General features: G+C 41.1%; 6 protein-coding genes, 3 long non-coding RNA genes and 1 other non-coding gene across 15 annotated transcripts in view; 3 read left to right on the top strand and 7 right to left on the bottom strand.

Moving 5' to 3' along the window:
• The first annotated feature begins 827 nt into the window (after positions 1–827).
• On the top strand, positions 828–4192 carry LOC122781557 (peroxiredoxin-like 2A). The gene is made up of 6 exons (XM_044045283.1): positions 828–913; positions 1079–1252; positions 2228–2319; positions 2416–2556; positions 3479–3643; positions 3723–4192. The coding sequence occupies exons 2-6, from the start codon at positions 1108–1110 to the stop codon at positions 3822–3824; spliced, it is 645 nt and encodes a 214-aa protein (XP_043901218.1). The 5' UTR covers positions 828–913; positions 1079–1107; the 3' UTR covers positions 3825–4192.
• A 1357-nt stretch (positions 4193–5549) lies between these two features.
• On the top strand, positions 5550–10650 carry LOC122781918 (peroxiredoxin-like 2A). 4 transcript variants are annotated; one of them, XM_044046022.1, is made up of 8 exons: positions 5553–5628; positions 6589–6661; positions 7025–7253; positions 8415–8588; positions 8686–8777; positions 9285–9425; positions 9558–9722; positions 9970–10650. In XM_044046022.1, exons 3-8 carry the CDS (start codon positions 7061–7063, stop codon positions 10063–10065), a joined length of 861 nt encoding a protein of 286 aa, XP_043901957.1. In that variant the 5' UTR covers positions 5553–5628; positions 6589–6661; positions 7025–7060; the 3' UTR covers positions 10066–10650. The 4 variants fall into 4 exon arrangements, with proteins under 4 accessions (XP_043901958.1, XP_043901960.1, XP_043901957.1 ...); XM_044046023.1 differs by lacking the exon at positions 6589–6661 and having other exon boundaries at positions 5550–5628; XM_044046024.1 differs by lacking the exon at positions 7025–7253 and having other exon boundaries at positions 5556–5628.
• An 853-nt stretch (positions 10651–11503) lies between these two features.
• Positions 11504–23396, bottom strand: sfxn3 (sideroflexin 3). Its single transcript, XM_044046021.1, has 11 exons — positions 23299–23396; positions 20516–20684; positions 19933–20103; positions 19115–19213; positions 17142–17217; positions 16945–17030; positions 16733–16860; positions 15493–15542; positions 15287–15336; positions 15119–15166; positions 11504–15031 (listed from the first exon to the last, which is right to left on the bottom strand). Exons 2-11 carry the CDS (start codon positions 20677–20679, stop codon positions 14935–14937), a joined length of 969 nt encoding a protein of 322 aa, XP_043901956.1. The 5' UTR covers positions 20680–20684; positions 23299–23396; the 3' UTR covers positions 11504–14934.
• A 1048-nt stretch (positions 23397–24444) lies between these two features.
• Positions 24445–42842, top strand: LOC122781915 (PDZ domain-containing protein 7-like). The gene is made up of 17 exons (XM_044046016.1): positions 24445–24593; positions 25462–25641; positions 25819–26099; positions 27193–27327; positions 27442–27616; positions 29071–29247; positions 29388–29535; positions 31697–31757; positions 32102–32632; positions 34072–34227; positions 34736–34908; positions 35330–35421; positions 35504–35595; positions 35734–35802; positions 36620–37285; positions 37668–37768; positions 41582–42842. Exons 3-17 carry the CDS (start codon positions 25901–25903, stop codon positions 41723–41725), a joined length of 2919 nt encoding a protein of 972 aa, XP_043901951.1. The 5' UTR covers positions 24445–24593; positions 25462–25641; positions 25819–25900; the 3' UTR covers positions 41726–42842.
• On the bottom strand, positions 28584–28656 carry trnar-ucg. The gene has a single exon. It is a non-coding gene; the product is annotated as a tRNA-Arg (tRNA).
• Positions 39390–41039, bottom strand: LOC122781919. The gene is made up of 3 exons (XR_006361871.1): positions 40707–41039; positions 40408–40519; positions 39390–39503 (listed from the first exon to the last, which is right to left on the bottom strand). It is a non-coding gene; the product is annotated as an uncharacterized LOC122781919 (long non-coding RNA).
• An 88-nt stretch (positions 42843–42930) lies between the features above and the next one.
• Positions 42931–87727, bottom strand: LOC122781916 (leucine zipper putative tumor suppressor 2 homolog). Of its 3 annotated transcripts, XM_044046017.1 has the most exons (10): positions 87420–87727; positions 74475–74537; positions 67368–67469; positions 50274–50906; positions 48801–49463; positions 48585–48707; positions 47546–47692; positions 46804–47322; positions 46478–46582; positions 42931–46365 (listed from the first exon to the last, which is right to left on the bottom strand). In XM_044046017.1, exons 4-10 carry the CDS (start codon positions 50871–50873, stop codon positions 46183–46185), a joined length of 2340 nt encoding a protein of 779 aa, XP_043901952.1. In that variant the 5' UTR covers positions 50874–50906; positions 67368–67469; positions 74475–74537; positions 87420–87727; the 3' UTR covers positions 42931–46182. The 3 variants fall into 3 exon arrangements, with proteins under 3 accessions (XP_043901952.1, XP_043901953.1, XP_043901955.1); XM_044046018.1 differs by lacking the exon at positions 74475–74537; XM_044046020.1 differs by lacking the exons at positions 67368–67469; positions 74475–74537; positions 87420–87727 and adding an exon at positions 63226–63529.
• Positions 87728–98893: 11166 nt separating this feature from the next.
• LOC122782298 lies at positions 98894–107020 on the bottom strand. The gene is made up of 3 exons (XR_006361905.1): positions 106957–107020; positions 105638–105685; positions 98894–99032 (listed from the first exon to the last, which is right to left on the bottom strand). It is a non-coding gene; the product is annotated as an uncharacterized LOC122782298 (long non-coding RNA).
• Positions 107021–112646: 5626 nt separating this feature from the next.
• On the bottom strand, positions 112647–115527 carry LOC122782202. The gene is made up of 2 exons (XR_006361892.1): positions 115434–115527; positions 112647–113644 (listed from the first exon to the last, which is right to left on the bottom strand). It is a non-coding gene; the product is annotated as an uncharacterized LOC122782202 (long non-coding RNA).
• A 6-nt stretch (positions 115528–115533) lies between these two features.
• Positions 115534–144179, bottom strand: part of sema4ga (sema domain, immunoglobulin domain (Ig), transmembrane domain (TM) and short cytoplasmic domain, (semaphorin) 4Ga) — a 28669-nt gene continuing 23 nt past the window's right edge. The window contains exons 1-15 of the mRNA XM_044046463.1: positions 144036–144179; positions 137218–137476; positions 128886–129034; positions 127224–127286; positions 127031–127129; positions 126848–126941; positions 126648–126761; positions 125203–125357; positions 123416–123591; positions 122298–122442; positions 121120–121342; positions 119706–119821; positions 119464–119618; positions 118980–119038; positions 115534–117730 (exon numbers count right to left, since the gene is read on the bottom strand). The exon at positions 144036–144179 is cut by the window's right edge and continues 23 nt beyond it. Coding sequence (XP_043902398.1) covers positions 116712–117730; positions 118980–119038; positions 119464–119618; positions 119706–119821; positions 121120–121342; positions 122298–122442; positions 123416–123591; positions 125203–125357; positions 126648–126761; positions 126848–126941; positions 127031–127129; positions 127224–127286; positions 128886–129034; positions 137218–137347 — 2697 coding nt within the window. The 5' untranslated portion in view covers positions 137348–137476; positions 144036–144179 and the 3' untranslated portion in view covers positions 115534–116711. The remainder of the gene's footprint in view (positions 117731–118979; positions 119039–119463; positions 119619–119705; positions 119822–121119; positions 121343–122297; positions 122443–123415; positions 123592–125202; positions 125358–126647; positions 126762–126847; positions 126942–127030; positions 127130–127223; positions 127287–128885; positions 129035–137217; positions 137477–144035) is intronic.

The raw sequence follows: 144179 nt of genomic DNA on the forward strand, positions 1-144179 counted from the left end.
TATTTGTCAGTTTGTCCGTTTATTGTCCTCATCTTTTTATCTATCTATCTACCTATCTACCTAAGGGAGTGGGATAAACATAAGGGATTTGATAAGGCTAGACTTCTGTTGAACATGTGTCAACTTGTGTTTCGTTTAATTTATTATTTTTTTTCTTCCTTTTGTTGTTGTTTTGGTGATCATTTAAAGAAGTTTTTTTTTTCAAACTAAAATTAAAAAAGTTGCAAACCTTTTGACATGTTTCTTTAAAATCAAGAAATTATGAGTAATATGAATAATTGCACTATGGTAACACAGCCAGTTTTATTTGTCATTTGATAAACAAAATGATTAATCGCTGGTAACCGAGGTATACATCGTCACATTGATGGAAGATTAAAGCAGCTGCAGCCTTTCAGTGTGTCTGTTGTGTAATGTCACTAACCTGCTGTAGGGGTCACTCTCGCTCTGAACATTGAAAGCTGGAACATGATCTCAGGTTCTCTGCAGCTTCTCTGTGACCTGAAGTGAGAGTAAATGAATCATCTATAAAATCTCCCACTGATGCATGCATGTATAGATCAGGAAATAAAATAAGAGAGGAAGAGCATGTAAACCAACTTAACTAAAACAATCAGGAGGCAGGACCTTGTATAACCAATTCATTATAGATATTTACAGCTTTAATGTGATTAAAGGAATTAATTTGACTGAATAAAGAGTTAAAAATAAACGTTATATTGCGCTTTGACACTCTGAGCCTGGTACTGACAGCCCACCTCAACAGCAACATTGTTTCCCTGCAGTGTGAGAAAATTCCTGTCGTGTTATGTTCACGTAATCAAAGCTCTCACAGATCTGAGGTCAGGGGGATTAAAGGGCTAGTTGGCTGAAAACATTAGATTCCTTCATATTAGCAGTGAGGCACCATCTGGTGAGTATCTCCTTTTCTTTTTTACACATGAAACTTCAAGATTTCTTGTTACTCGTAGGTTTCTTTGGCTGATGTGTGATATTTATGCATGTTGTTAATTCGTTTTTGGTGGTCACGTGTGTAAAGAAACTCATCCCTGGGTCTCATCTTTTATTTTCTCCATAGGTGTCCTGTGGAGTGAGATTCTGGTGGTGATGGCGACTGTGACCGCACTCCTGAAGTTTGTGACAGTGTTCGTCGCAGAGCTCATCAGTTCCATCACCGACTGGTTCCAGACCAAAGCAGCATGGGCTCAACTGGACATTCTGGAGAACACAGAACTAAAGACAACAGGAGGAAGTGAGTCAGGCAATAAAATCACTTTTATGTTACTGTCTTTTGTGTGGAAAAAAAAAAAAAAAGAGTAGATTTTGTAGCAAAAAATTAGTGTGACATCATATTTCTCTAAAAGCTCTAAAACCTGACTGAAATTTCTCACAGATGTTATTTTTGGACATAAACGTTGAGTTGAAACTACTTTTGTTCCCAAATGTCTGATGAAAATTGAAGAATTAAACGGTGGAGGTTGGATTTCTTTAAAAGTGGTTGCACCCCAGCACGTTTAAAAAGACAAATACTGTCTAAACAATCGTGTCACAAACATCTTGAACAAATTTGCTTCAAGACATTATATTTCTGCTCTGTCCTGCAGTTTCAGTAAGGGTCCTCGCTTTAAAAACGTTCCGTGAGAGAAAAGCAAATAAAAGTGAAGGATGTTAACAGGATATTTAGATTTCTGTGTTCCTAGGTAAGTACTGTAGGTGGCCTAAAAATTCTGAAGAACTAAATGGTCATGGTTGGGTTCATTTAAACCACAGCCTGTTTTAAATATGATGGTAAAATACTGTCTGAACAATCGTATCACAAATGTCTCGAAAAAATTTGGTTGGAACGACATCAAGACATTATATTTCTGCTCTTTTCTGCTTTCAGTGAGAGAAAAGCAAATAAAAGTCAATGTTAACAGGATATTTAGATAAGTCTGCACACAATCATTACTGCTGTGACATGTTGACACTTGAAGTATATTTTACTATACAGAGCGAGAACTTAACTTCTATTGCTTCACCTGAAATAAAGATTACAAAACAACTGTAAAAATATCATTCCGACCTTGTTAGATTTGAATAGTTTGAACACACCCAGTGGTCGATAAAAAGTGAACCCATATGAAAGTTTTGTTGAACATCCAGCATTTGCACCTGAGATTATTTTCACCACCACACAAATAACTTCACAAATTGTGCACATCTTTTTCTCTCTTTTTTCTCACAGTCCATGAACGACACAAGGCCAGAACTCTGTGGGAGAAAAGTGGAGCTGTGGTCATGGTCGTACGACGACCTGGATGATTGTTGTGCAGAGAGGTACAGTATGAAATCACACGCTGGTCTGTATAAGTCTATATTAGTGATGTCACATTTGTGCTTTTGGATTCTCTCTGTCCTTCTCTCTGTGTGTAGGAGGCTGCTGAGCTGTCCTCTCTCAAGTCCCAGCTGCAGGACCTTGAAGTCCCTCTGTTTGCTGTGGTGAAAGAAAACCTTGGCAAGGAGCTGGACAGCTTCAAGAAGTACTTCTCTGGGAAAGTCTACGTGGATCAGCAGGTCTGCTTCTGCAAACCCCTCCCCCCTCCTAAGACTTTCAGAGATTAAAAGCTGCAGTATGCAGTATTGTTGAGTTTAAAGAGTAATTAAACCCACAAACCATTTAGTTTTTCAGTTGAAAACCAGTGTATATAGGTATTTAGTACGAGCATTTTTTTCCGTTGGCTTTCTTTGTCCACTCTCAGTGCGTTTACATGCATACTGTATTAAAAGTCCAATTTAAGTTGGCCCAAGGCAGTAATTCAGTTTTCCTAATGTCATGTAAACAGATAGTTAACAGTTAGTCTGACTAAAATAGAGCTAGTCTTAGTCAGACTAGCATATTGGGATAATGTGACTCATAGTCCGATTACTCCTGCATGTATATGCTTAGTCGGGCTAGAGTGGGACTTGGCGTTCTGCACATGCACTAAAATTTGTCTTTGACCCAAAGGAGACGACATATAAGGTGCAGTATTGTTGCCGGAAAAGAACAAACAATACAATGGTTACGGAGAAGACACACTTTTGGACTGATTAAGTTGTACAGCAGGTACAAAACATACAGAACCACAGCGCGATCCATCACTTTGTTTTTCTGTGACATAAAGGTCTACAGGAAACTGACTCAATGTGCACTACGGAGGCGGAGTCAAACATACACGGCCAATAAATCTATAGCGGGACTTGTCAAGTTGTCCGTTAGTCTGTCTTAGTCAGACTAAGACCTTAGCTCAACTAAACTGTGCAAGTTAAGTTTATTTTATCTAATGTCCTATTTAGTTGTTTTCCAACAAACAGCCACCACATGCATGTTAAATATTTCCATGACAGCTTTCACTGATTTAGTGTAATCTGCTTGCTCGGGAGGTTTAGGCATTAAGTGAAACATGGAGAGTTGCATAATTTGAGCCAATAAGCTGCTTTCACTTTACTCACACAGAGAAACTTCTATGGCCCTCAAGAGCGATGGATGTTTCTCTCCATGTTCCTGCGTATCGGTGTGTGGAGGAACTTCTGTCGAGCTTATCGGCGGGGCTTCAGAGGGAACCTGAGAGGTGAAGGACTGGTCCTGGGTGGAGTCTTCGTCATTGGGCCTGGAGATCAAGTGAGCAGAGTGATTATTTTCTAACAATTGTGTCTGGATTTTTGTTTTTCTTGGATGATGATTGTATTTTCCCTGCCAGGGTATTCTACTGGAGCACCGTGAAAAGGAGTTTGGAGATAAAGTGAATATGCTGGCAGTCCTCAAAACAGCCCGTAACATGCGTGAAAACCTGGCAAGATAGATCTTCACATTGAAAGTGTTATTTGCATGCCTCTCAGTCTAATCCAGGATTTTTTCCGTATTAATGTTCATGTAAAGTTTCCATGTTGTAATGTTCTCATAAACCATTGTATTTGTGGCAGGTGGGAGTTACTGCAGGTTGGGTTATGCAACACAGTAATTCTGTGGATTCATTTTGTGCCATTTTAAATGATTGCTGGCTCACTGTCTGTCTGTCTGTTTGTGTAGCTGGACTTGGTTTTGTGATGTTCTTTAGTGTGTTTTATTGATGATCTGTTTCTGAAACTCTGATAGAGAGAACAGCCCTGATGCCAACACACTAATAAAACACATGAAACAAGGCAGTTTTATGCTGATATGATGGATGGAGAATAAGCCACTGCAGTTATTAAGTGATTTTTTTCTGTGTGACATCTAAAAAAAAATAAAACAATACACAAGTCATGCAGCACAAAAGGCTCCTTGGCATATTTACCAATCTGTTCTTATACTTTGTGTTTTATGGCAGTTTGTTTGCCTCCAGCTTTTCTTGCATTACCACCACACACCACACCTGAGTGTGGATCAGCAGTGGATTTAACATGTTAAATACTTAAAATACAAGAACTAACAAACATTCACACAAATGAAAAACCCGATGTTTGACCTGTCCTTTCATAGACATTCAACAATTTTTTTTGTCAACACACTGCCCACCCACCACATGGACGTAATAATTTGTAAAGCAACTATTAAAAATAATTTATGGATATTCAAAGCTACTAAACTAAAATGTAAAAAACTTAAACAGCTCATAGCTCATCCACCACAGTCCCTTAGGGTCCAGCAGACAACAGTTTGAGAATCATTTAGACAAGGTCAATTCTGCAATTTCAGAGGGCCTTTATTTTGAAATACCACATCAGAATGGCCAGACATTTTGTGAGTTCCACCCTGAGGTGGTCTACTATCAACGTGAAGTGGAATTTGCTTGTGGAAACAGGTAGTTTCCCTTTCATATCAATCTGAATTTAGGTGGAAAATAGGTCAATTTTGCAATTTCAGAGAGCCTTTATTTTGAAATACCACATCAGAATGGCCTGACATTTTGTGAAGGTCATCCTGAGGTGGTCTACTATACTATTATACTAGTTTGAAGTGGAATTTGCTTGTGGATACAGGTAGATTCCTTTTTATACTTTTTAAATTTTTTTAAATCTTTAAATTTTGGTCAATTCTGCAATTTCAGAGGGCTTTTATTTTGGAATGCTGTGTCAGGGTGAATTTGCTTGTGGAAACTGGTACTTTCCATTGGGAATAAGAGTCTAAGGTGGAAAGTATTCTGCTGTTAATTCAGATACATTCCACATCTGTCGATTTTATTTTGAAATTGCACGCTCTTACCGTAATGTCTAGTATATACAGAGATCATTAAACAAACTGGGGGCTTGCTTTACCCGGTTTACACGGTTTTTCAAAGTGAGTTTAAGACCACTTATCTAAACCATGGTCTACTGCAGTACTGGTACCTGTTCTCTTACACATCTACTCCAAACAACATCAAAGTCCACACTACACACACTGGTTCCTTTGGTCAGTCACACATGTCAAGTTTTAAAGAATTTCAATCCTTTGTTTTCACTGTGTATTGACGCTGCTACTTACTCACACTATCCCACCACATTTTCTCACTTACCCGAGATCAATTTCGATTACTTTCCCCTGCTCTCTCTCTCTCTCTGTGTGGATTGATTAGACGGTCTGCGCTACTGCAGTGTTTTGACTACACATTAGCTGCTTCCATCTGTGTGGCTTCACTGATTCCGGTGAGTGCGTGACCTTTTATCTATTAATAATTATCCCAAACACAATTTACAAAAACGCTGTCACCGTGCGAACTGAACGGGTGAAACATGCCACAACGACCCGTGTCAACCGACCAGTTAATGTCAACTGTCAGTCGAGCTAACTGCTAGTTTACGCACCATTTGCGTACGCAAATAGAAAAAATGATTACGTGTCATCATTACTCGCTTTGCGACAGTTAACTGAAAGTTTGCTTTTGTTATGCAAACAGTATCATCACATATACTGCCCCTGGATATGTAGAGTTCTACGTGCAGCTTTTGGAGTCATCAGGTTATATCATCGATTAGTTGGATTGATTGGATCAAGGTCATCTAGTTGTTAACCTTAATTCCTGTTTTTATTTGATTGTTTATCCACAGCAACTGTATCACACAGCTGCACACACGACGGATAATATGCTACAGAAGGAGTTTAGATAGTTTAGATAGATGTACATCAATTATCCCAAAGAGTGGAGATTATTGTGTCTGTGGGATAATCCAGTGCAGGTTGAACAAGTCTAGGACCACTGTCCATGATTTCGATATAATTTCGATTAATTGTTCAGTCTTAGTCTATATGCAGAAAAATTAACATGTACACCGTTGTTGGTGGCCTGTCAAACTGGAGTTGAAACTTCACTATCTGGCCACTCTATTAGGCACACCTTGCTATTATCAACTTGTTTTTAGTATTTCCTCTAACTATCTTTTTTCCCTTAAGGATAAAGTACTAATATAATTATTTAGGTCTCATTAATACAGTAAATATCTTGTTTTTCCAAATATTGTGATTATTTGCAAGTATATCAGTGCCCACTTTACATTTAAGGAAATTAGACACTTCCATGTTTGTGGGTGGGTCTTTCTCGCCCCCCCTCTCTCTCTCTTTTCCTCCCCTTATTCTTCCTCCCACTGGTGTCTGTGTCACTTTTCAAGAGCATTTTGGGGAGTTATGAACTAAGTCTCAGGAGGGAAAAACTGCATCCTCTCACTTTGGATATGGAGACAAGTTAGTAAACTACATTTCTACTTTTCAGCTTGAAAAATCTAAAAAATCATGATACAGGATTGTAATTTAACTTGGTTGGCTTTCGTCTTATTACATTTTCAGGAAAGCTGTGTGACTTTCTGCAATGTGACTTTAATATGTGATTTCACTGTATAGTTTGTGTTTTGAGGTGTTTTACAAACCAAATAAACAAGTGAATGTAGAGTTTTTTCGTTTTTTTAAATCGAGAGACGTCATTCTCACCATTTTACACACTCTTAATAATGTTTATAACTTTAAAAGCTTCCAGGTTAAACAGCTGAGCTGGTTTACCGTGCATAGAAAAGACTTGTTTTGTTTTTTGTGTGTGTGTTTTTCTTTCAGTGGGTGTGTGTAGTCAGAGGGTCAGAGTTCACATCCATGCTTCCTGTGATGGCTCTGTCTAAATGCTCACCGGCTCTGAGGTGGACTCTGTCCCGCCACTGCTCTGTCCTCTGTCCGCGGAGCAGCCAGTCCACCACCACAGCCAGATCCCAGTTTTTAAGATCGCATGCGGCTCTGTTTCACCAAAATAATGTCAAAGCCAGTCCTGATTCAAACAAGCCCACTTCAGGCAAGGACATGAAGTGTTTGAGTGCTCACACACTAACAATAGCCCTTGCATGGTCAACCCCCAACTCTAAGGTTTTTAAGATGTTTGAAAGAAGTTGAAAGGTTACTGGCTCGACTCGTCCTAGATGCCATTTGCTATAGCAAAAATAAACATGTTCTGACATTTCTGTGATGGTAAATAGAATGTGTTTGCTGGTACGGGCTGTGACTGTGCAGATAACTGATAAAACATACTGTATGTGTAGTGGAGAAAAACAGGACAGCATGAGACGTGAAAGTGCTGATAAGGAAATCTGCCAGCCGGGTCCGCATAGTCTCTGGAGACTGGATGTACTGTGCCTCACATTCATGGAATAATTTGCAGTGCACTTTAAAGTATACTTTAAAGTATAACTCAAATTGTGTTGTGGTATAAAATTGCAGCTGTTTAAACACTGTATGATTCACAGTACTAAACAGAATGTGAATTTCACATTCTGTTTAGTACTGTAGGTCTGTTTTGTATTAGTGCCTCACAAAAACATGTTTTTCTAAGCGATTTCCTGGGAAAATAAAGTTTAAATAAAAGTAAAACTGCTTTGCCAACACTATAGCGATCAGATAGGTTTGCAACAGCCAATCGATCAATAATTGACCTTAAATTCATCGTCAAACTGCTTTTTTTGTTCGGATAATTTAATTAGTGGGATTGCTGTGCAGTATTTATGATGTATATGAATTCTTTATTCCTCTTTTTTATTACTCTGCCATTTTAACTCCTTCTAAAGTGTTCAAGATATTCCAACCTTTCAACCACTGCTATTGCAAAGGCAATAATCAAAATTGCCTTTGATTATATTATCATTTTGAGTGTTTTTTTGTAAAATACAAGCATTTTAAGCTTCTTTAATGTGGATATTTATTGGCTCCTCTATCTTAGTTACTAAATATGTTTTGTTTGTGGAGGTTTGGAAAACACTATTTAAATAATTGGTAGTTGCAGCCCTAGCATCAATTCATCTACTTAAATTACAAAGGTGTTATGAAAGACCAGTTGTCTTTCATGATTTGCCTTTAAGTAGAGAAAAAAGAAAAAACTGAGAAAAAACTCCTTTGCATTATGATTATGTCAGAGTTGTGGTACGTGTCTCAGCTGTACATGTTGTTGGTTTTTGTGTCACAGTGATTTCCTCCGGACTTGAGCTGTTTGGGATGGGAATCTGGTCCCTGGGTCTGGGTGCCATCGGAGCTGCACTCACTGGGATCTTCCTGGCCAACACTGATATGTGTCTCACTAAAACTGCCAAGGCGATGCTGGAGAACCTGGGAGATGCTGACCTGAGATCCACGACTGAAGGTAAGCAACCTCAAACCCATCAGTCAAAAAAAAACAGTTATTAAATTGTTTTGAGAATGTATTTTTTTAAACAGTAAAAATGTTGTTTTGTCTGCAGATGACAAGGTCATCAAAGCACAGAGCCTGTGGGAGAAGAACGGGGCCGTGGTCATGGCCGTGCGACGGCCTGGATGATTTTTGTGCAGAGAGGTGATTGTGCATGTCTCTGATTAGAAAAGTAAATGATTGCTGTGTATTTGGCTGCGAGTGTGCGTCACATCGCTTTTGATAAAACAAACTTTTTGAGCATTAGCATAAAAAAAATATATCAATTGACGCCTCAGTCCACTAGATGGTGCCAAGTGCTCACTCTCACGAGAGCTGTTGTGCGAGCATATCTTAATAGTATCGCATCTTGAGTTAAATATCATGATAATGTCGTTTCGCAAGTTAAATATTGTGATAATATCGTATCTTGATAGTATCGCGACTTAAATATTGTGAAATTGTATCGTGACTTAAATATCGTGAAATTGTATCGTGACTTAAATATTGTGACATTGTATCGTGACTTAAATATTGTGATACTATCGTATCGTGACTTAAATATTGTGATAATATCGTGTCGTGACTTAAATATCTTGATATCATATCATACCATGTTTGCTCTGGTGATTCCCTCGCCTGACGGTGTCATTTCTGTCTGCCTCTCTTTAGGAGGCCACTGAGCTGTCCTCTCTGAAGCCCCAGCTGGAAGAGCTTGGGGTCCCTCTGATCGCTGTGACAAAAGAGAACATCGGCTCAGAGATCCAGGACTTCAGACCGCACTTCGCTGGGGACATTTACATAGATGAAAAGGTTAGCGGTGCCTAGATAGCAAAAAAAACCAAAAAATTTCCCTGTCTGTGTCTAGTAATAATAATGATAATATAATACCATAATTATACATTTCTTATCATCCTATTTTTCCTATTATTTCTGTGATTTCAGAGATGCTTCTACGGTCCACAGCAGAGGAAGATGGGAGCTCTCGGGTTCATTCGCCTCGGTGTGTGGCTGAACTTCATGCGGGCCTGGAGGTCCGGTTACCAGGGCAACATGATCGGCGAGGGTTTTGTCTTGGGGGGAGTGTACGTCATCGGACCAGGAGACCAGGTAGCGCAGTTTACACCTGTACTAAAACAATGTTAGCGATGCGGGTGTAGATGCAGGGATTAACCAGACACACACTCACAACTGTAGTTCAGTCTGAACACAACATCAACAAAACATTAACAACAATTATATTCCTTTTTCCCCTCTCATTCCACTATTGGCAACAACCAACAGCAGCACATTAACTCACAAATTCACAATATGAAATTAAGACTCAAAATATTCTGTGTATGTTGTGTTTTTGCAGGGGATTCTCCTGGAGCACCGGGAGAAGGAGTTTGGGAATAAGGTGGACACTGCTCAGGTTTTAGACGCTGTCAAAAAAATTGTTCCACTGAAATAAACCGTTGTGGTCTGATGTGGAGTCACTGAAATACTGATACTATCATTACATTTGTCTTTTCTTTGTAATATCACATTAATTTATTGTATGTTTAACAAATAGAGCTGTGAAACGCAGGACAGAGCCAACAACAACAACAATAATAATAATAATGATAAGCAATGTTGTTCCTCTTTACCTCTGCACCTTGAAGTTATAGTTTATCCGAAACGGGCATTAACATAAACAGGCAGGAACATCGACTGTTAAATTTAGGTTCACTTGAAGCTTGATTTCACGTCAGTGCATTTTCAATAACCGTCCTGTTTGCTTCTCCTGCTACGGTGCGTGAATACACCTCCAACAATGGCAGACGACTGTTTGTGTGATAATGACAACCTGACTATAAACTCAACACTGAGCAGATCAGGTTTGATGCTCAAACACACAAAAGTCCAGCTGCTGTTGTACGTTTGGAGGAGTATTTGTGCTGCCTGAAGCAGGTGTTGATTTAATGTGCGTTTGTGCACAAGAGGGCAACTGTTTGTACCTGTACATGAGAATATTTGCTGCAATAAATGAAAAAACACAAACCTCGTCACCATATCTTTACCACACTCGCTCCTGTTTTTATTTAATTGGATTTTGTTGTCCATTATGTTTTAATATCATTGTATTTCTATTACAAGATGGTCACACAGACCAGCCTAAGAGTTAAAACTAGTATTGCACGTTACTTTACGTTAACCTGTGTTAAGTATGTAAGGTCTTTATCTCTGGGGATGCAGAAGATCTGGTTCACTCACTGGTATGAATTTTGTATTATACATTTCAAATGATAATTTTATAAATTATTCCAATCGACCTGAGAATTAGGCTGCAAACTTCCTTTTAGCACAAAATGAGACTGTCTTTGTCCAATTTGAATTATTTAAATGTATCAAATCCATTCATGGAAGGTGCACTAGTGCATCAATCTCAAATATGCACCCACTCCCCTCTTTTGTTAACAGTAAAAGCTCCAAACACAGTTGTATTCTGAACACATTTTCATGCAGAAAACTGAAGCTGGAGCAGAGTACAAACATGTCTGTTGAAAAAAAGAAAAGTCAAGGTCCTCTGAGAAATGTCATCCTCATCTTAAAAAAAAGAAGCCTTCACTATCAGATTTAGATGTATCAGACGGTCATGTTTGTTCAACTGCACAGATGACATTCCCAGTTCAACTTTAGTTTTATCAGATCGTCTTGTCTTGTAGATGTTCTTACATGCGAGTATTTTCTGGTTTCTTTGCTCCAAATAACAAAGAAACTGAATAATTTTGGTTGGTGTGGAAAAAATTGGGACATTTTAAAACGTAATTTTGAGGTTTGGGAAACACTGGTCAACATTTTATGGACCAAACAAAATGATGAATCGAGAAAATATCTGACAGATTAATGGATTGTGATACTTGGACTTGAATGTTACACATTTTATTATACTGTTCTCAGTGAAATTCTGCACCTTTCACATCAACACAACACAAAACAAAAGGGGGAACAAAATACTGAACCAACAATACGGAGTTAAAAGGATATACATGAAGAAAAAACAGTGAGTAAAATATAAGGTTATTTCTTTTTACCTTTGCTTTCTTTGTGCAACGATTTAACGAAAACATTTATTTCACAACGTGAACAATCAAATTTTAAAATACGTTTCATGATTGAGAAGCCAAAAGCAACATGACCTATGGTTACCGGATTCAAAAAGGTGACTGCGTAAAAATGTGTGCCAAATGTGAAACAAATCTCTTTAGAACTTTTTAAGAAATGCATTCACTAAGCAAAAATGCGATTTGTGAGGTCACAGTGACATTTGACCACCAAATTATAATCTGTTTGTTCTCAACTCCAAGTGAATGTTTGTGCAAGGATGCAACAAAACTCTATGGTCACTGTCTAAAATGTGTACTGGGGTTTATTTAATCTTCAATCTGTTGACTTTTTGATAATGACAAAGCTTTTTGAGGATGTAAAAGCAAAAACATGTATAACGAGAAAAGCCCGGAAAAAGGTCCGCACAACAAAGCTAAAAGAAACAAATACAGGTTTTAAACACAACCCTCTTTCCTTCAACCCTGTACAATTCATACCTGTCTCATCTTTGGCTCAATCAAACAACACAGACACAGGCCGTGTGTGATTAAACGCTCAGTGAACCCATTCAGTTTTGTCCTACATTTTCTGCACAAAAAAAACAAAACAGCAGAAAAGACTGATCCATTTGGTTAGAAACAAAGAAAGAAACTTTAAATTAGCAGTGACAAGACTCGACATTATCCAGCAAGATAAACAACTATGACATTCGATATACTTTCTTTTAAAAAGCTCCATATAACGAGCAACACAAATCCACCGAGTCACTACAGCAGCACAGAAAACGTTGAATAGTGCAGGTTTGCCCTCAGTAGGAAAACACTCGGAACCAGTGTCCAGCAGCAGTGCATGCTGGTCATGACTCAGTAAATGACTCACATAAAGAGTGACCAGCATCTGTTTGCATGGACGAGGTTGATGGTTGCTGCTGTGGTGCTTGTGTGTTTTCCATGAAAATGTGACTGGCAAGTATGAGAAGAGCAGCTGATGAAGAGTGTTTAAAAATACTACACAGAAATGATTTTCATACAGGAGTCATATATCAAGACGCTCTTTCAGTCTTAACTGGTTAACAGTTTTCGTTGTGCATTTGTGCCTGTTATCATTTAGACTGCGTGTAAAAAATGGACGCTGTCCCGGTGACAACTAACTCCCTTAAGATTCGTGATTTGACAAACACTATGCGAGTGTTTAAAAACCAGGAATTCAAAGACGTCACCTATCGGACAATACCTGCTGTCAATCACACATGTGCTTATTTGCCTCTAAATGGGAACATCATTTACAAAATTGACATTATATTCTATTGAAAAAGAGCAGAAATTAGTGATTGATACTATTGAGATTAAAGAGAGAAGTAGGAGCTACTTTTCCTCATAGGCTTCCATTCAAACGGAGTTGCCCCCTGGTGACCAAGAGCTACTTCCGTCCTCCTTCCTAGGTTTCCCTTTTCAAACCAGAAGGCCACATCCACTTTTAAGTGGCTGTAAAGCAGCATCTTCATTAAGATGCCCCTGTTGTGCTGGTGCTGCAACACTGTAACACTAAATGAACGATTGTACGACCTTGACTTTCAGAAACATTAAAACAGTAAATTGCTTGACAATAGTTGAATTCAAGTACGAGGCTCAGCCCAGACAACCTCATCTCTCTCAGTATGTGGAAAAAAAACAGTGTCATAGTTGGGGATCTGTGACTGTGTTCTTGCTCAGTAATCGAATTCGAGAGCTCGTCAGCCCTGAAGCTACAGGAGCGCTCACTTGTACAAGCAGCGGACATTGTCTTCCGATGCATAAACGGGGCCATCTGGTGGATTCGCCGACAGAAACACGCCTTCAAGTTTAAATCTCTAAAATCCTCATGCATATGTGCTCAATACATTTCATTTCATGTCATATTGTGTATATATATATATATATTTATATATGCAAGAAAAATATACTTATACTCTGACATCACACTGACAGACAGGACTGCGCTTATACTCCCTCGTCATTACTATCTAACAACAATGAATTTGAACATAGGAGCTCAAATTGTCCACTTTAAAACGAAGCATCGACAAAGATTGCACACAATTATCCACTGCTCCGACCTGGACATAAGCACTAATCTTTTAGATAAAGACATTTTCTACTTTTGTTTGGCACGATGGAACATCAATGGCTTGAGTTGAGCTGCTTGTTACACCCGGATTTCCAACTCCGTCCGACAACCAAACCGGCGTTGACTTCCTTTAACCTTCAAGTGTGGACATTAAACCCAATGAATTGGGAGTTAAATTTTCAGACCACTGCTCTGTGGTCTAATCAATCAGGATGTTCCTCTCCACCAAATAACAGCCAACAGACACCACCATCACCTAAACATTCAAACTACTCATCAATATGCCACTAAAGATAATGATGTCCACACTAAACTGTCTCTGCCTCTATGATTGTAACAGTACCTGTGCCTGTGCTTCCCAAGCTTCTGTAATTACAATTCCTACACATTTACCACATGTACTTAACACCTCATCAACAAGTCTATAAAATATGGAGGGGCATAAGTACACTTAAGGGAAAGCTGAAGCGAACAAGATGCTGCCAAAGGATAACGGCGAGGCAGAAAACAACAGAAGAGGAACATCTTCTCCAAGGTTTTGGAATATTTAGAATATCTTCAGTTTTAGCTACAATTCTAACACATAACCAGTGTGTGTAACAGTTCCTACTTTTCAAAAAACAATGTGACGCTAACAATGATGGAGGAACTGGAAAGGTAAAAAGTTGCACCATATTAAAAACAACTTACAAGTTACATTCAAATGCAATTGCATAATATATGGCTAGGAAGCAGTGCTCTTCATTTTAAACTGGAGTATAAGTTAGTAGGATGTGTACAATGTACGAGGGAGTCAGACACAAATCTGCAACTACCACCCATGCGGCCGAGACGGCTAACAGACACAGCAAACAACAAAAAGTCTTTTTTTTTCATTTCTAAAGGAGTGTCACGGAAGTTTTCTCTCAAAGTGTCTCGTTCCACTTTCTCAAATAACTTTCAACATCCACTCTTACACTTGGAGCAGCTCTCCATGCATTACAAAAAAACTGGGGAAAAAACAAACTTACACCAGCAAACATATAAACAAAACAAAATGCATAAATAAACTCTGTATTGTCCTCCCACTTGTGCCCACAGCACATCCAAAATGTGCTTCTGTGTGTGTGTGTGTGTGTGTGCATGGAAGAGTGTTTGGCTGGAACTACAGGCCCTTGTTGAAGTAGACGGTGGTGGTGTGGGGACTGGTTTGTCGTATCCTCTCCTGCAGATCTGCTTCAAGCCCGCTCACACTCATCGAGCTGCCAAGACACAAGTGAAGATTATTAAATCTGCAGCTTCAGTTTACGGATGTGACACCAGAGTGGTGTGGAAGAAGCTGCCAGTACCTTTTCTGTGGGAACAGGGCGCAGCACAGAGGAGTTGCAAACACCAGGCTGGAAATAACACAATAAGAGCAACATTTCATTGGATGTTACTGGTTCAGAAAGTCACGTGAACAACCTCAGGCCCCTTTAGCTCAATGCTCCTGAAAAATGCTAGTGCAATTAACTCACCACAGTCCGACGAGTGACACCTGGACCGGAGCATTGAGAATAGGAAACCGCTACAAGAGAAGAAAACAGACAAACAGCTGTGTCTGTGGAACGTGGAACATGTGGAATGTGGCAAAACTCATTTTTCACTTGGCTCACAAAACAGCAGTGTAACCAGTAAATCCACCCCCAGTCAAGTGTGACAGTCAAATATGCATCTTGTTTACCTTCATGAAAGCTCTCTTCTCCAGAGCGTCCATGATGATAGGAGGAATGGCTGAAAGAGAAAGCAAAAAAACACACAATGAATCCTGTAAGGTCTTGTTTCATGAACAGTAGTGAAAAGGAAAATTGGAAATGGAGGTAGAAAATGTATTATTATTATTAGAAGTATTTATATTGCATTCTGATATTGTATACCTCATGGTCTGAATAGCTGCGGTGTTTATCCATATAGTGTATTCCTATTTCTTCTTATAATGTTCTTGTATATGTTTTAATCTCATATTTATATTGTTGTGTTTACTCCCTTATATTTTTAGTCCTCCATTTTCTTTCACCTCTCATGCCATCAACTGCTGAACATTTAGAACGAGTCAGACGATTAGTTTCAATAGTGATCTTGTTTAAAAAGGTCCAGAGCGTAACATTAAGTGGGTTTATTGCTAAAAAAAAATTATATACAAGACATACATTTGTATAATAACTGTGCAACTGCTTTAAAATAAGTGTTTGTTTTTTGTAGTCTGAGAATAAACCTTTTGTCTGTACTTGAAGTACAGAGTTTGCTGCATGAAAGCTGCCAGCTTTTCTAAAGCAGCCTGAACAGAATGGACTTCGAAGCAGGAATTTCAACAAAGTTTTGTCCATATAAACCAAGAAAGGAGGAAATAGAGAGACAGGCTATATGAGGGCCACTGTAGTTCCCTGAAGCACTGGGGAATAGGAGGAAGTGTGGGGAGGAATCCTTTGTTTATTGCGCTGTGCCGTCTCACCATAAATTCTTACACATTGCACCACTACCTTTGTAAAATTTGGGGACGATCTTGATGACAAAGGCCGAGCTAGGCTGATGTGGCCAGAAAGGATTTGTAAAGACGAGTGGAGCAGTAGATTGTTATCATAGAAACATCAAATGCACCAACTTTAAAGAAGTTACACTGTGTAAAATATAGCAACAGTTATTAGTGAAGTTACATGTGGCAGCTAAATATCCCTCACCTCACCCTTCCAAGGTGTGTTGTAGAACCTATGTAGCCTTCAGTTAACATCAAAACTAGAAAGATGCTTAGTTTCTCTACTGTGTGCAGCTGTAAAAACATGGTCCAAAATAACAGTCTCTGTAGAGCTGACCTGGCTCCTGATATAAACATATAAAGGCTCATTCCAAGGTAGAAGTAGAATTATTTAATCCTTAATTTTTGCCACACTGGACCTTCACCAAACCAGTCTATAACTTGAAATTACCCATTGCTGGTACTGCCATGCCGATCCTTGACACCACCACCTGCATGATGGCCTGCCTGGCAGCATTAGGTGACTCTCCTAACCTGTTTCCATTCTCATCAGTCACAGGAATACCGTACTTCAACTCCCTGCCAGAAGGAAAGCAAAGGTCACGTGGAGATGTCACAAGAAAACAACACAGACGTCACAAGCTTTGACGTTGGAGCTCTCACCTCTGTCTCATGAAGGGAATATTGATACAGTTAGCAGCAGCGACAGCAGCAAAGGGGACAAACCGGCTGACGATTGGAGGGAGTCGCTGCAAACATGAGGAAATGAGAAACACTTTCAAAAATCTGTATCAAAATGCATCATTAACATAAATGCAGTGAAGACGCTTAATCTGTTTAACTGAAGCCACAGCCATTACCTTAGCTAGAGACTTGAGTCCCAAGGCAGTGACGACAGCTCCAGTAGTAGCACTGACGTAAGCTGCGCCAAGCTGACTGTGAGGAAACAGACACGTCACACATTAATAACCTGCATCCTGTTTTGCTTTTTTCACACATGGGGTGTCGGGGGGTGTGAGAGGCAGGGCAGGACAACTCATACAGTGGTTTATACAGATAAATAATTAAAAATTATCAGGTTCTCAATAGTATTTCAATTGGAGGGGGCATGAAAACAATTCTGTCCTCTGGGGGAACTCTTCTCAGTAACGGTGTAAATTCATGCCATGTATAAAAATCCAAAGCTAAATCAACATCTAATACACAACAAAGCACAAGAAGTGACTGATAATAACATTGAATTACATGCTTAAAGGGATAGTTTGAGCGTGTTTGTACAAGGTATTGTTCACACCATCGTGTCACCAATGCACACCAATTGTTTTTGCTGAACAAGCCTTGGCACCTCACACTCACCGACGACATGACACAAAAAATTATCATGACTGAACAACTACAGGGCCACACGGTGGTGTAGTGGTTAGCACTCTCGCCTTGCAGCGAGAAGACCCGGGTTCGAGCCCCGGTTGGAACAAGGGCCTTTCTGCATGGAGTTTGCATGTTCTCCCCGTGTGTGCGTGGGTTCTCTCCGGGTTCTCCGGCTTCCTCCCACAGTCCAAAAACATGCAATGTGGGGATTAGGTAAATTGGACACTCTAAATTGACCATAGGAGTGAGTGTGAGAGTGAATGGTTGTTTGTCTCTAGCTGTGTGTGGCCCTGCGATGGACTGGCGAACTGTCCAGGGTGTACCCCGCCTATCGCCCGATGTAGCTGAGATTGGCACAGCACCCCCCGCGACCCTCTGGTGGAGGATAAAGCGGTTAGATGATGACTGACTGACTGACTGAACAACTACATAAACTTTACACCTGCTCAAGTTTTTTGATGTCTTAAGAATATTTCTTCCAGTTGATGACACAATTTGACAAACTTTTCCTGTGGAAAAAAATTGAAGTTCACTATCCCACACCCAAGTTTATAGAGGAAAAAAATCATAATTTTTAGCTTGCAGGTTAACTGCTGTTTTGTTCGTTTTGTTCTCAGAACTGAGTAATTCCTAAACGGTTGAATAACTGCCCGACATCGAAAGCGAAAGTTCTCCTGGAAAAAGGGGCAGAAGCACTCACTCATTGAACATTTTTTGAAAATCCTACAGCCATGAAACCAGAATAAATCCACGCTGCAATATCATGATGGTCATAAGAGAGTTCATGTAGTGTTATGTTTATGTGGGTACATTTGAACAAAGGATTTCAAACACCAAAGTCAAAAAATAACACATATGATCTTAGTAATGGAGGCAGCAGTGGAGTAACATCTCTGCTGTGTAAAATTTTCTCTATAGACTGGTGTAGGTAGGAAGTGTTTTAAAAGTTTCAATTACCAGCAGGAAAAGGCTATCCAATATCAAACATATTTGTAAGGTGGACAGGTGTAACATTTTTTTTTTCAGATCGAAGCTAAAAACTGTTCTTCCTTCTGTCCCTGACGGTAACCTCAGTGTGAGAAAATGTCAAGGCCCCTGATTGAACAGAAATCGCCAGCGCCACACTCTGTTGCTAATGTGTCAATACCTCATACAACCATACTTGAACCATCTCTTTGACGTATGAATATGCATTTGCATGTCCTGAATACAAAACTCTTGATTGCGTGCGTCTGATGTACTGTTGCGCTTAATGACAGACTGAAAAAAAACAAAAAAGAGTATGCAAATGCAGGTTGACCTAAAATCAGGGTCACATGGGGCTGAACATGCTTAACATTGGAACATAATACCGCTGTGAGGGAAGGGGAGAGGACAGCTGCTCCCACAGCTTCCTTACAGACACTAGTTTAGAGGTAGGACAGGAATGATCTAGAGTGGAAGTGAGGTGAGAAGTCCTCCCTACTTCACGGTGATGGGGGCATCTCCACTGCGGTTGGTGTAGTTGACAACAGCGTTGAAAGACTGGTTAACCCACTGCCAGAACACCACTGCTGGAGTAGTCCTGCAAGCACAAGGGAGCAAACGTGTGTGAAGGGAAGTAAGGACTGAAGCAGTTCTATCAAAAATAACCTAAAGATGCAGTACACATAACACTACAGACTAGTGTCTTAACCCAGCAGTTTAGTTTTGACTGCAGCTGGAATGCTTAAGATAATGAATGAGATACTTGGTTGTTGAGCTGCAGAATACACCGCAAAGGGGAGTCTCCGCCCATGTGCAAGATCACTAAACTGTTACATCATTCAAAACTGTCTGGACTGGTTTTAAAAACACCACACTAAAATAATATACAACAAAAGAAGGTATACCTGTAACTATTGTGTGAAAAAATATATTATTAGGGAAAGTCTTTTGAATGCCAGCTAAATAAAACCTGTTAAATAATCACAGATTTGTCAAAAGCAGCTGAAGAGAATGTGACAAAGATGCTAAAACATCTCCAGAGATTTGAGAAAGATTGGCATCGTCCATAGAACAATGAATGATGGACTACAATCACACATTTCTTATCACTATTCCGTCATTTTCTAATCTTTAACAGGACTTCCACTTGGTGCAGTGATTAAAATCTCTAGTTTCTCTAATGAGGCTACATTTACAATCACATGGAAACTGCATCATACTTATTCAACATTTTGATCACAGATTTCTATTTATATTTTTTAATTTTCATAAATCTTGTTTGTATCCATTGATGATACACAAAAGGATGTTCTGTACCTATAGAAGGTGAGCATGCAGCCAGTGATGGTCATGTTCATTGGCACCTGAGCAGACATCCGCCCAATCACGAACATCTTCTCTCCAGTGTCGGGGTGGAAGGCGGAGTCATAGATGTACTTGGCCCTCCACAGCGCATCCTCTGTCAGACCAGGCTTCACAATCCCAGCTCTGAAAAGGTCAAAACAGAGGCCTGATTGAGTCTTTTGTTTCAAGACATCTGAATCAGAAATTCTTTATAAATCCCCTTTGGGTTTTGTTCCAGCTACTCCAACTAAGAACAGAAAAACAACAACAGATATATACTATATTAAAAATGAGTAATATAAAACTTTACATGGTAAGGTTAAGACCTTAAAATTATTATAGAAAAACCCAACATGTACACCATGTTGAGAAGACAGAGTCTGGGAGTCGGAGTCAGGAGCAATTAATTGTCCAATAGACAAAGACCGAGTTTTGTTCTTGGAAAAATATTATTTGCTTACAGTTTCTTCATAAACCATAATGATTAACTGATATATATCAACTTTAAACATTCTCTGCAGAACGTCTGGACTTCAAGCGTCTAAAAGCAGCTCACCTGTAGTCCTGTACGATCACTCTGGCCTCCTCCAGGGTCTGAGAAGACAGCAGGACGGTTCTGGGATCTGTGACCATGAAGAAGTGCTTGGCGCGTCCCATGAAAGTGCCTTGGTCCCATCGTGGCTCCTTGATGTTTATGTTGTTGGACAGCTCTTCAGACATCTTTCCTTCATTTAATTGATAACAGAAAGAATGCTATTAATATTCAAACTAGATCTCCCACTTCTGCTCCATTATGAGCTCTGCTGCAGTACAGAGTTGTAATTAGGCAAAGCCATCACCCCTACCCCTTAACAGCATCAAATTCAGAACAAATACACATAATTGACACCTAGACAACCCCCAGGCAGACTTGTTGTACAGGTTCATCACCTTCCGATGCTATTTACTATTGTCTTCACAAAGTCTTGGCTCTTCAGGAGTAACCTTTCACTAACCAGAAGGTTTATCTCGAACATATTCAAACTCTTTGAATTGGAATTTTTTTTAAATCTGTGAAACCATAAAACCACTTACAGGTAAAAAAGACTCCAATAAGGGGCAATTTATTAGGTAATTTTATAGCATAATCTCAATTGAAAACATCCATTATCTACCCTTTCGTGTCTGTCTTATTGCATTTGTTCAAAAACAAACAGATAAGGTTTCCTTGCAACATATTTAACAAAAGGACCATAGACAGCCCCTAGTCCTGCCAACTGTACCTTTGATCACACCCAGTTAATCTTTTTCTTATCTATTGGAATTCACAATAATAATCATAATTCCAAACCTTTTGATTTATCATCAACCATCATCAAATAATACCTTTCCTCTGCTAATAGAGCCATCTGTGACAAGTCTGAAATATCTGATGCAGAAAAATACAGGATCTTGTTTTGTCAGTGGAATATGTCCCCCTTAGTAAATTGTAAATATTTTGTTAGTTATCTATTTATATTTGTGTTCATATGAATATATACATATATATATATACACATATATATACATATATATACACATCTATATATGTATATATATATATATATATATATATATATATATATATATATATATATATATATATATATATATGAAAATGCGGTCACAGACCCAGACCACCTTTGAATGTCTTCTGAGTGCTTACATAACCTAACTGGTCCATTGAGTTCTGTCTGTATTCAAACCTGTAATTTGTCACTTTTTAAACAAAGACCAACTTGGAAAGTTCCTTATCCAAAAATGAGCCATTATGGCTTAATTATCTCTTAAGTCTGCAGTAAGTACTGTAATCATCCTGCTCCAGACCTCCCATATTTTCCACTGTTTTGTGTCTTATCCCATTAAATACCTACATAAAAAAACATTACATAACATCCCATCAACCCTATTCCTTTACTTTATGGTAGTAGATATAAATCATGTATGATTTATCAAGATTGTTGTATTAAAAGATATGAGTATTTAAATTACTTCAGAAAAACCGATGGAAGCACGCACTGAATGCTCCCTATTAATGTAAGAAACACCAGCCTCCAAAACTAAGTCTTAGAAATTGTCTTATTTTTGCTCGTTTGCTGCACAATTTACTTAACAATAAAACCACCTGAATGTTTACCCATTCAATGTTTCGAAACTGTAGTTCAAATATGTCTTTTTACTGCTATGGCAGCAGAAACAGTCAATTCATCTAACCCAGTGGTTATCAAACTTCTTATTTCAAGTACCACACGGGAAAATATTGAGCTCTTGAATTAACAGCATCATCACCAAGGTTAAAATAGCGCTCATCATTCTCCTCTTCCTCACATATACGTCTGACACTGCTATAGTGAAATTAGATTAAGATGGAGCAAGAGATACATTGACTCTAACTGATGTTAATTTATTATTTGTAATTCGTTTCACTTTCTACTCTCGCTGGTCAAAATTCCTCAGCTGCACTCTGATCACATAACCTGGTTTATACAGTAGAACAATATTTTTGATTTTGCTCAAAGTACCACCAGAGGAAGCTCATACCACAGTTTAAGAACCATGGGTCCAACCAATTATCGTCTCATTTTTCTACATAGTGCTATGCTGTCATGCTGGGAGAAAATGGGAGTAAAAACACAAGTAAACAAACAATTAAATATTTTTTAAGTACGTTACGGGACAAATGAAACTAGCTGGAGGAACAACCTACATTTAATGTAGGTGAAGCATGATTTGTTATGTTGGCTGCGTATATTCAACAGATTGATTACCGCGATTATGATGAGCTCTAAAAAATATTGTGCGACCCTACCAACCACTAACAGAGACCCATAGTAAATTAAAAAGAGAGTTCAATCCTGAAGTAAAACCTTTCAATGGCTGACTGGTGAGTCGCTCACACTAAGAGCTAAACTACATGAGTCATATTGTATGAGGTTGATGGAAGAAATGGGGTGGGTTTGGGGAAGTCACGACATGATACCGGTACTTTACAACGATACAGCGAACAAGCCAACACTCACACACACACACCGCTGACCACGGACACCAAAACCAGGACGTTAAAACACACCCAGTCCTCTACCATCATCGACTATCTCTACACAGGAGAATATACAACGGTCAAACCGTCAAAATAAACCATAAATAACCCGAATAACGTCGAAGCATACAACTAGCTAGAGCAGCTTACAAGCTAGCTGCAGTGATGCCGCGTCGTTTTGTGTTGCAACGGACTAAAACTGAGTCGGGTAAACGGTTACTTAATCGTATTGTGACTTGAATAAATGCAATATGTGCGTTTAGTCAGCAGTTAACACTTACCTGGCTTGTTTTCGGTGTTTCTACGAAATGTATGACCTCTCAATAACACAGCACCACCGGGTGGACGTAGGTCGTCTTCACGTACTCGTGAAAGTATCGTAAATCGTAGCTTCACCGCAAAAATGCTTTTAAAAAAGAAGGAAAAAAACATTGACCAATTTTTGTTGCACTCGGCTAGTTTGACCGTTGAAAAGCAGTGAACGGCCAAATTAAATGATAGCTACACAAGGGTGGATTCAGTGAAGTATACGTAAAATCACTACTTGGTTGAATAAACTGCAACTATTGTTGTTACAATTCAATCCACAATAATTTATTTACAGTTTGAGCAACAAAACATTAGTAAATAAACACATTCCTTACCTTTACTGCCTCCACATTTGCTCCTTGAATGGCAAGAATAAAGTCTTGTAAAAAATCGACACTCTAAACTGAAGTAAAACACCTGGAGCCAGAAAAGCTGAGGCTGGGTGAAGTCTGCGAACGCAACACCATGCGGCGTCACACTTGAGGGGGCGAGGTTTACCGTGACGTCATGATGCGTTTAAAACCGCTGGGCGTAGAGGAAATGACAAAACCTAATTGGTTAAATCCGCTGTGGGTGTGTCAGTGTCATACTGTGAAGAATTTATATACACTGTCAACAAACCTATAATGTTTATTGGTATTTTATATTAAGTTATTGCTTCATTATTCTTGGTTTATGTCGTGTCTGTTCTCCGTACTGTCTAATATTTTGTTTTGTGTGTGTTACATTATTATTATTGTTATTAGTAGTAGTAGTAGTATTCAATTGTTTTCTCTTTTTTATTTTCTATCGCTGCCTCTTTATGTTTGGAGGTGGTGTGTTCTTGTATCAGTAGCTGTGCGCAACTAAAATAAACTTGAGTAAGACAGGACATGACGTTGATGGCCACTGGGTGGGGCTGTTTCTACATCTCACTGGCGTGTGGCGTGTTTTTCCACCTGCACTTCTCTGGAGTTTGACCGACAAATATGAACTATACACTAACACATTATTAACCACATCGTTTACCCGAGGACCAGCTGCAGTGGACTCGACGTCCGATAACACAAATTTCTACAATGTTGTGTTATTAGTCTGGTCTGGTGTGGTCTGCTAATGGCTGCACAGCTGCGGGGGCTTTGTGTAGAAGGCTTACACACCTCTTAAGACAATAATGGTCGCCTGCGGAACAAATGAGGTGGCGCTAATACTAATACTCCGTCAGTGACGCGGACCAGTGAGCGTCTGCTGTCCAGACTCATCCGGCAAAAACACATGGACTCAACAGGTAACACATGTAACGCTTTGGTCACTTTGGTTTGATGTTGCTGTTACAGTGTCACCGTATCATCGGGGATAAGTTTGGCCCGTGCTAAGGTAGCCAGCTTTAAGGATCCAGGTCGCTTTGTTTACAAGTTAATCGAGTTAAAGAGAGCAAATTGAATAATTCTACTTCCGTTTGTGAGGAATGACAGGCGGGATCTATGTCGCTGTCCATGGTGCTGATCGATGCAAAGAAGATGGTTCTTACTTTTAGTTTAAAGGAGTCTATTTTTGTTTTTCAATCAACCGTTATAAGCACGTTATTAATCATTTATTAACCATTAATAAACCATAAACATCCTTCATGTTGCCAGGTTGCGTGAAATCCTCCTCAATCTTAAAACAATGTGGGCTGCATGGCACGTGGGCCACTGAAACAGATTATTAAAAGTGTAGAGTAGGATAGAGTAGAATAGAATAATGACATTTGGGGAGCTTCCCCATGCAGTTAATTCATTCATTCATTCATTTTCTACTGCTTTATCCTCCACATGAGGGCTGTGGTAAAGGCAGAAGGTGAGGTACACCCTGGACAAGTGGTCAAACAGTCCACTGGATCAATTAAAGACTTATTGAATAGAAGACAAACATGCTGTCAGGCTAAAAGAGAATTCTCCACAACCTGATGACTCACAGTTAGTTCAAATTAAATATTTATAACTGATCTCTTAAAGTATATAAGAGCACCCCGTTTCTCTTACTAGTTGTTTGTTTTTCTACTTAAAACCCAGGTGAAATGTATTGACTTCCAGAGAGGAAGTTTAATTTTTCCCCCAGCATCTGTTCTGATCTCCACATTACTCATCAAGGAATATTCTTAATTCTTCTCACAGCAGATATCCTGTTAATTAAACATGACCCAAGGGGAATCACCATGCACTGCTGACTCCTCTGCAGAGAGGCCGGCTGAGGCACCATGAACTCTGTTGAGATGTACTCAGTGGATCTAAAACACGCCTGTGGATTATACCAACGTTTGTATTCTACTGGGGAAATAAGGATTCCTTCCTGGGGTAAGAAATTTGGAAATTTGAAATTTGTTTTCTTGTTTTTCTAAACCTTATTTATGGTGTGACACTTGTTTTAGTGGTCGTGGATATTACCTATAGCTTTTTAAAAGAATGTCTTACATTATATCACCCATTTACCCAAACACACCTGAACCTCACCTCCTCTCGCTCAAATCCCAGGCTGCACTTCATCCGTCCCGACAGCAGACTCCTGATATCCTCCCGTCTGGATGACTCAGGGAGGAATTGCCAAACACAAAGCATGGCTCACCCCGCCACTCACTCCTCTGACTGGAGGGAGATGACAAATGGAGCGGGACACCCCCACTTCAACAACAACGGAGGTCAGAGCGGGGGTTCCCACAGCACCGCGCGCTACATGCTGAAGAAACAGCACCGCCACAGACGCAGGTCCTCGTCACCGATGGGCCGGGTCATCCTCATCAACGCGCCTCTTGATGGTGAGGTCTGGACACGGTGACACATGTCCTCTTCACCCTGTATGAACATGAAATGTTTATTTTTGTGTCACATTTTTATCCAGCACATGTTAACACCCACTTAAAAGTCCAGGGTTTAACATTTAGAAGGGTTTATTGGCAGAAATGTAATATATACTACTACTAAAAGCCTTACAATAAGCTTATTTTATGCTGTACTATGTTTATACATTAGCCTGAATATACAAAATAACAGTGTGTGTATTGAGGCAGATGCTTATATGCAAATTAAGGAGAATGTCATCCTTTTTTGACTTGTAAAGGCCACCGTAGCTCCCTGATTTGCTTAGGAAAGTGAAGTGAAGTCAAGTGGAGTCTCAAATTCTTACACACTGAGCCTTTAACATAAATATTTCAGTATTATCACCGTGAGCACATCTGCACAATGGAAATGTTTTGGTGTTATTAATCAATAATTCTGTAATGACCTTTCAGCTTAATGTGAATCAAGGGATCTAAATCTGTAGCTTAACAGGAGGCAAGGAAAGAAGTCTAAAAGGGAGTTGAACATTTAACCAAATAAAATTTAGCATGATTCGGTCCGGTTCAACTCTAATTGGTATTTTTTGCTTTCTCATTAGCGATAGTACTCTTTTTTTTAGTTCCTGCTCTGGCGAGGTTTCAAGCGAGCTGAGGTGACACTAAAATGTCATGTCGTCAGACTGATTGGTCAGAGAGCGTCGTCACTGGAAGAGTCATGAGTGCGACGTCCGACATAATAATCAAAATCATAATCATAATAATATAAAAATAATTTATAAGAGGAGTCTGGTGTATTTAGCGACAGCACTGCTGAAAGCCGGTGATCGTGAGCCCGAATCACAACCCGTTCAGTCGTATTTCAGTTCAGCGACTGTGTCAGATGGAGTCTGTGCTCCGGTCATGCAGGAAGTACAGAACTAATCTTTTTAATGAGCTGATTCTAATGATTCAGTACACCGTTTCATGCAGCCGTGCTTTGACGACCCCGCCGGCGTTGAGGAGGGAGTATAGTAATAAGGATTAAATGACGTGCCTAAAGCATAAAGTCCAAGTCTGTGTGTTTTGTCTGCAGGTGACGACAGTGAAGACATTCACACAGTGACAGTCGATAAAAGTCCTGATGGACGTCTGGGCTTCAGTGTCCGTGGAGGTTGTGAACATGGACTTGGCATATTTGTCAGCAAGGTGGAGGACGACAGCTCTGCAGGTTTGTACCATGTGTGTTTGAGTGTGTGTTTCTCATGTCGTGAAGACCAGCGTGAGGCCTCCTCCTGTGTGTTGTTACGCGACTGTCATCGTGAATCCCACCTCGTGTCTGCAGCGCAGGCTGGGCTGACTGTTGGCGATAAGCTGGTGGAGGTGAACGCGGTCAGCCTGGAGAGCATCACCATGAGCAGCGCCGTGAAGGTGTTGACGGGCAACAACAGGCTCAGGATGGTGGTGAGACGGGTGGGCAAGATCCCGGGCATTCGCTACTCCAAAGAGAAGACCACATGGTGAGTCAGTGCGGGTTTCAACAGTGGAAATAAAGCCTTTCAAAATTATATTTGACCTCATTTACAATTCATCTACACTCATCATAAGGTATTTTAGAGATTGCATTAAGAGATGTTCTTTTTCCTCACCTTAAAGGTGCTCGCTGGATATTTTCTCTTTTTCAGAACATTCTCTGTAAACCATAAAGTAGATCACAATCCTGCCACAATCAAAGATTCAAAGATGCTTAAATCATATTTCTTCTCCAGCTTGTCTTGACCACGTCTAAATGCATCAAGTTGCCTCCATATTTGCATGTGTACTTAAAAGAGGTGGCCATCCATCATTATTAACACAATCTACAACCTTGTCACCACCACTCATGTTTACATGGCTGCTGTTTTATGTGCTCTTGCCACTTGACTGTAGCTCACACTGGTTATCTTTCTTTTGGGATATACTGTATCTTGGTTTCATGTAGCAGCTTTGGATGGATTACCACTGTGACCTTTATCGCTATTTGATTATCCTTTACTGACGAGCCCGATCTCAGCTAAGAAGGAGAAATCCGTTAACGTTTGTTGAATGTGTGTTTCAAATCAAATCAGAATCGAATGGTGAAGACAAAAATGAGAAACTATTTCCCTTGGTATCCAATATAAAATAAAGGTACAATGCAATGGAACACACATTCCTGAGATACTTTTAAAGTGGCAGTTTGAAGTAGAGCTGAACAATTAATTGACATCTTACATTTACATTTAAGCATTTAGCTTAAAGACTTACAAAAGAGAAATAAGCTACATAGGAATAGTCTTGGAAAGAACTCCTCTAGATAGAAACGGTGGCCTGATAGAATGCAGAGGTGGATCCAAGTGTGGAAGGAGAAACTGCAGCACTTTTATTTAGTAGCCCCACCCTAACGACAACATTTGTGAACAATTACAGCTTGAATGTAGGTCTTGATTAAATTAACAGTCAGCATCCCAACCACGAAGGGACTCGAACCCTCAATCTTCTGATCCGAAGTCAGACGCCTTATCCATTAGGCCACGTGGTCACTTCTTCAAGACACAATGTGGCCCACTGCAATTTTCAATACACATCATATTCCACAGACTGAAGTGAAAAAAAACACCTTTGTTTCTCACAGATCTGAAACACAAATATCACACAGTAATCATTCTAAATATGTTATCTGAATGAAATATGTGAGAGTAATTATGTAAATGTTACCATTTCCTCTCATGTCGCAATCACAATCTCGGTCAAAATAATCGCAATGAGATATTTAGTCCCCATATTGTAAATTCTTACATTTTAAAGCAAACATAAACATGCTGTATGGTTAGGATGAGGTTAAGGTCAGGACCAGGGTCAGGACAGGACTAGAGGAAATCTCCAGGAAATGAATGTAACTGAATGCAATGTTCTCTGAAGTCATGGAAACCAGACTGTGTGTCTGTGTGTTTAGGGTGGATCTCATTCACCGGCGGATGGTGGTGGAGGAGAATGGACGAACGCCGTCAGAGGCCAGCACAGACAGCGCCCTCCGCAGGATCGTGCATCTCTTCACCACATCGGACGACTACTGCCTGGGCTTCAACATCCGAGGAGGAAAAGAGTTTGGACTGGGGATTTATGTTTCCAAGTACGAGCCAAGTTGAGTTTGAAATACTGTATGTCTTAATGTAATATAATAAAGTGGCAAACGACATCACAGAGATAGACGTGATGGATTCCTCCCACGTCTAATCCAGTCTGCCTCTGTACAACCTCCTCTCTCTTCAGGCTGGACCCCGGTGGGCTTGCGGAGCAGCATGGCATCAAAATGGGCGATCAGATACTTGCAGCTAACGGGGTGAGCTTTGAAGACATCACCCACAGCAACGCAGTGGAGGTCCTGAAGAGCCACACCCATGTGATGTTGACCATCAGGGTGAGAGGCTGTTTTATATCCACAAGGCATAAGCCAACTAAGAAGGGCCGGTTGTGATGAACTACATTTGTTCTCCCAACAAAGAGCACACACAAAAAAAGGCCTAATTCACTCCTTCACCCCTGACACAAAATATCCCCAATGAAATGTGATGACTCTATGAAAAGTCAGGAACGTACAGTTATTTTATTATGTTTTAAAACCTCTTTGATACTGATTCTTTTCCACTCTTACAAACGCTATTAAAAGTAACATACTGCAGTTTATTAGGCCACCTGGGCTCATTATACTACTAATGTTTGGCAGTTTAATGAGCCCAAGATAACATTGTTATCTTATAAAGTTATAGAAAAATGATGGGTTGTAAAGTCTGCCACCTTTTAACTATGTGCAATATTGCTTCACAGAATTCAGTGCTTCTGAGGTAGAGCAGCTTCTTGCCTGGTTTTCTTCATAACACTTTATTTGAAGTGTTGTCCTGGATAAAGTCTACTTGAAAGGCCGTGCAGCTCCACATCTTCTCCTCAAACAGAATCAGCACATTTCTTCCCCTATTATACAAAATCAAATGTATAGGGCGACACAAGGAATTTAGAATTGGGCCAAAAGTCTGCGTGACCTGCTCGTAAAGTAATTTGAAAAAAGAACAAAGCTAAAAGAAAAGTACCTGTGTTTGCTCGATGTGTGAAGAAACAGTTGGTCAAATCAACTTCACAAGGTGATAATAATTCAGCAGTTACAGGTTGTCACCCTGAAATATCCAAACAAATAAAGTGGTGCTGGTTTATGTCCACGGCTTTGAGATATGTGGTCACAAACACATCAGATTCAGCCGCAGAGTCGTGTATGGAAACATTCATCATTGGCTGGGGTTTTAATATAAGAATTGATCAGGTGCTTTGAGTCCAGTGACACTTTAATAAATGACACAGCACGTTAAATAACACCAGCTCTTCTCAGGAGGAGACGGAGCGAGCAGAGCAGAGGAGACAGCTGGCTTACAGCCTGTGAATACCTCAAGTGTCAGTGTGCAAGGTCACTTCACTTAACCTTGTTTTTCAGATAGCGGAATCATGTTTATGCTGGTGTGTATGAATGGGCATATGTGTGTGTGTGTGTGTGTGTGTGTGCTCTCGCAGCTCTCTAACTTTGCTATGTGCTCATTTTACTCCTCAGATCTCAGGTTCCACGTGTGAAAAACAGCCAGGGACGATGTTCATTATTCAAAGGCAGTCAGGGATCAGGTTATAATCAACAGAAAGCCAAATTTTATGTCTTCCTTCTGTCCTGTATTGGACTGGACACATTAGGGATTGGGTCACAGTCACATAAGGTGGAGTGAGGGCTGAGTTTTAGAAGTTTAGATCTGCTCTTTTAACCTGATACGTTCAGGTTTACAATGCTGTTAAACAGAGAGAAAATGACACACACTAATTCTTGCTCACAGCTGTGACATCCACACCTTTTATAAACCATGGCGTCATACGTTCATACGTTCATGTCTGCAGTAAGGATTCATTTCAAATTCAACACCCCCAGCACATGCTATTAGCAGCCACCATTTTTTAAGGTGTACCAGGGCCGGTCCTATGAATGTTGGTGCCCTAGGCAAGATTGGGATTTGGTGCCCTCCTCCCCCAGGTTTCCTCCATCCACTATTTTCCTTTAAAAACGTTAAATGTCTGCATATTTACATATATATATGTATATATATATATACATATGTATATATATATACATATAAGAATATATATATAAGAATGTCAGATAATGAGAAAATACTCTTTTTCTGTATGTTTACTTGTTAAGCGAAGTAAGGCACTGATGGGAGATTTCTTTTCTTTTTTCTTCTGTGGTCATCCATGACCACGCCCCATGCCCAGCTGGCCTATGTCTAGAGCTGTGGTTTACAGACTAGAAGTGAAGAGAGCTCAACAAGTACAACTCTGCTCTACAGTTGTGTCTTTTGGTCTTCAGCTTAGTTCACTGTGTGCAACAGATATTTAGGTTAGGATAACTTAACGCCTTTCACCCTATGTCAGCAGGGATTGGCACCAGTGCCCCACATGAGCCTTCATGTGGAGGATATAAAGTTATAGTCTCATGATCTATGCTACTATGATTTTTTTTCTTCTTATTTTGTGTTTTGGCACTTTAACAGGAAGCTGGCAGATACCCTGCATACAAGGAGATGGTGGCTGAATACGGCTGGCTCGACAACTGTAAGTTGACTCGTGCAGCAATGTGTTTATCACTGTGTTTTTATGACCTGGTGTTAGAGATGAACACGTCTGAACACAGGCTGCAGTGCTCCTTAATCATTTGGAGCGCAGCATGACCTCGTGAATATGTAAATGATGCAGAGTTTCATTTATAAAGGAAGCTCCCAGAAAACCCTTAGTTCATGTTCTGATTCTTTGAAGCTTAGAAGATTAAAGGGCAGACAGGGTTTAATCCAGTCCGCGCAGATTGTGTGAAATAAGGAAATGGAACTTCCTGTAAAAGTCTACTGTGGGCAGCTTATGTTTTTTTGTGTTGCTGTAATTCTGGATTTTCTCTTCTTCAGTGGCCAATGGGGGCCCTGCACCATCCTCCCACGGCTCAGACTCCAACTCGTCTGTGTCCTCGCTGTCCTCCAGCACCCCTCTCAGCTCCCTCAGTGGTCTCTCCCAAGTCCTTTTCCCTCCCGCCTTCGGCTTAGACATGGTAGACGTCGCCATCTCCACAGAGGACCGCTCCCGTCGTCCAAGCAGCGCCGAGCGGACTGCTGACACCGCCATGCAGACTGACCCCCACCCTCCGGACCACGTGGAACATCCCTCTCTTCATAATGGATCGAACCCTGACAAGCTGGTGGGGACAGAGACCAGCCGGACTGTAGGTGCCACAGTGCTGCTGAAGGACACACTCATACGTGGGAAAGGGGAAGGACCGAGGGAGATGGGAGGAGCTGGGGAAGGAGGCAGGGCACGGACCAGGACCCTGTCTACTGGGGACCGGGAATTAGTCAAACACTCACCTAAGACGGCTGCACTGATGGACCTGAGCAGACCACGGAAACCCATCAGACGTTCCCAAAGCCACGTCACCGTGTCAGGCGAGACCTGCTGGCTCACACAAAACATACAAAAGTGATTTTAGAAAATGTCTTCATTGTTTAGTTTGAGCAAAAGATCAAACCAATGGGTTTAGTTGTTTTTTGTTTTTGAATGGTCAGACAAAGACAAAGTTAAGGTGTAGGTTTTCATGATCATTGGAAAGAAAAACAAGCTGTTTGATACCAGTTAAAGTACAAAACTGTGTTACCAGACAAAAACTGTAGTGCGTAACTTCTAAATGTAAACAGATGTCTGTTCTATTCAAACCACTGTCATATGAGCCTCACATCAGCTTCACACAACTCTTTCTGTGTTAGATCTGGTGTCGCCTGGCTACATACATTCCCACGCTGCGCACAGGAAGTGATTGGATTTATCACGATAGACAAAGACAACAGCAGGAGTATAAAGCAGAATAAAGCGGCTGATCAATATGAAATCATTTCAAAACCAAGCCACTGTAGGCTAAACACCGGAGCACACAAAAGGCTCTACCACATAGTGACACACCCGACGCCCATGTGTCAATCCCGAGTGCGCAATTCATAAAATATGCAAAACCCACATTTATGGCTCTTGCGCTGCCACTGCATAAACGCAAACGCTCCCTCGGTGTTGTATCATATCATTAAATAAGACTAAACAGAAAAACAACAACAACAAATAATCTCCAGAAGTCCAGATTTAAGTCAGAGTTACATAAACTGCTCCAAATCCAGTATCAGTCACTCTACTACTCCTCTACTACTGCAGCTTCTGTCAGCCTCAGCTCTTGATCTGGTTTTGTGGAGGCACCTGCATTCACTGTGTAACTCAGATTTATGTGCCGGACACCAGGCACTTTAATGACCCCTCATTTCTCAATCACTGCAGAGAGTAAACAAGAACACCCAGACTCCACAGGGCTGATTTAAGCTCACGGCTGCGTTTGACCAACACAGACTTGTGATTAATCACCGACCCTTTACTCTCACTTGTTGTGACAAATAAATAAGAGCAAGCATATTGAGAATTATCCATCCAAACCTTTGTGGGCCAGTTGAGTTATTAGCCTCTCCTTTTCAATTTACCCAGTTTATTCACACCTTCAGGAGCTGCCAGACCCTTGGGGCGAAGCCCGGGTCTGATTGGACATTTGTTACGTAAGCTGGAGGACATGGCTGTAAGGCTCTGAACGGATGGGGGCTGCGTTCACGTCGGCGTTGCTGCGATTCATCAGCTTTACAGCGTTTCTTTCCACAGTGGCAGATTTAGTGCAGTGAACAGAGGAGCTGACAGATAGAGGAATGAACAGTTTAAATTCATAGCAGAGAGTGTGTGTCACCCATAACTGTTGAACATGGAGCAGAAAAAAAATATCTCGTGCATTATATTTTCAGCACTACACACTACACGGATTTAGTGGGACTTATTTGTCCTCTTTTTGACCCTGCTTTAGAAGACAGGCAGAAGAAGAAGAAGCACCAGAAGGAGAAGAGCTCAGGAGAAGGTAAAAGCAGCCTGCAACGCTCCAAAACCTTTGTCAACCTGTTATTTAAGAAAGACCGGAAAGAGAAGAGTCGCTCCAGGTCACCGTCCCACCATTCTGACAAAGGTGAGAGTACAGGCACAGGATTCTATCTCCCTATAAAAGTGCGACATATTGATTATCACAGAATCGTTGTATCGTGATATTATTGGTATCGTGGACCATGTATCATATCGTGAGTGAAATACATCTACTCTATGTGCACAGTTTTGGTCATGTACATGGATGTACATATATATAGAACAGGCAGATTTACGGTATAACATTTTGCAGAAGACGTGTTCTTGTGTCAGAATGTTATTCCACTCCAGCTGTGGTGCTTCATTTATCCATGTGAACCGAGCACTCCCAGGTTTGGGGGCTTATATCCACTGAAGACTCATGTTTAAATGTTTATTTATCGAATCACCGACTGATTCACTCTCCTGTATGTGATTACAAAGAGATGATGGGGCTTGATGAACAAATATCGTTAACAGACTGCAGATGAATGCTCAGTCGGGCTGAGTCAGCAGTCTGCAACACTGAGGCAGGACGTCATATTTAATCTTAATAACTAACTGTAACTCCTCAGGTAAGGAGCGGGGTCATCCTTTCCAGCTCTTGACCTCCCCGAGAGAATCCCGTGCTGGAGTTAAAGACCACACCGCTCTGCCTCGCCCCGAGACTCTGCAGCACGTGGAGGACGTGGCGAAGAGACTTCTCAGCCACGACGAGGTGGTGGCTGTGATGAGACACTGTCGGAGGGTGAGATCCTGCTCTGATCCTCATCTCTGACACACCTCCACCCCCACACTGAATGAAAAACTAGAAGTATGCAGTACTGTTCCCAATGTTGCTGTGTACCCTTAAAGTGATAGATGTACCTGTCAGCAGCTGTGACGAAAGGCTATAATTTATGATCGTGATCAAATATCAACTTTCATCCGATACCCTTGTCTCCCTTCAGCTATTTTATACCAGTTTCAGGGGAAGTGGCTCCTCTGTCTGTCCTTTGCCCTAAATATAGAGCATTCTACGTCCAGATTTATGTTAATAACTTGTGCCTTGTGATGAATAAGCCAAACCTTTTGTGTAAAATTGGTGTATTGTTCCTTTAAAAACTCTATACCAACAGCACGACAAGTTGTCTTTGTACCAACCTTGTCTTTGTTTCCCAATCTCTCAGTTTTTGTCCGACAATGTGATTGAGGATTTAGTGCGCCCCCTCTTGGCCATCTTGGACAGACCAGAGAAACTGCTTCTTCTCAGAGAAATAAGGTGAGAAACTACAGTTTTATCTTTGTTTGTACTGTACTATAGTGCGCATTGAGACGACTGACTGTGAACGTATCCTCTGCAGAATGCTGATACCTACGACTGTGCTGGCTCACTTTGACAGCATGGTCATTCCCTTTGAGTTGGAGGCGTATGACACACTCAAGAGTCGCTCGAGTAAGCAGCGTTTTTAAGATTAAAATGAGGAAAACAATGAGAGATAAAATGTTGTACAAAAAAGTAGAGGGGATTAAACAGAAACAACGCCAGTTTAGAAAATCTGTGAGGCATCTCTGGTTGTTTGTCTCTTCTCAGTGCGTTCTCCAGCTCTACGCTCCCCTCGCAGTGGAACCCCTCGACGTCACCTCATCACCCCAATCCCAGGTTTGTGTTTCTTTTGAATACGAGACACATAAGGAGCTTGAAACGTTCGCCTTGTAGTTCTTCCTTCACGTTACTTTATTCCTTGTGTAAAAATTAAACAGCACTGTCTCTGGTGTTCCTATAACATAGATTATATTTAAAAAAAAAAGTATGTTGCCTTCTGATCTGAAAAGTCTAGGGGAATGTAGGGTTAGAGTTGATATCTTCAAGTCAACCCTATCCCTAACTCTAACCCGAGTTAAAGGCACAGCAAAATAAAAGGTAAAAACTAAAACCATAAAATCAATAAAAATATAAGTAAAATAGTAAAATAGTGACATAATAGAATAGTAAAATGGTAAAAACTACACCCCATCCCGAGCTCTGAGGTCTAAAAACAGGCTGCTTTTCTGTAGCTTCCCCCAAACTTTGGAACCATTTACCATTATGGAAATGAAAGCCACCATTGAACATTTTAAAGAGCCACCTTTTCTCCTTGGCCTTCATTTCAGGATAAGAATAGTCAACTCTGACACTTCTATGTGGTTTCACTATTTTATTATGTCATTATTTTACTGTTTTACTTCTATTTTTTATTGACTATGCTTTTAACTCTGTAAAGCACTTTGGGCAAGCGTGGTTGTTTTTAAATGTGCTCTAGAAATAAAGTTGATTTCGTCAGTAAATCGTTTCCTGATGAGTTAATGGTCCAGTTTGCTAGATTCAGGTCTTCAATGGACATCATTGTTTGTTTTATTTAGAAGAGAATAGATATTAAAGCAAATGGTTTAATTGTGACGAGAGTGTTGTTGACTGATCTGTTTTTATGATTTTCCAGACTACATGGGAAGGTTCCACCTCCAGTCTGTTCAAAACCCCCTGGGAGAGAGTCAGCTGATTGAGGAGTTGGAGAGACTGCGTTTGTCTGGACGACAGTCAGGACATCTGTCTCCGGCCCAGGTCTTCACCCCTCTGCTGGATGTACCTGTGGACAGCTACTCTGTCTCCAGTGCGCGCTCTCGCTCCCGGAGTCCCTCATCCACGCACAGCTTCCTCCTCACGGAATCACCGCACAGCACCCATCGCGGTCGCCATCCCCACCGCTCCCCAAACAGAAGAGAGAACGGAGCGTCACAGTTTGACGATTCCTCACTGTTGTCTGTGTACGATCGGAAAAAAGAAGGGGCTCCTGAACGAGGGAGGTCGCCCGTGAGGAACGGACACGGGGGAGAAAGGAGGGAGGCGAGTCCCGACAGCGTGGCTGGCAGACGGCAGAGCGGGCTGCAGGACGGCTTCACAGAGGTCAGTGTGCGTGTGCCCTCACAGCGAAGAGGCAGAACTCCTCTAGCTGATGTGTTTGAGCCCTCAAGGGACAGCAGCAGAGGGAGCAGTCCACAGGTATACAGACACTCACAAACGTTTGGAGTGAAAAGAGGAGCAACTCCACCACCCGAGGAATACAAAATCAGCACTTTGACCATCTCAAAGGCCAAGCAGTCACTGGGTAAGAACTGGACCGGAAAAGAAACCTACTATTGTGAAGTCGTCAAGATTAATGTTTGTATTCTTCCATATTCTGTTACCAGCAGAGGTCAGGGCATCACTCATTCACTCACTCACAAGTAAAGACAAACATAATGACAGGACCAAGGCTATTGGTCCTGCTAATTTTTGTTAACTGAAATAAGATAAACTAGCAAACCCACTCTGAAAACTAATTAAAACAAAAAGTTAAAACTAAATAAAAACAGAAAACTATTATAACCATGGACATGAATATAGATGTGAAGAATTATCAAGAATTATCAAGAATATGGCACTAATCAATCAATCAATCAATCAATCAATCCATAGTTTTCCTGATTTTCCTTGTTGGTTTTGAACAGGCATCAGTATCTCAGGAGGGATCGAGTCCAGGATCCAGCCCATGATAAAGATTGAGAAGATCTTCCCAGGAGGAGCGGCGGCGACAAATGAAGCTCTGAAGGTGAGTGATCATTATCGTTTCTAAAAAACACCTTATTTGTGAAATCAGAAATCAGAATAAATAAACAATTTAGTTAGAAATACAATCTATCTTCAGTATTGCGAACGTGCACTCACTCACTCACCAGGTGCTTTACTCTTAGGTCTGCTCCTCGCTCTTCTGCCTCCAGGTTCGACATGTTGTGCATTCAGAGACGCTCCTCTGCATAACTTAGTTGTAATGAGTGACTTTTGCTGCAGCGAGCAGAGAACTGCTGCTCTCTCCTTTTCTCTTTCTCTTTTTCCAGAGACCATTCTCTGTAAACACGAGTGATGATTGTGCTTTTTAAAATCCCAGCAGATCAGGTGTGTTTCTGAAAAACTCAGACACACTCAACAACCACGCTGCGTTCAAAGTCACATAAATCACCTTTCCTTCACATTTTGATGCTCAGTTTGAACTTGAACTGGTCATCGTTAATGCGGGGATCAGCAGGTAAATGTGGTCGAGGGCCAGTTTTTTTTATAAACACCAAAACATGGTGTCTTCATCAGGCAAAAGTGCCTTAAACCACAAATGGAAAAAGGGTTCTAAGGGTTAAAGAATTACTGCTTCTTCTTCTTTGAGCCTAACACATGCAAGTAGTTATTTTATGGACATGTACTCCACAAACCTGGCTGTCCAAAACCTTTGGGAAACCTGTCAATACTAGCAACAGAATCTTTTGAATAAATTCATATTTCTTTTCAGAATAAAAGCGCTAAACTCAATTGTATTGTGAGGATAAGCAAATAAGTTAAGATCAGATTTGTTCAATCATCTGCTGGGGCCAGAAACTGATGCTGGCGGGCCAGTTTTGGCCCACGGGCCACCAATTGCTGTCCACTGTTTTAATGCATTGATTTGCTGCTATGTCATTGGCTGATTAGATGTTTGTGAACACAAACAGTTGAATGTGTACCTAATAATATGGTGTGTGTACATGTGTCCCCTGATTTTAAAGGACATTACATGTCCGTCGTGTCTGAGCACCTGTCAGACACAACAGTGGTTATGAGTTATTGTTGCCATCAGTGAGGAGGACGCTCAGGACAAAGAGGCTGAAGGTGCTCAGTGAAGAATGGACAGCAGATGAGTAAAGAGCAATATCAAGTAGCCCATCACCTCCATAATTGATGAGCTACACGGACCATGTCTGCTAATGTATTGGTAATATATTGCCTGCACAGTAACTTAACGGTCATCTGTGATCTTGGCCCAGGTTCACTTAGATACTCGATACACACGCACATTAAGTACAATTAACCACAGGCTAATTCTTTAAGCTGCAAAGTCAAAGATAACAGCAGGTGGAAGAATAATACTGATAAATAATAATGTATGTGGTTGAAAGTGTCTGAAATAAAAGGTTATGCATGCATAATGATATATAGTATGTATGACAATAATACAAAAACATCACTGTTACTCTCAGACACAGAGATGTTCTGTTGTCTCGACGTGAAACGTCACATCTGGCCTCTAACTCTTAAAGGTTCTCTGGCTTTAGATATGCATGATAACACACACACAAACAAACAAACAAACAAACAAATAAACAAATAAACAAATGCATGTGTGAAAACACAGCTAACCTTATACATCTTTAATGAAGGCAGGATTTATTGCAGCACTCTTGTACGTGTGGGATCTGGATCCTGAATTCTGTGTTGGTCGCAGCAGCCCCCTTGTGGGCAGTTGAGGTACTGCAGGTAGGCTGTGAAAGGTTAAGTCAATTTAATACATAAATAAAAATGTTGGGTTTTTTTCAATTTTGTAATTAAGCTTCAGGGAACATTCAAAAATGTTGAATTCAATTCAATTCAATTCAATTCAATTCAATTCAATTCAAATTGTTAAATTGATGGGGATATAGAATAAAACCAGCCCCCGACAGGTCAATTACAGACAAAGTCAGTGTAAATGAGTGTCAGTACACACATAAATATAAAATAGACCTTAAACTGCATTTTTGTTACTACAAAGAGAGTAAAGTGCCGTAAACAGGTGTTGTTTCTTATCTGTACCAAATCCAAAGTACTGGTAAAGCATTATCAGTTTAAATGTAGTAAACGGTAGTTGGTACTAGACTAAATTATTTTTATTTGTCTCCTCTTCTCATCTACAGCATAATCTGCTGTAACTGAATATAATATAAACACACAAAAGATTCGCTGGTCCTTTTCTGCAAAAAATTATTATTATTTTTTTTTTAAATTGCAATGTAATTTGATGAAAGAAAGAAAAGCCCCACAAAGCGCTGCATAAATGTCTGTAAAGCAGAAGTGACAGAAGAGGCCGTGATCTGTTTAATTTCATCAAATTATCTTTCAGAAATGAAATAATCTCTCTCGTCTTTGCTTAAAACGAGGACGCCGAGTTTATTGGAGAGCACCAGGTTGTGCGACGGGCTGTAAGAAAACCTGCCAGGATAAACACAGATGTTACCTCCTTCCATGTGTGACCCACAATACAAAAGAACAGTCTGGTACAGAGAAAAGGGAAAAATAATCTATTTCTGACTAATGACTGGAAAGGAAAAGGGGGTGAGAGAGACATGATTGCTGGAGCTACAACAATGGCCGTGGACCTCGCATGTGTCTGCGTGATGTGTTACCAACCTGCGCTGAAGCTGAGCACATGAGGCAGGTGCATCCTCGACAAACGCTGGATGACATCAGGGGAAGTTCCTCTCCTCAGGGCTCCAAGGATTTGCCACACTCTGCTCACATCCTGCAGGAAACAGCGAGCCAACAGTCTTCACTCTGTGTGTGTGTGTGTGGTTGTCCCAGTGCATGCTGTTTTTTCAGCAACCTTGTGCTGAAGGGGAAACTTTGAATGTGCACCAGTGACCGCCTTCATTGTGAATATATTAAAACTATGTGGCATAAATCAGGTTTTAAGTGAGGGAAACACTCACTGCAGATTTATGGAAACTTTTGATGAGGCTTTTCTGAAAAGTAAAGAGAACCACATCATTATATGTTATCATTACATCTTCATCTCCTATGTTAACATGTTAGTCAGGTTGCTTGAGAAGTGATAAAAGGTGAAGGTTTTCATGATCAAAAGACAAGCTGGAGACCCGTTGAAGTACAAACCTGTTTTTCATGAACTGATCTTTGACTCCTATCACTTTCAAACTGTAGTGTGAATCGAAACAAATGCCCAGTGAAACAGTGTGAAATTAGTTCACTTCAATGCCCCGCACGAGTTCCTCATTGTATAGATAGTAGTATACAATAGTATAGATTTTGTGTCGCCCGGCAATGTTCCTGCCCTGCACACAGGAAGTGATTCATTTTAGAGGCAACGACCTTTCACTACTAAATACAAACAGCTACAAACAGGTTGGAGCATGTCTGAAAACACAAAGAGGCGTCCAAAAAAAGTGAATTCTACCACGATCCTTCCTGCCCCTGCCTGTCCCTGCGGTCCTGGTGTATACACACAAGCGCTCCCTCAGTCAGGTCTGATAGTATTGCCTGACAGTGTCTGTTTTCTGATGAAGACGATGCACTGTTGCCTCACAGCTGGAGGGTTGCTGGTTGCTCTTTATATGATGGACTGGCGACCTGTCCAGGGTGTGACCCCGCCTTTCACCCTATGTCAGCTGGGATTGGCACCAGCAGCCCCCTGCGACCCTGTGGGAGATAAAGTGGCAGACAATGAATGGATGATGCAGCATACAAATAATGTTAAATAGACCAAACAGAGGCAGAAAAATGACATCAACCACTCACCCAAACCTCCACACTGCAGCTTTTAACCTTTGACCTGTGCTTGTATCTGCAGGCAGGATATGAGCTGTTGTCCGTGGACGAGGAGAGTCTTCAGGGAGTGACTCATCAACACGCGGTGGGCGTGATTCGCCGTGCGTTCAGCAACAAAGCCAAAGACCCCATGGTTTTTGTGGTCAAGGTCCCGACCAACCCCTGACAGCCGCTGGACACCTGCTGACTAACTTGGTTGGGGCCTCACAGCGAGACTGCGGCTCAGGCACGACGGACACCAACATGTGCAACTCCTGCGGAGAAGAAACTGTAAGAATCCACTCCAGGATAACATGGATAGAGCTCTGGATGTGAATGGAAGCACAGAGGTTGTGACAGGAACCTGTACGTTTCCAGAAGTCCACTCATGTTTCCCAAGCGTGTCAGTGATCTACGGTGGCCTTCGTGGTCAAAAAATGGCGTTGTCCGTCTTCATTTGTGTCATAAACTTCTGCTTCATGTCACGAAAAACGTACTCTGAATGAATGAACACATAAAATGCTTCTTCTAAGGCAAAAAAAAAAACAAATTTATACACTTATACACAAGAATACAGAAATACACATGTGTAGAATAATCAATTTCTGCCAATAAATACTCCACACTGGACCGTCACGAGTACTGCAGGATCAGGATATCAATAACTACAAACCACTTGCTCTGTCATGAAAAGAAGATATAGTGTTGCGCCCATTTTCTCCACGTTTGTAACTTTTATAGCTGAAAATGAAGTTTTCTACAGGTCTTTCATGAGAAGATCACGTGGTCCCTGAGCTCGTCCTCGGTGGAATCTGTGCCACTGTTTGACACCCAGCAAACCCCGCCTGTGACCTCTGAGCAGTCAGTGGTCTGCACATTTCAGCTTGAGTTTACTGCCCTGCCAGAGGGAGATTACTCCAGCCTGCGTTATGAGATTTTTTTAGATTTATACCCAGATTAAACCCCTGTATAATGTCAAAACTGATAGTTTTGGTTTTTAGCGAATGTCTGGGGGGGATTATTCCAAATTGCTGCTCCGTAATTTTTGTGCTGTATTTTTCTGGCATAAGTGCTCGTGCTCTGGAGCAATCCGCCACTTTAGAGGCTTAATTACACCCTGCTGTGGGCTGAGCTTATGCAGACATGTGGAGGAGCTGGAAAAACATGTCAATGAGAAATGCAGGATGTGGACGTCAGTGGCACCATTTGAATTAAAGTAGGCTGGGGAGATATGAGCGGCGAGGTAACTGCAATGTATTATGCGCAGTGCCTTACTTCTGCACACGGCCAGTGTGTGTGTGTGTGTGGGGTTAATGTTGATAAAATGCTGGTTTTTAGTTGTGCTGGAGACTGAAACTAAACAATGCAATTAAAGATAACACTGAGATCGTCTTTTACGCGGTGTGACAACTTGTTCTTTAATTAAAAACAGTCATTTGTAGAAGAAATGTACACGTAGAAACATACACGGACAACTATATTTTATGAATTAATGGACATAAGCGAAACAACAAAACAAAAAATACGCACACAAGAGGATGAAATAAAAATGGCACACAAGAAATGTGTTATGTTGCTTTGGTCTAATCACAGTGGCTACATTTGAAATAGATACTTTATACTATTTAGTGTTTTACATATTTACACAGAAAACAGTTATGCAACAACAACAAAAAGAATAGGAGGGAGGGAGGGAGGGACGATGTGGGACGCACACAGTGCTTTGTAGACAGTTTGATGCCACGATGCTTGTTGTTGTTAATCCGTATCTGTGGAGAGTAACAGTCGCAGTCTGGTTAACAGAGTAACAGAGAATATGGTTGGACAAACCAAACTTGTATCATTCAAAGCCACTTTCCATCGCAGTTTTTATGCACGGTGCAGATTCCTTTTCTTAACGTCCTCGATATATTTCACTTAAACCACAACGACTGTGGTAACGGCATGCAAAAACACAGACTGATCAAATTCTCCTGCAAAGCGGTTTTGATCGAATTTCCCAGAGTACAGGAAACGCTCAGGGTCTGCGTCAGCGCCGACCTCAGCTCGGCGAAGACGCCGGTCAAAGAACGAGCCGACAAGCGCTACGACGAAGACGTGGATGTGCACACGTGTGTGTAATACTATGATTCTGACGATCAAGTGAAAGAGCAGTGAAAATGGAGAGACAACAGGTGAAGACTCACTGCAACGCTTGGTCATCGGATTATAGAATGTAAACAGATTTTTCATGCATTACAATATTAGGTCAACTGTGTCAAACGCTGTCGCCTCCATTTGTCACTGATCCATCATTTGACATAATGTGTGTTATAGATATTTGTATAGATCTTTATACTTTGCATATTAAACCCACACTTACACCAGTACTACAACAAAATATCTTCAGGTGCTATGTATAAAAAATATACAACATCTCCTCCATTACATAGATTTCAATTTTAACTATTATTCCTTGATATAGACACTTTGTAAAATAAAGTTTCTCAGTCCACCTCCTTCCTCAACAGCATCTGCCATGCTGTTGAGAGAAAACAAAGAAGTCTCCCAGCTGCAAATCTTAACTTCCTCCTCATCGGTTTATATTTAGGGCTCGAACAGCCGACCTGCCTCGAGGACGTTCAGCGCCGGAGCTACGGCATCTGCAAAATCCCATCTCGGAAAAAAAAGAAAAAAAAAAGTGATCCCAGCCAGCACCTCTCTGAAATCTGATATAAACAAGACATGCACACATGCCAGTCTCACTACCTGTATAGCAATCATAGAAGATTATAGTCTAAGGGGAGACTAGGAAGAATATAAAGTGTTATTTGGCTTCTGGCTGCCAAAAGCTAAATAAAGAGCGCTAATGGGGAAAGAAAGAGGAATAAATGGAAACTCTTGAAAAGGCATGCGTAGAATTCAAACACTGGCGTAAATCTCTCAGTTTATGTGATGACTGAACTGAAAGAATATGCTCCATTTTTAGTTTCCTGATACTGACACCAGAGGTGCTTTTCACTGTTATAAAAATAGTTAGGAGGAGCAGAAAGAGAGAAGGAGAGCGAGGGGAGGAAGAAGGAGAATCAGCAGCATCCTGGCGATATATCTACAGTGCTACAGTCTGCGTCCTCCTGCTACATATCTGTGAAATGTAAATGTTTGTGGCAGAGCTTGTGAATGAGTCGACGCGATGATCGAGTGCAACAGCGAGATGCCCGGTGGTCTAGAGAACACGCGCGGCGTCCAAATAAAGCATTTCCTCTGAGCGCCTGCGTTCTGTGTCCTCGACGGTTTGGCAGACAACGGAGAAAGGAAGTCGTCGTGTAAGCGAAAGCCAAGAGCCGACTGTAAAACCGTGGTTTAAGTCGGATTGTTTGCTCCGCGAGAAAGAGTGGGAAAGTTGTGCAAAAAAAAAACACCACCATGTTTTCCCTCGGTGAGCAGATTCTGTCACTTCCAGTGATGAACTCTACTATACTGCATCTCCTCTGGAGTGGTAACAGCCACAATACATTCCTAATCAGACACATACTGCTGAGGAGAAACCTGCAAAACTACACAAAACAATGGAACTGCTGCCCACCCGAACACTGTCAAATATGAACTGCAGATGTTGTGATATTGGTGTTACTTCCCTTTTAACGGTTGCTTTTGTGCTGCCAGTGACAACATCTTTTTTTATGAACTCATTTTTATGTTGTTTGTTGAAATCCTCTTCACATCCATGAATAAATAAAGTCATCTGGAGGAAAAGAAAAGTGTAGGAGTCTGGAAGAGATCTCATCAAATCCTCTCCCTCAAAACACACTCTGACGGAAAGTGGGTGGAGGAGAAAGAGCTGAGAGAACAGCTTTGATGCCAATGTCTGATTCGCCTGCAAGAAAACCTTGTCACACTTACGGGTCATGTTTTCCACTTCCAGAAACCTGCAAGGGTCCACATGACATAAACATCCACCTCACTGGTCCCTTTGGACCCTGCACAGATAAATCTGCTCACACCTGACACCTTTTGGTCCAAAGGAAAGTCCAGCGATCAAAGAATCAAAGGAAACACATATTACGGGGAACATTTCCTGGTGAGAAATTGCCGCTGCAAGAACATCATGTCATAAAAGATTGTGTGGAACGACCGGAAACGCAGCAGCGTGAAAAACGGTATGACCCAGTCCGAACTGTGCAGGTAGGCAAGGCAGTAACGGGGTTTTTCCAGACAACTTTGACCATGATATTTGATCAGGACATGAGGAGGATTTCATCACATGAGAAAAAAAAGAAGAGTTGTGGTGTTGATGTTAATGTCATGACACTGTCCTCACATGCCTGCAGGTGTCTAATCTCGTGTGACAACACTTTGACCAGAACACCGCAGTTTGTCTTTTTTGCTTTAAGTTCCCATCCATGTTTTGTACCCTGATTTGAACGAGGTCTGAGAGAGAAACTGAATTATTTAACTTCTTTTTGCTCCAACAGAATAAGAAGAAAAGTCTTTGTGCTGGCTGTGCAGTGCAACTCTGCGAACAAGAAGTCACCTTTGAGAAATGAGTGGTGAGTGCTCACGCAGCGGTCCAGGTAAAGTTCAGTGTTAGTGTTTTTTTGTGGTTTCTGTTTCGCTGTGTGTTTCTGTGCATATATGTAAGTGTGTGTGTGTGTGTGTGTGAGTCTAAATCTCAGTGGCGGTGATTTCTTCAAAGTGGATGTCATTGCTGCCACTGTGAACCTCATAATCCTCCATGTCCCTGTTCTCCAGCTCCAGACTCAGCTCCCTCATCACTCGCTCGAGGTCCCGGTTTCGTCGGTACATCTGGATGTAGTTCTGCTGCAGCTGCTTCTGGTAGCGGATTACCTGAGCGGAGGTGAAAAGTAACCTCAGTGAAATCACTCGAATGACACATGATGAAGACAGAAAGTGAAATAAAAATTCTTCTTCTTTTTCTTCTTCTTCTTCCTCCTTTTACCTTTTCCTTCTCCTCCTGCCACACCCTGCGCTCATCCTCAAACCGTGACAGGTGCTCTTCACTCGTCCTTCTCTCATACATGAGCTCAGCCTTCAGCCTGTCCATCTGAGAAAGAAGATATAAAATGGTTGTGTCATAATCCATAACAATGCAACATAACTTAAGATAATCCTTTATTTAGGATTTTTTTTTTTTACCTGTAAATCAGTAAGAATAAATGGAAACTGAACAGGTAGTTTTATTAGGTCATTTTTCTTGGAAGGCAGAGAGCATGCATCAATATGTTCCAAAAAAACATTTTGTAATGAAGAAATAAACTCCTGTACCTGTTGTCTGAGTCCCAACACTGTTTCTGCATTCTGCCTCTGAGCCTTGGCCTCATCACTCTCTCCTCCCCAGACCAAATGAGGCTCCTCTCCACCACCGCGGTACAAGGAAGGACTAGGAAGGCCTCTTCCTGTCACACCTCGACTATGTGGGAGCGTCAGGTTCATGCACTGTCCCTTTACGACTGGGTTTCCAGGTAGAGAGTGTCCATTGTGACTGGACAGCGTGTCCCTGAGCCGAGCCGACTCTTCCTCCAGGCGGCCCATTTTCTCTCGGAGCAGCTCCGCTTCGCTCTTGCGCCTCTGCAGTTCATTCTCACAGACTTCAAGCTCAAGAGATCGTGTCCGCACGGCTGCCTGGGCCTCCTGCGACCGAGCCTGGCTCGCTTGCAGTTCGGATCGGGCTTCTCTTAGCTGAGCTTTGAGAACCACAATGTCTCCAGCCTTCTGGCTAAGCTCTGACTGGATTTCCTTCAACTGCTGCTTCAGGAGCGAGATCTCTCCCGACTTCTGACAGACCTGAAGGGATTAGAAAAACACAAAGAAATACTTGAAACGATGGGTACATTTTAGATTTACTTACATTATGGGGTTGATTTAAGTGTCAAAAAGCCCTCTCTGACTTACTTACTGTACATCTGGATCATTTTAAGGTTTTATTAGTGGGTCAACAGTTCAGAGACAACCAAAAACATATGGGAGGAAAGAGGTGAGGAAGGTTTAATGTCCGACCCTGACCCACCTCCCACTTTGTCTCTTCCAGGCGTGGCCCCAGCTGGGTTTGCTCCCTCTGAATGGTGGCACACCTCCTTTCCAGTGTCTCTCTGTCTTGCAGCAGAGCGGAAAAGTCCTCCTGCAGCTTCTTCTTCTCTTGCTGCAGTTGGAACACCTGATAACACACAGAGAGATGTTTTACAGGCTGGTACAAACAAGCTCCTGCTAGTTTCCAAAAAAAAAAAAACATAAAACACCCAGCGTGTGTAGGTCTTAAAATGAAGTGTGGTCGAGTGCATCGTTGGATGCGCTGCTGTCTTGAAGCAGCAGAAAGACACTGCACCATTGACCAACAAAGACCTGCTCTAAAGTCAACAGTGCAGCATTTTTAATGCTTATTTAAACAGCACATTAGATGTGCCAACATGGGTGGGTTCACAATGCACTTAGACACTGCTTGTTAAACACACACAGTGACATACTTCACTGCTCCTCCTCATCCTTTCACTCATCAATTATGTGCAGGTTGAATGCTGGTGCCGTCCTGTGCGGTCTAATGGAGTTGTTGGTGGGACGGGTGATCGGTAGACGGTGGAGGCAGAGGATCAACTGGCTTGGGACCATGTACTTCTCCCTCTGAAAGGGGTTTGTGCTGCAACTGTAGATAATCTGCTTGCACACATTTACCTTGTACACAAGCAGATCTGTCTCCACTTTTATGCATTTGCCATTTAAATAGCAAAGCAAAGGTGTACAAGTTTTTCTTTATATTGGCTTAGTTGATGTTAGATGTTCAGACACTAAATACAACCCCTTTGCGCCTTCAGCATCACTTGTGTTGTGTTGTGTGACGCACAAAAGTGGATTTGGAGACACCCTACTGCACTTGAACAACGCACTTTAGACCATGCACTGAGGATTGTTTAAGTAGGGCATAGAATCTCCAGACCCATCACTTCAGAGGTTTTGATGGCATATTTTTTAACCCTCCCAAAACAACAGGACAACCAAATTATTATTCAAACAAAATTAAAAACAGTCTAATTTTTTATAAATAACTAACATACCTGTAACTGTAACACCTGCTGTGCCCTCTGGGCTTTCTGAGACGCCTGCTTCATCTTCGTAGCACAGCTCTGTCTCAGCTCCTCCATCTCACTCTCACAGCGTCGCTGCTTCTCCTCGTACACCTTTGGGAACAAACGTTTACCAAACGGATGAGTTTTCCATCTCCTCTAACATTATTCATCGAGGTGTGAGCTTTGAACGTCTTTCTGTCTCACCTGGCAGATAGCAGCTTCATTCTCATCCAGATTTTCCCGCAGCTGCTGGAGCTCCAGATCTCGTTCCCTCAGCTTCTCCTCCAGCTCCCTCACCACCGCCTCATAGCCCTCCACTGGAGGTGGGGAGTGACCGCAGGACCCGCTGTCTGACAAGGGCTGCCCACGTCCACTAAGCGATCCCGAGCCCGTGCTCTTGCTGGACGAGGAACGTCCACTGTCTGAGTTTGTGTGACCATGGCTCCCACTTCCACCTGAAGTGTTTCGGCTCAGGCCTGTGACTGGTTCCGGCTGGCCCCCGGAGCCAGACCCAGAGCTGGAGCCCTCACTGGGGGCCAAACTGTAGCCTGTACTGCTGTGAGTAGGGAGACTGGAGAGAGAGTTCCTCCCTGAATCTGACATGGAGCAGGACTGGCTGCTGCGAGGATTACGTCCACCACTGTACGAGTTCCGTTTCCCTTCAGAGCCGGAACTGCTGTTCCCTCCGTTCCCGTTTGTGCTGCCGACATTGTTGGACCCTCCGAGGGGCAGCAGGAGGCTGAGGCTGCCCTGGCTCTCTGACAGACTGCTGCCCCCTGGCCGTGGCAAAAGGTACTGCACAGAGTGGCGATTCTTGGGAACGACGGGTTTGAACGCAGTCGGACGGATCAGCACTTTTTCCATGTTCTACGAATATGAAATTATAAAAGAAACAGCATTAATAATTGATAAATCTCAGCTAATTACAGAGTTTAATAAAACTCATTACAAAGGGGTGAGTGATAAGATGGTAGGTCACCTCTCCAGGCTCTGATTACTATAATTTGGTTTAATTGATATTCTTGAGCTTCATTAAGCAACTTATCACATTTTTTTTCTATAATGTAAGATAGAGAGACAGGAAAGAAAATGGAAAAGGAGAGAAAATCTGATTAAAGGGGAAAGGATCCAAGAGGGAGAAGAGAGAAGATAGAAACGGAGAGCGTAAAATAACTCCTCACATGTTCTCAGAGCATTCGGCTTAACAGTGTTCCTCAGGGTGCAGTAACTACATCACTGAATGGAAGCAAGATCTGACATTGATCATGATGTGTCTGCAAGGTGAGTAGCTGTCAAATGATCCATCTGCACCCGTCAGGCCAGCGATTAAGCTTCCACCCCCGGATCAATACGAATAAATAGCCAATTAGGCAGCAGAGGTAATCTGGGCCACCACCAAAATGCTCGTGTCAGCATCAGTGCTGCATGAGCACAGAGTGTGTTTGTGGAAGAGTAAATTTAATTCGATGTGTAATGTTGTTTAACCCTGAGCTGAAATAAAAAGGAACCTTTTATGAGGCAATGTTCCTCCTTCAGATTGCCACAACTTCATTTTGTGTACGAAATAACTGTCTGAACCGATTATCGCGGTCGCCTGCCCCCCCCAACACATTTCCCAGCCTTTACAACAGAATCAAACAGATTTCTCTGTTTAGCTCGACAACCTCGTCATCTTACCTTCTCCAACTGCCCAGACACGGGGATGAGTTTGGGAGGAGGTCCTCCAATGTTGCCGTTCACAGTCCTGTTGTCCCTTTGGTCCTCCGAGTCACTGCAGGGACTCACGGCAACTGCAACCACCAGGTTGTCGTTCCAATCCCCAACCACCACCTCATCACTCACATACCCAAAGTTCCCATTCGTGCCGGCACCTCCTGTCCCACCAGAGTTACCAGGTCGGGGCTGCTTTTTGGTGGGCAGCGGTGGAGGCAGAACCTGAGCCTGAGGCTGTGTCTGGTTGCTAATAACCAGCAGCTGCTCTAAGGAGCTCCCGCTGCGGAGGGTGTTGTCCTGGATCCGAAAGCAGCTGGTCGCAGGGGTGGAGCGGCGCGGTTTCGCGGAGAATTCGCTGGCAGCTCGGCAGTGTTTCTCCTGGTATGTCCGGCCTGATATGAGACTGCTGACGGAACCCATGGCTGTCCCAGAGCTACACGGCCCACAGGGGGCAGAGCAGGGGCCTGACGGGGAGCGGGACGGAAGCGGCCGGCACTGCTGGACTTCGACACCTGGGTTGGGGTGGTCAGTCACGGTCACAGGGAGTGCCTGAACCAGAGCCATGACAGCCCGATGGCGTCAGACACACCATACACTCTGATGAGAGAAAGAAAGAAAACCAGCATATTTATGCTCGAAATGCAACAGATGTGAGCTTGAGACTTGTATCCTCGTACATTAAAACAAGGTTTTTCATTCAATATGCATCAATGAGACATGATGGTACTGATTTATGATAAATTTGATGTATAAATGGAAATCTACCACAGCTGTGTGGATTCTGGCTGCACTGCGAGTTGTAATATCACACTGGAGCTTTCTCAGTGATTGTTTTAATAGATATGGAAAAAATGAGGAGGAAGTTTAAATGAAGACACAAAAAGAATCGTGATCTATTATGGACCGATGACTGGTTTCACTGGCCGGTTATTGTTAGTTATTATTGCAAAGCGAATAATGAGGGAAAACACTTCAATAAATCAAACACAGGTGTCACTAATTCTAATCTGCTGTTGCACACAAATGGGAAAATTGTTACTTTTATTACGAACACTTCTTGTGCTTTTCTTTTATGATGAGCCAAAATGTCTGCTGCCTCATTATGTGTCAATAAAGTGACGATAATAAGCTATAAATGAATAAATTAGATGTGGCTTAAAATCGATTAGTAAATGTTAACCATATTTAACCAAAGGAACAACATTAACTGCATGGTGAACATTATTACCATAAGCATTTTACTTAAACCATCCATGCTACATTTTACAGTATTATATATCTGCTTTACCTGTTCAATACAGATCATTTAGTTGAGTATAATTTCATTGTAAGTTCAGCACAGAACAAGAGAAGCAAAAATACCAGCATCCTCAACCTGAAGCAATTAAATGGAATTCGGACCAGAACTGATGTTATCATTCACTCCTGTCCTTCATCATTGTGTAGATGGAATATGCATCACCTTAAACATGACACATTACCATCATGGTTCTTGCAGACAGCAGACAGTCACTAATTTGATCCGTGCTTAAAAATCTCATCCATGTGTATAATAATGTGAATGAGCCTCATTACGCTGTCATTTATGAATTATGGGCATAATGATTTACTAAATGGTTCAAATACATCACCTTTGATGTCTGTCATATTAAAACGGAATAGATTCACTTTACATTCAGTCTCACCACAATTCACAATCCTATTTGTACCAATGAAGTCAAATTATGTATTCATCGTTCAGCCTGTTGTCATTCACAAAACTCATTAGCAACAGCCACTTTACAGCTGTTTATGAGTGATAAATTCTCCAGGGGGAAATATCTTTTCCACCGAGGGAAGGCTCATCCCTCATTAAGTATACACTATATCACGGGTGACACCACTGATAATTGTCAATATCACTAAAAAAAAGACTGGATGAGGATGAAGGAAAAGAGAGACAGATTTGGTTGAAACTAAGGGAGAGTGAGTCACGGTCATCGCAGTCTGCAGCTGCTCAGTGATTTTCCCCCCATCGTCCTCATCTGAACCTGTGACTGGTCATCTGTGTATTATTTCTAAAAAGCGCTTGAAATCGAGTCACTTCAACAGTTTCGTCATCACAACGCTCACATGCCTGTGGAACAAAAAATAAATCCTCGGTTTGCTGCACTATTTTTGGCCTGAGAAACATGGATACGCACATTGTTACAACACGGCAAGTGGCAGCAGATTAAGGCTTCCATTTGCAGACAGAATTATCAGTGTTGGTTGCCTGCGGTGGGAGAGAGAGAGGGGACGCATATCCTGAGCCTGTCGTGCCAAGCCCAAATCCGTCTGGCCAAGTGGAATAATCCACGCCAGCTATGGCTGCAGACAGTCTGCCAGGACTAACACAGTCACACTGACACCCATGTACACACGGTGAGCACATCAATCATCACCAAAGTCCCACATGCAAGTGTATTGTCTCCAGAGTAAATGGTAAAATAAACCGAGGGGTACGTGTTTGTTTATTGGAGCACACTTTGATCAAAGCATTAGATCAGATAAGCGCTCTGTTGCCAGAATTCTGGGAAAAGTGTCTTGCAGGAGGAGCAGTGTGAGCGGCACCGTAGCGGAGCAGCTGCATCAACAGCACAGTGTGTTCACACAGGAGGCTAAAGCCGCACAGTATTAGGGAAACATGCAATAAAGTTGTGGAATATTGTAAAGATTATGTGACATGCAAAAACAATAGACAAATACTTAAGTTATGCGGTTGTAATGTCTTTCAGCTTTGGGTTTGCTGCAAACAGACCTTAATCTTAAACTCTGCCTTTAATATTTTCTACTCGTCGAAACAAAACACATGATCCCTTATGACCTGGATTGTTGAAATAATAAGGAAATCACCAGTTTTAAGGTGATTTGAAACATTGTTCTCATACAACTTCCATGTCATATAGTGCATTTGAGGATCCGGCTGCTATATAAGCAGCAAATGGTGGTGTGGTTGAAGTGCTGATTCTTTTGTATGAAGTGGACACTTGAGATTGTCAGTTTCCTAAGGTTGAAGGCTGCAGTCACTCCCTCTGCCCCACATTCCTGCATTGGAAAGTTGTAGGAGGAGGAGGGGTTAAGATACTCTCTCCAGGCTCCAAATAGCACTTTGTTTGAAACACACTGATGCCTTTAGTGGTCAGTCCTCAAAAACAGACACAAGTACATTTCCATGCACAGTTAAGCTGCGCAGCAACCGTTCAACTGGACGACTGCCCTTGGATAGAAGCACTAGCGTGGAATCGATTTAGTGAATGAAGTGTGTCCACCTCCACTGCCACAGGTGGCCCTTTCTGTTTGTTAGTATGAGACAGTTTCAGGTATAACTTCATGAACTTGAAATTATCCAATTCTTAAAGCTGACAGAGCATGAACATAACATAAAAAAAAGAAGAAAAAAATGTATCACTGGAACTTTAAATTCTGATCGTTGATAATGTTTTTCACGGCTGACACTAATAATGTCAGCGTTTCCCAAATCTGAATCCTAAAAAGTTATTACCAAAGATATCCATACCGTCATAGCAGAGCGAGGAAACCAGAAAATATACACATTTAAGACATTTAAGACATTGACATCAAAATAGTTGTTCATAAATGTAATATACGGATTCATTGATAAATCGCTGTGGCCAAATCCCCATCATACTCGTCTACATGGTAATTAAAGTAGGTCATGAGAGGGGGATTACCGAGACGGAAATCTCCCAACCTCCGGAAATTATGAGCACACATGACTCAAGGAGATGAAGATATGTGTGGTATGTGATCACTTCCCATGCCAAAAATAATCACGCCTGAAATCCTCCTTTCACCTTTTTTCATTCAACCATCGCCATCTCCCAGCCCAAACAAGGACCTCTCAGGCAGGGATAATAGAATTAACGACCCCAGAGACCGTCAACCGTGACCTCCACAGCCGTAACCCTGCGACCCCCCGATGAGCTGAGGGGAGCTGCTCTGATTCTTTCCTCCCACCTCCTGTGGCCTCCAAGGCTCTTGTTTTGTTCTGGGTACTCGGGCAACAAATCTCAAAAGCTAATTTCCCCCCTCTGATCTTGCTCAATGGTTATTTCATAAAACTTACTGAAGCCCCCTCCTCCTCCTCCTCTTCTCCTTGGCTACATTCCCCATGACAAAGTAAAAATACCTCCACCATCTCTTCATCCACTCTCACCACTTCCACCTTTTTCCCGATTACATGCATCCTTCACTGATGTCAGCAGCACAAGACGTCCAGAGAGGAACCAGTCATTGTCACTAAATATAGAAAACATCTCACGTGCCTGAAATTATTCTCATGGTCTTTCATGAGCTGCTTCTCTCAGTGAAGGCGTTTGATTCAATGTTCAAAAATAAACTCCTGTGGTGTGGCAGCCATGTTTTACAGGGTCAAAACAGGGGCAATTTAAACCGCATTCTGACGCAGTAAAACTATTAAATGATGCTGAATGGCTCACAGGCAGCCTCGCTGCTTCTGACAGGGACTGAAAATAAACCAAGTGGCTGTGAAAGTTTACCCTCCACAGGACACCAGCTGGCCAAAGATAAGTGAGAGCAGGGCTGACTGAGGAAAGAGTTCCCAGGTATCTTTCTAAAAAATCCATGAGTGGGGTCTGTGGTGGGGAAATAATCCCGTTATGATGAGACTGTTAATAATGCCAGTGTTACCCAGGAGAGGAAGAGCTCATTATTCTGCAGCAGCAGATCGCCCCTTGCAATCCCACGCAACCTCGCAGCTCTTCCAGAGACTCCAGGGCTGAGGGCGAAGATGGAAAAAGCGAGAAGAAAGAAGAAAAAGAAGGGAGATCAGAGGTGAGGACATGAAGGCATGGGTGATGGTTGGGGGGTATGAAGGAATTCTAATACCTGATAGTCTGAAGAGAGGCTTCAGAGAGGGCAGAGCTCTGGAAAAGAGCAGGCATTTATAATCTGGTTTGGTCATTATTTGGAGAGAACACAGAACCTGGGGTTTGAGCACCTTAAGATCAACGCCTGCAGACAATTGACTTGATGTGGCAGATGTGTTTGCACACAGTCTGTTTCACATCAACAAGACAGAGAGAGAGACATTGAGAGAGAGAGCAACACTACGAATCTTAAACCAAGTCCACATTTGGGCTGTTCCAGAAAATTCAAGCTCGAGCAAATATTATGTTGACACACTACCATCAAAGATATTTGGATAATTCTCTCCCCTGTACGTGCACTTGATGACAGATGCTGGTGTGTGATGCATCCGCTCACTCTGTTAGCGATTAGCTCCACGGCCAAGCTAACAAAAGAGTCGGCAGACTTGTATGTGACTTTGCCATCTATGGTTTAGAACAAGAAATACTTCCACACGCCGCTTTCATATGCTTATTTGTCGCGATTGTCCACCATCGACCAATTATCACTATTGCCATAATCCCCAAAAATACCGCTATATTATTTGTCTACAGGTCGACCACTGACTTTTTACTGCAGCAGTGCTGTCCTTGATCTCTGCAACATTTTTGGATACTGCATGTTCTCTTTTTCTTCTAATTTTTCTTCTCTGATGAACTGAAATTGTCGTCTTGTTCAGGTTTCAGCCAACACCACCCTGTCCCGGTCTCTGATTGGCTCAAAGGCTGGAGTTGTCTCAAATTTCCAGCATGCGGGAAATAAGATTTGGGCGTGTGACACATTGGGAAAGTATCTGCAGCTCTCTTTAATCACATCTGTGAATATTTCTCACCTGTCAGGGTAGATTGACAGCAAGCTGCAAAAACTAATTGACGATGGTCTGAAAATCCATCCATCCATCCTCTACCGCTTTATCCTCCACATGAGGATCGCTGGTGCCAATCCCAGCTGACCTGGGGTGAAAGGCGGGTCACACCCTGGACAGGTCATGAGGCCATCACAGGGCCACATAGAGACAATTCCGCTCTCACACCTACAATTATTTTTATTAGTGTCCAATTTGCCTAACACCCAAATCTGCATGTTTTTGGACTGTGGGAGGAAATCGGAGAACCCAGAGAAAACCCACACACACACGGGGAGAACATGCAAACTGCATGACGAAAGGCCCCTCTTCCAACTGGGTCCTGAACCCAGGTCTTCTTAATGCAAAGGCAAGAGTGGGCTGAAAATCCTGAAGTTTAAAGTAATAAAAAAAGTCCAATATTCAATATTAGGTCAGATCTGGCTAATTCCATAAAACTAAAACAACAAGCAGAGAGATGCTGAATGTTTCACCTCAGCAGGAAACCTGCACTGCCATGTGGTAATTCACCACGAACGACCTCTTCCTCTACAGTCATCTGATCCCGATTACAGCAGGTTTGACTGTGTGCAAAGGTGACATCTTCCTGACAAGATGCCACATGTGTAAGGTCTTTCACCTCCTGCCTCTACATATACCCCCATCCTTTTCCTTTTCCTCACTTCCTGTGCTCCATGATTGCTCCGTTGCTCCTCTGTCACTGCCCCTGGTCTATGCAGCCATGGATTTTCATCTGGCTCTTCCTTAACAGCGACACCACAGCGTGACTAAACGAATGCAAAGCCAATGTGAAGAAGAGAGCAAACAGGTGGAAAGTATAAAATTGCCAAAGCCAGATCAGACACTGTTTGGGAGAAATGCGTAGGTATGAAACTAATGATCAATGATACATTCTGATTGCACTGCTGGTAGTCAGGCTGCAATGATTAACTAATGATTAACTAATTATTAATCAATTTCTGAATGAATCAACGACTTTGACTAACACTATCTTTAAAAAAAAAGATCCAAAGCAACCATACAAACTAAATATATTTAAGTTTTGACATTTGAAGATGTCCTCATTTTGAGGTTTGGGAAACTCTCATCACACTTGGTTGCAGCCCTAGTTGGTATCTTGTGTAGCTCAGCAGAAATACTTTGGTATACAGTGGCCCCATTAGTAATCCACACAGATACCGGTGATCCTAATGGATAGAGAGAGTCAAAATCGAAAGGCTGTGTGAGTCACAATAATCCCCGCACTCTGTCAACAAAAGACAATCCACGTACAGGCAAGGCAGAAACACACAGTGACACACAAACAATACCACAGCATGGCAACAAGTCCACGCCTAATCTGCTCTGCCGTTTAGTTTTCAGGCATCCTCTCACAGAAACTCCATAAAACTTCAAACGGGCCAGAAAATTGTATTATAATGAAGTCAGCCTCCTCCACTGTAAAACGAGACAAGTCTTTTAATGTTTTGCCAGAAGACCTGAGGTTATATTATGCCTCCATTCCAACACAATGACTGTCTGTCTGAGTGGCCGCTCACTGTCACCTACCCCCACATGGCTTGCCTTTGTGTGTGTGTGTGTGTGTGTGTGTGTTACCTCTTTAGGATCTCTTCTGGCACAAACACTGACCTTGTCAGGACCAGTAATCCTCATGGAAACCAACACCTGGTCCTAGTGAGGAAATGTCTGACGAGACGTGTAAGTTTAGGGCTAAGGTTGTGGTTAGGTTAAGGTTAAAGTTAGGTCTTAACTGGATGCGGTTAAGGTTAGGTATAACACTTTATGCGAGTCAATGCGGTGTCCTGAGAAGAATAGCTGCACAAACCTGTGTGTGTGTGTGTGTGTGTGTGCATGTGTGAAATTGCTGAATGCTTGCAAACATACTCGTTCCTCATTAATTCTAAGCCTCGGTGCCAATTCTTGCTTCGCAAAAATCAAAGAGACATTGTCCTCTTTGGCAAAGTGACACAGTTGACACTGTAACTTAAAAAAGTTGTGAGTTGTTTTTTTCCAAGCATCTGCGGAGCTCTGAATTTATTAAATTAGATTTTCGGAGATGAAACAAAAGGATACATAAGATTTCCACAAAAAAAAGTGAGTGTGTGCATGAGTAATTGGCAACAGGTTCCGGCTTTAGTCCATTCCCCCCCTTTTTCTTTTAAAACCAGCTTATTGGTCTTTCAGAGTGTAGCTTCTAGCTCTGTTTGGATATGTTGTCATGGCAGCAGAGGCCAGGCACAGGGCCAAATGAGACTGATAGACAGGAATAGTGGGAGAAGGAAGGACGGAAGAAAGAGTGAGTGAATAGGTGGATGAAGGAATGGGTCTTTTTCCTGACAGCGGGCAGGTTGGCTCTTTAGCATCTCAAAGCATCTGGCCTTAATTCGGACCTGAGAGGCTGCTGGGGAGAGGGGCGACTGAGGCCAAGGTTCTCTTACTCTTTCTATAGTACACACACTCACTCGCTCATTCTATATAACTGTAGAAAACTCACTGGGTCCCTGTGGGGGTTGACTGAGAGAGCAGCCAGCAATCCGTTGAAATGGGATGCAGTTAATGCTAATGACATGAAAGGAGCGACGCAGCCTTGTGAAAACGCAATGGTCATTCAGGGACACAAACTGTCACAAACTGAGGTAGCGTGCATGTGTATATGTGTAAGATATTTGCCTTTTGTCGGGCAGAAATTACTGTGGAGAGTGCATAGTAAAGGTCTGTCAACAAACAAAACATAGTTTCTCATTTGAAGAGAGCGATTTTTGGGCTGTTACAGCAGAATTTCATCATAATGTCGTACAGCCTTAGTTAAAATGTTAAAAAAAAAAAACTTCCGTTGGTGAGAAAAAGCATTAAAAGTGCCATTGCCAGCCTTTAACAGCAGCTGAAGACAGTTAGTTAGTTCACAGTCAGTAGGCCCTGGAGGAAATTGAGGTAACAATATGGACGATGACATTCCTGGTCCGCTCTGCATATTGGATTTTCCAGAATATTCTCCAGCCACTGACAGTTATCCAGCGGTGGTCAGTGGTTAGACCCACAGACACTGGAAATACCAAGAATGCCAGTGGCAGAGACAGGGATTAGTCTGGCCAGTTGACTATTATTTGTCAGGATCAATGACCATGGACTTGATACAGTTTCTTACTGATGCAGGAACTCGTTGTCTTTGTCCAGGGAAGCGTTTTATACAATTAGGAAAAACCTGGTGCACAGACTTCTCACTTGGTACGTTTAAATCATGTGTTAGCCCAAATAAAAAATGTTTTTGGCGGTGCTGTCGCTTAATACACCTCTGACTCTGATTTCCAGGATTTTTTGTCTTTTTAACTGATCTAAAGTTTGGCATTGCTCAGGTTCATTCTTGTATCAGACCTCACGCTCATCTACTCTTCCAGTGACGACACTCTCTGACCAATCAGTGGCCGGCAGTCTGTCGACGTCACGTTTTAGTATTGGTTCAGCCCACTTGGAACCTCACCAAAGCAGATACTAAAAAAGTACCAGGTACCAGGTACTACCCCTAATAGAAAAGCATACAATAAAATGAGTAGTGTCGAGCTGAGCCGTGCTACAACTGTATAGTGGAAAAGTGCCATTATGTAAATATGTTAGTCGGACTGAAATTGGACTTCACTGAATGTCTAAAAGTCAATCTAATAAACGGAGATAATGCAACACTCACACTGGCCGAAATGGCCTGGGTGTTCTGTGCAAGCGCCACAGTTCCTACCACCAGCTAATAATATGGAAATAATAGAACTCGCCAGTACACAGAAAAATAAGTGTGATGAAAAAGAATTGTGAAATTCAGGCCGGTTCAATTCTCAGCTCGCGCTTGTGTACTATGACAACGACTGTCGTCCAACTGAAGTGCGTATTAGCTTGACTTAACTGTGCTGATTGTCTCAACAGGGGACAGAGAAGAGTAAAGTTTTCCCTCCTAAATTTCCATTCCTCCCCCCCTGCTGCTTCTGCAGCATGAACAGTGGCAGGCCATTGTTTCACTTTAACAGAGGGCAGAGAGCAGAGAGAAAGAGCCAGTTATCTCGCGCTGAAAGCAAACCACACTTTGACTGACAACGTGACCCAACATGCGGTGAAAGTGAGGTGGTGGCATTGACAGGATGCATGATCGTGGGAGAGAATTTTACTTTCTAACAGGCTTCACTGAGGAAAAAAAAATTCAGCTTATGATTTTTGACACGAATCAGCTTTCTAAAAATAGATACATTCCAAAAAGTTGTCACAGTTTCAATGTGAAATCACTGTAGAAGCAGACTTTACACACACACACACACACACACACAGTAATGCCACCCACACACACTCAGTGCTACTAAATAAAGCCAGGCAAATGAGTTTCACAGCAGCCGTTACATAAGCAGCGACACCTCAGTATCACTGTGCCAGCCTCCATGTATAATTCACTCCCATTCATTTGAGGAAAAATATCTGCCATGGCAAAGAAGCACATGTGCAGACACATTCAGACACCGCTGTAAACTCGAGAAAGATGGAGAGCAGACTGCTGTGGAAAACACTCATTCAGCAGACTGAGACAAAGCCAGGCCAACTTCTAATCTCTCCCTCCTTCAGTCTTCCATCATATTTCCCATGCGTAGGTTTTTACACAAACACCTGGCATGAGATTCTGGAAAATAATGGAGCTTAAATCGAAATACGTTTTCAATCTGAATGCTCTCGAAGCACCCCAAAAATATGTACTATTCTTACTCCTGTCAACATGGAGACCTTTGAAAACATTGATGCAGTTACATCCAACCATGTCCTGATTGGTTGTTATCGGCCAAGACGAGACAATCTGCAACAAACTCAACGCTCCAGTAACACTTACTTTCAGTTTAAGTTTATTGTCGTCAGTGGACACTTGCATAATAAAACCTTAGTCAGTTGTAAAACCTTCCAATACTGGGTTAACAATAGAGTTTTCGAGTGTTCTGTCCTTTTTTCACAAACATAGAAGAACGGATGTAGCTTCAGTTAGCAGTTTTTCTTTGCTGAATGTCGGAAAGAGCCATTTCAAGAGAAATCAAAGCTGGACTGGACTATTAGCCCAACTATGGCAGCAAAAAACCAAAGGAGATCAAAAAGAGGTCCATTTACTTTTTATTTCACAACGTAACTATGTTTTTATACTGTATAAACACACACGCTAAAAGCATGAGTCAACACAGCTGGAGAGGGTTACATATGTAACCTGCATCACACATATACCTCATTTGTTTTGTTTGATGAGCAGATGAGGTAATCCATGTTTTCCTCTCCGTCCCCCTCACTCTGCCTCAGACCTCGTGTTTAAGTCTGCGTCAGCGTTCACGCCCTGACACCTGTCCATATACAGCTGTTGTCTTCACGCACTGAGACGTCAGCGTCTTTGACTTTGTGCCAAAAGCCAAGTCTGGGTAATTACAGTCTTCTCCCAGCGTTGCTCTCAGAAGAAACCTCAATGTGACACGGTCAAACAGGCAGCTACTACAAAGAGTCCAGTGAATGGACGGCCCTCTAACCACCCGGGCTATAAACATATCTGCTGACATATCACTCTCGGGCCATAACAAAACTTGATGAGAAACTACAATATGTGGCCCAGGGCTCACAAGGAGTCTTGTAATTACACGCGTAGGGAAGTCAGAGGAGGAACAGCAGCAGCAGTCTGTGTCTGCCAGAGTGCTTTGTCATCAAAAGAAACACAAAGATTCCCTTTGAGTCTTCTGGATGAAAACATGGAAAACATATTTTTCTACGGGTCACACTTTGGAGACGCAGCCTAATTGTCTGCTTCGGAAGAAGTATGTATACTGCCTGCTACTTTTTCTTATCTTCAAAGAGAGTGTGCGTGCGTGCGCGTGTGCAGACAGAATATTGAATATCACCCTCCTCCTCCTCCTCTTTCTCTTTCTCTTTTTCTTCCTCCAGGCCAACTGTCCAAAGGGTGGAACAGATTTTCTACAGGCTGATATTTCAAATCAATACCCCAACAGTCTGTAATGAGCAGATTATCCTGCAGGGTCAGGATTAAGAAAACGTCGCACAACACAACAAAATCACATCATCTCACCTCAACAAATCCTATTATCTTAGGCTAAATGGGTCAATTGAGTCAAAATGACAAACTTAAGACCTGTAACTTTTGGTCACTTTTGTTGTCGGTGTTGTTATTCTGTCTCTGCTTTGTCTTTGTGAACAATCTAATTATAGACAATCTACACTGTCAGACCTGACTGAGGGAGCATTTGAATGTGCACAGCTGCAGCACAGGAGGAGGTGGTGGTGGTAAGAGGCATTAATCCCATCAAACTGCTGAACTGCCTTCTCACTTTACTAGCGCAGTGTTGCTGTTGCCTCCAATCTGTCAAACAAAATCACTTCCTGTGTGCAGTGTGGGAATAGCACCGGCCGACACAAGATCTAGACACTGCTTTACAGAGAAACAGAGAGAGTCAGGTGGCACTGATAAGCCTGATCTGAATTGTGTGAACTGAGGGACATTTGTTTGTAGTAAAAAGTTACACACAACAGCTTTAATCTCTGGCAAAAGTTATTAACATACAGACTTCAGGGACTTCAGGGTTTAGAGGTCAACTACAACTTTTCTGACCTTCACTAGCATTTCCTACATTAGTTAGTCACCCACAATGTTTCCATGCACAGTTCGGTCAATATACAAATTAGGTAACTTTCCTTGTCCCAAATCAATGAATTGAATGAAGTGTGTCTGTCTCCACGACACTAGGAGGCGATACGCCCCCTTTCAGCTTCTTAGAATTAGGCGGTTTCCGTGGTTAGTATGTTGAGCGCCATTTCAAGTCGTCATCCATCCATTCATTTTAGAATATCAAATTCTTTAACCTGACAGAGCATAAAAAAATGTACCAGTCCAAAATGTTTTTTGCCACTGTTGTCTTTTTTTTGTGAATAAGCATCCAAACAACGCCACACACCTTCCATCCACACCGTTTCTGACACCAGTGACACCTTTTTTAAGTGGCTTCACACTGACTCACGGTGCTCATGAATACAAAGTTTCCTGCAGCAAGGATAAAGAAAGCCTGAGTTTGACACACACACACACACATGCACTCATACAGAAAACACTCTCTTTTCTCACTCCCCACTCACCCCAGTGAGCGCCCTGCATGGCTGCCTCCACTTGTCTGTGTCTCTTGGAAAAGATTTCTTTTAAAATCACTCGGGTCTCTGTTGACTCAGAATCTCCTTGTTGTTCCTCGCTCCAGCTTCCTGCTGTTGCCTCTGTGCTGCTCCGACACTTCACATCCCGACACGAGGAATTTCAAATAGAAGCCCTCATTTTCCTGTCCTGTCCTCTGCTACCCTTCCTCTTGCTTCTCACTTCACTCCACTGTTCCTCTTCTCAGCTTTCCTTCCCTGCTGCCTGCCTTAGCACCGCCTCCCCACCTCCTCCTCCTCATTCCTCCCTCCCCTCTCTTACTTTTTGTCTGCCAGTCCCCCCTGCCTCTAGTTTCCCTCTTTTAACACATACACACACACACACACAGTACTCTTTCTCCTCCCCCTTTTCTTTTTAGCCTGAGCTTCATCCTTGCCCTTCTGTTTCATACATACAGTATATCACTGCATCAACACTAACCTGCTGCACTTTGAACACTTTTATCCAGTGTGTCAGTTGGCTGTGTTTGTGCAGAATGGCCGACAGGCATTATAAGAAGAGCGCCTCCTCTTGCACAAATAATTATGTGCATGGCATGTGTCTGTGTAAATAACGACACAGTTAAACTGATAATTACACGCTATTGTGTAGGGCTGGGAAACAACATGATACAATATGCGATAACCAATGTATTACAGTACAATCACATCTGTCTAACTGAAGAACACTACACGTCTGCAAAAAGTTAAAAGTCCAGGATTTATTCTATTTACTCACAACATGGAGAACAAAGTGCATGAAGATTTCTCCAAAGTAAACTCAGTATTACTTCTACCCAAGTTTTCCCTCATTCATTTGAGCAGCGCCACCGTGAGGACACATGAAGTAGAGACGCCCGGTGAGTGAAACTGGCAGGGACTGTTTACTCTAGAGCGCCTTCATTTGTAAATTAAAATATCGAGTCTCATATTGTGCAAGGAAGGACGACAATATATCACCAAATCGATATTTCGACCCAGCCTTATTATTGTGTAGTTATCAACAGTGACACGACACCATGAAGAGCTGCAGGGGTCAATGTTACATAACACAGTTGTGCTCATCTCTCTTCTTGCACTCACTGCATGCTTTGCTTGCACATGTGAAGGTGAGCATTGCTCAGCAGGTAACAGAGAGCAACGACGTTGAGGCCGTTTGTTAAAAGTTGCTGTGAGAGAGAACCATTGTGAATGTATTATTATTATCAAATTTCAACAACTGTCAGAGGCAAATTTAGGCCTGTAAAAATGAATGAATTATTAATTTAATGCCGAATTTATTGACTATTGTGGTAGTTGATCAATCTGGTTGATTGAGTTTTGTATAAAATAAAAACAAGTTCAACTTTTAACCATTTAACAACTGAAGACATCTGAGGACATGGGATCTACATTCACACCCAAAATAAAAATGAGAAAAAAGCAGCAATTCCTTGCATTTCCAAAGCTTGACTGATTTATTTTACCCTCACAAGTAGCATCCGTCTCTAATGAAGATCTATGAGAAGCCATGAGACAGACAACAGACTCTCCCCTCGCTGGATCTTTTGTCTCTTCATGTAGAGGCAACATGCATTTTTTGGTCTAATACAATGACCAAATACTAGTGAAGTTAATGGTTATTATCAAACTAAACTAAGATGGCAAACAAAAGCCCTTTTCCAGTGGTCAACAAAAATCCACTAACTCCCACTAACATCTGGCTTTTATCAGCAAAAGATACAATCAGCATTCACTCGCAGGTCAAATGACTCCACAATAGATGCAGGTCTTTTATCGGTTTCCTGCTCGTATCGGCTGACTCTGCACCCTTTCTGGCTGAGAGTGAGACGGTTGTAAAATATATAACCTCTGTAACATCGTGTGTTGTGCTTCTGTTCTGCAGCACTGGATGTTCTGTAACTGTTTACCTGTAACTTTGGTGTAAAAGAAGCTACAGTAAAAATTATACCTGCTGTACATTTTTGCATGTTAGCCTTTAAGTCAAATAACAAAGACTTACCAGCACGTCTGTGATCAATTACACTACTATTACATCAGATATTGATTATATTAATTATCAGGACAGTTAAATTGTTCATGTCTTTAATTGTTTTAGCACTAAGCAGCTCATAAATCCCGCATACTGTTCTGCTGTGAGGTAAACAAGACTACACTTAAGGTTTATTGTTGTATGCTGCCATGGAAAACCAGTAGGAGGAGTGAGTAATGCTCGAGGTTTGTGTGTGTGTGTGTGTGTGTGTGTGTGTGCTCTTTCTCTCTCTTTACCGGAAGGTCCCTGCACCTCCTTCTGAATCCCATAGTGTTGTAACAAGTGAGAAGAGAGTTCAGTGTCTGCTGTCTGACTTGGCATTTTCCTGCGATTAACACAGCCCAACTTTTCAAGGTGAAAATACAACACCAGCAAGCTTGTGAGGCGTTTATATGTGTGCAACTGACTGTAGGCGCACAAATGTGGTTGTGTACTTGTACTTATGTCTTTGTGAGGTCCAAACATTTACAAAACTATCTTTGTGAAGACATTTTGACTGGGCTCCACAACTCTAAATGTCATCTACAGGGTTAAGACCTGGTTTTAGAGTTAGAGATAGAATAAGGATTAAGGATTGGGTAAGAGCTAGGAATACACTGGTAATAATCTATGAGTTTATTTTGAAAAAATATACTTGTTTACAGTCATCTAATTAAAAAAACAACATACCTTATAGTATACCGTCTGATACAGAGGTCTAACACTCTGGACCATAGACTGTATTTACAAAGTCTACCGGTTTCTTAGTTGAGGTCAATCAGGAAATAACAATACACCGACTATCCACGAGGGGGCGACTCCTCTGGTTGCAAAAGGAATATCGTTTAAATGGAAGTGAATGGTAAAATGAGACGACTCCTACTATTTGATTTATTTGACTTTGCTTAGTTTCAGCTCTTTATCAATAGAACATTATGTCACTTTTGTAAATAATGTTCCCATTTAGAGGCAACTAGTCAATAAAGTACAGCACATATGGGTGGAAACCAGAGTGATTGACGACTAACATTGTCCAATAGGAGCAAAATGTCAACATGGCACCAACAAAGTTGGGATTCTGGGGCTTCAGATTCTAATAATGACATCACAACTGTTTTCAAATAAAAACATAGTAGTACAGATAAAGCCTAAAAACCACAACTGACTAGTTTCTTCAAGTTTCACTTGGGAGGAAAGATTTAATATGCTAATATTTACACAGAATCCGTCTCGTCTCGAAGATGACTTTCCAAATACAGATGAGAGTAGTGTAGTTAGTGAATGAAGGAGACAGCTGGGCTGGAACAGGCTGAGCTGGACAAGCAGAAAGACAGGGAGCAAGAAAAGAAGGCAGATCTGTAATGGAGACAGAGGAAAGAAGAGAAGAAGACAGCTGCTACTGCTGCGTTGACTACACATTATTATCAGCCCACATATCACAAACACTGACCTTTACAGCAAAGACTCGAGCTGAAAGAAATGACAAAGAGCTCAGGATTTGGTGATGTGTGATAGCTGGAATTATAAATGAAGTGAAAACTTTGTTCTTTAATACACACTAGCATAACAGATTTTTTTTCGTGCAGTAAAAATGATGTTAGATGTGGCAAAAACCCACCTTCCCTTTTCTTTCCTGAGGTATTGTTGTCACCCAGCCGCTGTATGGAATAACATAGACTCAGCCACAAATTCCTGACCCTGTGATCCCTCATCTCTTCTCCCCTTTCCTCCCTCTTGCTCCTCCAGTGTCACACACTCCAACTACCATCCATCTCCAAACCCAATGCCTAACCAGACACTTCAAAGGCGGAGGCCAGGACCCCTATTTCCATAAATGTGTGTGTGTGTGTGTCCGTGTGACAAAATGACCACAGTGGGTCACTCATAGTCAGAGTCAGACCGTTGATCAATGTGAAAAAGAACACCACCAAAACATGAAGGAGAGAAACAGAGAGAGAGAGAGAACAAAAGATTTAGGAGGAGTGAGGGCGCCGCTTGAGTCAGCAAATACTGAAGGTCAGCATCATCAGAGAAGGGTTTTGTCTACAGAGTATGTTTTACGTTTTTTGTGAGGGGGTTTTACCTCAGAGTGTCACCCAGTGTAGGCCTCCTAGAGGTATGAAGGAGAAATGGCACAAAGCTCTCATCCCAGGACCTTGGTCCTTTCTGGGCCTCCTCTGTTGTGCTGTAGTCAAAGAAAAAACACAAAGCATTAGCATACAGCTAACAACTAATAACAAAATTATAGTAATGTTAGCAGGACTTGTATTGTACTAAAACTGCAATAACGTATTGTTTTGGTCAATTCAGAGCAGCATGAATAAGTTGTGAAATTGTTGACATGTCACTGATTTACGCACCAGCTGAAGGAAAATATTAGACCTGCAAAAATTCCTATACTACCATGTACAACAGAAGATATGCAACACATACGTATATCATGGAATAAACCGGATAATAGTAAAAGTACACTCACATCTTACAACACACTTGTTTCCCCAGATAGACGATATATATGTACATATATATATATATATATTTCTTTTTTTTCTTAAATGAGACTGGCATATTATCTTACTTTAGTGTGAAATGTATTTCTGATCAGATTACCTCTATATACCATCTATAGCACCAAGGTAAACAAAAAGGTTTGTGAAGTTAAAGTATCCGCATTTCTTTTTTTGCTTATTATTATCTCTCTCCTCACTACACAAGCATCAGATGAGAACCTCAGTCAGCTTGGTACAGGCTGATAAGTGATTTGATACCACTATTGATTTTGGCCCATGTGTCCCTGCGTAGGGGTCAGTCCTGCTCAGCTGCTGAGCCGAGCCTCAGAGCTGCTTTCAGGAACCACGAACAGATGCTGACTGAGCCCATTCACGTCTGCTGTCAGACACACAGACAGACAGCGAGACGGACTAAATATCGACAGAATATCACTACAAAGGATTTCCATCCAGAGAAAAACTACAGTAAGAAAAGACAAATTGTGTCAGCTGCCCTTTGATGTGTTTTTGGCAGCACAGAAAAATCAGTCAAACTTTGATCAACATCACATGGCTGCCACATGAGCTGAGAGGATTCTTTGACTCAATTTTAACGACATTGCCCCAGATATATGTATGAGTAAAATCATAATTTAATAGATAGAAAATTATTTTCAAGATAACATAGACAAACAATTCATCTATTTACCGAGTATTCATAATGGCAACAAGTATTCTAAATAAAAAAACAATTACATGACAATATCCCTTTAATGTTCCAAACTGTAGATGACTGGTTTATAGCTTCAACAGCAACATAACGGTAAAAAAAAAACTTTATATTTTATTAGAATATTTCAATATTTTCTTAAGATGACAAATCCATGGTACCGTTTATCTAATAACATCAAAGGTCTACCCTTTCCATTTAAATGAAAACTAGCTTATTTAATCACTTTAAATAAGCTAGTACTTGCAATGGTTACACTTAGCATCACTTTGAGGAAGCTAACTGTTGTTATGGTTATATGTAACATTTGAGAAAGCTAACACTTATTATGCTTAAGACTGTCAGTTGAATATCTTTAACTGTTCACATGTTACTCTGTAACATATAATCCTGCATTAATCAATTCAACTAAATCTAAAGTAAATTAACACAATATTGGCTCCTACAGAAACTATAGGCAAAAAAACCAAAACATAGCTGTTCATTACAGCCTTTATTTGTGTAACCAGAGAGAACCAAAGCAGACAGCGGGAGAACACATAAAGGCCTCGGTCGAAACCTGGATTCAAGCTGCTGTGATGAACCACTGCTAAAGACAACATCACCATTCTGTCCCTTTAAAAACTCAACATGATTGATTCTGAAACTGCTTAACACTTTAACTTGTGTTGGCTTTTATTGCTACAGCTGATGCTTTTAAGAAGCCAACATCAATATAGAGGAAACAGGATATAACGTATTGTGCTGCTTGGTGTCTGTCAACAGAAAATCCCACACAATCATGAATGGATTTAAATGGATTTGATTTAAATGTGGAGGCTTTAGGCAGCTGCTGATTTGAAGTGGCAATCAGGAGATCGGTTTCTGCTATTAGATGATTATTGTGTTTCGGCAATTTGATGTTACCGTGTGTGACACAGTCTTATTGATTGAAGCAGAGGCTGTGAGGGAGTGTTCGGGGGGTAAAGACATCACTGTGTCCTAACAAGGAGCCTCCAGGAGAACAGATGGTCAAGGTCTTTCCTTGGGGACACAAGGATTGGGTTGAGGGTACAATCAGTGAGATAACAAGGTTATTCAGATTCCCCACCCTCCTTTTAAACTGATTCATTTTCTTGGTAATGCATACATTTATGAAAGAGATTTTGTGAGCAGCCAACATTTGCTTAACTGCAGGTGTTAAGCGTAGTTAAGTTTCCAATTAAAGGTGTAATTTTCATGATTTGGTTGAAGAAAAAAGTGCATTCATGTGTGTTTCCATCCACTGCTGTTACGTAGTTGTACGTAGGAGTCACTGAGATAAACAGTCGGTGGCACAAAAGTCAGGGTCACCAAGAAGGGACGCGGCCTGGGTCATACTTACGGCTTCCCGCGTCTATGGAGAGCCATGTCAAATTTCCGCGTGTTTGCACATGCATGTCCATTCATTCTTGTGTATTGTTCCATGCATGCCTACACAATCTCATGTTCAATTTTAGTAGTAGCAATTTCTTGAGTTTGCCCTCTTTTGTATTTCCCTGCATTCATTGCAGAGCTGTACATAATGGGGCACACGCAGACATACTTATATTTATATAATCTTCAGCATATTTCTATGGTTACCTGATACAAGAGTGTGCCACTGACTGGACTAGAACATCAAAACATGCATGAATGTATGACACATTTGGTCAAGTTGCTCCATTGTGGCGGAGTGCTCTGACCTTGTAATTTTGTTGTGTAATTTCGGTTGTATAATGACAATAAAGATCCTTTACTTTACTTTACTTTCCTAGAACGCCTGCATATATTGACTCAAACTGTTGTGCCAATGGTTGTCCACGTAGGGGCTTCACAGACCAATGCTGAAATGGGCAAAAGAAAAATGAAATTTGGTTCACAAGGACCCAAGCAGACCTCTGCACACACATGGACTTGGAAAGTATGACTAAGTATGGGTCTAAGAAGACACAAAGCAGTTGATGACGAAGATCACAAAGTGTGGGATCCAAAAACATTATGTTGCCGTTTCCATCTATTATCACAGCAATATTTCATTATTGTGGAGGTTGCTGTGGTTTTCCCCATCAGTCCACACAATGCTCCTCTTGCCTGCCACTATTTTTACAGCACAGTGAAATGTAGCACATGATTTGAATGAATGTCATCCTTTGTTTGCTAAATCTGTTTCCATTGCACTCATTTATCTTCTGTCAATTTTCCACCTCCCTCAAGCATAAAAACTTTGCTAATTCAAAGTATAAGTACTAATTTCTCTGGAAATGTATGCACAAACGCGCACAGACACATAAACATGCACACACACTCTCATCAATCTAATCCTGTACGATCATCTGACGGGAACTCGTGGGTGCAGATTAGGAAAAAGATAATTTAATCTTTAGATCAGTGGTAGATGGATTATATCACAAACACAGCATATGTCCTCACACAGGGACGACACTTCACTTGACGTGAGTACAATGACTCCATGACTCAGGGTCGTACTCACACAAAGTGCTGCAGTATTCACTCAAACTGAAGGTGTTATAGTGGTTGCGTAGCCGCTGTGCCTTGCTGCCTTTGGGCACACTTTTGTTTATCACAGACAGTGCAGCTAGTGTTATAATCTCTGGGTCACTGTGAGTGTCTATTGTGTGTCCTCATTTTGGCGAGCAATGTTGTCCTAATGAGGTAGGCGTAAAAGAGGGTAAAGGAGAAAAATAGCAGCCTTGACAAAAATTTATTTATTGACACAATGTCTCAATGTTACATGAAATATATATCACAACGTTACTTCAAACATTAAATTAATATTATACTGTAGAAGAAAACGTAGCAAACCTATATAATAATGAATTTTGTCCGTCTCCAGTGCCCATATAACTCCTGATACTTCAAGTAAGCGATGTAAAAATTAAGTAAATACAATATTTTCATAAAATTAATATACTTACTGACTGCAGCCTTCAGGTTCGGAGGTCATTTTTCCACCATATAGACAAACCAATAAAACCTCCAATCAACAACCAACATTTATGTGTGGCCTGATTTAATTATATCTAAAATAAAACTGATTTGTATCAACTGTAAAATTCCCAAACCTCTGTTTACATCATCATATTGCTAATCCAGGCATATTGATTAAATAATGGAGTGGACAAGCCAACAGCGCAGTTTCTACACCAGCGCAGGATCAATGGGAATTGTAAAACACTTCCAGGAATATTATGGTCAGGTCATATATTTTCTATGTACCTGTGTTTCCATTTTGGCTGGCATTAAGCAAACACTTGAATAGCACTCTGCTTTCACCACTTTGGCAGCTTCTGTTGACGTTTTTCCAAGAAAGTGTGAAGCTGTTTTGTTGCCATTAAAATGTCCTCTGTGATGTTTGGCCCACTTTTCAGCTCGCTTTCATTGTGTAAGCACACATACATAAAATATGATTTGCTGCTTCAGTTTCTTACTTCTATTCAGCAGGGATTTGGTGGCAGACAAGATCAGAGCCACGCAACGCAAGAGTGGAGCGGCGATGAAACTGAGCTCTTCATCTGATTCTCCACGTGAGGGAAGTAAAGAGAGATGGGGAGGGAGGGAGGGAGGGGGGAGCTGGCTAAGATACAGATTAATCACTGACCTCTGGACTTACAACTCAAGACAAATGGCCAGGATTAATGAAGGCTATTCATCTCGGAAGAAGAAGAAAAGTACAAGGGGGTGTATTTTCCTGTGCAGCTCTCATATAACTCTATCCAGTCTTGTTAGTGCCGCGTACTCAAATCTGTGGTGTACATCCAGTATGACCCACTAGAGGGCAGTAGTTTCCAACCTAGGGGTCAGGGCAGGCCCCTCATGTTTCTCAAGATAAACATGAGTGGCACTAAGATCATGATTGAGGGTTGGACAGAAGAGAAAACACATGTTTGGATTTGGCTTTTGAGGATTGTATCCTATTGTGAAATAGTGTCTAGGTTGACTTCAAAGGTAAGTGTGAAGGAATAACAACACATATGTGGTCTTCTGTTAGCATCTAAAATCAAAATATCTTAAATGTGTCCATTGTGGTCTACTATAAAAATAATAGTGACATGATAGGGAGCTGACACGGCTCCGGATATAACTGTTAAAGACTGGGGTAATGAAAACAACAATTCATACAATCATTTGATTGTACACACACTGCATAAAGATACTTAGTGCTTTATTGTGAAAGGGGTCACAGGTCAAAAAGGGCATGTTGTAAACCTCTGGTTTAACATTCAACACTGTGCTGTAGTTTGTAAGCACTAATGCAAGTTAAATAAATAAATAAATAAATCTGTTTAACACTTACTTCTCAAGTGTTGTAGCCCTGCAACATATAAGATAAGGCAAGCTAAAATGGAAATACTAATATCTTAAATTGGGGCTACATGGTGGAGTGGAGGTAAGCAGTGTCGCCTCAGAGCAACCATTTGAAACCTGGTCCAAACGTGGAGTTCTCATGTTTGCATCCCCGTTGTTTTAATTTACCTTTTAAGCATGGTCAACAACAGCAACAGCCAAAAACTAGATGTTGTATTTTCTCTGTCGATAGGCCTGCCAGTGTTGTTTTGACAGTTTGTCTGTGCCGACTTGGACGATGTGAATCATCTCCCTTCATTCTCCAACTGTGTTGCCTCACATAAAGTTCCCCGTCTCACTGTCTCCAGCTTTCCACCCCATTATTCAAAAAATGTTTTTTTTGTGATGACATCACTCTCAGCCCAGAGGAACACGTTCTCCATGATGAAGGTGCCACAGGGCCAGATGAAAAAATCTGAGCATATTTCACAGAAACACAGTCAAGTACCTGTCACCATTTGGCTGCACATGCTGAACTGTGCACTGAAAGAGAAAAGTTGAAACTGTCATTTCTGTCACGATTCAAACCAGCTGCAGAGAACTACGATATTTTCATCTCTGTCATATTTCACCACGCATTACCAACACAGCATGACTGGTGTCATCACAACAACACGTGCAGATAGTGTTGTTTCTCTATCACCAATGCAATCAGTTTTAAAATAATACATAATTACAAGTTCAAGCCTGATTATGAATGAATGGAGTAACTCTGTATAATATTAATATGGTATTTAGGGATGGGCCAATATGATACTCAATATCGGTATGATACTGGTGAAAATTACTGGATCTAATAGCAGAGCGATCAAAAATATATAATACGATCCAAAAATCCTATATTGTATATTGCATTCACTTTGCACAGATTGTAAAAATGTAAATTTGAGCTGATTCATGTTGATGGACTGTTTCTTCCTTATGGATGAAGAATATTTGTTACACAGAATTATGTCTTTGAAAGAGCTTGAAATGGCACAAATGTGTTGGTAACAGCTTCAGGATTTTAAAAAGGTCTAAAATGACTGTATCAGAGTGATATCACCATCAGTATCAGCAGATGCTCGAGTCTGAGACGTCAGTATCAGTATCGGACAAGAAAAACTGTATTGTGCCACCCTTAATTACATTATTAACCGGTTTGAGTGTTTCTTCAATAATTGAAACACGTTTTCAGATTTTTCCAGCTTCTTAAATGTGAATAATTTCTGGTTTATTTGGTCCATGTGACAAAGACGTCATAACAAGTGAATATTTTGGTTTGTGGACAAAACAAGGAACATTTTATGTACTTTCTATATGGGCCAAAAGTCAAAAGCAGGCAGAGCTGAATAAATATCTCATTGGGATTTTTCTGACAGATATTACAAATAAAATTCAACCTGCAACATATATATATTTTTGAGTCAAAGTTCCGTTCAATCTTTACTGTGTAACAGATGTAAAGTGTGATGAAGCATTACCACACATCACCATCAAAACAGTAACTACTAAGGCTGAGATTACAAGGTTCCATTTTTTTATTTGCATGGGAGATCCAACAGTCAAAAATAGAAGAATTAGTGTGCAGCCATCGCAGTTTGCTAACTGAAGGAAGACAGTTTACCTTTAAGCTTGTTAATCTGGTTTTCACAGCAGCAGTCCGATAAAGTATGGCAGGGAGCTCCTTCTGAAATGTATGGGAGAAAGAGTATTAAGTCACATAAAATGAAAATTGTCATGTATATGGAGCTAAACTTTCCACCACAGCCACAGATAACCGAGTGAAAACAGACTGTGACAAGAAGGTTAAAAGGAAATGTCTCAAGCTTTTTAATTTCCCAGTGCGTGGTGGCAGTAGGAAACGTGAGAGAGAATATAAATGATGCGTTCATGTGTGTTCATGAATGCGTGTACTCTACTGTGGCCACATAAAGTGTGTTATTGGAGCAGGGTGAGCCAGGGGCAGAGACAGTAGAAACAAACGAGGGCCTGTTCCATGAATCATCCAGGAACTTATACAGTAGCCGGGCCAGTCCTCGCAGCCTTCAGCTCACGGTTAATAATAATAATAATGATTCCCATGCAACGTTTCAGAGAATGGAACAAAATAACAACACATAAACTAATGGCTTAGATTTTCAATTTAGTTCTGACAATGTAAAAAGAGATAATTCTCCAACCAAAATGTGTTTATACATGTGTGTCTGTGTGTGTGATTAATATTGATGTCATCCAATTCACCAGAAGGGAAGCCCACAGTAAGATGTCATTGTGTGTGTGTGTGTGTGTGTGTGTGTCTAAAATAAGTCTCCCTGCTATAAGTTAACCCTCTAGGCATATAAAGTGTGTGTGTGTTGTACTGTATGTACACAGAGAAACCTAATGGACAGCACAACGATGACTGACATGGATGCTGAGCGATGCTGCTCTGGGCCAGGCTGCCAAACCCAACAGCAGGGATAAACTATAAATAGACTCATACATCTCCATTTCTCCATCTAACTGCTCAACCCCCTCCACTGTTCCCTTTTTGTGATATCTACAAACCTTTTATTAATATTAATATGTGCCTTTTTTTTCTTCTCTCCAACAGCTTTTGCTCAATTTCTGCTTGAAGAGAGAAGAAATTCAAAGTAATGGAATAATAAACAGGACAGCACTAATCTGGTGGTCACAGAAGAATGGGGAAGGCTGTGGGGGATTGGGAAAAGGGGGCTAGTTAGGCCGGGGGGGGTTGATGGGGGAGACAGAGTTATGTAAGTGAAGTTAATCCTCTCCCAACCCTGCATAGTAAATGAGAGAGAATGACACTGGCCTCATTTTGTTTGTTCATCTCTGCATCTGCTGCCGCATCCTTCACTACAAACCCCTCTGAACACAAGTCCCTACCTTATTCAATCTGTTTGAGATACTAAAAGAGGAGCTACTGTATAAGTGATAGTTTCAAACTGTAGTGTGTAACTTTTAAATACAGTATAAATGTCCGTTACATTCAAACCATCGTCAAATGAGTTCACACAATGTTGACTAAGGCCATCGGCTCCACACGACTCCCTCGGTTTCCCAGTAATAGCAGTGTTTATAACTTGTGTCTCTCTGCATCCTTCTGCTGCACACAGGAAGCCATTTGTTTTATGTCAAGAGCGAGCGAGAGATGGAGGAAACAGCAGTAGTACGCTAGTAAAAGAGAGACGGCAGCAACCAGGTTGAAATATGACTGAAAACAAAAACAGTGTCCACAAAAAGTTTCAGAAGTGAATTCTGCTGCTCAAAAAAACACAGGTGTTAAGAAGTTTGACAAGATAAATGCTTCTGCTTCATAAATGTTGTGTCCCATCCTCCCACCTCACTTTCTCATCACATGCTGATTTAGACCTGACTTTAATTATTAACAGTTGTTGCTGTATCATATTAAATAATATAGAGCTACAGTAACTTTAAACTTCATCAATGACTGTGGTCTGACCTCCCCCATGTGACCCTGACCCCTCTGGTCTCTCTCTACTCTAACCAGACAGTCTGACCTCTCCTCACCTCAACCCCTACTCACAAGAAACCCAAACATCCTGATCTGCTGAGGTATGTTTTGCTTTTAACACCACCCACGTATTACAGTTTTAGTTAGATTTCTTTATTGATGTTGTGTTAGAATCAGTTAGGAGTAGGGCTGCAAGGATTAATCGATTATTAATCATTTACTAAATTAACCAGCAACTATGTTTACAATTTTGAGTCTTTTTTTTTTTTCAGTTTCTTGGTAGTCACATTTGTGTGTTTTTGTGCTCCATATGACAAAGAAACTACAACAGAATAATTGTGGGTTGTAAACAAAACAAGACATTTTACAAACATCATGATTTCAAACACTGATCAATTTTTTTTAACATCTTTTGTCTCGTCAATCAGTTATGAAAATAATCATTAGTTGCAGCTATAGTTAGTCATTTTTTGTGTTACACTCAAACATTTTTTATAAACAACAAATTTACAGTATGGATTTACTATGCATGGAAACACACTTTTTAAGTTATAAAAATTTCTCATAACTCACTGGATGGTTTTAAACAGTATAGCTAAAACCTCATTATACTACTGGCCATAAGTCATGTTCCTTTAATTAGTTTTATACATTTCCAGGTCAGTCATCAGTCCTTTCATTAAAGAGAAAACATTAATCATTTACTATTGTTCCAAATGACTCTAATCTGCATGGCATTAATATATTTTCATCAAATTTTTCCACAAGTTTCCACAACGGGTAAAATTGTGTTGTTCAAACTTTGCTAAAGTAAAAAAAGGGCAACCCCCCACGGTGTTGAAGGGAGATCCCTGGTGTCACTGGCACCCTTAAATCTCCCCCCACAACCCCCAAAGCCCCTCACCTCTTCAATCCTCCTGCTCAGACAGGACGCTCCACTAAACTTTGACCTAGTTCTGTCAACCCTCAAGGGGAGAGAAAAACAAAACCAAGACCCCAAAACCCCAAAGCAGCCAGCTTCATGCTGATCCTGCATGTTAATAATATTCTGGATATCAAAGGCTTACATGGACAATACGTCTTTTGAATGTCAAATCTCAGAGGGAAGCTTGAGGACGCGTGCGTATGAAAGAGTGAACCCATTGTCTAATACTAAAAACAGACAGACACACATTCAGTGAGTTTCTATGAACAGTTAAGTACGCCAGTCCACTGGACTAATGTCCTTGTCCCAGTATACAAGGACTAGCAGTGAATCGATGTACTAAATGAAGTGTGTCTGCCTCTGCTATACTAGGTGGCGATATGCTTCCGTTCAACTTGTTAAAAATAAGGTGGTTTTCGGTTCAGCTGACAGGGAGTTGTTAGTTCCAATCTTTCTGCCATCCATGTACTTTAAGAAAGTCAATGTTTTATTCTAGTTGTTGTCTTCTTATTCTGACTCTAGGTCAAAGCTGGGGGGTGGGACCTGTGGTGGGACCTGAGGTGCATGTGCACAGCACCTGGGTCAGCTTGAGACTGACTGAACATATACATTTGGTAGTTTTAACTTGACAAACATCACGTAAACCGATTGTTTATTTCATACTGAGGACTGGATTTCCCTTTTCTGTCCAACGGGCACAAGAAACCTGGCTCAGTAGACGGATACAATCCTCCATAACCAATTCTCTGCAGGATAATGCAGAGCAGACAAAGACACCCCGGCGCACAGGCAGACAACACCTCCAGGATTCAGCTCGGCAAGTCTCACAGTCTCACAGACACCGATAACTGAAACCAAGGACCAGTCTGTAAACTGCAACTACGTTTACCATCTGCCAAATGTTTCATAAGCACATTAAGAAAGCTTCCAGCCCACTGTGATGGGACCACTGAGGGATGAGGGCTGGCTCGGACAAGAGGGTGGTGGGAGTTACTGTGACCACAGCTGGGACTCCATCCCAGAGGTTCCTAGAAAATTTCTGGGAACATCAGGGCCCGGTATGCGTGTATGAGAAAGAAATGGATGAAGGCAAGGACAAAGAGGGGGGAGACATCTGTCACCAATTAAAGAAGGAGGGATTGATTCCTTCACTTCACCACTGAGAGATACATTATGCACGGATATGTTGGGGTCATGATGCAAAAACTCTCATGATTGAAACTTCCCAGCCTCACAATCTTCCCTTCCACTTCCACTAGACAAGCTGACCACAGTTAACCCAAGCGAGTCAGCTGACGCAGGGGGGAGGGTCGCTACGTGGTACGCATTCTGCTCACGGGTCATCTGGCAGATGCATCCTCCAAGCTGGCTTCACGCAGCTGAGCAAGACACAAATACACAAGAAGAAGAAGCAGCTCAACAACATGGCGGAGGAAATCTAATTTTGAAAGAATCAGACAATACACGTGTCCAAACAACTTTCCTTGTGTTATGAGCTCAGATGTGTCCGACTGTAACATGCTGAAAAACTCATTGATTTAATTCTGCTAAGGTGCTTGTCTAAGACGGGGCCGAGAAGAGAAGAGTGCACAGTGTTTATGAAGACAACATCATATCTGAGAGGCTCCAGCTAAATCACAGCAGCAGCAGCAGGGCCCTATTGGCCTTTTTACAAGATCAATAATTCATGTTTTGCCTCCGCTGCTGGCATAAATCAGGTTTCCAATAGACGCAAATTAACAAACGGCTTAATCAATGGTTTTCACACTTGCAAGGAAGTCGGGCTTTGTTATTCACAATGAGTGCTCTGTTCTGCTCTCACAGAGGACAAGAAAAATGCTCCCTGACAAAATAATTTAGGGAAACCAGAATGGCCTTTCTTATTGAGAATAGATTGCCAACAAATAAAAGCATCTAATTGTTGCCACTGCAGGTCATGCCCCCACATCCTAAAAACCACTAATCTGCTCTCAGGCAATGAGCCTCAACTGTGGGCCTAATACTTAAGCTATCCATCAATGTTCCACTGTGTGTAGAGCATGTGCATGTGTGTGGTCTGCTGTTTCAGCACTGTCCATTCCATCCCTCATACGTCAACCTTCTGAGGAGTGATGTGACACTTTGTGACATAAGAGGCCACTTTACCTTCTCCTCAGAGACACAGAGAAACAGGGTGGAGTGTATACGCAGATGAAAACTGTTTCTATGTGAGACCCTGGTGGTCACTGGGTAGCAGTTTCATTTGTGCACTGCCAAGGTTAATTTCTATTTGGAGGGTAATGATTGATGATTGTTGCTGCACTGTAGCATAAGGAGGGCCACATGGAAGTGTGACGGTTAACACCGTGGCCTCACAGCAAGACAATAATTGGTTTGAATCCCTTTTCTCCAGCTTCCTCCAACAGCCCGAAGACATGCAGAGTGAGCTTAGGTTAAACGGAGGTGCTAAATTGACCGTGGATGTAAATGTTTGTTTGACCAGGCACTCTGTGGAGTTTGCTGTTCACATACACCACATGCACGGGGAGATCGTCTGGGCTGGACTCGTTCAGTTAGGAAAAAGCTCCAGAGCATACTTAACCTATAATTTGGTGCCTATAGGTGCATGAAGGATGCAGAACTCTTGCTCCCTGTGTATTATGCAGAGCTTCTCCTGCTGTGTGCTAAAATGTGTGCCCTTGGACATTGTCTGAAAAGTAACAGCAAACTTGCAAGAGAGCTTTTAAATTCACATTCTCACATACAGCCCCACCTAACAATTTACCAAAAAATGTCTGGACTCCAATGCATCATGGAATCAGCTTGCGTTGGCCCCAGCCTCTCACCCAATACAGCTGGGATTGGATACAAACTCGCTCCACAACCTTAAAAGAATAAGTGACGGATAATGGATGGATAAATCTTAAAATTGACTTTAAAGTGCAATTTCAGCGAGAGATCGAAGTTTCTCTACAGTATCCTAGGGGCACGGTGAGCAAATACTGAGTGTTGAACAAACACTGTTTGATTGGCCTACTAATGGACGTTTGGAGCAGTTGGCAGACTTCACCACTCCTAGTACTAATGTGATCTGTGCCAGAGTTCTGCCCACTAATGTCCATTATACACCAACTTACTCCACTCTGCATTGATCCGGCCTTTTCTTACAGACTGTAAGGGCTTTTAGAGCCCATCTCCACCTGCAATCTCAGCAATCAGATTTGAACGGCAATTTAATTGACCTAAAACATTCTGAGTCTCCTTTCACAATGCAAAAATGTTCCTTCATAGAAAGGCAGTAAATACATTTGCGGGGCATTTCATGGCATCTGTTGGCTGTTTTCGAGACTGCAAAATTCAAAGGGGGGTAATAACAGACTAAGACCAAAGACATCTTGACAATGAAAGACTCAGGGCAGAAGTGTGGTTGACCCAAGTTTGGACAGCCCCACCTTGAGCCTGATAAATATCGACGGCAGATGTCTCAGTGAGTACCGACAGATACACAATCCTCTTGAATGGCTAATGGTTAAAAGGTGACAAAGCTTGACATTCTCAAAAGTTAAAGGGCAATCTACTGAATTTAAACATAAAGGTCAGTTTACTTGTCACAAAGGACAAAAACATGTCTTACAGTACAAAGGCTCTGAGGGAAACACAAAAAAATGTAATGTAATGCCTCCATTTTGGATTGTGCTTGACAATTACGGAGCATAATTGGGTTTATTGTATTTGTTTTCTATAGGGGATAATATAGAAGGATCTTTATTTTTCCTCCACACTTTGTTCATTGAAATCTGCAGACAAGAATAAAGTGGTTTAGCGATCTTACAAAACTGGAGGTGAATCTGAGCCTCTAATGCCTCAGTTTTATTCTAATAGTTCTACTCTCACAATCACTCAACCTGAGTATAAGTGCAACACTAAGGCTCTGTCTACAGCACTTGGAGATGGTTTTAACACCACCACATACTTTGCTACTTTTCACCTGTCGTCCACACTTCACCTGGGTTTTTGAGAACCCAAAAGCAGACTTTTTCAAATGCTACGTTTTGAAAACTCCAGGGCTGTGCTTGAGTCAGTCAACCATGAGCAATTAACATAACATGCGTTTTGTGCCAATACTGTTCTGTGTTTGTAGCATTTTCTACAACCGAGCAACAAACTGCATACGGTCACTGTGTCTGAATGGTTTCTAAGTGGAGCCTATTAAGTCGAGTTGAGACGGAATTTACTTTGTCAAAATAACTCTCAAAAAGCCCTCTCTCCCTACACCTATTTTCATTTTCTTTCTTTTCTTTGTTGACGACAAAAATGAGCATACCTCTCTTTGATTGCGCTGAACAGACCTGATTATATCATCAGTTCTCTCAATTGATAGCCTCTGTTGCAATCACTCAACTAATGAATGTTTTTTCCATTTAGTAATTGGACAGGCTCCATCATGGTGCTTGAACAGCCTGGAGTTAAAAGGTCAAAATGAATTGTAAACACTTCATTCATTCATTCGTTCTTTCTGAGAGAGCGAGATTAACAAATAGTTTACTAATGTCATCTACACAGTTCTGAAATGCTTCAAAGATCAAAAAAATTAAAACATGGTGAATTCAGCAGAGACAGTAGGTGCATATTTTCTGCAGAGCTTTGGTGTTTGGGGGGATTTTCCTGGTACTATTCCACCCTTAGAGTTTAGAAGTTTTTTAAAAGAAAAAGTAGGAGACTCATCAATAACTCAGAAGTCAGGGAATCTAATTAAAGGCATTTACTGTAGAAAAACACTCAGGTGCCATTAAATATTAAATGTGGAAAATGCAGGAATATAGATTTGCAGCAGGTAAATGTCGCACTTGGTTATGAGAAAAACACAGCCGTCGTTCAGTGATCTATAAAGACAAGCGAGACACCACAGACATGTCCTACAATTCAGGAAAAGTCTAATTGGTTTTTTGATTAATTTCAGAATCAGAATCAGAATCAGAAGAGCTTTATTGCCAAGTACGATTTGCACATGGAATTTGTTCTGGTGTCATTGGTGCATAACAAGCATACAAAATTTTAAAAAGTTTGTTTCTAATGCTTTCCTAAGTTACTGTGATTTGACACTGTGTAAAACAATCCAGTGCTAAAAATGTAATTATCAAGTCCAAAATAGTCTCACAATAACAAGGTGAATATGTGCCCATGTAAAAATGTGTCCTCCCCCTGATTCAGTGCTGTGAAGATAAGTGTGATGTAAACATGAAGCCTGCAGTGACAGGCTCATATATATGAAAAATATACACTCCTGCTAAACTTTGCAAATCTTTTCTGGGGGTAAATGTTTATAGCTACAGTTTGTCTCTCCTTTAAGAGTGTCTTCTTGCAGGATGTTGTAATTCAAGCAGCCAACTTTCAGCTACAGGAGTTTGATGGATTGTGATCTGCTTAATCTGACCTGCAGAGATAATGATGAGTCCCATGATGAAAATAACAAGTTTTTTTTCCACCGGTCAGAAAACACACTAAACACTGTATAACATCTGGCTTTTGTCTGTAATAAAATACAATCCCTGGTCAAATGACTCTGCAATTAGTTTATCAGCAGTAACGTAAACATGACATCCACAGTAATGTCACTATCTACTGCTTAATTTTGGCAGTCTAGACGGAGGAGTCTGCATCTTTTCCAGCAGGACATATTAATGTGCAGCAATATAAAATTCAGTTGCTGCTGAGATGGAAAGAGGGATTGAAGTGAAATATGAAAAAGTGTAACCGCTGTACAATGTCAGCGCTCTGCATGGTGCCGTCTCCTGTTGAGAGTTGCACATGTTACAGCGCATTTGTGATGTCAGAACAGGACTTGGCATGAGGAAACAAACTCCTTTACTGGCAATGGGAACGTTGCTTTTTAAACAGGTGTATCTATATTTAAAGAACAAGAAAGAGGTATTAGTCATAGCTGTAAAATAATGTATATTTATTAAATCAAAATATATGTCAATACCGATTTTGTTGCTTCTGTTTCAGTCAAGAATGGGCGACTGAAAAACGGGTCAGCTACTAAATACAGTTTCACATAGTCTTTGTGTGTGTGTGTGTTGGCAGCTTGTCTCTCCCCCGCTGTGCTCTTGCTCTTGTCTTGTTTTAATGAGCTGATAGCGAGAAACTGACAGAAATCTTGATAATGTTCCTGCTGATGCACACATCCACAACTGAGGGGAATTAGAGGCAAAGCTCGGAATGTAAGAACCAGCGTTACTCCCGTGGTCTACACAGAGGACAAAAAACTGCAGCATGACATCAAACAGATCTGCCTGTATGACATTGTAACTTCAGTCATGAAATGGGATACAGAGAGAGAGAGAGAGACGAAGGCCAAAATTAAGAAAACAATTCTCAGTTCTCTCACAGGAATGTAATGGCTCCGCGTTGCTTCGCGCACAAGACTTTCCACATGTGATCCAGCTGTTATGACACTTCCTGGCTTCTCTCTCAACAACCTACTTAAAATGGTGTTTTAAAATAAAGTATCAAATAATACAAGTGTGCTTTGTTTTATTTTGTTATCTTAAACAAGATTTAAAACAACAGTCAAACTTGTAATTCTACTATAGTTGATGAAAAAAGACTGATCGCATTTCACTTTTTCAACAGCCATTTTAAAAAGGTGATGTTCCAGCTCTGATCTTTGTTTATTCGCTGGTAAAATTTGCTATAAAGTAGGCTTGATAAAATGGATGTTCAAAAACTGAGGCAGTTAAACACGGAATCAGCATCGATGACATTTTTCTTTTTTATTCAAGGCTAACTGACATTAGCGGCTTTAGCAGTCACTGCTTTCGTCTACACTAGCTGGTGTATGCCTTTTTCTTCTGAATTTAATTACACATTACTTCTTCATCCATTACTTCTCCCTTTTGGCACACTACAGTAGCTGTTAATGTCAACCACCAATGTCAGCGTCTGGTGACAGTAGCTCCAAACGTGAAACATCAATGTCGCAGCATCGAGCTACATTAGCTGCTAATGTCAAACACCAATGTCAGTGTCTGGTGACAGTAGCTCCTAACGTGAAACACCAATGCCGCAGCATCGAGCTACATTAGCTGCTAATGTCAAACACCAATGTCAGTGTCTGGTGACAGTAGCTGCTAACATCAAATGACAATGTCACAGCATCTAGCTCCAGTACCTGCTAACATCAAGCACCAATGTCACAATCGCTGCTAACATCAACCACTAATGTTGAGACGTCTGGCTACATTAATTGCTAGCATCAGACACCAATGTCACAGCATCAAGCTACAATAGCTGCTAAAGTCAAACACCAATGTCACAGCATCTAGCTACATTAGCTCCTAACAGCAAAGCACAATTGTCACAGCGTCTAGCTACATTAGCTGCTAACAGCAAACCCCAATGACACAGCATCAGACAACAGTGGCTGTTACCTGCTACAATAGCTGATGTCTCCTCGCAGTTAGAGACTGAAAATGAATCATTTTAACACAAACATCCATTTTATCGAGCATACACGGCAACTTCTACTGTGAATGAACAAACAACAAAAGTTATAGACCATAGAGCAATGCTAGGTGGAATGTTTTTGTTGTGTAAGGCTTTGTTACATCATGATGAATGTCAATTAAATAAATATGCTGACATGGTGCACGCTTTTAATCACATCCAGTCAGTCCACGCCATCATCATCATCATCATCATCATCATCATCGCTGCAGCAAAATTAAATAGAAGGCTGCTGTCATTTCCAACCCAGATGGCTGGAGGAACATTTTGCTAATTGAGCGTCACAGGTGTGGATCAGATTGTTTTCTCTCTCTGGATCAGTCCAGCGTGTCATATACTGACTGTACTGTATGTTGCCTCATGTGGGATTTTCCTCGCCTTATGTAAGAGTGCTGCCGAGTCACAGATGTGTCCCTGCGTGCACATTTAGGTGATTATTTTCAGCTGAGATTATCTAATGAGGGAATTAACCCGCTGCATTTTAAACAGAAGACATGTCTTTAATGCATCTTCACATAGCCTCAGCTGTGACTGAACCTCTGGCCATGTTCTTGTTTTGACTTGCACATATTTACACAGAGCAGACATGGCTGGAGACAAAGAAGGTGTAGATTGTGTTGAAAAAAAAGTTCCATGATGATTACACACTGTCAAAAACATGCTGACTGTGACTTTGATGGTCATCATGTTTCCAGCTGCCTCATGCGTCGCCACCCCCAGGGCTTTCTGACTTGTGACAAAAATGAATCTTCAGCATCACACACTCCTCCTCCACCTGCCCTCCGCCCGCCTCTTAAGCTGCTCTGCTGATCACGGACAGCTTGGTTATCACCTCGCACCAACAAATCCCCCTCTCTCCCCTAAGTATGTGAGCCTACCACAGTCCTCCCTCCTCCCCTGCTTGTGCAGTGGTGACAGGACAGGATGATAGAGGGTCTAGTAGTGAGGTGGCGTCAAGCCTGAGCACCAAGTTTAACATTACAAAGAGGGTTTAAGCTAATGACCTGTGCAGAGGAACATTTCACAGATTCACATTTTTCGTGCACTTGCACACATACGGTGGTATTGGTTCTTATTGCATAACGTCCAACCCCGTCAATAAACTGCAGGGGAGGGTGTTCACCCTGGGAGATGGAGCGGCGTCAGGCAAACTGCTGCTCCTTCAGCGTTTATATATTTGCTCCTGTGGGGATTATTTATGGTCCAATCAGAACATGGGCGCTTCCAGTTCAACTGAGAACTAATCCATATATTAAAGTAGGCCTTGAGAGCATAAAACAAGTGGTGCTACGGCTTCTCGCTCTCTCACTCTGTAGGTATGACCTTTTCTATTCACCACACTACCTCAATCCTCCTCTCTGTTTCTTTCGGTCTTACAAGCTGCAGGAATCAAGACAGAGATCAAGTGGTGCGCAAGAGCAGTGTGTGTGTGTGTGTGTGTGTGTGGGCATACAAGGCCATTCACTGAAACAGCTGGATGGAGATTTGAGAGCAGTACCTCTGTAGTCTCCCACATAACCTGATCCTGTATTCACTTCATCATAATCTTGAACTTCAGATGACACTTGTTTTTGCTTTTGACTGTTCTGTGTTAAAACAAAACAAAACATGTTGGAAACATCCGTGCATTACAAAATTGTACTTACAATTTTAACTGTGTCTTGTTTTGAAAGGCCCAGTGTGTAAGAATTGTGAAACTGCAGATTGTAACAAATGCAGAAAACCACAGTGGCATTTGTGAACAAGAAAAGATGCTGTTCCTTTTGTTTGTGTGGTAAGATTCTAATTCAAAACATGAAACGCACATTCCGGCTGGTTTGTTGTAGAAACATGGCTGAACATTGCCTAAAGTGCAAATAAAGCTTTCATTCTGAGGCTACTGCAACAGGACCTTTAAACGTATTACATGGAAAATATTGAACTAAAGCTGATTTTAAAAGGTTACTTTGAAATTAACTCTGCACTTACTGTAATAAGATATTTTCCTCATATCCTCCACAGAAGCTCGACAGAATACAGAAAACCTCATGCTGTCACACACAATTTCAAGCGTACACACACTTTAGACCTTGATTAATGTTTACATTCTTATTTTTAGCTCTGGGCCTTGCACATGTATATAGTGATATATAGCACATGTATATAGTTTACATTTTTCCCATATCTTGATACTTTTGCTTCTATTTGTTTCATTTATTGTTTTTGAAGTGTTGTGAATAGAGAGTTCATTGGTTCTTCTTGTCCATGTGCATCATCTCTTTAAAATTGAAGTTACAGTGAATGACCTCTGTGCGTGTTATTGTGCAACACAAATGAATTTGCCTTGAGTGTGTGTGTGTGGGGGGAGATGGGAAAACTGAGTGACTGCATTCAATTAGATCGACAGCAACATATTATGCTCAAATACCTAATCACTCTGAGAAGTCACACTATCAATAACCAGTTAGTTATGTACACAAAGACATAATCACTTAAGCATGCAGCCCCAACATGCTCCATTTGACATCAATGTAAACAGAAATGTGCATTTGTATGGATTTTTATGAACATTTTTAGGCAAAAACTGAAACTCCTTCATAACTACATGTATAAAATAAGGTGTCATATCAAAGATAATAACTTTAACCGCTCACAAACACGCAAGAAGCTTGTGTCCCAAATCACAGTTATCCACTTACCTTAGACACTGTGTTCTTCACAACAAGCCCACGCTGCGATATCCGCTCTGTGTCCTCTCAGTACAAATGTCCCCCGCTTTTTCTGTACGGACACAACTTTGTTTGACAACTGACACCAGCTTTCAAAGAGAAACAACCTTCTCCCTTTTCTGTTTCTTCACTGAAGTAACGTTCGTCTTCTCCTCTAATCCGTACAGTCAGTCCTCCTCCTCCTCCTCCTCTGCTGCTCCTGCTCCTGCTGCTGCTGCTGCTGAAGCTCCGGCGGAGTGTGTTTGCTCCTCTCACCGACCGAGACCGGACTGAAGCTCCGCGGGGCGGGATCACTCTCAGCTCTCCAAGCAGGGTCTCAAAAAAACTACTACTGAGCCACAACAGCACGTGACCATCGATGCAGTTTGTATTGTTTTGGGGACATGTCACGTGGTGAATATATGACATCAACTTTTTAGCGGTTTGGTAGTGTGTGTGTGCGTGTGTGTGTGTGTGTGTGTGGGCTCCGTGTTTAAGGTCCGCAATATATGCTTCATGTCACAGCATCAACTACATTCACGGACCACTTTATTAGGTACACCTGTTAAAGCTGCAGTGTGCGAGTTTTAAAGGGCTTGTACGTGAGATTATTAATGCCTTCAAGTAACACAATGTAGGATTTTGCTCTCTGGATCCCCCCACAGTTGGTAATTGGTATTTACTGTCGTGAAATATTCTAATTCTCTAGAAGTAGAAGCAGTTGAAGAAGCTTCACTTCTGCACGTGTCTGCTTGTCTTTTTAATGTCCACTGTTCTTTTTCTTTTTTTTTGGAAAGAAAATGCAGCAGTAAGAAAATGGAATGTGGATCAGACACGTGGTGGCACCAAACTAGGAAGTCATGATCGGATCAACTGTTTATGTGAACACGATCTGAATGATGGAATGTAAAGTAATTTGTTTCTGAATGGACTGTATTGGATGAGAGTTTTTCTCATTTTTATTCCAATCCGATTACTTGTGTGAAACGTTGTGAAGACATAGCTCATGTCTTCAGACCAGGTACAGTACCTTATGTGACAGCATTTTATACAAATGTGATTATACTGTTTTATTTTTCAATATAAATTAAGACTAACACTGAAATAAAAAACAAAATAAAAGTGCTTTCATTTACATAGCTTGAGTTTTTAACCCGGCCTACATAACCTACTGCTTGTTATATTCATCTTGTTTGAATCACTTGATTTGACTAAAATAATATGGAGTGACGCACAGCAAGCTCAAATGCTCTAAATATAGATGACACCCAACAGTAACAGGACCAGGTCGCCCTCAGTCGAGCATCCCTCTGCTAGCGGAATAAAAGTGAATCCAGCGAGTGAAAGTCTCCCTTTTCCAGCCTCTTATTAAATCACTCTCCTTAACCCTCTTTGATTTTTGTGCTGCCTCTGCCGTGACATCCACTCAATAACTATAATATTTTTATAGGCGATGTTATGACCGATTACGCCAATGGTTGTTTTTTTGTCTCTTAGAACCAAAAAAAAAACCAAAACCTCCCACATGCGAGTTTACTTCTCAAATGTTGTGCAGGTGATTAAGGGGAGAATCCTCTTTGAACTGTCAGGTAGAGAGAGATTCCCGCCCACTGCCTTCTGTCTGCTCACACACCCTGGAAACACAATATGGGGGTTTCTCCTGGCACCACAATAGATCACCACCTGCCTGATTCACCCGTGAAAGAGGAGCTGTGCGAATGCCTGAATGACCTAATTTGTTGAGGAATGAATCGGCGGATTTCTTCAAGGTCTTAAGGCGCAAAAGAACCCCCTCCATTCAATGCGAGCATCTGCCACAAAGTTATCTGAGCATCTTGATGTATGGCAGGTGTGATCGTGATTGACCAGCCCGCCAACCGGCCATTAAATGTGACAGCTGCATCTCCTGTTTAGACCAAAATCTACATGTGTTTGTATAAAAGCACTTTGCAAGCAATGTTTATTTTTAGTCAGGATGTGATTAAAAGCAAAGATAAATGAAACAAGAGATTCAATTCAATTTTTCCTGCCAAATGTTAAGAAACAACAACAGTTCAAGAAGAATTTTGTATCCTGTTCCATTTTCCTTTGTTCCTTTAAAAAGTCCAGTGTGTTGTTTAGGAACGTTTATTAGCAGAAGATGAATACACTAGCCATAATTTTTGTATAACTTTAACCCTTTAACACCTAAAATTGTAGTTTTGCCCATTTTTCCAGATTCATTTACAATTTACAATCTACTGATTAAAGTAGTGTATTAACAGTTTAAAATGAAGAAAAAGATAGTGTTCAACAGCTTTTGCATGTTGAATTTGAAATTTGAGCAGCATAAAACATATTTAAAATAGCATTTGTTTGAGTTTTTGTCTCAATGTCCAAAAACAGGCCAAAAAAATGGAAACTATGTGCAGGCGTTTTTTCAACTCTTTCCTCTCTGGTGACAAAGACGGTGATTCACCAGCTTCCTGCGACAGTGCGAGTTAAATTACCGTAATAACCACATGTTGCCTTTGACGTGCAATTTCTCAGCTTTCAGAAACCGCTGCAATTTTTCCAAAGGCACAAACCATCGCGTAATTACGGTAATGCAAAGTGTGATTGACTCATCTTCTGTGATACGCTTGGTTTAAAGTGTTAAAATAAAATAATTTAAGGTGTTTTTTTGCCTTAAAAATAGTTTAGTTTTGTCCTTTTAACAAGGGTTGTGCTTTCATAGTCTATCATCTTATATCATCTAATAGGAGCCTGGTTGTAAAGCCTCTGAACTCCTAGTTGCAAACACAAAAATGATGATAATGGAGGCTTTAAAACACGAGTTCAGGTCCTGACTGTCATGAGCAGTTGCCGTTTGCTTTGATGTTTGTCAGGTGAGAGCACCATCACTGCTGAACTCCACTTGAACTTTCCTCCTTGTGCATTCGCCACCATTTCATTTTCTACCCCATACATGTAGTGCAAGTGCCATCACCTACTTCTCATTCTCCTCCTGCTCATTCTCCCCCCCAGGATGTCAACCACCACTTCTTTTTCTCTGCCTTAATCCCACTGCTCCCTATAACCTTCCCTTTCACCCACTGTATGAGCCCCTTCACTCATCCACCCCCACCCAGTTTCCTCTCCCTTCCTTCCTCGGGTCCTTTTCTCCCTTAAATCGTTTCCATGGTACATTTCAACTTCAGGCTTCAACAGCCCGGCATTGCTAATATGATTTCCAGCTGAAATGAAACATGCAAATGTGCTGCAACCTCCCCTTATCCCCAGTGGCGTCCCCTTGGCGTTTGCTTCATTAGACTGGGTTGGACGAGGGTCGAAGATTTAAGGATTAAAGTTTGACATTTTCTGGGCCTCACGTTTGGCGATCGAGTGTCAGTTATTTGTCCTGAATTTTAAAAGCCCTTTTTGTTTATTGTCTCCTTATACATTTTGCAAAGAGTGTTTACTGTTACAACTGTGTGTGTGTGTGTTCTTGTACAGGTATGTTTGTTTGCACCCAAAATCTTATAAATAAACCATAGGGAGTGACAACATTTTGATCATTTTTGGGAGTTAGAATTGGGTTTAGGGTTAGGTATTTAGCTGACGTCACACAAAGGTCTGAAATAATGTCGTAATGTCCAGCTGTTTCAATACTTAAAAAACACAGAAGAGACATTATAAGGGTCGGATATGTTCAGCCTGTCAGGTCCTGTGATCTATTGAGTTGACTGGTGAGGTGGCCAATCCGACTGCTTTTGTCTGTTTCTGTTAAAAGAAATGCCCCTTTCTTTAACATAATTTTACATAATACAGAATCATATTAAATATTGTTGCACAAACAACTTCTTCTCCCTGCAAATGTAGATAGATAGATAGAGGTCAAGCACATATGTACATGATGCCTCCAGCAGCAAGCCCAGAAGTGGGCATTTGGTTCCCAGAGAGGGGGGGGAGTCCGAGAATAAACTAATCTTATTAATCTCACACACAGTTTGGTGTAACGGCCTCATGAAACAAGATGAAACAAACTGATAGAGAGAATTCCTCACACTCATGCCTCAGCAGGAATATTACACTGCCAGCCTTTGTTACCAATCGGCTTTGGTCTGTGGCAGTGTCTGTGTGGCGGCCCAAAGCCTGGATCATATGACTCACACATGCTCCGTCCCCTCAGGGTCTCCAAAAAAATAACCAGACGTCTGACCAAAGCCTGACCCTCAGTCTGATTCACACATATTATCAGTGTTTCTAAATTATTCACACAACAACTCGTCACCGTTTTTTATTGCATTTCATGTCCGTCTGCATAAAGCTCCGTTTACTTGTCCAAACCCCGTGCTTAATGACTCATGAATAGTTTAGGCCTCATTTGCCAAGTGGAAGAATTCTCGTTGTTCAATCAACAGTGAAGCTCAAAGTGCGTCAAGAATAAATCAAACAAACAAAAAACAACAACAACATGACATACTGAATTATCCCATTATCTTTGTTTTGGCCCTTTAAAAAGAAATCATCGGGCACTCTGGCATCATATCTTTGTACCGTTCCCAATTAGTGCTCTCCAATCCCAGAGCGGCGCGTCCAGCATTCTTTGGAGCTTTATTTCCATATTTCCATAATGGTTGAATCAGGGGAATGCAGCATAGCGTGAAACCCTGAATTCCTGTAGATTTCCGCTCCGGTTTGATTGTCTTTGTCTACAAAGTAGAATGAGTGTGGCTGAGAGGCAGAGAAATGGGACAGAAATCAACTTCATCTCTGTTTTGATACTGCCGTCAGTTCACAGCCGCTCGTCTCTTCACCCGTCAAAGGTTGGTCTTGTGAACCAATATGACAGCTCACTTTCTATTGGATTCTATGAAACTGCTGCTGCTGCTGCAGTAGTCAGGTCAAAGTCAGTCACACCACACACTGGAGATGATTTATTTTTTAATATACTGCTGTTCTACCCGTTCTCATTTCTCGCTCTAACTTGTACATCTGTGCGGCAAAAATAACCACACGGATAATTTATTCAGTTTCCACTTTGATCTTCCTTGCATTCCCCGTTCCTACATTTTAATTCCTGTCCCATGTGCTTAGCCATCCCCTGCTTTTGTTACACATTAAATACATAAAGTTGAATATTTGAAAGATAAATCCAGTGAGGAATTGCATTAATGTATGAATGCACGCCTCATTTGTGTTTTTCTATTGTTCCAGTCGGTGTATCTGAAGCAAAACACCGTTGTGTACGCTGAAGTCATCGCTGAAACATTTCAGAAATGTTTTCAGGAGACAAAATTCTTCATTCATTCATGAAGTCGAACACTTAACATCCTCCACATGAGGGTTGCAGGGCAATTTGGATAGTTAGATAGATAAACTTTATTTTCTACTGATAGATAAAATGATTTTCCAATTAGTGACAGAAATGTTCCTTTCACACGGTTTGGCCAACGATGAAACACTTTCAAACTCACAAGGTAAAACCAGTAAAATAGGAAACGCGGTTAAAAGAACAACAACAACAGATAAAGTTATGTGCGGTGTGATGGCTGTTTGATTTTGTTCAGGGTGGATGTTGCAGAGGGAATAAAGGATTTTTTGTAAATGTTTTTTATGAGCCAGTGGGACTTTACAGCGTCTTCCTGAGTGATGAGCGCTGATATAGTTCAGAGAGCGGTGTTTGCCAGCGACCTTCTCGCTGTGAGGCAACAGTGATATCTAATCTAATCCTTAAATCTGCATGTTTTTGGACTGTGGGAGGAAACAGGAGAACCCAGGAGAAAACCCACGCACACACAGGGACCAACAAAATCTTATTTTGTAAACAATAACATGAAGTTACACACATAGTGTGAGCAAAAATCTTTACAATACACCCGCCCCAACAAGTGGCATACAATTCACTGTAATTGTAGTGAATAATTCAATTTCTCTGCAATATTTTTTCCCCATTTTATCTTTTCTCCTCTTTTATGATTATTAACTCACTGCTCGCTCCTGATGACATGTGTAAAGAAAGCAATAAAGTCATGTTCGTTACTTAGACACGAGAGCATTTCCAAGAAATGTAGGACAGAGCTGGAGGTTGGCGCGACCTTGAACTCGTATATTAAAGTCATCCCTGATCTTATCTCCCTGTGATGTACACACAGATGAACACTGGAAGGGTTAATCTTGAGGTGGAGGTATTAAGTTTTATTCTGGAGGCTTTACAAACCTGCTCTGCTGTGATTAAGGATTCATTTCCCTCTCTTTTTTTTTTTTTTCCAGGTTAATTTTTCGTCTCAGAGCTGAAAATGTGATACCGAGAGCAATCCTCTCTGGATTATTTAGTCAGCCACTTCAAAGGAGAGCAGTTATAATCCTGTATTATTGATATGGGGGGAAGAAATTGTGAGTAAATGTCAAAGTAACTGAAACCAAACCATCTGCCACAGGACAGGCATGCACATGAACATGAAGCGCTTTTAGAATTAAAGATTATTTATTATTTTCTAAAGACATTGTGTACACAAACACTGCAGGATAAGGAATATGTCAATATTTGGTTGTATTTTGGCACTTACATCATGCATTTAATGTGATTTTTTATTTTATTATTATTTTGAGTGCAGCATCTGTTTAAAGGTGCAGTATAAGACGCATGGTGACCTTTGCAAACCAGAAAGTATGTCATTTGCATTGTAAGCTTCTGTTTTATAATAATAAATGTATGCTCTGGCTGGTTTGGGCTGTTATTGAAACATGGTGGCGCAATATGACGGCAGGACTGTAAAGTAAATGTTGAATAGCATGCAGACCAATGGAAGTAGGACACATATTTATTGCTGTAGAAATGCCAGAGAGTATAGAGACGAGACTGAGGAAAATATTTAAGAATAAGGCTTAAACACAAACTAGTATTTGTGAGGAAGAGGAGAGAGCAAAATGATCTTACTGACTGTAGCTGACTTTGCTCGGTCTATTAACACCACTGTATTTGAACAGTAATTGAGTGGGAGAGGCAGCAGTAACAGCAAGGCTCTACAAACCCAACAATCTTAATCCAAAAGCCATTCTAAACATAGTCGAACATGTTTATGTGTATAGTAAAAGGTAGACGGTAGAAGATGGATTCCACGCAAACCTTCTGTCACATCACTGATTCTCCCAGTTATTACTACTAAACCTGATACACTGTCTCACACAAGAGCCTCCCAGTCTCAGATGCTTATATAAGACTTATTCCCCCACCCCCCAGCCCCCATTATTCTGCATGCATTGTGTTTTCATACAGACACACTGCAGCACCATGCACCATGGAGAGTGTAGCATTATATACGCTGTCAGGCGAGCAGCAACCTTCTGTCCATGTTTGTTCACAGATACGTGAGAGAATGGCCTGACCTTTTCTCTACGGAGTGTTAATAAATGTTACTGGTGTCACATTTACTCATACGATGGACGCGAGCGCGCGCATGCAAACGTGTCAGCTGATGAAGCCACTTACAACAGCTGTAGTTTATATTATGATCTCATTTCTGTGCGTATACTGACCGAGATTTTGTTTATGAATCGGTTTGACGGCCGCGTGCTTCTGACTCCACCTCTGTAGGTGGCGCTGTATCTCTCTGTAACCTGTTTCCTGTTGACCTATATGTCACAAAAAAATTAAGCAGTACCAGCTGTTCATGTTGATCGCAATACAAATTACATGGAGCATGGCTCTTGCGTTTATATGTTGTCTCTTTCTACTTCTGGGTCAAAGGCCAGAGAGGAAATTTTGGTGCATGCACAGAACGTGAATACTGATTCCAGCACGACTAAGCGTATACATGCAGGAGTAATCAGACTATGATTCACATCATCCAGGTATATTAGTCTGATTAAGACTAGCTCGAGTTTAGTCAGGCTAACGTGTTCACTTGACATTAAGAGAAAAACTAATTATTGTCCTAGTCTGACTAAAAGTGGTCTTTTAACATGCATGTAAACACACTAAATGTTAGTATGTTGGTTTGAGGTTAATTTAAAGTAAATTGAGTTGCACTTTGTTGCTCATTGTCATGCGTCTAGCTGCATCACTGTGGGTTAAAGGCCCAGCATGTATCATAAAGTAGGATTTATATGCAGAAAATCAATATACTCCCCATAAGCATGTGTGTGTAAATGTGTGATTACTTTAAAATAACAATTAAAAAAACAACATGTTGTGCTGCTATATTTCCACAGCAGCCTGCACAGATAAACAAGTCAGAGCATGTGTTTCACGGATATGAAGGGGCCCAAATCAGTTCTTTCAGTGATATATCTTTTGCATTTCTTATCCAAACACTGCCAAATCATGATGAATGAGAACACTGCAGGAAAAACCTCCAGTTCTGAAACATTCTGCCAAGTCGCTCCGAAGATACATGCTGCAACTGTGGTAATATCTTGCTGTTCATCACCGTCAGCACTGCATGAATAATAACATTTTGTGCCTGAGTGACCTTGATGGATTTAAAGTTCACTGACCTTTAAAATGTCTGAATCAGATCCAGATGCAATTTTTCCAAAGAGCTTTCACGCATTTTTTTTCCCAAGTCATACTTATTTAAAAAAACACCTACATTTACATGTTTTTTTATGTGCATTTCTCTTAAGTGACATGACAGCAAACATGTCAGTGTGTGGCAGAGTGTGTTGAGAGTACCGGACATGCTGAAGGTTGAAAAGTGACATTTTAATGATGGGTAACTCATTGCTCCTGCGACAGATGGCCACCAGTGTGTATCTATTATCAGAACAAGTCAAGGTCGTGTCAGCAGAACACCACCATCACCACCACTAAAACTACCACGTTTTTACATCAACGACACAGACACAAAGATGTTTTAGAGCAGGGGTGTAAAACTCAAACGACGTGGGGGCCAATGGGCATCTAGTCATAGTCATGAAGGGGCCCATCCAGAGAAAAAAAAGGTGTGGTTGGGCAATATGAGCTTGAAATTATAACACAATATTCCACCATGGTATCGCAGTTAAGATATTCATGGTGATATGTCACAGAATTTCAAAGTAAAATCCCTTCCTGTGATATCGAATTACAATAAAGATATATTTATGATGCAAAATAAATGTATTCATATCAAAAACAGAGAAATAAACCTAAAATTAGGTAAATAATAATGTGGGCAACTGTGATAACACACCAAAAAAGCATTTAATAATGTCTTATTATTGTTATCATAATTATACAAACATCTCTAGCAATTATATTTAGTGTTATATTCTGTGCCTCAGCCACACACACTGTATTTAGAGGAAGAGGAAGGTCACAGGCCTTGCTTTCATTATAGCATGATATTAAGTACTGGGCCGCATGTGGCCGCCAGTTGGACATCTCTGTCTTAGAGAAAAGCTTGTGTCTTTATGCTCAGTTTATGCCACAAACTGTAAACTAACATCCACATCATGACTTTGTCTTGCACACACACACACACACACAAAGACAGATGTGCAGCAGTGTGGGAAACAGAACGATGCGTGTTAGTTTAGATCAGCAGCTGTGGAAGAGTCTGGGTTGGCTGAGGTGATGTCTCTGGACACTCAGCACATGAGTGTGTAATCACAGACAGACAGACAGACGGACATCTATAGTATAGTGTTGCTCCATGCATGTGTGTGCATGTTTTGTGTGTTTTTGTCATGTCCCTTGGACTTAAATGACTTTTGATTCTTGATTTTGGACTTTTTTGAATTTGTGTATCTCGTTTTCGTTTGATTTTGTGTTTTTCAGTTTCCCGTTTTACTTTGTAGTGTCTTCTAAGTTACTTCCTGTCATTGCCTGCTCCCTCTCTCTCTGTGGTAATAGTCTGCAAAGCCCTGATGTGTTACACCTGTGTTCACTTATCCTGGCCTCCCTGGTGCATTTCGTGTCTGTGCTTCCTGTCTCTTTGTTGGTTCGTCTCTTTAGTGCTTTCAGTGTCTTAGTCCAGCAGTTAGGATTCCTTGTTTTTATCTAGAGATCAACTCCTGGTCTGGGAACATTTGTTTTTATCTGAGCAATATCCTGTACCCATTTTTACATTATTTTTTAAATTCTAATTGTTTTTATATATGAAAATAACATGATGGGCAACTGTAACATGCCTTTTCTAAACTCTGACAAGCTCTAAACAGAGTTTTCAATAGTGTCTTAGTGGTCTCTGTTCATCAAGCTGGTAGAAATGTCAGAATCCGGGGGAGAGAAAAAGAAAAGTGATATATCACAATTAGATATTTTTTTCCCACCTCTGTACTTTAATCTTCTACACCTGACACTGATGTTTAAGGAAACTCAAAATGCTATATTTTTCCATCAGGATCAGAGAGAAACATTACCATGTTTGGACAATGGACAGTTAATTGTCATTAACCAGAAAAGGCATCACATGCAAAGGCTTTTTGCATTTGCACTGAACAGAGCAAAAAGGATAACATGCCTGAAAGCAAAGTGCTGTCGTGTTATTAATGTGTTAAGTCTCGGCATGAATCACGACGAGCCCAAACCGCACGTATTTATTTCAAACCACAGTGTTTCTGGTCAGAATGTCTTCAGGTCGCAATGTTTAAACATGGTTTCTGCAGCCATTTACAGAATACATACCGTGTAATTACGCCGCTGCTGCTATTGTGTTCCTTGGCGAGTCTTTGCACGCACTCAGGAAACTCACTTACAATAGCGGTTTGAACGTTAACATGATCACAGAGGCAGAGTACAAAGAAATACACAGCGCTACAAAGGCCAATGCAAATGTCATTATACAATAAAAGTCAGGGGATCTCCAAAGTACAGTTGAAACTTTATGCAGCAAATTCCATTATGGTTAAAGCAGCAGTGAGTGACTTTTAAATATAAACAAATGTCAAACCCTTGTCACATTAGTTCACACGGTGGTGATTAACAACGCTCTCCCTCTCTAACCAGCGACATTCTGCGCTGCACACAGGAAGTGATTCATGTTTGTGTTAAGACAGATGCAGAGGCAACAGCAACATCGCTCTAGTAAAGTGAAATGGCTGTAAACAGGTTGGAATTATGATCCTTCCACCGCTTTATCCTCCACATGAGGGTCTCGGGGCTGCTTGTGCCAATCCCAGCTGACATAGGGTGAAAGGTGGGGTAAAGCCTGGATTAGAGTGTCCAATTAACCTCTGCATGATTTGGGACTGTGAGAGGAAACCCACACACACACACACACACAGGGAGAACATGCAAACTCCACACAGAAAGTTTCAGGAGTGAATTCTGCTGTATATACCTGATCGTTCAGCAGTTGGATGAAGTTTGTTGACCTCTTGCCCCCGACTGCATGTGCACACAGAAACATGTGAGTCGGAGCATTATTGATCCATAATTTCACAATAAACTTTGACCTAATAAAGATGAGAAAGGGAAAGTGAGTGGCACAGGTGACAAAATAAACCGAAAACACAGACAAGTTGAGAGACAGAATGAGTGCACACACCACGCTTCCGCACAATAAACTCCAATCAACGCGCTCTCAGTGGATTCCCTCAGAGGAGCGAGAGCCTGCTCATCAATACAAGGTTTTTGTGAAAGGTCACTTTGCTCCTGTAATGAAACAGTTCTGTCCTGGTGTTCACAGAGCACTTTGTTCCGGCATGACAGCGTCCCTGTACACAAGGAAGGTGCTCAAGGTCACTGAAGGAAGTATTGAGTAAAAAGAATTGATGTGAATCGTTTGCTGAGGCCTTCACAGTCACCAGATCTCAACCTGAATGAACTTTCCAAGAGACATTTGAGATGAGGCTTGAGGTAAGACCGCACTCATTCAACCACAATTGAGGGGATATGATAGACATTTTTATTGTAGAATCAACAATTGGGAGCACTGAAGCAAACATGGCGGCCCATTGTCTTATTAAAGCAGAACTATGCAGGATCTTTACTCTAATTTACCAGCTTTGGAGTCATTGAGACTGAGGGGCCGTCAAAAACAGCTTTGCAAGATCAGGGCTGCTGACCCAGAGTCCTCAGAATCTCGGGTCTCACGAGACACACAAAGTGCTTCACTGCACTTGAAAACACATACACACACACACACACACCCTAACCAGGACAAGACAACAAAAATAAAGGTAGACAATGGATGGATGTTTACGGAGGTGTCGTAAAAATATGTACTCCAAAACTGTAGGGGGAGCTCTGCAGAGAGAAAGAGAAAAAGCGACCAGAAGTGTCATGGGACAGCACAAATATCAGTCCATCGTATTGGCAAGAGACGAAGGCAGATTTGTTTATCACACACCGAGGTCATGCTACATCAGAGGTGCCAAACTGGCGGCTCATGGGCCACTTGCGGTCCTGCAACCGATTACATGCAGTCTATCATTAAATTTCACGTCATAATGAGAACACAGCCCGCGAAAGAATATACACGGTATTACACAATATTTTTTAAATATTATATTATATTTTATTTAATATAATATTTTTAAAATGATAAAATCTTCTTTGGTGTCTTAATTACAGTTGTCCACAATAGTTGTTATTTTTATTTCTCAGTTTTTAGTTTATTTCTCAAGTTTGCCGAAACTCTGTGGAATGTGATTATGAAAATCTTTATAACAATATCATGACACACTATTGTGCTATAATTTTAAGCTCATATTGGGGGTTTTTTTCGCCCACTTTTTTCCTCTCTAGACCAGACTAGATGCTCATTGGCCCATTTGAGTTTGACACCTCTGTGCTACAAGATATTAAATAAAATAAAAGACAGGCACAAGCATATACTGAAGATATATAAAAATAAAACATATACACAAATGTGTAAAATACTAAAAAGAAACACATTGGAAGATCAAATGAGCACAGGAACATACGTAACATACGTCTGAACTCCTGTTTTGAAGCCTCCAGAGTCACGATTTGTGCAGCGCTGTGTGAATGCATGAGCCATGCTTTATCATTTATTTTCCTCTAAATCATTTACAAAAACAACAACATTATGTTCTATTGATGAAGACCTGAGACGACCGCTACGCATCATATTCTTACTTCCTGGTTGACTACTTATTTACAGTCTATGGTCTGGACCAACATGAGGTTCTGGGATTTCCAGGAGATTTTCAGTTACGTGACTTCTTTCCCTTAAACAGACAAACCGGTGCGGACGACCAGAGACACAAATCCAGGAGGTAAAGCTATACAGAGCTTTCAATGTTTAGTTTCACGGTATAAAATGGCATTGTCTGATATCGTCCTCTGCAGACTGAGGGGGGAGGAAGTGAGATGTGGGGGGGTATAGAAGAAAAAAAAGGCCAGAGGAGGGAGGGATGATAGAGGAGGAGAGAAAGAACAATGCACTAATGTGGTGAGACAGGATCAGTCTCGGGAGCATCTGTTTTTAGAGTCTCTAAATTCCGAGTTTATTTTATCTGTGAGAATGGAGATTTCAGTGCTTACATTCTCCTTATTGCACACTACGATTTAAAATATGGCCGTAACCATAAAAGGATAAATATACACTTAAAACAAACACAAAACAACTCCAGAAATGTAAATTTAAAGTTGTCATTGTGCCGTCTTACTGTCTGAGGTATAAAAAGAGTAAACACATTGTTTGGTGTGAGCTACAGGAGACCTCAGCCTCCCACTGTGTTCAATGACCTTAACCATCAATCTGTAATGGAGAGACTTGGTTTTTAGATATATCTTCACCATACTGTCCAAAATTTCACTTTACAGCGACTTGTCCGTGTCCTGTAATTCCTCCCTAACCTTCCATGCATCATAACACATACATAACAGTGAATATTCTTCATGCAGGTGAGTTATATTTCCACGTGATCCCATCATTAAAAACCATTCCCAACCTTTTAGACTAACAGGCCACTTTATTAGGTACACCGGTTCAACAACAGTGTGTTAATGCAAACATCTAATCAGAAGGAAGGTAAATGATCTTGATGACAACTCAAAGCTGCGTTATGCTAAAAGAAAGAATAAAAACTATCAAGAGTAAAATACACAATGAAAAAGTAAGGATAAAATAAGAAATTAAGAAAATAAAATGTACAATTAAGAACAGAGGGGAAGTGTCACCGTGCTGATGAATTTTATAAGCCATTCTGAATGGTTTTGAGTTTTAGATTAGTTTTAAATGTACTAAGTTTAAAAACTTTTGAAAAAATGCCCAGTGATGGAATGGAAATCAGGGGGTAACCCTGTTCCAGAGGTCAGGAGGAGCAAAATCGCATTAAAATCTCTGCTAAATATGGTGGAGCGAGGCCATTTATGGCTTTAAAAGCAAAAAAGTTCTTATCTAATCGAAAGGGAAAACTGGCAGAGACTAGTGTAAAATGTGTCGCAGTATTTAAGCCTTGATCAAGTAAAAGCGTGGATTGCTGTTTTCAAATCTTAAAGAAAGGGCTTTGAAAAAAGCTCATTTTAACAACACAGTCGATGTGTTTATCAAATTTAAGACTGCTGTCAAAACTCTGGTCTGAAAGAAGAGGCCACATCAGCACCAACACTTGACATTGTACTTACAAGTTTACTACTATTATCTAATCTTACTAGATTACTAATTATTAGATCACTAATTAACAAAAGTCATTTTTAATCTCTCCATCCGTCCTCTTCTTCCTGACATCCTCTGCTTTTTCCTCTAAGATGAGCCTCTCTTTACTCTTCTGCGTTGTGTGTAAACAGCCTTGTGTGTTTTACCATGAAAAGGCAAAGATTGGGAGCTTCTCCCTGAGGAGCTGAACACTGCGAGGCTGCGTTTTCTGTTCCAACAGCCCAGGGTCAGTCAGTCAGTCAGAGCGGGCTCTGTTTATAGACCTTCAAAATATTCACGTGTTATTACAGCGAAGGCCTGAGAAATAATTCAAAGCATGTGTGTGTGTGTGTGTGTGTGTGTCTTTATTACATAACACATAAGCATTTACAAAAGAATGAGTGGGGTGGCTCTGGATGCAGGAAGCAAAGATTGGAAAAGAATGAGGGGAGGTTTTTAGTCTTTGGTTCCCACTTATTTCTCACTGCCATTTAAAGCGGGAGAGGGAATCTGGAGATGATTTGAGGTCAGTCAACCTCAATCATACGAGAGTCATTCATTAGTTTGGGAACTGTTTAATAGCTGGTGGATTCCAGCCACTTGAACTCGACTCGCTGTAAAAAAAAAAAAAAACACCCGAAAACATCACCCCTTCATGCCAAGTCATGCATATTTCCTCCAGTTTCTGTGTAAAAGGAGCAGATTGTTTGAAAACACGCTTGTTGCGCTCCTCCCATGTCCTCCACTGAACCCCCCCACTCTCTGGTCAGGACTTGAAGGCTCCATGTGGCATCTCTGGAGAGCATCATTTCATCTCCGCTGTGCTTTATGAGAAAGCCTGGGAGGATAGAAAATGAACATACTTGTGTAGTTACAGAAGGCCCAGGGTCAAACCCTGAGCTCATAACAAAAAAAAAAAGTGAGATGTTCAGTCGTGATCCAAGAGGAAAAATAACAATATCGGAGCTTTAAAGTCCAGAACTGCAAGAATATAAACTCCCGGGAGACAGTTTGACCTTCACTTTCAGGACAAGAAAACCACAGTAAAACATATGCAGTGGCAACAAGCTCACACTCAGATCTTAGAAACAGACGGAAGTATTTTGGTACATGCAGCTCTGCCCATTTGATCATTTTCTCCTCCTCTAATGTTTATAACGTGAGACCTCCCCGCAGATCCTCCCGAATAAAGTTGATAGCTTTTTTTTTTGGTGTTTGCTCAATAAAACAGATGGATTTCTTAAGGATGACGCCTGTTCTCATTAACCAGGTCACTAACTGCATCATCTGTTATTCGACCAGGTATCGATGACACTGCAAATGCTGCAATGCAGATTTCACAGGCGCACACGCGTCACTGAGAGGGTTACAAGTGCAATCACAAACTGTTTCACCCACACACACACACACACACACACTCTGGTTTCCATGACTTCAGAGGACATTGCATTGACTTACATTCATTTCCTAGCGACCCTAACCATAATTACTACTGGCCTCATCCTAACCCTAACCTCAGTCTAATTTTAAAACATGCCTTCACCTTAAAAAATGTATTCATTTATGTTACAGGGACTTGATTTTGATCAATAATGTGACTGTGTAAACAGAAGTCCCCACAACATAAGGAAATACCAATACCAGGTACACACACATACACACATTAACATTAACTGCCCCCTGCTGACTGAACACCTGGTACTGTCGTCTCTATTAATCAGTTAAATCACCTACACATGTGCCTTCATTGTTTCTTACTGCAGTTGTGGTTTGTGTATTGATTTCTTATGTACATGCGTGTGTTTGTGTGTGTGTGTGTGTGTTTGTGTGCAGTCTTTGTGAGCACATTTTGACCTTGTGAGGACATAGTGGCTGCTCCCCTCAAGCTCTATGGTGAGGGTGAGAAATTAGTGCTTAAGTTAAACATTTAGTTGTGATCGTTAAGGGTAGAGAATGCATTATGAGCGTCTCTAAATTTTGTCCGGGCACCCAGAACTGTAAAAGGCTTTTTCTGGGTTAGGGTTACAATTGGATTAGGTTAAGGGTTAAGGTTAGTCACTTAGTTGTGATGGTTAAGGTTAGGGTTAGAATTGGTTAAGGTGAAGGGTTAGGGTTAGGCACTTAGCTGTGATGGTTAAGGTAAGGGTAAGGGGCTAGCTAGGGAATGCATTATGTCTATGAGGGTCCTCACTATGAATGCTGTGCAAACGCGCGTGTGTGTGTGTGTGTCTAACTGGGTCAAAGCTCTGTTGCCTCTCATATATCAGTCTGTTGGGAGAAAAACAGTGAGAGATGAGCTTTAATCTGGGATTGGAGCTAAATCCTCTAACTCAATTAAATATCACTGTCTTACAGGAGACACACACAAACTCACACTGTTACTTTATATACTGGTATGTTTTTATAACTAAATTTCATTATTTTTTAATATTTTATATTATTATTATTTTTTTATCTATCTTATAAGGCTTAGGTGACCGACTGTGTGACGTTTTTGCAAATCCACTTCTTCTGTTGCTCGTGTCTATACAACATTTGTGGCATCACGATGTTAGGACACATTCACTGTGAGGAAGTGACAGAACAGGAATCTGTGTCTCTCATCAGGGCTGTGGATTTTAAACTAAATGATAACTGTGACTCTGAGGCCAGTGTATCCTGCACACGCCATCAGTGTGATGTCATTAATGTCACCAGCAAAGATTAGTCAAGTGCAATAATGTGACGGCTCACTGATGCATCATCAACACCATGTGATTGTCGTAACTGTTCGGTGGAAGTGATGGAAAGAGATGAGAAACGGTGTAAGTCAGCAGAAATGAGACGTGGATGCATATACTGCGCACACACACACACACACACACACACACGCACACACACACACACACGCACGCACACGCACACATACAGGTCCCAGGTCATGTTTCACTGAGTGTAAAACACAATCAACATTAGAAGTGAAAAGGCAATTTCAGGCTTCAACGACATGAACACTTGTCTGTGTTTCTGTGTCGTTTCTTGTTTGGTGTGTGTTTTTAGGATCTTTTTCTTGGCTATAGACACTGACCTCGTCAGGGCCAGTAGTAAAACCTGGTCCTAATGAAGCAGAACCTCATTACTGAGGAACTGGTTAAGTTTAGAGCTAAGATGTGTAGGTTATGGTTAAGGTTAGGCATTAACTGGCTGTGGTTATATTGTTATGTTTTGGTAAAACACTTCGTTGAGCCTGTCCAAATTATTGGACGTCAAAATAGTGTCCTAAGAAGACAAGCTGGACAAAACTGTGCGTGTTTGTATTGTATGTTTTGTCTTTGTGAGGACATTTAATTTAATTCAATTCCTGCCAAATGAAAATAATTTCACCCATGTTTTACACTAACTTCTGAAAAGTCTCAGAGCAACAAAATGTCCTCACTGTGACAGCAAAAGGTTTTAGGTTTCATTCCCGAAGGAGACTTTTCTTTTCACACAGGAAGGTCAGAGTTCACGCTCGGCCTCTGGAGCAGGCAGGAGCTCGACCTCACCTGGACACTCACTGACAGATGAGTGCCTGTTTTTTGGGGGGGTCAAGGTTAGTCTCAAACTCTCCACTGCACGACGACAATCAGAGGAAATGGACAGTGTCTTACCCGGTCTAATCTAAAATGTCCATGTGTGGAAACACAAATCTTTAGCTCTAGCATTCAGGATAAAACAAAGACCTTCATCACTTACTGAAGCTGTTTGACTCCAGACTTAAACAGAGAGAGGTAAATCCAGCTCCTGCAGCAAACAAAAGAAATACAGAATGAAAATTAAAACAAATACCAGGCACACGATTAGATTGTGCAGTGTCAACAGGGAAAAAAGAAGTTAAATGTGTACAGAGAGGTGAGTAAATGTCCTAAGTTAATAATAAGGCAGCATTTTTATCATATATTTACAGAACACGTGGTTATGATTTGACAGCAGACTGAGAAAAGCCCCTTTATTATCATTGTATGTCCATATAAAGGAAATCAAAGTTGCTGCTAGATGGTGACAATATAAAAAGAGAGGACATAAAATAAGAGGAATTAAACGTTTGTCCCAGAAGAAAAAAATGTCAGTCAGAGTCAGTATCTTCCTTAAAATCAAAATGTCAAGTTCCAAAGTTCACGACTCTTGATTCAAATTTAAATGTCTTATTTAAAAGTCTCTAAATCTCATATTTATATTGTAGGGGAGAAAAGTCAGAATAGTGACATGAGGATTTTCCATGAATAGACTGACTGTGACCTCCAGTGGTCAACAGCAGAAGTGCATGTGACCTTATTACACAGAGAAGGTCAGTAGGTGGCGCCACCTGCATAAGAATAAATGTTAGAGCGCGAGCTCATTGTCCAAAGGGTAAGACAATTCAACACACACACAAACTTGTTTTTATGTCTTAGTGATGACACATTATGATATAATGCACTACCTATCCCTTTAAATAAATTCTAACCCTAAAACCAGGTCTTCACCCTGAAAAGGGTCAAGGCAATAAAACACACACACACACACACACACACACACACACACACAGCTATCAATCTTGAAATGATCTTAATTCTTCCATTCCTCTGGACCGCCTTAACAAAGCATAAACCTTAACCCTAACCAGTGATTTAATGCACTAACCTTAAGCTTAGCCTAACCCTAAACATACAACCTGTCTTAAGGAAGACCCCACAAACACAGAAACATGCTCACACACATTAGAAGAAGATGAAGCCATTAATTAGTGAGTCACATGATGGACAGCAGAACATGCAGTTCAGGTCCTGGGACTTGTTTTTACAAAGACTGCGCTTCTCTATTTGTCCACCTTTAAACATTAAAGGGAAATCAGAGCTGCAGGCTGTTTACACACTGTCAAAGTCCACAAGTCAAAGCTCATCAGACACTTTGTCTCTGCTTCTCCTGGTGTGTGTTTTTTTCCCCTCCGTTAATCCTCACTCATATTTACACATACATATTTTGAATGTGTATGAACTGTTGCATAATTAGAAGAAGGAGAAGAAAAACATCACCTGAGAAAGTAAGTTTCATTGTTATTGCTCATGAGGTTTCAGGTGAAACTGCATTGAGATGAAGTTCAAACCAAAACAACGTCGCTCTGGAGCGACAGTATAATCGCAGGAAATCTTGCGACACTCGGGTGTATAAGTGTGTGTGTGTGTGTGTGCGTGTCACACTGAGACTATGGTTGTCATGTTGACAGTCCAGGTGACGTGTCATGAGGTGTGTCTGCATCTGGTAATAATACAGCTCCAATTTTCCCTCTGCTATTACTTCCTCCACTGCTACCATGTAAACTGAAGATAATATCACACCTTCTCAGTTGGCCTCTGTGAGAAAATAAAAAATAAAAACACTTGATTTACTAATACTTGACTGTTTTTGTCTGTTTCTGGTCAAATAAAACCCCACTTTCTTCTGATTTTACTAGAGATGTCCTGATACCACTGCTTTGTGTCCTATACTGATATCAAAAACCTATAGCTGCATTTAGTTACCTGACACTCGTCTAAACAACAGAACTGTACACGTCCAACAAGTGTTAAAAAAGTGTCTTTTAAAACAGGTTTCTCTTTTCTATTGTTATATTCTAAAGTATTAAATTAACCTGCGCGTACAGTTTATAGCAGAAAAACAGTCTAAATGCTATTTAAATGTGTTAATGATAGATAGAGAAGAAGGAGGTGTGGTGTTGATGACAGCAGAGACGTGTGGCCTTGTTTTGTGTCAAACTGGTCTGGGAGGAGACGGAGGTGACACGCGTTTTGTTTTGCATGAACCAGCAGCAGCAGCAGCAGCAGCAGCATCAGCAGCAGTGTTTGTTTTGGGGAAGAAAAGTGCAGTGTGACATTTTGCACTGATGGACAGGATTTCCATGGTGGTGACAACCACACAAAACCATCAGCGAGTGGAAACTGTCTGTTGTCGATCCAGTATCATGGATGTGTTGTATGAAAGTACCTCAAAGGGATACTTGAGTAAAAGTACAAATGCGTTACCAGAAAATGACTGTGGTAGAATTTGAAGTCACTTTTTTTTAAATCACATTACTTAAGTTTTAGAAGTAAAAAAAAAAAAGTGAGGAGTTAGGATTGAGCCATGGTAGCTCAGTGGAAGGGCAAGTTGTCTTTCAACTGGTAGATGAGGGTTCAATTCCTGGCTCTGCTAGTCTATAGGTGTCCTTGAGCAAGAAACCTAACCCCATGTTGAAGTGTGTGAATGACAAAACTACAGACCATTACCAACTCTTCTTCTTCTGATTTTATTTGGTAGTGACAAGTAACAAAGATAGTTAGAGAAAATGTTGCTAGAAATATAAATAACAAAGTAAAGTAGATACGTGAATTTTGTACTTAAGTACACTAACAAGGTATTTGTACTTATATTACAACACTGGTGACCTGACATTTGTCCAAACTCTACCACTAATAACTGTGACATTTCCAAATGAAAAGCTCAGACGTTCCACATCTTTTTGAAGTGTCACTACAAAAGCAGGGAGTGTATTCAGTAGTTGATGGATAAGAGAAACGATTGTCTTTCATCTTTTACGCGGGTTTTAATGTGACAATATTTATGCAAAACATACTGAGTTGTTTCTGCTGTTGTGGCTAACCCTTATGGACAAAACACAGAAGCACTACTGCTGACATTTTAATTAAAAGAAAAGAAAAACACACTAATAATACATAACGAGGAACATGGATTATGGAGGCAATGGGAGCAGAAATAAAAGAAAAAGAACAGTGGGAACAAGAACACAACACTTTCCACTGTGTCTGTCTCACAGAGGGTGACTTTGAAATGTGACTGACGTTGAGAAAGTCTGTTCTTTTTCTTTTTTTTATTCTCATCTGTCAATGAAAGCCTTTTCAACTTATATCAAATGTCAACAGTTTGTTTTCTCGGGAAGAAAAAAGAAAGTTTTTCTCTGACATGTAAATTTAGTCCAGGAATAGAACGTGTGTTTTGATCCTAGATTAAGTTACCTGACAGTCAGCGTGTCGAAACAACAGAACTGTACACGTCTAACCAGTAAGTGTAAAAACACATTTTTCTTTTCTGTTGTTATATTCTGAAGTGTTAAATTAACATACACTTTATAGCAGAAAAAGCAGTCGAAATGCTGTTTTAAGATGACTGACGTTGACTGTTAACTTGGATTGAATTCAAATATTCAAAATAAGTCCAAAACTTAACAGTAATCTCACAAATATGTAACTTTATCAATTTGACAAACACATGTAGTGGTGGAGAGCAGATTATTTACTTCCATTCACATTTTAGAGCAGGGGCCTCAAACTCAAATGACCAGTGAGCATCTAGTCTGGTCAGTAGAAGCCAGTCAAGTGAAAAAAAATCCAACTTTCTTGGGCAAAAATGAGGGGGTGGGCACTATAAACGTAAACATTTTAAATAAAAGTGTTTGTTTGGGTATGGAATGACAGTAAAACATGTATTTAAGATGCAAAATGTATCTATAGAGATCAGAAAATGATGTGGTCCATGGGCCGCGAGTTTCAGACCTCAAGAGACGTTTTTTGACATGTTTTCAAAAAATAGTGAAGTAGCTTCAAAAGCCAAACAGAGTTAATCCATAATTCTTTATTCAGAAGCACAAGCTCAATTATTTGTAACAATTAATTCCCAGTGTCGCGTAAGACGCCACAAATCTCCTCAGAGCAGGGCGGTTTTATTTAATTCAGCTCGTCCCGTTGGCCCCGATTCAACAACCGAGGCAGCGTGTTACGTAAATAACAACACAGCAGCCATGACTGTGTGTTAATCACATGCCACGCAGCAGTCACTGCAGGTAACTGGCTCTCTTACAAATCACCCTGTGGCTGTGTTTGCCTGTGTGTCCTATTTATGTGCGTGTTTGTGCTGGATTTGCCCCAAGAGAAAAGCTCATCTACAGGTGAATGATGGACCAATCAGTGGCTCTCACAGAGAGGGCTGAACCATGCGGATACAGCGTCTAATTGCCACGGTAACTGGAAATTCTGACATATTTTGCAACCGCAGTTTGATTTGTGATAATACAGAAGTCCCGCTTCTGTTTAAGGTTATTTATTATTATTTATACATGTATTTATACATATATACACAAATCAGCTACAGTATTGCAGCTGAGTTATGTTTTGGGCTTTTTATTTCTTTAAGGGAGCTGACTATTTTTCAGACTTTTTGTATCGTGCTGATATCGGTCGATATCTGTGCGTTTGTGGTGATAAATGTTAAATATATGTTAAATATACATTAAATATATGTTAAATTTGAACAATCCTAATTGAACATATTGCAGGTGCACTCTGTTCACGCTAATCCATTTACATTCATTGACAAGTGTCTCACTTTGTTACGTTTTTTATAAACGTATGTGGTTAATTTTAATGCTTGAAAGATAGACAGTGTCTCTGCTTTAGAGCAGCAGCAAAGAATGATCACATGATGTGAGGAGAGGGTGAAACAGGGTGAAAATAACAACACATCACAAGATCTTGTTACATTCTTCATATATACATACACATATATATATATATATATATATATCCACAAACAAAGCATGGGTGTGTGTGAGAGAGAGCATTAGCTAACCTGAGGTAAGGTTCCTCCTGTTGCTTGTTTCTCTGTTGAGGAGAAAAGTTTCCACACCAGCGCGTCGATATGTGAACGCAGGGTTTCTCAAACCTGATCCCGGGCACGTTCAGCTCGTTATAAGGCTCTGAAAAACCCTGATAACGAGCCATTACTTAGAATCAGGTGTGTTGGATCAGGGAAACATCTAAAACATGCAGGACAGTGGGTCACCAGGATCAGGACTGAGAAACACAATTGGCGCTTTTCCATGATACAGTTCAAGCACGACTCGGCTCAACTCTACTTTATATTAACGACCTGAATAAGCGAGTATCTCAATAGTTGCCAATTCATTTGGTAGTCAGTTAATCAATCAATCAATCAATCAATCAATTGCTCAGCTTTAAGTATATGAACTGTAGAATCTATAGAAATGCCACTGTTCAAGTCTGAAGTAACACCTTCACGGGACACACTGTATTTTTGGGTTTTTGTTGAAAACACCACTCTCGTTATTTTGGAATCAGCCTACAACCTCTCAGCAGTATTTCTTCTATGTGTACCAGTCAGTGCCAGGCTGCAGGAGCTCGGGCTCACTTCCAGTATCTGTGGTAACAATGCAGCAGACGCCTCCTCCTCCTTCCTCCTGCCTGTTTGACAATATTTACCACCTGCTGCAGTTTTGCTCAGCTCAGCCTCCTCTCGTGTCATACCAGAGCTCGGCTCCACTAACTTGCCACAAGGAAAAAGTTTGTTTCGTCACTGTGAATAGGTATTTCATATACATATATATATATATATATATATATATATATATATATATATATATATATATACTGTGTGTATATGTATAATACATGTATAATGATGAGAGAGAGGAAGAGGTTGAAGAACAAAGTTTAATTTGAAAGTCACAACTGAGGGAACCTCACTGCCCTGTTCTTGTGTTAGTTAAAGGTGCAATATGCAACATTCTGCATCACAAGAAACCAGGAAAACAAATACTACTTAGATAAATATGTATTATAGAGTCTTGACCAGAGAGCGTTTCATCTCACTCCTTCTCTGTGTGTTGATATGATTTTGATTTTGATGCTGCAGCTCAGAGGTCTCAAACTCGCGGTCTGTGGGCCAAATGCAGCCCTCCAAACGGTTTTATGCGGCTCCACCACTTCATGTCAGTAAATTATAATTAGTCATTTCTCAATTTTTTTTTAATTTACAGATTAATTTTGCAAGTTTTGTAACAAAACACTTTCATTATGAAAAGTCACCACAAACATTGTCACTGCGATATCACATTGAAATGTTGAGAACATATTTGAGAACAAACAAAACGCTCCGGTACTTATTTCTTTCTTCCTGAGGTAGTGAGTGCACATAGTCCCACAGAAAGCCTCTTGTTCCTGGTATCAGTGGAAACCACATCTAACCTCCAAAGAAAGTTTGTTCATTGGCTATAAAAGCTTCAGCCAAGTAATGCCACTTTTCCACTACATGGTCCCGGCACGACTCGACTCGGCACAGCTTGCTTTTCCATTAGCGATAGTACCTGGTACTTCTTTTAGTACCTGCTCTGACAAGGTTCCAAGCGAGCTGAGTCGATACTATGTGTGACATCACCAGTCATGAGCACGACGTCCAACACAAGAATCAAACCCAACAATGTCGAACTGTAGATCAGTTAAAAACCTACATTCATCTCCAACATTTAGCACGGAAATGTCTAAAATCTCACTACTCTTTTTACTTAGTCACACCGAAAACAACTGCTTTACAAGTCACTCGTTTGTGTGTGTCGTGTATAAAACAAAGTCACAGCAGTTTCATGCAGCCGTATTACATTGTAATGGAAAACCAACCAAACCGTGTGGAGTCGAGCCGTGGCGTGCCGGGACCATGTAGTGGAAAAGCGGTTTAGTTCTTTCTTCCGGAGGTGAATGTGCACATAGTTCCACAGAAAGTATCTTGTTCCTGGTATCAATGGAAACACAGCTAAACTGAAGGTGACTCTCTGGATTGACCTCCAAAGAAAGTTTGTTCTTTGATTATAAAAACTTCAGCCAAGTAAGAGATAAAACCACGGCTAAAACTGGTCTGGCATTTCCACAACGCTGAGCTCAACGAGCCGAGAAAGGGCTCAGAAAAGACTCTGAGCTTCTGCTGGACTCGTACTGATGCATAAGTTATTTTAACATCTGTATTCATTGGCGACTGCCTAGAATAGCTATGGTAGCTCACTGGACTTAGCTGCCTGATCACAGTCTGACACGTGTGATCAACCGCGATGACGAGTTAGTGGTGCTTAACAACTGCATATTGAACCTTTAAGTGAAATAATCGAATTGTCTGATGGTACAAACGTGGTATAACATGCAAATGTAGATCAAAACAAATGATGCAGACGTTGCAGTGACAGAGAAGCTGAGTGACACCTCATCCATGAGTCATAATGAACAGTTCAATTAGTCGGTTACAAGTGTTAAATTCAGTGTTGCTGGTGCTCTGCATGCTTTGGGCTACCATGCCTCTATTAATCACATGTGGTGAGAAGACACTGTGACCTTCCTATTAAACAGATGCGTGTATTATACAAGTGGCACAGGAATAGCAACAATAACGATAATGTCCAAAACACTAAATAAACAAAATAAATACACCTTGTGTTTGTTTTTTCTGGTTCTGCATTAAAATGGGCTCACAAAGCAATTTTTAATCATTGGCCTTGGCAATTCTTATTCATATTATGGTGGAAGGTCCTTGTTGTTTTCTTGACACAAACAACAAAGGGCCGCGTTGAGACATAATTCATGCAGCAAGTGTGACAAAAAGGTCATTACACGTCAAGTTTGGTCTGACGAGTTTGCATCAAGGCAAGGACACGTCGGTCGTCTGTGCACAAAGATCCGCTGTCTGCTCAGCCAACAGAGAGTCAGCAGAGAGTCTTATCCCAGCCGCTGCTTGTTCTCTTCTAACGTTGCTGTCCACTAAAAATTAAGTTTCACCGCTCATTAAAAAAAACATCTTTGCAGACAGAGTCTGACCAGGCGACGCTGGGCGGGCGATGGTATCCACGGCAAAGAGGTGAAGAGAGATTCAACTGACCAGTGCTCATCAGATCTACAAATGGGAAAAGGAGAGAAATATTAAGCCACAGTTAGAAATGTGTCTTGGCCGGTGCCAATCCCAGTTGACGGAGGGTGGACCACATAGAGACAAACAACCGTCCACTCTCACAGTGTCTATCTGCATGTTTTTGGACTGTGGGAGGTAACTGGAAAACCAGGAGAACATGTAAACTCCATAGAGAAAGGCCCTTGTTCTGACCGGGTCATCAGTCAGTCAGTCATCATCTACCGCTTTAACAGTTCGCCAGTCCATCGCAGGGCCACACACAACTAGAGACAAACAACCATTCACTCTCACTCTCACACTCACGGTCAATTTAGAGTGTCCAATTCACCTAATCCCCACATTGCATGTTTTTGGACTGTGGGAGGAAGCCGGAGAACCCGGAGAGAACACACGCACACACGGGGAGAACATGCAAACTCCATGCAGAAAGGCCCTTGTTCCAACCGGGGCTCGAACCCGGGTCTTCTCGCTGCAAGGCGAGAGTGCTAACCACTACACCACCGTGTGGCCCCTGACCGGGTCATATTTTAGATAACTATACAGGACCACGGAGCCATAACCTGAAAAATAAAACATTGCTGTTTTCTTGTACTTTGTGTTGCGGTCAAGAGGGTTTTTAAATGTAAGCTTTTTAATATGTGAAGTGTGCAGCGTCCACATGTGTCTTCTTTCATGACTTTGATCAGCGCCACTGACAGGAGAGCTCGGCTCTGCAAACCACAGAAGCAGCAGATGAAGCAGCAGCAGGAGCAGCAGCAGCAGCACGTGCAGCTCACACTCTGACATCACAGGCTCGTTAGATTCAATTATACGTGAGATCACACGAGCGAGCCAGTGCCTCAGAGGAACATCTGTGGAAAAGTGTGAATGGCTCGGCCTGAAGTTCTGATGAATTGCAAAACCCTCACTCTTAGTCTGAGGGTATGAGGAGGTAAGGAGTTTGAGAGTGTAAAAACTTTTAAATAGGGGTGGGTCGAAATATCGATTTGGTGATATATCGCCGTCCTTCCTCGTGCAATATGACGATATATGATATTCTTTTCAATATATACCTTTGTCTACTACATTTAAACCGCAGACAATTAAGTTCACACAAGGCTGATTAAGCCTCTCCGCTCCACACACCTCTCTCGCTCTGTGTTTCTCAGTGTAGCAGTATTTAGATCAACATTCCCAAGCTGCACAAAGGAAGTGATGTGCTTTAGTGTCCAGGCAGACACAAGGCAAAGACAACACTGTGATAACTAAAGTGAGACGGCTGCAAATATCACTCAAAACATTAAGAATCGCCCAGCAAAACATTTCAGAAGTTTCTCATCCCCTGCTCTGCTGCTATAAACATCTGATAGTTTTGCTTCACAGAGCCTGTTTTCAGATGAAGGTCACGGCATAAAAATAAATACAATCATTTTTTTCTTTATGAAGACCAAACAGAGGCAGAATCATAATATCAACAACAAAACAAAATCACCAGCAGTTACACACTGCAGCTTTAAATCTCTGGAGACATTTCTAGCCCCCACCCCCCCATGCAATAAGGTCAGACTTGTCATACAACAAGTGTTTAATCATTGCTCCTGTCTGAATGTAGAACAAAAGCACAAATAAAGATGCAGTCAGAGATTGACTGAAGCAGATCAAACAACATACACTCTTATAATTATAGAAGAGCAAATCCAGTGAAAGTGAGATAACGCGGTGACCTCACACGTGTGTGTTTATACTCCAACTCTGAGATACTGTATGTACTGTGGGATATAAAAAACATATCTACCTTGGATGTGTGCTCCTGTGCTCCACAGTCAGTCCCTCAGTGCTGCGGTCTCATGCAGTATGTCCCTCTGCAGTGGATCCAGACTCAGATGAGACCCCGCTGCTGCAGATACAACCATTCAAAAAGCTGTGGTTTCCCGACGGTTTGTAGTGTCACGTTCAAAAACTGTGTCGGAAAACTTTCGCTCGAAATGTGTTAAAATTAGTCGTTAAAGTGCATTCAAAAAAATCAATAATACTGTCATGTTTTCATCAGGTTTCTTATCAACATGGTGAAATAATCATCATTTAATATGTCTTCAATAATGTATAGGTTAGGTAAGTCAAGTTTTTCTTGTTTAGGCATTAATATTTTATGAATATCAGAGTGTATGAATCCAATAAAGACCTCTAATGGTTGTGTGAATTTATTTTCGATGGCCACGTTTCCAATGTGTGTAGCAGACAAGGTTTTAAAAACTATTTCAACTATTTACGACGGATTGAGAGCGTCTCAGCTGTTATAAAGTACATTATTATTGTTTATTGTGGTTGTGAGGAGTGAACATCAACCTGCTAAATATGTTATTACAAATTACTTGTCAGTTGAGGTAGTGGAATGGTGCAGTTTTAATTCCACATATCAGGGATTGTTTGACTGGAATGTTGTTATTTAACATTAATATTAAATCATGATTAGTTCACCATTGATTAGGTTTTTTTTTACCATATATTATTCTGTTTGTATAAAATTAGAAACACTGACTCGTGCACCATTAGTCCCTTAATTCACAAAAACCATCTTTCTGCGTTCAAAATCCTGTGAATTTGCTGTTTTTTTAAAAAAAATGCAAAGGCCATCTGTGCACTCGCCAGTGCAAACTTTGGCTAGCTGCCCTTCAGTGTGAACTGAGCCAAATATGGCCACCACACAGCACAAGTCCTCACATGTATTTATGTTCCCACAGGGCTCTGCTCCTCTTTAAAGTTTGTGTATCGGAGCTGTGTGGATCGCAGTCGTGCCTGTAACTGACGGATTGTGTCCTTCTGAGCAGTGTTCAAGTGAGGTAGATCCCACTTTTTTCCACTTCATGCTCAATCCTTCATTGGGAAATTTGAAAAATTTGAGAAGTAAAGTTGTCAAACAGCCCTGACGTAAAAAAAAAAAAAAATGTCTGAATGTGGACTTGTAAAAATGTAAATTAGACTGTTATTGCTTTAGTCCACAGCAATAACCAAGCATGTCACAGGCACTTGAAACTCATCGGTCCTCCCACCACAGTGGGGCGCTACATGTAACCTACACTGAGCTCTCGTCGGGCCTGGGCAGCAGCTGCGTGTGTTTCCTCTTCTCTAAGATCTTATTGAGCTCCTCGGCAAAGGAGTAACAGACTGGTGAAGTGTTCTCAGAGTCACTCTGCCTCAGCAGCACGTAACTGTTCCCGTTCATCCTCCGCAAGACACTGGGCAGCGTGGCCGACAGTCCGTTGGGGAAGTCGCACTCCGGAGACGGATGTTGCGGCGTGGGAGGGAGAGGAGGTGCGGGGGGAGGCGGACCCTTATTAGGCGATGGGTGACCCTCGCCGGGGACAATCTGAAGGAAACCTCCGTCCTCGATGTTGCCGTTATGATGCTTTGAATCGCCGTTACAAATGCTTTTGCCGTTACAGTGGTTTGAGATTGTCTTCAGCTCCATGTGGGAGGAGCTTCTGAGCTGTTTCCTGTTCTTGTTGTGCCTCTTGCTGCTCGGGTAGGCTGACGTCGCCGCACGTAACGAGTACTTCCCTCTGTTGCCCACGCGCAGGCAGAATCCCACATAGAGGAGGACGACGGTGAGGACCACACACAGTCCTGTGAGGATGGTGATGAGGGACAAGTACATGGCCTCCATGTTCCTGGGGGAGAACAGCTTTGAGTGGGGGAGGAGAGGAGCTGGAGGTGGCGGGAAGGGCTTCTCTGAAGACGGATGTTCTGTCGGCGGAGGATGTTCTTGCGGGGTGGTGATGACGTGGTGAGGGTCTTCAGTTGGCTCAACCGGTGGTGGCGGGGGCAGGTTGGGGTTGATGGTGATGTTGTAGGTAACCACAGCGACCCTGACGTTGTTCTCAACAGCGTAGCAGGTGTACAGCCCGCACTGGTCCTGCCGCGCCTCGATGATCAACAGTCCGTCTGTGCCAGTTCGAAAACCCGAGTTGAGACCGTAGCCATGCAGCTCGCTGCCATCGAGAGTCCAGAGAGGAGTCGCCAGGTTGGAGCTGAACTCACACTGCAGCAGCACGTCGTCGCCCACCCTCACAGAGCGGCTCCGCTGCACGACGTCTGCAACACAGATATATACAGTTTACGACAAGCCTCTGACTTCTTCATGGTTTTATATTTTTAAATGTCCAATGAGTAAGAATTAGTCATATTTAAATGTGAGAGTGCAGATTGTAACAAACGGAGGACGCCTCCAGTCTTCTCTAACTTTCCCTGGGACATGAAGGACCTACAGTGGCCTTCGTAGGCCAGAACATTGGTCATTCACAAGCAGGTTGTTACTCAAAAACATGTACATACAAACAACAGGCTATTCGATGGCTACACATTACAGTGATAATAGACATACTTATGGGTAGTATATTCAATTTCTGCTAATGAACCTTCCTAAAGGTTACACACTGGACCTTTAAAGCCATAGTGCATAACTTTTAGTGTCTTTTGTTGTTGTAGATGTTATTATTTAGCTTAGTTTAGTGTTTATAATCACAATGTGACATTATTTGCATGCTGCTTCCTCTATTTTTACTATCAGACCTGACAAAGGGAGCGTTTCTGTGTATACAGCAGCAGTGCAGAGGCGGGCGGGGAGGAGAAGTGTCTATCCTGTCAAACTGCTGACAAACCAGGTTCTTTTACAAGTAGAATTCACTTCTGAATCTTTTCATGGACGTGTTTCTATGTGTTCTCTGTCACACTCAACATGTTTACGGCCTTCTCTGCAAGCTTTACTTGTAAAATGTCTTTACATACTGTGAAACAAATCATTTCCTGTGTGCAACATAAAATCAAAACACCACTATACTGAGAAACAGAGCTGTGTGGCGCTGATAGACTAAATCAGTATTGTGTTTCAATATAATGAACATTTGCTTGTATTCAGAGGTCACTCACTATAGTTTTAACGCAAACTAATTTCCATTTAAATGCTGTCCAAACACTACTGAAGCATGGATTTCAATGACATAGTTTAATTCCTGCCCTCGTGTTCCTCAAACAAAGAGAGACACAGCAAGACAATAGAGAAGATGCTACAATTTATCTGGCTCAAACCCAGGAGCCAGGAGTGAGAGAGGCCATTTTCCTGTCTGGAATATCAAACAGATCTCTCTCCAAAGATGTTAAAAATGTGATTAAAGAAGGGAGGAGAGGATTTTTGCCAACACAGTGTGTGCATAATCAACTTTCAAAGAGGCCGTCATGCCATCTCCTGACAACTATGCATCTTTCAAGTAATTCTCTATTTTTACTCCTCCTTTCATCATTCACTGTCAAAACTTTTCCAGAGCAGTAGCACCTAGCAGCATACCATCTTGTACGTTCTCACATCCACTGCTGCCATGCTGAATGTCCTGTCTTAAGGTGGACCTGCAGAAAGGACGAAAACAACATAATGAAAAAAATAATAGTCACATCAGTGCAATGCAATAGTAATAATAACATTAGGGCAAGAAGTACACATTTGCTGTAATGTCCTTATTTCTATTTTGTGCCAAATTCTAATCTAAACGTGTTATCACCCATGTCTTTTAGCGCTTAACAGGGTTTCTACTGAGTAAGCGTTGCAGTTTAGGTTAATCAGTGTCCAGTGAGTACACAGCTGCACGCAATGTTTATCATCAAAGCCGACATTTCTGCCTGTCCTGTCATTACGCAACACTTCTTGGAGCTGCCGTGTGACAGGACACCGTGATACGGCGAGGTTACTCAAACCAAACACAGAAAAGGGCACCTGCAGCACTTCAATCACTGGCTGTGTGTGTGTGTGTGTGAGATTTGATCCAAGCACCCACCTGTCTGCTTGTGTCATTATGTCCACGCAGTGGGCTCCGTTCCAGGCACAGTGAGGGTCTCTGGCAAAGATGCAGTCATAACAGGAAACATACCTGCGGCAGTCAGAGAGCGGCAGCTGCACCACGCCTGATGGAGAGCCCACGTACACACTCATCTGAGGGAGGAGAGGGGGATTAAATATCGCACGATGGAGATGACTCCTCAAATGTGTGTGTTTACAAGTTAGAGTCCAACACACTACCTGTTCTACAGATATCAGTAGATTGTTAACAGGCTGTGGTTCCTCGAATAGTTGGAGCTCCTCGATAATGTGCAGTTGACCTTTGACTTCTACGGCCTTGTGCAACCATCCTTCATCTGTGCGACACAGGAAAAGAAGGAGAAACATGGTTGGTCATTCTTTAAGCAGGCCATTTTATTCTCTCTCTTTTTAGTTTACGCAGCTGTGTTTTTGAATCTCGTGTCACCTGTCCACATTCCAGCTCTGCATACAGGAAGTGAGGCAAGAGGAAAGGAGGAAGTACAACTGCAGCATTGCGCTGGTAAAGCAAGATGGCTAGAACAGGTTGGGGTATGTTTGAAAACAACAAAACTGGGGATGGAAAGTCTCCTGGATGTTCAGCGGTTTGACAGAATTAATGTTTGTTATGAATGGTTAACTATCACTTAGGTATAAGTGAAGTCAAATCCAGTCACTTTTTATATATAGCCCAACATCACAAACACAGTTTTGCTTTTACATTCTGTAGAGTAATGTCCAGTAATCATGCAGTGTTTTAATAATTCCTCAGAATTTGTTCATAAAACAAGATAATTTACAAGACGTCTGAATAAGCCAGGATTATTTACATTGCCTCAAGGATTGTTGTATTTATTTATTCTTTTTTGACTTTAATGTGTAGTATTTATTTATTTATATATATTTTTTTTCTTTAGTATTACCTACGCCTTTTGAGTTTGGTCTCGCTTAGTTTGTATGCAGGTGGGACATGGGAGGGATTTGGAGCCATGTTTGTGTATTTTCTGTGCTGTGTATGTCTTAAAATGGAAAATTGAAAATACAATACTCCACCCCCCCAAAAAAAAGTACCAAGAAGGTTCAAGAGGTTCAAAGATGTGCTCTTTCTCCTGCAAACAGCAACATTTCAACACAAGAAACAAATGTTGGAATAATGTTGTGGATTTGAAGGAAGCAAATACCAACAGAATGACAGTCTGCTATTTTTGATCAAGTCTCTGCTTCTGATTTTCATATTAGAAAGTAGAGCTAATTAGAATAATTGGGACAATCTTTTTGGGCAAACTTTTAATAGCTATTAAATAATTAAACAGCCGATTATAACTTATTGTTGTAATTTGTGTTCTCAGAAACGGCCAATAAGTGAACCATCCAAATGTATCACGTTTCTATAAAATACATATATACAGTGCAGACTCAAAAGGCAGTAGAGAGAGACAGGCTAAGTTAAGCTGGGTCTTCTCATGGAACTGCTTTATTTTTTTTAGATGGAGGAAAACAGATAAGTGGACAAACCCAACACACAACGGTCGAAATAAAATCAATATAATGGAAAAAGTAATTGATAGGAAACAGTAACAAGGCTCTAGGACGACACGGTACATACATCATATGGATGATATAGATTCATACACACCAGTGCCCATGTATAACACATGGTTCGCTTGTCCATCCACGCCTTGGATCGTGTGCACGGCCATGTGCGTGTAGTGCGTGGTCCTCCTGAACAAGAGGGGGCGCCTGTCTGACGGCTGGACCTGCTGAAACATCAGAGGATGTCTTCTGACGAAGTTCAGCATGTCATCGGGCAGCGAGGTGGAATCATTTATGGCCCTGGCCCTCAGAGCGTCAGTCATGCACTGTAAAAAAAAAAGAAAGAAGAAGAAGCCAGAGACAGAGAGAGGGAGAGAGAGAGAGAGAGAGAGAGAGCGAGAGAGAGCAATGAAGGCACGATGTGAGCTGCGGGAAATAAAAGAGACACTTTTGGCTCATTCGTTATTTAAGTGTCTTTAAATAGATACGGTATTAGAAGGGATAGAGTCGGGCGTGAAGCTTAGTGCGATGGTCTGCAGACAAAATTAGAGATCAAGAAGAAAGTGCCTGTGGAAGAGTATGTGTGTATGTGTGTGGGGAAAAGTGACCTGCCGATTCAAACATGTGGACGCCTCAGCTCTTTCTGTCCCTGACTAAGGGAACAACTTCCCTTCTCTCTTTGTGCCAAATGACTCAAACCAGCTCCTCTAAGAGGCTTTCACGCTCCCGCATTAAAATCTTCGACTGCTTCTACTTTTTCAGTTTTTCAGTTAATAGCAAAGTTTAAATTAAGTCCTACAAAGTGCTGAAGTGATACTACAGCGGATAATGTTTGTAGTGCCATGGACCCGAATGCCACACAAAGCCACCGTCACCAAAGCCATGGGCTGGAGTTAATAATCATGGAAATGGGTTTCAGTGACATAAGCTGTTTTTTTGAGCTTCTTTCCTCCATCTTTTTCCCTGCTTCCCCACTTCATACGTTCAGATTGCCAACTACACTCTTTAAAATTGGATTAACTGATTCAGTTCAACAGATTTGAGGGTCCACATTCACAGCAACAATCTGCAATGAAGCAGGAGTTTGGTAAGATAAGATGTGTTGCACGGCCACATATTGATCACCTATACTGTATGTGACAGAAATCCTGTACAAGAAATCCGATCTGAGTCACTTCAGCCTGGTAATGTGAATGTACTCTTTTACTCTGGATCAGTTCCATCTGTCGTGGCTTTCTGGTATGAAGAGCAGAGAGAGAGAGAGAGGGTGTGAGTGTTTACCGTCCCAGGTCGTGGGTCAGGGATCTTTCCAGTGTATTCCTTCCAGTTGGAGCCTGAATCCTGGTTCTCCATGTAGGGTCCTTGAAAAGCCTCTTGGACTTCAGACAGAGAGAACCGACACACAGCAGACGCCTTCACGTTTTTCCTTTGGACATCGACACAGGCACAATGAGAAAGACCAGAGACACACGCCGCCCACAATAACATCAGTAAACCCAGAGTTGCCATAGAGACAGCAGTAGAAGTACAGCAGATCGGTGGTGGCTCACCTAGCTGCGACTTCAGAAAGAGACAAATGGGAGGAACAAACACGGGAGGGGTGGGGAGTTTGTAAGAAGCTGATTACTACAGACAGGATCCAGACGTTTAGTGAGAGCTTAGGTGACAAGAGGATGGAGCTTAAGAGGAGAAAGAGATGCTGTTGTTTACACTTTTACTGATACGGGAGGTAGATCGTTAGATATGTAAGGTTGAGATACTATTGGTATTTGATGTGAAAAAGTGGTATCAAGCTTTCTCTAATTCAAGCCCAACATTTTATTCTTCTTGAACTGGCAGTTGATGGGCGTCTGTTATTGTGGAGTAGCGAATACTTTCATAAACGCCAGCCATAGTGACATTTTAAAGGCGTCAGGCTGCACAATTGTAAATCCTAAGCAGGGTAGAGACTTCAGTGTGACGCAGTATTGTGTGGGGAAACTACTTTCACCTTGTGCAACATGAAAATCAGACCCATTTGTTTAGTAGCTGTTAAATAAATGTTTGCTGAATCAAGTCTAACTTGCTGTTTCCATGGCAACCGCAGGTATGGTCAAACCAACCAGGGCTGAAAAACAACTTTGAGATTCAAGCCCACCGAAATTGACGTAAATTATATAAATATTCAGTCTTCCTCTGAGCAGTTGGCTTCTTTATGTTTAAATTACTATTCTCCCCACAGTTTGGATTAATAAAAAAAGATTCTCCCTTTGTCTCGCCCGCCTCTCTCTCATCTCACCCCTTCTTGTTCGTCTCAGTGTATCGATTGCTCCCATCACTGTCCCACTGTTTTTTGCATTTGCATCCTTAAAGAAACCCTTCGGGCAGAGTATCAAGACAACATGAAAATTCCCTCTCACCACTCCAGGCCGAAGATGCCGTAGAAGAATGTGTCCTGTGGTGTTTGCCCAGGCGTGACGAACACGCTCCGCAGCACGTTGAAGTGAAAGTCGTACTCCGGCAGGGAACACATCAGTCTGGTCTTAAGGAAGGACGTCCACCGCTTCTGGAGAGTTAGGCGGCCTCCTCTGTCGCCCTGAGGGAAGAGAGGCGGGGGGGAGCAGAGAAACAGGGCTCATATTAGTTGATATGTTCATATCAACTAAGATATGTTCAAGACTCCCTACAGTAACCAGTGTTTACACCTGCCCGAAACAGGCGAGCAGGTGTAGAACCAACCATTACATTATCCTTTGAAGAGGTGGAAATTATGACCTTCACTTGCAGGGTTTTATTATTTTCTTCCAATTGGGATAAATATCTTTCTACTTTTCTGCTTGATCAGCCTGAAATCAATTGCAAAAGAAGCTTGAATCTTAGAGCGCTGGTCTCACTGCATGTTTTTAAATGAACTCTGTGAAGAATAAGTTTACAGAGTCACGTAAATGTGGCTGTAGGTGTTTTGAATTCAGAGTGCCCAGTTTGATCGCTGGATGCTGACAATTTTATAGTTTATATGTTGACATTTTATCACACAGCAATTTCTTTCTTTGTTTAGATTGACATTAATAAACAGCGTGTGAATGTGTACGATAAATACTCTGCCGTGTGACTGTGTAAGTGAATTTGTTGAATGGTGAAACTGTAGATTAAAGCACTTTTACATAAATACATACAATTTGACAGATGACAGATGACAAAACCCCCAAAAACCTATACATCGTACTTATGACTAGCACTTCATAGTTTGGCTTACTTGAAGCTCTTACTTAGTTCTAGCTCTTATTTGTACCCAAATGTTTAAATGCACTTATTGTAAGTCGCTTTACATGTCATTTAGCGTCTGCTAATGACATCTTATGTTGCCTGTAAATGTTACTGTAATTTGCTGTTTTGTCCGACTGTAACCGTGTTAAATGTACTGCTGCGTGATCATTTAATCTCAACATGGTGTTCCTGGGTGAAACAACATCCCCCGCTGACATAGGAGCATGAGCTATGTGTTTGTCCTCAGTAAGTAGATAGCACTCACTGTGGAGTAAAGTTTCTCACAGGTGGCGACAATCACACTCAGACACAGACACATCTCAACACCCACTCGGCGTCCTAAAAAAAGCCCTGACAGGTTTACAACGGAGAAGCTCCACTCACATCTACAATTCATCTGAAACCCCAGCAAATCCTCTTTTTTGTTTTCATCATCTCCTTTGATTTGAATGTGCTCAGTCAGTGGCAAATTGAAAATGTCAAACTTACTGAAACACGGCATTTTGACGAGGATGGAGACAAAAAATAAATAAATGTTGCCAAACTTTCAGTGAGAGGAACTTGTGAGATTGTTTTATTTTTTAGACGCCACAAGAGACAACAACAAGGTTATTACACTGTGCAGGTGAATCTGTTTGTTCACTGCTGCGTCCTCGGCAACAGGGAATGTAAATCATTCATATTTTAGGCATCAGAGAAGATGCTAAACAGTCAAGTATTGCCCCTGCAGTCAGTTATCGCTCTCACTCTGAGGCACTCCGACTCTGTGCCTCATTCATCAGCTACACAGTGTGCTCCTGGGGCCTTGTTACAAATGAAGGCTCCATGTAGCCGCTCATCTATTACAGCAGCCTCTCCTATCAGCAGCCATGACTTCCCTTACAGTAGCCTCATGATGTATAGCTGCACTACCAGTTACCAAACAATCTCGTGCTCTCACCTTACAAACGCGAGCCACTCGTGCCACTCTGCTGTGGCTGTAGGTGGTCGTTTGCTCCGGGCTCCGTTCGGTGAAGAAGAAGTAGATCTTATCGTCGTCGCCAATGCTGCTGCTCAAACTTTCCCTCACAAGTGCAGATCCCACAAAGTCTGCCTCTGTGTGTTGGAGAAAAAGATGCAATAAGTCGTACGGTGGTTCTGCAGTGATCCACAGAAAGTGTTAACATTCATGGAATAGCACTTTACAAAAACCTTTATAATTGGTCCAGTACATCAAATGGTCAGTGGCTGTGTCCTGGCTACAATGTAATCCTAAGGGACGACTATAAAATTCTACTATGCCCACTAAATATCATTGTTTTCCCCATTAAATGGCTCAAATTGTTATTGTAAGTCTGACAACGTTACTGAAGCAGAAGCAACAGTGTTGTTGCAGGAAGTAGTTCAGAGATTGTCCACCATTAGTGACACTTCATTGTGTAGTGTCTGAGTTATTGTCCACGGTCACATGACATCCACCAATTTCAGGCATCAACACTCTGGACAAAATATGAATTCCCCTCCAAAGCTTCACATCCTTGCTGCAGCTACTTTATAATACTGTCACTCCACTCCGACCCGCTTCTGATCCACAAAGGGTTAATCATGAACTGGATGGGCGTTTTTCTTACATTGACCAGCACCCATAGATTTTTAGTAGCCAGTTTTCTTTTTTTTTTCCAAAGGTTAAGTCATATTTCAAGTTACAGCAGCTCAAGTAGAGCTTTGACTCACTCAGCTCCCCGTGCCTCATTATCATCTTTCTCTACCTGTCACTCATGCAGACTCACAGACACACACACTGACAATAGACACATCTACACAGTGAAGCGAAATATGAACTCGAATGGTCGCAGGAGATGCACTTTTTTTTGTCGTATTTTTCACTGTCAGCAAAGGATTGGATCTCCTGGGACAGATGTGAATACCAGGTCTGAATGAGGCCATGACAGGGATTATAGTAGCTGTCCTGAACAAAAAAAAGACATTAATAAAACAGTCTAATGGCTGTAAAAGAGTGCAGATACAGACAGAAGTTTCAGTCTTTCTCTAAGCAGCTGCCTTCTTATACTACGAGTGTGCACAGGTGGAGAAAACAAAAAAGTAAGAGGAGAAGATGTTTACATGCTTCACTAATCATATTTGGAGGAATGTGTTAATGAGACTGTCTGAAGCTCGGCTCGCACCTCTGGAATCACAGACTGGGTCTGAAAAAACAGGATTATCTATGCATGAAAAACTAAGCTTTAAGAGAAAGTGGAGCAATCAGTAGCTGCTTTTGAAAAGCAGTAAAAATATTCATTATTGATCCACTGAAACTGCTTGGGCAACCTCAGCAGAATACTGTGGATGATTAACCTGGGGTTTGGTGGACAGAAGCGTCCACTTCTTGAACATTTAACTCACCATTGAGCCAGCGTGTTGGTGCATCTTCTGTCTTCAGCGTAGGAGCCGGAGAGTTGCGGCGAATATCCGGAAAACTCCTGAACTCATACTGGGATGCCGAATACATCTGCTGGTCTGGAGGTGAAAACAATCTGTCTAGTAATTCGGTTTTTAATTCAGTGAAACTCTAGGAATGATTAGCAGCTGGTGAAGGGTCTTACCGATGATGAGGGCAGTGTAGCCTGTTGTTGGGCCATAGGGACATTTGTCTTTGCCCTCCTCAGGCGGAGACGACATCACAAACCTCTTCTCATTCTATACGAACACAAACACTTGGGTGATTAGGAAGACATTTAGATCATAACAGCACCAGATGGACTGTGATCTGTCGAGCACGGACATACTATATATGCACAGAGCGGTTTGAAGGCGTAGGTCCCACACACGTAGAGATGAGTCGAGTTGAACCTCTGAAGGAAGCGGATGTGATTGAAACACTCGGTCTGGAAGAGGAAGTGAATATTAATCCACAGAGAAGCAATCACACACAAAAAAGATGAAACAAAAGAACAGAAGGAGAAATAACTAAATGACTACCTCATTGTCTTTTCCCTTAAGTAGACACTGCTGTTTTTGTTCAGGAGAGGCCTCCCACTCCATCTACAACACATCATATAACATGCAGTGAGACAGAAAGACAGCCGCAGGGTTTCATATCACTGACTTGCACACGTTCAAGATGAAGACAACAGATCTGGCTGCCGAGAAAAGGAGCATAATGTCTTCTTTTTCTGCTTTAATAGTTCATACATTAGGAGTTTTGACATTACACCATCATTCTGAAGTTCCTGAGCAGCGGTACGCGTCTTTCACGCTTAAGCAACAAAGTCAACCAAGTTGACATCGCACACTTTATTTCCAGCAGGATGTGGAGGAGTGGTTTGCGAGGGAGTGCTGCAGTACGTACACGCACACATATCCACACACACACACAGCACAAACGTACGGTGACACACGTCAATGCTGTGTCAACATAATTAGTATTAACAGCCTAATGTCAAGTTGTCAGCAAGTAAAAAACACAGCAGCACGAACAGGTGAAAGAGTTTCCAGCTTCTCGTACTTAAGGGAACATAACGCTCTATATCGACGTAATCACAGCAAAGCATCTTACAGTAAACTAGAAAGAAATGGAAATAGCTCTCAACTGAGCATTAATGAGCATATCCCTCTAGATTTCACATGTGGTTGGTTTTGTGACGGATGTTACTGGTGAGAAAACTGTATTAGTTACTGAGGAAGGAAACAGTTGCTGCACAACCTCTATATTTCCTCAGTGAAGTCAATCAGGAAGTAAGAATAGATTCAGTTGTGCAAAGAATTTGAATTTTATTGATTTAAAACATATTCTTGTTTCTTGTCACTAGTTTTAAGGTCATCTTTAATAACACATGATGTCAATTTTGTAAATTCTGCCTCCATTTGGAAGAAAATAGAGAGTGAAGGACAGCACATATGCGTGAACACCAGGATTAAATTAACAACAACAGTCCTGCTCTCAGGATTATGTTATTAGCTGACGTAACCACATCAGTGCCATGTTCCCCCGGCACACAGTGCTGCCACTTATGATGTAAAAATACTACACAGTGACGGAAATGATGAGTGATCAATAATTCAACGGCCATGAGAATTACCAGTGATTAGTTTTCGATGTGAAGAAAATAGTGAAGAAATACAACGTGAAGGATGACACTGTCTAAAAGGAAGAGTGCTTGTATAATCATGAGCCGTGGCACGGGGGGCATTTTTTTGCAAATGTGCCGAGCAGAAGAGACAGTTTAAGCTGTGACCTTTAAATACAAAACATCCTGGAGTTTGCAAAAATGCCACAGATGTCAGAGAAATGTGCATAAAATGATGAATTACATAAATAAGGCAAATGTTGCCAATGTTAAGTTTCATGTGTTTCAGTGGCTGGATGATATTAATATGAACTCTGTTTAAAGAAGATACAATAGTCTTTTTCATTAATATGTATGTTTATGCAGCAAAACACTCCTGTGGTGTAACTGTGAGCTGTTGTGCAAAAGTTATTTAACACAGTTAGAGGGGGTTGTTTTGCCTTAAAAAATAAACAAACAAACAAACAAATAAATAAATAAATAAATAAATCCCCACATTGTAGAATGCAAATAAGGCCATGGTAGAGTTAACGACATGGTGGCTGCGGTGCACAACACGGAAACAAACACTCACAGTGAGAGCAGAGTCGGCTGAGATGTCAGAGGCATCGAGACGGTATACAACTCCCCGGGCACCGACATAGAGATGCTCACTGTCAGCCTCCAGCAGCATGGTGCTGTAGTTCACGGCAGAGGACTGGAAACGCCTGCAGCCCTGGAGACCTGAGGAGAGGAGAGGAATTGGTTTTCAAGGTCCCATCCTCATTAATAATTCACCCAAAGAAAGAAAGAAAAACACAATTTAACACGGACCACAATCGATAAAATTAAGTCTCAGAAGAAAAAACGCCCCCCAAACAGCACAGACATTACTTAAAGAGATCAGATTGACCATCATTCAAATAACAGGAATATTCAACACGCAGTCAAGCCTCTCTAAGAGTCTGTGTTTAACACAAACGCACACAGTCTTTCAGACCTCTGTATTAGCCACCATGTTTGCAGAACTACACATAAAGTATCAAGAGGGTATGTGCAATTATTGGGACAAAAAAGATTAAGGTGTGCTCTGTGTTTGTTGGTGGCAATTGCCCCATGTACAGCAGGAGGAGGAGGAGGACGAGGACGTGAGGAGAAGAGAGGAGATTGTTTGGGAATAAAAGTGACCTTTTGTAACCGTCTGACAACATGTGTCCTTCAAAAATGGCTCCAAATGTCCTGGGGTAAAAAAAATTTAAAAAGAAATTAACAAGCAGCGCTGCAATAAAAGACTGGCGAAACTTTTTGATAGGAAAAAAAAACAGTCACAAACAACCGAGTTTAACCGTCCCTTCACTGCTGAGCGTCTTTTCAGTGGCATATGTGAGAATTGGACTATACAAGGCTCCGCTGAAAAGGACTGATTCACATTTGTATGGCTGAACACGTTACCAACGGAGCCTTCTCTCTGCAGAAACACTGTACACTGCAGCTATTGATCACGGTCTTTCTCTGTGGGAACACTTTCATTTGTCCTCTGTAATACTACTTAGTGCTAAGTGCACGTCCACATACATGCAACGTCCTGTTAAGTGAATATTTGGACGGACGGATGGATAGATGTACACCGCCGCATGGAATTTGCACAAAGTTATTACCATTAGAGGTGTGGCATCAAAACGCAGAAGAGTGAAGAGCGAACACTTCTTGAATCAAACATGACAGCATGAGAATAAAAGGAGAAATATAAATCTATTCATCTTCATGATGGATTTCTCGCGGTATGATTGTCAAACATCAATGCAAATTGGCACAACGTCCTTGCTCTTTGATTCTGAGGAGTCGGCTTCAAAAAATCTGAGCTTCTGCTTTTTTTAGACGGCCTGGGAAGAGGGGCTTTTATCGAACTCCATTGTACTGCAGCTGCACAGAGAATCTCTTCAGGCAGCTTCACAGCTCTGTTTAGTTCCCGGCAACAAATTCAATGTTGAGCAAATTTTAAGATTTGATTCACATAGGCGTCTACTAATTAAGCCTGGACTTGAGGAATCAATTACTGAGCCGATGATTGAAGGTTACATGTCATCTACTTTGATGATGAATGACTTGTTAGTTAGAGTGCCGCCGCTAACGCTGCGAAACATCTAATCAACTTTGTTTTTAAAGATTTTCCACTTCTAAAGTATATGAACAACCACAGAAGTATGACAGAAGAGGAAAAAGAAGAACGTGTCTCTGTCGCGCTTGTGTAATATACACAAAAACCTCTGTTTAGCTTCTTCACGTGTTTGAAAGGACAGGATACTAATGAGGGGTCACATGTACAAACACTCGTTCTGTGAAGTACACGCACACAGGGTGCGTGCACACGCGGTTAAGGAGTTATGTCATTTATAAACACACAATCAAATGTGCCTAAATAAACACACACACGTCCTCACGCACGCACAGACAATAAAAATACTGCAGCTAAAAATAACACAAAAGTTGTAACTGTATGTGTAAAAATACCGTGATCTTCTTGAGTGGAGTTTTCACAGCAATTAAGACACACAAACTTCACCAATTTGGCACAAAACAAACATTCAGCAGCTCTAAACACAAGAGCGTCCGACTTCCGTCATCCTCTGCCAAACCCACTCCCCCCGAAGACTGCATGCATCTCAAGTAAGCCGTTATTAAGATTCTTATCAGCTGCTGCAAAACACAATCCACTCTGCTCACTCCGGCAGCAGCAGCAGCAGTCAGTTCTCATCGCAGGCGGCTTCTAGGTGATCAGGTGTCTACTTTTCCTACTTAATTCACAGCTGCAGGAAGCAGGGGTTTACCTGTACGGGATTGTCGGAACAATACCCTTTCCCTACGTGATGCGAGTGTTTCATTGTGGGTGAAGTCAAAGCATTATAGCGGACACAATGCCCAAGTTTCCTCGCTGTAATCCGAGTATTAGGACACACAATACCTATTGTGTGTGAGGGGCCCTGACAGCCAGAGTCAGGTAATATAAAACAACTTTGCTAATGGAATGACACAGCCGAGGGAGATTTGTCTGGGTGATATTAAACAATCTCACGAAAAGCATTTTAGCCTCAGTTTACCAGATTGTGCGTCAAAAGGCACATTGGTGTTTTCTGCGGGAGAAGAATAAAGAAAAAGAGGCAGTGAGAGGAAACGTGGAGGGACATTGGCTCATCAGCATAGTACACAGTGTTCAGGGAATAAGCACACACAGACACACACACACACACGTGTGCTTATTCTACACTTGAGGCGTTGGACTGTGATGTGACGGAAGTCTAACGTGTACGTTTACACTCCAGCGCCTGACCAGTGTGTACAGTTTAGATGTTCTGAAGAACAAAGGAGCCGACTGAATAAATAAACACAGTGAAGTCATCTGACTATTGCTTGTTTTCTAGTGTGATAGATTTTTCAGAACCGTTTTAACACATAAAATGAAACAAACTAGGGCTGAACGATGAGAACTTAATTTTTGTCCTCAAATGACTTAAAATTTAAAATCTGATGCTACACAACAACTAATAATACACGAAAGTCAATATTTTTGGCTAATCCTTGACATATCCAAGACTGATTTGAAAAAGAAAAAGCTCCCAAACATTTGTTATATGGAAAATACATACATAATACATATTTTTAATACAGTAAATAACAGAGACATCAAGTAATCTGGCCTTTAAAGGGTTAGAATCCTCACAATGATTGAATGTTTGGTAGTTTTGAGCAGGGCTCAAGTTGTTTAAGAGATTTATGTAGAAAAAAGCAAAAAAGAATACTAATCTGCAATGTTTTATAACAGCTTCTGGAAATGGACATTTTTGTCCTCTAATGACTTAAGAGTATAGTTAAAAAAAATTGGAATTCCACAATTTGTCAAGAGACGTTCTTACAAATAAAAACACTGACACAGACAAAATGACAGCCAGATCAAAGGGTAAAAGTTGCCCAAATGGACAACACTGTCTATAATGAAGCCTTCAAATCTAATTGAAATCTATCTAATTAATTTTCTACCAGATTTGCAAAAAAGTCACTGCAATATAGACTTAAAACATGATGGAGCATTATCAAAAGAGATACAAGAGCTGGGACTATTTGTTTTTGTCGTGATTTGACTGTATTTTGATACTTGGTGCTGATTCAGTACTCCACAAATATTATGATGAGTCATATTTCCAAAATCAATGCAACAGTGTACATCAACAGTGTTTTATGTTTAAGTTAACTGCTATATTTAGCTGCCAAAGATAATAATAATTATAAATACTATCAGGCCAAGTAGAAAATACAGTGTTGTGTCTTCGTTTGGCCTGGTTCACACTGCATGGATCACGGCTGTGTTTTCATTTCAGCTCCCATGTTCACAAATGAGAGTGTTTACTCTGCATGGGTGAGGCACACATCTATTTTTGAGCTCAGGCGTCTTGCCTATTTATTGAAGATTTTCACGAATTTTTCCCAGCAAAAATAGACAGAGAGAGGATTTGTTGATCATGATATTGACATTCTACCAGCATGATTACGTAAATCAAACACCTCTTGTCGTAGTTTCAGTGTCTCGGCTGAATCTGAAATACATGAGAAAGATACATATTATATTTGAAAAACTAGTTTAGCAACTGTGCAGATTCTCTCCCTCTCTCTCTGGGTAAATAAAAACCACGTGATGATCTCTGTCAGAGATAAATCATAAAATAAAGTCTCAATCACACTGGTGGTGTGGGGAGACGAGTGAGACGCAGCGTGAGTGAAACTCAGAACACACAGATGCACGTTAGACACGAGCAAGACAACTGAACATTTTATAATGACTGCACTATGGGTTAATGTGCAACGTGTGGTAGTTGTTGTGTGTTCTCTGTACGCATGTGTGTGTGGACATTTGTATTTTCTGTCCAAGACACATTTCCTTTAGGACAATAAAGTGCATATTATCTTATCTTAAGACTCAGAACAGCCACAACACACGCACGGCACCCAGCCAGTGTGAACCTGGCATCAAGTGTTCACTGACCGAGTGCGGTGAGAATAATACTATTCTAATAATAATAATAGAATAAACACAGACTATTAGAGCAGGACACAGCACAAATGTGAAAACTAAGACATTTCTCAAATTAAAAAATCTTGAATTAAATGTGCAGCTGGTACTTTCAATCCATTTTTATCCATTTCTGTTCATTAATCTAGTAGAAATATCACAAGAAAATAAACCCCCACAATAAATCCTGATTTGAGATACTATCAAAATACCTACTCTACATTCTGTATACAGAAAACTGCAGCTTTTGCAATTTGCTTGCAAAGTGCATTGTGATTTCTATTTGAAAGCGGTTAACTGCTCAATCCTGGACAGAAAATGTTGAAAAATGTCGATCAGTGTTTGTCAAACCTGGAAATGATGATGGTCTTGAATGTCGAACGAAAATGATTCACTTTTAATGATTTCTTTGTTATGTGGAGCAAAGAAACCAGAGAATATTCACATTTCAGAAGCTGAAACAATCAGAAAGCTTCAAACCTACTAATCGAATATCAAGATAGTTGACGATCAATTTAGTGATCGATTAATAATCGTACCTGCTCTACCTGCTACTTTTCAAACAGGAAGGCTACATTCACAATTAAATTACCGTCGACAAGTGAGAACACAGCGGGAGAAACTCCAGACAGAACACAGAGTGAGTGAATGGACGAGTGTCATCACCTCACCTTGATCCCCTGGATATTCTCCTGCTGTTGTGAACACATTTCGTTCACTTTTGTTCACAAAAAAATCAACTCTCAGTTCATTACCCAGAGTCCAAATGTCTGAAAACGACTTCTGTTTTGGCTGCTCATGAGCCAGAATTCGTTATATAAATAACCTTTCTGACTTTCCTCCCTTGGTTCTTTTCACCTTGGGTAGAAGTGAGGAGAGAGCAACAGATGTGCTTCAGTGCATGCATTTACCAAATCAATAGCCCAGCCAGGTGAGGGGGCCTTTAGGTTGCTAAGGAACACAGCGATTAAAGGCATTAGTGATACATTTGCACATTGAAAAATCTGCAAATACGCAAAACTGAAGAGACAACGCAGCATGAAGTCATCGGGGAAAATACGAGCGAGAGAGAACGAGAGAAAGACAAAGCCAGAGTACAAAACTAAGCAATGTGGACAGGAGATATATGGGAGAGGAGGAAGAGGAGGGAGAGTGATGAGGTGGCAGATGAGGAGATGAGTGTAGGAGGACCTGTAGGTTGCAGACTTGAGCAGAAACTGATGATATACAGGAAACTGCATGAGATAAAGGTATTAGGAAAGGCTCAGAGCCGGTGAGGAGTATTGTGAAAGGAGAGATGGGTAATGATGAGTGTGAGAAGAAGAGGAGGAGAGGAGGAGAATGGGGATATTGTCCCACAAATAGATTGCATTAGCAGATTTGGCTGCAGGTCAAACCTGAGAAAATGTATTTCAAACGTCTCTGTGTTAAGTCCCGGATCAGGTAACAGTGAGAGAGACACACACTTGGCGACACATCCACAAAAGAAAAATACTGTATATAACTATCTTGAGCCATACTATGACAGTTGTCATGGTTACAGTGCTTTTCACAAGACCCTACAATGGTCTCAGTCTCCCTGGATGCTCCAAGAGTATAAGCACTCCTCCTCCTCTGTCTGCGTGACCTCCGGCTACATCCCATCACTCACACAAGGTAAATGAATAAAAATCCGAAAAGAAATCATAGTTTACAGGAGGGGCAGGTGAGGATCAACAGAGGGAGGCAAATGTGTGTGTGCACATCGGTGCAAATAAGACGAGGAGCGATAAGGGTGTGCGGGGGAAAAGAGAAAAGAGCTGTGTCAGGACAGAGTGAGGGATTAAGGGAGACATAAGAGAGGAAGGAAATAAAGCGCGCTGAAAACGAGATCAAGACAGAAGACAGTGACTGTAATATAACAGAGTTTCTTTGCAACGGGAGACGTTCAGCTGTGTATTTTACAAAACATGCAAAAGCACTGCATCAATATTTGAAGTTCACTTCGTCGTGAGGTATTTTGCCGCGACGGGGTTCAGCATTTAAGAGTTGAATCAGAGCCAGAATCAGAGTATTTCAATAATCCCCCGAGAGGAAAATTGGAAGTTGGCGTTTCAGTTGCTCCGTGAAGAATAGAATTTAGACAAAGACTAAGAGAAAATAAAATGTAAACTTAAATAATGTAAGCAAAAAGATTGGTACAATGCTTGGGCCACAATTAGATTTTGTTGTTGTTCTCAATCAGCAAAAGTATGTATGTATTAAAATAACATTTTTCAGTTAAAAAAAAAGGCTTCTAAAGGCTAAATTGTCAAGTATATAGTGTAAAAAAAAACACTCCCTTTCATCGGAGCCTTGATGTGAACGGTTGGTAAAACCTTTGTTTGTCCTACTATTTCAAGTCAAAATGGCTGCTGTGAAAAACGCCTATTACTCCAAGTTTATTCAAGTGTATTCATGTTTAAACATGCTGTAGGAGGACCTGTGCAGGGTGAACCCAGCCTTTCGCCCTATGTCTCCTCCCACGAGGTGAATAAATGAATGAATGTTGCATGAATGAACTCATCGCGAGCTTGCTAACATACGGCATAAGACCAACCTTCAATCACACCGTGACGTTCAAAATGCCAAAGATCACGGAATCTGACATAAAATCATTACTTTGCATCAGAAAGGCCAACAGCTACGCTAGTGGGGGCCTAAGACTTTTGCACAGTGCAGCAAATAAACATAAACATCACAAGCTACACAGTACGTATACAAACCAAATTCGTAAAGCGACTGTTAAATGTAATTGTGCAGACACGTGTACCAGCTAAAGATATTAATGTTATTGTGCAGTTTAGTGTGATTATAATTATACAGAACAGGAGCAGCTGGTACTTTCTTATCGCAAGAAATGATGAGGTGGTGAGTGGGGCTGCAAGGATGAATCGATTTTTCGATTAAAACTGTTTTCAGAAATGATTACTTTGTTCAAGTAAAATAATAAAGAAAATCTTAAAAATATAATAATCAAAAGAAGCTCTCTGGTTTGTTTTAGCTTCTTATCTGTGAATATTTTCTGGTTACTTTGCTTAATACTAATTACATCACAACATTTTTCTAGTTGATTAATCGAGAAATTAATTGACAGATTAAAAATAATTGTTAGTTGCAGCCGTATCAATGAGTCTGACGCCAGTCTAGCTCAATAAAAGATATTTAAAGATTCAATACATACATTTCTGCATTAAAATGCATTAACAAGTTGAATGTGATATATCTCCTTGGCTAGTGTACTTATGTACATTAGCCAAAATGATTCCAACACTCTTAAAATGCAGAAAAATCTGTATTTCTATTCAATATAAGTGACTAGAGTGTAAGCCCCATATGAAATGTCAAAGTGAAGTGGTAACCAAACGAAACAAGAAGATGTGTTTCCATCATGGTTTTGGCTCCATTTGGTACAGTCCGGTACAGTATGGAATGGTAAAACCCCCGTATCAGGCTTTGTGTTTCAACTGAGAACAAGTACCTCTACTTGGTTGAAGAAACTGGGCCAGGAAGAAACACCAATCACAAGGGAGTGATGTTTTTCTGTCACCCAATCAGCTGACGGTCATAACATTTTAATCTGGTACCCCAAGAGAAGGGTAGTAGCTGGTTATTTTTGGTACTATTCCTCATGGAAACCGCAAAAAAAATACATGCACTGTACCGAACTGGACCATTTCACTTGATGGAAACACGGCTAAAGACAACAAGGCCCATCGTCCCACACAAGAGAGACAGAAAATACATATTGTGCTTTTAAATCACAAAGATAGATGACATTCTTAACATGTGATAGAGGGTGTGTTGTACCAGGAACTGTCTTTGTGTGTTTCGTGCGCATGCTTACCACTGCTAAACACGGTGATGCGTGGAGTCACATCCAGGTCCTGTGGTGTTTTGAATGGGTAGCCGGCTGCCACACACACGCAGCAGCTTAGCAGCACGAGTCGCAGCACTGGGGACTGGGCTCCCTGCATCTCTGTCGAGCGTGTGTATACACAACATGCAAACACACTCGCACGTAAACCTACAAACGCACGGGCACACCCCGCGTGGCCGCACAAACAGGCAGACGGTCTCCTTCACCGTGCATGGACTGAAGAAACCTGAAGAGATAAAACACAAACATATGAAAGAGTTAAGTGTTTGTCAGCATGAAAAGCAAAAAACACAGAAACACTGCGACTGAAAACAACATAAAGTCAGAGGAGACGTTGACAGAGAAGGGAAGCTGGTGGAGTTCAGACACGGTAAATAAGCTGATGTGCAGGACTTTTTTTAGCGTGGATGACAACAAAGATATGACAGATACAGCAAGTATTCACTCAATAAAATATTGGATGCTACTTGTGGATCAATGGAGCCGCGTGAGACTGAAGTGTCTCGCAGTTTTTTGCAGCTTGTGATGTGTGTGTGTGTTTGTGTGCATATGTGAACAACAGCTGCCTCGTCTACAGACGACTGAAAATATCATTAACCAAACAACGTCTGTCAAACAGAGAAGTGTGTTGATATGGCGCTCAAGTGTTTGCGTGTGCTCTTAACACTTGAGGATTAAACTGCTAAGTGGAGATATCCAGATCGATAAGGTGTGAGGTCGTTTAAAGCAGCAGCACAACCTGAGACACAGTTTCCAGGAGAGGAAATGACTGTGTGATATGATAATTACTTTTGTGCCTGTGTGTGTGTGTTTGTGAGTAAGAGAGTAAGTAAATGTGGTCGAGGGCCCATTTTTTTTAAAACGTCTTCAGCCAGAAACAAAAACCCACCTTTGCTGCCTTAAACTAACAATTTCAAGAATTACTGCTTCTTCTTTGAGTCTAACATATGCAAGTGGTTATTTTACGGACATTTACACAGAATATATTTCAAGAATTAACAATTTCAAGAATTACTGCTTCTTCTTTGAGTCTAACATATGCAAGTGGTTATTTTACGGACATTTACACAGAATATATTTGCAAAGTTATAAAATGCACACATAAAATGGTTCTTTTCATAGGAAAGGTTCTGGCCCCCTTCCCTAGCCCCTCACCCTGATATTACCCATCACAACTAAATGCCTAACCCTTGACCCTCCCCATACCCTAACCCTAAAACCAGGTCTTAACTCATAAAGAGCAGTTTCAAAAACCCACTTTCCCCACAATGTCCTCACTAAGATATACTGTACATACAGTACAAGTACACACATAAACGGACACAAATTTCCTTTGTAGGGGTGGAGTGGCTCAGTGGTTAAGACCGTTACCCTGTGTGCGAAAGACATCATGGTCGCAATGGTCCCAAGTTCGACTCCACCCCTGGCTGATTGTACTCAATTCCTGTATTCAATTTTTGGATAAATGACATGTAATGTAATGTTAACAGTCACACACTTTAGCAGCAATTTCCATGAAACAAAGCATGCCTCTAGAACACTGAAGCTGCCTGAAAATCCAAGCATTCCATTGACTACGGACACACACACACCACAAATCAATTAACACACAGAGACAGAAAGACATGGATGTAATAAAGAAGAGCAGAAAAGCCATTAGCACAAACGTGTGTGACTGCACTGTTACAGAAAAGTCCCAGCAGCGCCTTCAGGGTGGACACCATGACAACAGCTGGCTTGAGTGCAGCAGCATCATGTTTCGGTCAAAATGCTGCAGCATGAAGGTGTGTGGATGAGAGAGAAACTCCACCAGCTGTGATTTTAACACTGGGTACTAACAGTAAAGACGACTATAATGTGATGATATTGCATTTCACCGCTCACTAGTATTATGTAACTGGACGGCTGGTATTAAATCTTCCTGTGGTCTCACACATTTCAGCAGATAGTTCCTCACGAAACACAATCAGCAGAAAGACTGCAACTAGCGATTCTTTTCCCTAAGGATTCATCTCTAGATTATTTTCTTGATTCATTGAGGGCTTGTTTCGTCTGTGAAATTTCAGAAAATGTTGATCGGTGTTCACCAAACGTGGAAATGTCAATTATTCATTTTTAATGATTTCTGTGTTACATGGAGCGGAAAAAAAGCAGAAAATATTCACACTTAACAAGCTGAAAAATCAGAAAGCTTTTTTTATTAACGAAAAAAGAACCTCAAACTGATTAATTGATGATCAAAAAAAAGTTGCTGTAAACGTTTAATAATTGAACATTTCTGTCTGTTCGGTAAAACATCACACTGAACTTGGGATGGGACGATACCACTTTTTCGTGTCCGATACCAATACCGATATTAAAAACCCAAGTGCCTACTGATATTGATATTAGTCCGATACAGTCATTATAGACCATTTATTAGGGTTCGAGCACAAGGTGCCTTAGAACCCTACTGAAATTCAAAAACAGCACATTTGTGCCGAGTCATTTCAAAAACACATAATTCTCCAACTGTGTAACAAACATTGTTCTCCTCCAAAGAAGAAATGATCAGCCCTAAACATGATGACTCAGCTATAATGCCTGATTTTTATTTACATTTTAACAGTCTGTGCATCGTGAAGCATGCGATATATAGAAATTTGTGGATTGTATCGTACCGATACTAACCTATACCGATACCCATCCCTACACTGAACACTCGGGATGAGCTAATTCAATGCTCAGTATCAGTATCAATCTGTAACAAGTCAAAATTACTGGTAAAGGACAGAAGTAAAATCCTATACCACCCGTAAACTCTGAAAATAACACAAATGCTTCACTAACCACTTGCACCGCCGCTGTGACCAGAACGACACACTGCAGTAGTGACGTCAGAGTTCGGATCCTCTACCGCCCTCTTCGGGAAGGACCGTTGACGGCGTATATGCATTTTCATTATCAAAGTTCGTGATTGTGATAATAAATACGATTGTTAAATCTTGCTGAACGTCCAGGTTTATCTGTAAACTTTTAATGGGCTCTTTTTGGTGTTTTCATTCGTGGTAGTGCTGCTTATTAGGAAGCGGTTTTGCTGTGCGACTCTTTTGCCTCATTCTGTGTGCAATTATGTTGTCTATTGTTTTCAGTCAAAAAGAGGCATCATGATTTCCATCTGAATTTACTCCAGGTTTTCATGTTGTGAGATAACTGTTTCTTTTCGGATAAGATTAGACTATTTGTTGCACAGTTGAAGCATTATGTCCTCTAAATGTTCTTTAAATGTTCTTTAAATGTTCTTTAAATGCTGGTTATAGACAGTAAAAGCAACTGTCTTGTTTGAACTTGTAAACAATGTAAGAAATCTTTTTTATGTTAAACATTTGATGGTTCCCTGTGTTGTTTTTTTTTGTAATTTTTTTCTCAAGATAACTTAGTGCTGTCAATTTAGTAGCTCCACTGCCTTACCGTGACATGAATGTAAAAAAAGACAAAGTTGAGCCAATTAAAATATTCACAGTAATATATCTCTGCAAATGGACGTGATGATAAAACATTGTTAACAAAAAAAGGATAAGCTATAAATAAGGTTACATTACTGAGCTCCTTAAATGCAGTTGTTTGGGGAATATTACACGTTTTATAGGTTGGTATACGGGTAAATTATATCCAAATCATGAACACGAAGTCACTCAAATGGACTGTCTCGGTCCAAATCTGTCAGCCACGGCAATGCAGTCTCATTCAGATGTAAATGTTTCATGACAATATGACAGAAGAAAAGCAGCGAGCAAAGACACAAAATAGTGTCAGAAAGTCCAGCGGTGCAGAGCAAAGAGACAGTAATTGCTGCATTTCCAATTCTCTCTCATCTATAATCCATTAGCCGTGACTAGCTCAGAGACCATGACACTTTAAATGCAGGGGCTTTCAACAGTTAATTGGCCATTGAGCACAGCAGTCAAAACTAAGAAAACACCGAAGAGAGAGAAGCTGGAAATAAAATGAGGCGTGCCCACAGGAAATCAGAGCGACTCCAGCACTCTCGGCCAGACCTTTCTAATCTCTGCTCCCTCTGATTTTTACTGCCAGCTCCCGGTCCCATGACATTCATTCAAGGAAATGGATTTTATCAGGCAATTCTAAAGTGTCTGTCTATAAACCTGCCTGAATGGACGAGAGCAGTGCACTGTGGTGACAGCTCCATCAACAAACAACTTCTGTCTCATAAAAGGACTCAAAAAAGTGTGAGCTGTGCCTCGACTGACTGCTTTAAAACACTCGCGTTTCACTGACACACAAAAGGGGGGAAAAAAAAAACAAACTGAACTCTATTTGTTCCCATTACAGTACTACACTTTGTGTACTCAATTGAATAACACTGGGCTAAACTGACCATTCACACACACAACAATGAATCACACACCCAACTGTGCGCATTCAGTGTTGTTTACAATGATTTTACAGCTTATTTGGGGTTAATTGTGAGGATCCTTTGGCTATAAGGGCCAGTCCGTCCAAACATTGGTTGCTTTAGAGGAGGCAGAAAGACGTCTAGATAATCAAAAGGCACTTGCATATGAGGAAAAGGGAAGCTTTTCACATTTTTTACAGAAAATATCGACAAACAAAACCCTCTCAACTGTTTGGCTTCACAATGTGTCCTTAGAGAGAGAAATTCTCCCTTCACACAAATCTAAGAGAAAAACAGGGATAACAGAAATCTCACATAGGACATAAAGAAAAGAATCTTTATGATCCAGTCTGAGTCTGTATTTTATCATCTCACAGTAAAATACATAGAGGTTAAGAGCAATAAATATCAAACAAAACCAAAAATAAGATAAATTGAATTAAGTATCTCAATATCACATCATCCATGCAGTATCCCAACAGGATAAACAGTCTCCAGCCTACACTCTCCAGTTTAAATGGACTGTAGTTGTAGAGAGTGGGGAACAAATACAGAGATAAAACATAGTCTTTTCATAGATATTATCTCAGAGCTTCTATTTTAGAAGGATGTGCCAAATCACAACGAGAGGCTGCAGCACAATGGCAGTCAGCAGTGACATTGACAGACATTTTTTAAACTGAGAATGAGCTTAAAACCAGTTAAACCAACCCTTTGACAGACGGGGTGTGACAGGAAAGAGACCATCAATGACTCTTTATACATAACAATAACATACTTCTGTTGAGCGAAATGACCACATGTTTGCATGCCTTGGATGCGTTTCATTCCACTTATCACACCACAGTCATGCATTTTTCAAGACAGGGTAAGTGGCTTCAATTGATTAGTATACATTTCCCTGCGATTTGATGATTTCATCAGCGTCATGAGACAGCAGGACGGCTGATTACGTCTTGTTAACAGCATTCTGAGCATCATCAGTGTGTGTTTACAGCCTATTCACTGTAATCACAGCCGCTCTTATGGCGTTTCTACATACAGTATGAGTTACACAGGCATGTACTGTATATCATAATGATTACAATAACAATAGTGTGTACACTGGGTGTGCTTTACATTCAGCACTTCTCAAATGGGAGTCAGTGGCACACTCACAGGGGGATATATATTATTTCAGGGTATGATGGAAGTTAAATGAATTTTCATTGTGCAATCTAAAACAGCATCACTTACTCTCTATTCAGAGAATTTATAGTTAAACTATTGCAGAGGAAAAACCTCAGGGGTTGTAGAGATTCCTTGGCTGAGGGAATAATTGAGAGCCTCGAGTCTAGTGTGAAGGAGTTTAAAAGCTCACACGCTAAATTTGTAATGCGAGACATAAATTAGCCACATTTTTAAAGCTATATAGATCCATAACATAGCTGTTACTGACAATAGTTACTACTGTTCTTCTGAGTAAGACATAAGTCACATGATGGTGTTGCTAATAGCACATTAGATCTAAATATCTGGTTACGTGATACAGAGCATAGTCAGATTATGACTCACATCTACTGCTGTGTAAAAGGATGTTGCAATTATTTTATCTGGTTAACAACAGGATTAGAGCTGCTCAATTACTAAATTAATCCTAACATATTTTGATAGTGATTTTATGTTCTTAAACGTGAATGTGTTCTGGGTTTCTTTGCTATAGGGCTGCAACTAACAATTATTTATTTTCATAATAGATTAATCTGTTGATTATTTTCTCGATGAATCGGATACTTTGGTCTGTAAAATTTCAGAAAATATTGAAAAATGTGGATCAGTGTTTTCCCAAACGTGGAAATGTGGATATATGGAGCAAAGAAACCAGAATATATTCAAATTTAACACTCAAACCGATTATTCGATGATCAAAATAGTTGATGATTAATTTACTAATCGATTAATAATTTAAATTAAGGAGGAAGACATTGGCTGTTTACACACTTTCCTACATTTTATGGAAGAATCTAAATGATTGATCGAGAAGAATATGGAATTAACTGATAAAGGAGATAATCATTAGTTGAACTTTTGTGCATCACCTAATATCGAAAAGTGTGTTGTCATTTCAACAAATTTCGCTTCCTTTTTTGTCAAAATTATTAAATAAAATTGGTAGCGGAAAAGAAGCACTGTTCAGGAATCAGTTCAATATCTCAATATCAGTAGCATATCGTAAATGCCTAATCGATATCCAGCAATAGCTGCAGTCCTGATCAGGCAGGACACTGCTGTATTCTCCATTGTAGTGCAGTGAAGGACCTTGAACGCACCACGGGAGACACATAAATACACACAAAGAGGAAAAAGTGACTTTTTTAAATGTCAGCTGATAGCGCTCGTTGTCTCTTACCTGAGTCAAAGTCCACAGAGGTGAAAACACGTACGTTTCCTTGAGCTCCGGATTCACATACACCCTCTTTTAAAAAACCGGACAACTACACACTCCGCGACAGCAACAGCAGCGGCAGCTCAGTGACTGTGACACGGAGCTTCT

This window comes from Solea senegalensis, linkage group LG15, assembly GCF_019176455.1.
Source record: "Solea senegalensis isolate Sse05_10M linkage group LG15, IFAPA_SoseM_1, whole genome shotgun sequence".
NCBI classification, from domain to species: Eukaryota; Metazoa; Chordata; class Actinopteri; order Pleuronectiformes; family Soleidae; genus Solea; species Solea senegalensis.

Coding starts and splice junctions, on each gene's coding strand:
- sfxn3 (XM_044046021.1), bottom strand. CDS start 20,679: ATGTCTGAAGAGCTGTCCAACAACATAAACATCAAGGAGCCACGATGG. Junction 19,214..19,932: donor TGCATGCTCACCTTCTATAG/GTACAGAACATC, acceptor TTGTGCTTGCAG/GACTACTCCAGCAGTGGTGT. Junction 15,032..15,118: donor GCCCTGTTCCCACAGAAAAG/GTACTGGCAGCT, acceptor GTGTCTTGGCAG/CTCGATGAGTGTGAGCGGGC.
- LOC122781915 (XM_044046016.1), top strand. CDS start 25,901: ATGGCTCACCCCGCCACTCACTCCTCTGACTGGAGGGAGATGACAAAT. Junction 26,100..27,192: donor CATCAACGCGCCTCTTGATG/GTGAGGTCTGGA, acceptor TTTTGTCTGCAG/GTGACGACAGTGAAGACATT. Junction 31,758..32,101: donor ATACGGCTGGCTCGACAACT/GTAAGTTGACTC, acceptor TCTCTTCTTCAG/TGGCCAATGGGGGCCCTGCA.
- LOC122781916 (XM_044046018.1), bottom strand. CDS start 50,873: ATGGCTCTGGTTCAGGCACTCCCTGTGACCGTGACTGACCACCCCAAC. Junction 48,708..48,800: donor ATGAAGCTGCTATCTGCCAG/GTGAGACAGAAA, acceptor TTGTTCCCAAAG/GTGTACGAGGAGAAGCAGCG. Junction 46,366..46,477: donor GGCAGGAGGAGAAGGAAAAG/GTAAAAGGAGGA, acceptor ACCTCCGCTCAG/GTAATCCGCTACCAGAAGCA.